Raw genomic sequence first — 144,179 nt, 5'->3', positions numbered from 1 at the left:
CGTAAAATTTTGTCAGTTATCTTCAAATATGCATATTTATTTGTCGTTGCCACAAGTTCATAAAATTATCCAACCCTCAGAAAGTCGGGCGTGTTATTTTTCAATTTTCTAAACATAGCCGCCTTGATGAACCTTTTTTTTCTCCCTCTATAGCTAGTTTATTTGTGATTTTTATTGACTGTATTACTAGTGGCTTATTTTTTAAAATAAACATGGTTTGGTATCTTAAAACTCAAATATTTAAAATAAATGAATAATGTATTATATATAGAAATTTCACCAGTTCTTTACTAATATAATAACTATAGACAAAGTTCGAAAAAAAATTTCAAAAATTTTGAGCAAAATTTTCTTGAACAGATTTTTTATTAAATGTTATCAAAAAATGCAAATTCTTATTTAAAAATTTTTTTATAAATAAATCTTTTGTAATTTTTATAAATAAAATAATGATGAAATTAAATTTTTTTAAATACAGTATGTTTGATTGATTCGAAAATGCCACAAGATAAAATATTTTAAATTTAAAAAAACGTTTATCAAGGGGTCTAATTTAACAATTGATTTTGATCAGTGCTGCAAAGGTTATTTTACATTGATTTTGAATACTGTAAACATTAATTTAAAAATGGTTATTTGATACTCTTATTTAGTCATAAAAAAATTATTAAATTTAAATATAACATACTATAAATTCAATTACATAAGATTTGGTATTAATTTAATAATCTTTATTTGGGATAAAATCTGAAAAAAGATTGCTGTAAATTTCAAAAATTAAATTACAAAAGGAAGGGTTTTGTTTAAAATGTTTGATCTCATATGAAATAATTTTGTATATTTTGTAATTTTTTTTTATAAATAATTGATATCGGATTAGTAGTTTTGTATGAATATCGATAAATATCAGATCAGTTAAAAAAATTGTAAGTCTGTGCATCTTTATTTAATATCAAGGTTGTTAATCGATCCTTTTAAAAGAATCGAATCACCATCTTTTCAAAAAATATGGATCGAAATTTTTTTTAAAAAGTATCGCGACCAGGTTTACGATCCTTTTATAGATAATTCAAATATTTTTTCTAGAATCTAAATTACTTATTTTATAAAATTGATAAAAAAAAATTATATATAGTGATAGTAAATGATATTTTATAATTAAATTTAATTATATAATAAAACTTAATAATTTAATAATTATATGACAACTGTACTGTGGTGTAGCCGAATTTATTCAAGGAGTGAATGGGAGGGGATATATAATGATTATTTGCGTATTTAATACATTTATGCTTTAACTCGTTTTATAGATAGTTCAAAGTAAAATGTATTATTGGCGCAATATAAAAAGTTGCCAAGATTGACATCATGCGAGAATAAGAATTATAGATTCTCTGAATATATGAGTGCGCTAATATAATTCATAATCATTTTGAATCTATCAACAGAAATCAGTTATAAATGAAATAAAAATAGTTGAAATAATATATATTTTTATCTAAATTACCCTTTAAAATAATAAAAAAAATTCTAAATTAATATTAATTTAAACACCTACGTTTTTCATTAGAAACGTGTTATGGTTTACTTAGTATAAAAAGTTTCAAGCTCATCCATGGTTATCATTGAAATTCGAGTCCAGATATTGTTGATCAATTGCTTTTCCAAATGAGCAATAAACTTATCCTTTAACAGCGTATTCTGTACCAGATAATCTTGGGTGGTGTTGCATTAATATTGAGGTCCTTGTTAAGTGGAGGAAATTCATGATGCGAATTTTTCTTCATCCGGTTGCTAATAAGGTAAAATACTTGTGAAGCTGAGGAAAAGATAAAGAATTTAATTTACATTATTATTCAACTGTAATTTCTTCTAGATCTGCATCTTCAACTTCATTAGTTATAGAGACATTGATTAACCTATAAATTGTTTATTTTATCATTCAATATTTTAAAAAACTTGTGAAATAACTTCTACTAAAAATAATGTTGTCTTTGATTAAATATTTCGTGAAAAGCAGCAAATTTATATACATTATAGTGGATGCGAAATTATGATGGAGATAGATTTTTTTATATTTTAAATAATATTTTAATATTATCTTAAAAATAAATTTTAAATAAATATTTTATGGGAAAAAATTTTTTTTTCAAAAGGATCGAGTAATTGTTTATTTACAAAATGATTTCTATCAAATTTTTTTTAACGAATATCATTCAGGAATCCAAACCGAAACAAATATCGGTTCAGGTTCGGATAAAAATAATGGTTCAGGTTCGGTTCGTAAAAAATAAATATATCGGTTCGGTTCGAACCTCTAAAAACCGGTTTGAACATTTTTGTATTATAATCTACATTCGAATTATGTATAGGGAGGTATATTTTTTTTATTTCATCATTAATATAAAAAACATACATAAAACCTTCATTTTAATTAATTGCAGATTATAAAATAATATTTAAATTATAAATCATACAAATAAATATCATTGATTAATTTTAATATGAACAATATTTACCTTTATTTACTTAAAATTTTTTATTGGGCCGCACAATTAATATATTTTCAAGATTCGTTTTCACCCATATTACATCTATAAAGAGATAGTATAAATTTAATTGTTGAAAAACATCTTTCCACACTAACTTGGGTAGCTGGCACTGCCAATATCAAACAATTTACATAATTCTGGGCATCGATTACTCTGATTTCTTTAATAGTTTAAATTATTCATAGCTTTATTTAACCTAGGTTCTTTAGAAAAATTACCTATAATATTTATTTCTTTGATTATATATTACCAAATACTTAAGGCTTATATTCTGTAACATTAGATTAAATATTTTGAGAATTAATTTTAATTTTACCCACGGCTTCTAATAAGGATCAAGAACTTTTTAAAACCTCTATCATCGATTAATTTGAATGGTCTGCCTTAAAAGTGATCAACTCAGTACAATCATCGATTATTATTTTTTATTTAGTATTGTTTGTTTTTAATTCTTCTTCTATCGTCTGTTGGCTTGATGACATCTTAAACTTTTATTTTATTAGGCTTTTGTTGTGATATTTTGTTAATTTTATCAAATTCTAGATGGTGTTTTGTGACGCTCAAGATTTATGATGGCCTCATATTTATTTAATAATCAGTGATATTACATTTTGATGTGTCATTTATAATACTATATATAAATAATTTATATTTCGGATTTAATTTTCTCTTAGGCATTATAATTTATAAGCTTAAAATATTTAAAAAATGCTGTAAAATGGCAATATACTAAAGTTTATAAAAATTATGACTGACAATTCATCGTGATTTATAATAATCTTTAAAACAATTCGAATATAATTAAATTTCTTACAATATACTAGTAATAATTTACACATTATTTTATAGGCATAAAATCATAAGGCTCGAACCGGTTCAGAGGCATTTTAACGGTTCGGTTCAGGTTCGGCTAGAAATTATTTAAGTGGTTTAGGTTCGATAAAAAATACAGGTTTTTAGCGGTTTAACGGTTCGGTTCGGTTTGGATCCCTGAAATCATCGATCCGAGAAATTTGCTAAAATAAGGATCGAATCCAAGATAGTCGATCTTTTAACAACTATGTTTAGGATACATGTTATTATTTGACCATTTATATGTTACATAATAATTAAATATAAGAAGTTAATAAAATTTCCATAGTTTAGTATAATGTAAATAAAGTTGTTATGTTTTTCTTCAAAAGGTATTCTCTCTTCCTCCTCCTGCGCTAGTCCTCTCCAATGTTGCCCAATTCTATCTGCCTTGTCCCAATGGCTTCTCCGACAAACTAAATTTCCTTGTATCTCTTTACGGCTCCCTGCCTATAGGACAATCCTTGGTATTTTGCGACACGCGAGTTCAGGCTTCACGTTTGGCCCATTTTTTAAACAAAGAAGCAGGTTCTTCCCATATTTATTTAAGCTTATTTATAATATAATACCTTTCTTCATTACAGTTTAATTTAAACTGCATTTTACTTTTTAAATTTATATAGTAAACAGTATAAAAAGTACCAATTTTATTTATGATATCCATTCCCACAATAAAGCCAACATTTTTATTGATGCTGAAGTTTTAATTACAAAAATCGGACAGGTTTTCCAGCTTCTCTTCTCAGTGCCGAATTGGACGTAGATCAAAGAGCGGCCGTTATCGAAGGGTTTAGGTCAGGGAGGGAAAGGCTTCTCGTAGCGACAAATGTTCTAGCCCGTGGTATAGATGTCAATCAAGTCAATCTGGTTCTCAATTTTGATATTCCGCGTCTGGGTGGAACTAAAGGTTATTCATTTTTTTCTAGTTTTATATATTCTTTATATTAGTAAATTCTTTTAGACTTCATATTAATCGATTGTTTTTTATATACCTGGTTTATCTAGTCTAATTCATATCTTCTATGATATACGTGAAGGTTAAGCAAATAATAGTAATATTACTTTGTACTACCCGAATATATTGGACATCTGCTATATTTATTTAAAAATTTAAATTGAAAAATTCACAGCCAGGTCTTCGTCTAGCTTTGAGCTCAAAGCCGATGTAGAAACTTACCTACATAGAATAGGCAGGTGTGGTAGGATGGGTAAAAAAGGCTTGGCTTTAAACTTGGTGGAACCAGATCAATTACCTTTGTTGAAACAGATAGAGAAACGACTCAACATAATTATACCAGAGCTGGACCCGGATAAACTATTAGGAGCCGAAGCTGATGAGTTCGAATCTATCTTGGAAACTTCGCATCAGAAGGATAAATAAATAAAATGGTGATTATTGACAGATTATTATATTATACTTATACACAATAAAAATTAGCATCATTATATCCTGTATTTACAAATGATATACGACGATGTGTATGGTGATATAATTATTTTTTTAAATAATGATATACTTAAAAGTGAGGACTCATAGAATATTCTTCTGCCCAATATCGCAATTTCTAATTTTTAATTTATATATTTTTTTAAACAAAATTCATCATTTGTTTTGTTTTATCACAAATACAATTTTTAAAAAATATTAAATTACATTATACTATTTTATAAAAGAATATTTTTTTTGAATTAAGTTTATTCAATCTATATATTTAATTAATTTTTTATTATAAAAATTTATATTTTTAATCATTGACACGTTTTATTTAGAATAAATTATTCTTTAATGAATTTTTATGGGTTTTGAGATACTTTTAAAATGCGATGCTTTATAATTTATTCCAATCATATTTATTTTCCAATTGATTATAAGCCCAGATTATATACGATATTACAATATTACAATGTATTTAATGTAATAAATACTTATACAATATATTATATTTTATATTATATCATAATAAATTTTGTATTTAAATTCTTTATAAATTATAATATCATTTTGATGATATTATACTTAAACTAGCTTGACAAGGAAGTTTTTTAAAATAATTTTAACATTTTAAGCTACGTCATAAATTTTATATAATACCCATAAATTTCTGTAACATGTGAAAGTGAAACCGTGAGATTCTATCATTTCAAATACATTTAAGGCCATTAAAATTTTCAAATAAAAATTTATTAAAAATTATTAGAACCTATATTTGAAAATATGATCATTTCGAACACAAATAATAAAATATTGGAAAAAACAAAATATTCAAGAGCGAATATAATACTGTTAAAAAATATTATAGTTCTATAAACTGATATGTAAATCGCAATAAAATATAAAATTAAATATTTTGTAATGTTTTAAAAAGTTAATTAAAATATCGTTCACAAAAGGAAATTTAATCTTCTTTGCGATTGCGTCAATGTTTTAATATTTTGTTCTGTATTAGAGATTAGATCTCGATCTATAATAAGTAAGGTTAGTCTATTCAGTCGATTTTAAGACATCGTATCTTTGAGATCAGGGATGCGAACTCGGCAAAATTTTAGCCCGCGTTCGGTTCAGGGAAATATTTATAAACTCGGGGTTGGTTCCGGGTTTAAGAATTTTTGAATTAATAAAAAAAATATATATTTAAATCATAATTAAAAAACTAGACATAAATTTGGAATAAAAAATAAATTTTTTATTTTATTTATAGGCAAAATAGTTTAAAAATACAAAGCAAGTCATGTATCAATTTCAAAAAAAATTTTTTATACGTATTTCTTTAAATTAACAATATTCAATATAATAATTTTTACTTTGACTTGTTCACTTTTTTTTTCTTCTAATTAATAATCTTTGAGAATTAGTTAAAATTTAAAATAAATGGCGTAAATGAATTTAATTGTTTTAAATTTATTAACACCTCAATAGGAATCTTTGAGAACAAATTTAAAAAAAATTTAAATGGCGTAAATGATTAAGTTGTTTAAAATTTATTAACACTTCACTTAATTAGAAAATATTATAAAATCTTAAAATTATTAATATTAGTATTTAAAATTATACAAATATCTTAATATAGGATTTTAAACAACACAGTGAACCCGATTCCCGGGTTCAAAAATTCCCGGGTTCGGTTCGAGGTTTTGAAATTTTTATAAACGGGGTTCAGGTTCTGTTCGGGTTAAAATTTTTTCTCAAAAACCCGTGTTTTCTACTCCCCGTTCGGTTCGAATCTCTGTTTGAGATAGGTTTATAGTCTAATTATTTGTGCTTGTGCTAATTGGTATCATTGCCAAAATATACAATAATTCTATTATATTTGCAAAAACTCATAAAATATATTTTAAAGTAAGTAAAGCTTTCACTGTGTTTCTTGGATTATCCACTAAAATTAATCTTTCATACCATTTAAATTCTGAAATTAAATGGCCTTCAGATACATTTATATTATATCTTCTGAATAAAATTTACCCAAATATTAATTTTTTCCATATCAAGATTTAATATTTCCTCAGAGATCAGAGGTAGTTATAAGATATAGTATTTGTAGGATAGAGCCATTTGATGAATCACAAATCATTCATTGATTTAAGTCAAAAAGTGGAATAAAAATGATTATTTTATAGTAATCCTCAATTGAATCCATGTTAATATTGGAACGTTTTGTTTGTCTGAAAGTCGAGGCTTGCGAATCTCAAAATCATATAATTTCGTTTTCAACTCAACAATCACATAAATCTCGAAAAATCTTTGGTGCATAGTATCTCTTAGTTTTTAAGTTGTAATATAATAATTTTCGCGATTTTCATAACTTTAGCCAAATCTATAACATTTTTTTTGAAAGATATTGCATAAAATTGTTGTGTAATAAATAGCTTAATTTATTCCAATGAAAAAATCTGCAGTCATATTAAATCTAATAATGTATCCGCTTCAAATGAAATATATGTTTTAGGCCATTTATACTATTTCTATAAGGGCATTCAAAATAATCTCTTCTAGCCAAAAAATGCTCTAACAATGATGTCGAAGGCTCCATCTTGTCGGGCATACTTTTTGCAGTCTCTTTCTTCTTCTAGCACAAGTTTCAGAAAGAATTACATTAGCAAATTCTATCTATTTGGATATCTCAACATTTCATACACTGAAGAAATTTATAATCATAGTTATTAGTACAGATAAATTACATCTAATTTTTTTTGGTTGATAAAATTTTCCTATATTCATGGTTATAAGGTTTAAAAATGTAGGAAAATAAACTTTAAATTTTCGTGAATTAAAATATTAATATACAAGGAATAAATATTTAAATTAATTTTAACTTTTTGCTAATAGTGGAATAGAATATGACCTATTTGAAATAGAATACCAGAGCTATTAAAGTACCTCGCTATAAGTTATGCGCTATCTTTTTTGGTAGCTATAGCTAATAAGGCGTTACATTTTTCCCAATTATTTATTTTTTTAGCGCGCTACTTTTTTGTAAAAATATAATGGATGTAAGTATAAACAAAATTTAAATGTAATATCATAATTATTTATAATTAATTATTTAATTTTGAAATTGAAATTTATATTTTCAATTTGTATTATAAACCTAAATCATCTGGTGAAATTATTTAAAATTTCATCGCAAATGGATATCCAAATCGATGTAAGTGAGTCAGACAATTACGATATTAATAAAATGGAAGGCACCTTAGAAGAAAATGTTCTTGATAACAATATGAAAAAAGCTATTCAAATTAATTATTTTTTAAAATATTTTATTATTATTCTATGTCTAAAAGAACTAAAAATATATCAGTATATATATATAAAAGTTAATTGAAAAATATTAAACAATCAACTTAAATAATATAAGATATTCAAATGATATAACGTTAATATATTTTAAAAAATAAATAATGTTCAAATAAGACTAATCAACATTCCCCCTCTTCTACAAAGAACAAAGCTTCTTCACAGCAGTCATGGAGAGCTTGTTGTCCTAGAAGTTTTTCCCGTTTCGATTGTACTCGGTTTCTTCTTGGTTAGCGCATAAGTCTCAAATGTTCTCGTAGGCTTGATTCTATCACGTAGGTTTGATAAAATCGTTTATTAGAGTTGCGTGAGTTTGTACTTTTTTTGTAGGCTTGAATCAATCGCGTAGGTCTGATAAAATCGTTGAACGTTATCGTTGGCTTGATATCCTTATCGTATGTTGTTCACATTTCTCAAAATTGTTATTATCATGTTTCATAATTAATCCAGTCGAATATTGGAATTTGGAATAAATCGGAATATGTAATTTGGAATAGTTGATCAAATATATGAATAATATGCACGAATAAAATTTTGAATTTCGGAACAATAAAATATGTAATAAGGAATGATAATTTATGGAATAAGAATAAAATTTTAATCCAGAATAAGGAATGATAAATCATAATGATTATTATATTATTTTTTAGGTGTTAAGTTAATCATAGCGTTTTATACTTTTAGCGTTTTATGCGTTTTATATTTTTAGCGTTTTATATTTTTTGCGTTTTACATTTTTTAGCGTTTCATATTTTATAAGCGTTTAATTTTTAAATTTTAAGCACGTAATCTTTTAAGTAATCAGGTTTATTTTTAATTCTTATCGATCTAGTAATTGGTATCTTAATCTCATTCTTCGTGTCCACACTTCCCCCTTAGAGAAATTCTTAGGGTCAATTTCATAATATTTTAAACTGTTAAAACATTCTCTTTTCCTTAACTGATCAAGATGCCTTCTTACTATCCCTTTATCAGCATAAACTTGGAACATGGTGTTACTCTCTTTAAGCTTGATGCTGCCTTTGCACCACGTATCATCACCCTGTTTCTTATACCAAACATAGTTTCCTCTATTAAAAGTTCGATTTCGTGGTAACGATATGTTGACTTCATCAACTTTATCCTCCAAAGGTTTTAATAAATCCCACTTTATTCTAATGTCGCGGTTAAACATTCTCTTGGACGGTGTAACTCCCGTAGTGTCATTCGGCGTGTTTCTATAGTTGAACAAAAATCCATCCAGCGCAGTTTCTAAGTCAATCTTTATGTTTCTTTTCATGTGAGCTTTAAATGTTCTCACCATACGTTCAGCTTGTCCATTAGATTGCTGATGGTAGGCCGACGTTAGTACATGTTTTATACCATAATTGCTGCAAAATTTTTCAAAATCTTTGCTCGTGAAATTGGTACCATTATCTGTAACAATGGTTTCAGGTATACCAAATAGTGAAATAGTTTTATAAATTTCCTTTAACGTGAATTCAGTCGTAATACTATTTACCGAAACTATAACCGGAAATTTACTGTAAGCATCAACGATTATCAACCAATTCTTTGTAAAAAATGGACCCGCATAATCTATGTGTATCCTTTCAAATGGTTTAGTTGCTGCTACCCATGGATTTTGTATTTTCTTTGGATTGTCATGATAAATATTACAATCATCGCAACTTTTTACTTCCAAATCAATGTCGTTGACCATACCAGACCACCACATACGATCTTTGGCTAAGGATTTAATTTTACCTGCTCCCAAATGACCTTCGTGTAACGCCTTCAGTATGTTCTTTCTCAGACTTGATGGAATTATAATTTTGTCGCTTTTGTACAGACAATCTTTAATGATACTTAGTTCGTATTCAATATTTTCATAAATTTTATTTTGGATAGGCACATTATTTCTTATGTCATTCATAACTTGAGATAGTTCAGAATCTTTAGAAGTTTGATCGCGTATTTGGTTAAAACTCAGAGGTATATCGCCAAAGTCATTTATAATCGCGATATCATCAATAACGTCATCATCAATTACTTGTGGTAGTCTTGAGAGGCAATCGGGAACAACATTGTATTTGCCTGATGTTAAAGTCGTAAGGCCCCAAAATTATACTCTACTTCTGTAACCTTAATGACATGGTGCTATTATCTTTGAGCCCTTTGGTGAAAATATGGATTAGCGGCTTGTGATCCGTTACAATAGTGAACTTAGTCCCTATCAAGTATTCTTGAAATCTCTTGATAGCAAACATAATGGCCAGAGCTTCACGCTCAATGTTGGTAATTTATCTCGGACTTTGCTAACGTTCTCGAGGCAAAAGCTATTGGCTTTTCTTTGCCATCTTTTTCGGTGTGAAATAAAACAGCTCCTAAACCTCTTTTAGATGCATCAGTCGCAATTCCGATGGGTAATTCAGGATTAAAGTACGTCAAAGCTGGAGGAAGACTAATCAATGTCTTTAGATCATTAAAACTTTTGGAGTGTTCTAAATTCCACTCCCATTTTTCTTTGTTAACAATCTTGTATAAAGAATCCGCTATTTCAGCGAAGTTGTTCAAAAATTTTCTGTAGTAACCGGCCATACCTAGAAACGTTGACAATTCCGCGGCTGATTTTGGTTGCGGCATTTTAACGATCGCCTCGATCTTGTCATGGTTGGCGTGGATCCCATTGGCGTCGATGTCGTGTCCTAAGAACCTTAGACTTTTTTTGAAAAATAAGCTTTTTGCAAAATTAGGCACTAAGCCATGAGATAGTATTCTTTCAAAAACCTTCTTTATGTTGTTGAAATAAACTTCGTCACTACTTCCCGTTATTAGTAGATCATCAATATAAAATACGACATCTTTCATGTCACCAAAAATATTATCCATATTGAAAAATCGCAGATGAAGTCTTTAACCCAAAAGGAAGTCTGGTAAACCGGTAGTACCCCCTGTGTGTAGATATAGTTAATATGTCTCTGCAGGTTTCGTCGATGGGAATTTGTAGGAACGCATCCTTAAAATCTATCTTGGTGAACTTTTTCCCTTCCTTGAGCTTAGCGATAATATCATTTATTCTTGGAAGTGGGTATCTGAAGTCCTCAAGGGCTGGGTTGACAGTGTCTTTGAAGTCGGCGCAAACCCTAACGCTCCCATTATTCTTGTAGACAGCGGTTATCGGACTTGCCCATCGGACATCTGTTACCGGCTCAATGACTCCATCTCCTATCCATCTCGTAAGTTCTCTAGTAACAGCATCTATCTAATAAGGTAACCGTCTAGGTGGTATAATTTTCGGTTTGGCGTCATTAGGTAGATATATCTTGACATTCCCTTTGTTGATCGGTTTTTTAGTCAGTTTAGATTCGCAATCTTTTATTAATTTCTTTATTTCATCTTCATAGTTGGTATCAATGTTTGCTATAAATTTGTTCAAAATATTACTAAAGGCATTAATCGAGATACGTCCCAATAACGCATTTTTATTAGATTTAACGACCACGGCTTGCAAGTGTTTGGTGATACCTTCGTAGGTTACTTTAACTTGAGTGACGCCAATAATTTTAATTAAGTTTCCATCATAAGCTGTGAGTTGTAGAGTGGACTTTTTAAGATCTTTAATACCTATTTGTTTAGCCATATCATGAGGTATAATTGTGAATTTAGATCCAGTATCGACTTGCATTGTAACGGTAACATCGTTTATTTTTAAGGAAGTCATAAATGCATTGTCATTGAGTTTATGCTCTGTTAAATTGTTGATATTAAAATCACTATCATTATTATTTTGTATAACATCATTTTTATTTTCCACAATCTCTTCAATATTCATATTGCAATTGTTGCTATTACTTTGGCTCTGATCATGATATTGTATTTGTTTTCTTAGATTATAGTTTTTCCATGTATTGTTTCCACCATCTCTATTATTGTTATGTCAGGCATTATTTCTATCATAATTGCTTGAATTGCTATTATCGTGCCACCTGAAGTTTCTTCCGTTATAGTTTGAATTGTTGTTGTTTTGCCAGGCATTGTTTCTATCATAATTGTTTGCATTATTGTTATTGTGTCACATGGAGTTTCTTCCGTAATAGTTTGAATTGTTGTTGTTTTGCCAAGTACCTCTACCATAATTGTTTGAATTGTTATTGTAATCTTGCCGAGTGTTATTCCTACCGAAATTGTTTGAATTATGGTTAAAATCTTGCCGAGCGTTGTTCCTACCATAATTGTTTGAATTATAGTTAAAATCTGGCCGAGCGTTGTTCCTACCAAAATTGTTTGAATTGTAGTTGTTTGAAGATTGATTATTACTAAAATTTCTAGAGTGACCCTCGTTATTTCGGAAATTACTGTTTTGGTAGTTTCTGCTATTTATATCACTTGGCCTAAAATTATTAAGATTCCCCTTACTATTAAAAGTTTTAGAATCATTTTTTATAAAATTTTCGTTTTTATCTATATAATTTGTATCGCTAATCTCCGGCTTAATATTGCTGCCATCTAACTCAACTCCTAATTTCATCATCTTATCTAAGCCTTCGTGCTTATGTTTATTTAACTTCCTTCTGATATTATCATTTAAAGAACAAGTTATTAATTTCTCAATCATTCTCGTATCATTATCAAAATCGCATTTTTTATGAAGTTTTGAAATCCTAAAATAAAAAGTATGGAAGGACTCATCGGCACCCTGTACCGCTAAGTTAAAGTTTTTTATATTAACATTCATGTCCTCACTTGGAATTATTAGTTTCAATTTACCAAAAACAATATTAAAGTCTTTTAACTGTGCTTTAGAACATATCGACGTAACTTGGTCTACAATCTCAATTGATAAGCCACATAGTAGTGTCCTAACTTTAGATGAGTCTGGCCCAATATGTCCTTCAAAATAAGTTTCAATTAAGTTAATGTAAGTTTCCGACAATTTCCCTTATAACACGGGAAATTTAGGAACATATTGAGTGTGTGTAAGAGTTAATTTTTCGTCCATGATAAAATTTTATTTAAATAAAGTAAACTTTCAATTTTTAAAATCGTAAAAGCAAAACATTGTAGTCCATTAAAATCAAATTTAAGTTGTCTAAAATTTATAATTTTAATCAAGAGAATGTGGTCCACTAAGTTTCAATAGTTTGTCTATAAAAATTTTAATTCAAATTCGTAAAGAGGTTTTAGTCCACTAAGTTTCAATATAATTTGTCTGTGAAAAATTTAATTCTAATTCTTTAAGTTATGAAGGAAAATTAAAAAATTTTTATTAATATTCTATAGACTGTCTGTTAAGCATCGCGTAAATTTTTATTTAATAACGTAATATAGGGAAAATTTTCTATACCCTTTTATAATTTTGTAAATTTGAATAAAATTGACTATCGAAAAGAAAAGTCAAAAAATTTTATTTGTCCTTTTATCATCTCCAATATCGAACGACGAATTTGATAAGTAATTCCTTTACTTTTATTTTTACAAAAGATCAAGGTAAGGATATATTTTAATTTTTTAAACTTTTATTATATACTTATTTTTTTTAAAAAAAGAAAAACAAAAAACGTACCACCGTAACCGCGGCACCATGAAAAAAGCTATTCAAATTAATTATTTTTTAAAATATTTTATTATTATTCTATGTCTAAAAGAACTAAAAATATATCAGTATATATATATAAAAGTTAATTGAAAAATATTAAACAATCAACTTAAATAATATAAGATATTCAAATGATATAACGTTAATATATTTTAAAAAATAAATAATATTCAAATAAGACTAATCAACACAATAATACCAATTTTCCAGTTCCAAAATTTGAAAATATTTCAAATTAATGTAAAAACAAAAAGTGGCTACAAATTTATTTGTTTAAACTGTAAAAATATATATCCACAAATATAATTTTAATATAGGGGAGGCTACATCCAAAAAGGCCAAATTAATTAATAATATTGCACATGCCAATATTTCTTTGAAACTGGCTGATAAAGTTATTTTCGATTTTATAATTGATACAGTTCAGCCAATGTTGGTTGATAATCCTCATCTACCATGTTGATTAAAACTCTATCTCTGGTACAATAATTCTTTGTCGTAGACACTAATGATTGAGATAGAAAACAAAGATGCCTTAGTTCAACCATAAAAACGACTTCCATTGATAATTTTTTTTGAAATAAAGAATACAAATTTTAGAAAAACCCCTGGACTCGTTTTTTAAATCTAAAAATACAAATGAGTATTTTTGATAATTTTTCTTATATTAAAAATATGTATATAAAATTAAATACTGCCTTGCGCTTAAGTGTTAGTGTTGAGAGGTTATTGAGATATTTATAAAATTCCTGGCATGACATATTATATATTTGCTCGCCCTCTAATGTTGTTAAAGCAATCCGATTTCTCTCTTTTTTCCAGGCAGTCCTCATCAGGCTTAAAATGCGCATCAGAATGAGGTAAGGAGAAGACATACTCGCATATTTTTTCCCAAGCATGGGGTTTATCGTTATTACGAAAAAATTCTACCCATTTCTCCTCTGCTTTTAGACTATCTAACTTTAAGTATTTTGGCGAATCATAAAAAATAGAATTACAATCTCCTCAAACAAGATATCAATTTCGGTATTTTTAATATATTTATTAAATTATAAAAACCATCAATTGATGGTTTCTGTTCCAAGGTCATTATATTTATACATATGTAAATAGAGTTATTAAAATCAAATTTTGATTGTAAATATTCTAAAATTGTCTTAATAAAAATATCTGCTTCATTTAAAAATGTATTAATTAGAGTATTATTTGAACATTTTAATATAATTTTAGCAATAGCGCCATAAAATTTATTATCAATTTTTAACTGTAGAGATGAACAGAGCTGTAGCATGATTTTGTGAATCTTTTTTAAAAAGAGTATTCTGATTGCAAAGGAATATTAATTGCAATAAGTAGATTTCCTACATGTGAAACGAATCCCAAATATGCTTCTGCCATTTCATACTCGAAAAAATTTTTCAAAATTTTAGGACAGCTTTAAAATCTCTATTTAAGAAGTATTTTTTTTAAGGTTTGTAAAATTTTAAAATTCTATCGATGGCAGGTATTAATGACAACCACCTGATAGGTATATATCGCAACAATTCACACCATTCCAAGTTTTTAATTCATTAACTCTTTTAGTTGATAAATTTAATTCGTTAAAACATTTCATCACAATTTTTCGTCATCCTCAGATAGTATATTCATTGCCTTCTTGCAAGAATTATGTAGTATATGGCATATACAGCCAATTGGTATTAATTCATTATTGTGCTGCCTCAATTCGGTAACTTTGGTTTTTGCCAAAATTTACAGAGCATTAAGCGCAGAAAGCTGATAATGCAAATCATTGGTAACCCTGAATCAGCTATATTTAATGTGGCTAGCTACATTGTTGGATTTTTTAATATCCAAGGAAAAAATTTTAACAGTTTTATTGAAATGTTCTTATTCTTGTTGAAACGACGAAGGATCGAGGGAAATGTTTTAATATTTCCCTTATTAATTGCATCTGTTAGAATTGCATATGGATGCCCGTCTTTCAAATCGTCTAGAATTGACCTCTAGGATTCAGGTACTAAAACACTTGTGATAGCCTTGCTCATTTTTGTTTTGCCATAAGTAAGGTTTGCACTTATATTGGAGTCGTTAAATATCATGAGAAATAGATTCGACCCACATTGTGATGATATAGCTCTATGAATGTTGAACTACATGATAGATGTATACGATTTCCGCAAATGTAGTTGCATCTGTATTATTTATTATTTTTGAGAATATTTTTGTATTGCAATCGATGTAGATATACCCCCATGTACTGTCTTATATGAATGCAAGATTTATTATTGGATAAAAATAAAACAGGATAGAAAGAAATTTACAAACTAGACATGTTTTTCGAATAAATATTTAAAATTTATTTTAAAAATATAAAAATAATCAATTAATGTCTCTAAAAATTATTATTTATATGTTAAAAACGTTAAAATACTAAAAAAAAATTGCGGGAGATTGCGGTAGTTTTGCGGGAGAGAGCTGTCTGCGTGTAAACTAAAAAATTTCGGGAGTCTCCCGCTGATAGGGGGAGACATGGCAACCCTGATCCCATGGGCTATGGGCAAAGGCTTTATTTGGGATTAATAATGTATCTTATCCTTCCCCACCAATATACAAAGTAAACTACTTACTCTAGCTGAGACTAAAAAAATAAACAATTACAAAGGCCTCAGCAATTTCATATTCTCGCTAATTGCAACTTCTACCAACTTATAGTTTGCTGCCATCATCTTTAAGTTTTTTAAAAATTTAGCTCCCAGAATTAAATTACAAACTCTTTGGAACCTATGGAATTCTTATTTAACTATCATTTCTTTTTAAACACTCAATTATGTTTTTCTTAAAATTATTTTGAGTCGAAATATTTTATTGTTATTAAATAGGAGAGTTTGCTTCAATTAGCTATAATTTCTAATTAGATTTTTAATAATTAATCCTTTTTTTTATTTGAAACCTCTCATATTGAGCATTTTTCTCGCTCGTTGCTCGATTTTTCTGACATACATATTCATCATTCCTTCGCTATTTTTGCACATCAATCAACAGACCTCTCACAGGTGCTTTTGCTTTATTATTGGCAGCATTTTTTTTATTTTTTATACCTATGGCCATTCCCCACGAAAGCAGAATCTGCCCATCCTGCATGAAACCAATACATTTAACAAATGATGGAGAATTTTTTGTTCATGGACCAATCTCTAACAGGTGTCCGCATTCAAAACACACGCCTCTTTCTCAGATCACTTACTCGCTTCCCCCCCTCTCATAGATTATCCCTTAAACCAAGTAATCGGTGCCTCATTCTCAGATATTTTTCTTAACTCCACAAAACCAAGTATCATAACGAGAATACCCAAAGGAGCGAGAATACAAGTAGCTAAATCTCTCAGCAACTGCATATCTTCTCTTTTGCAAAATTTTAACAAAGAAGAAGAATGGTTAAAATTTTTAAACTTTGGGTACAATACTTTCAAAATACCTGACATATCACTCCAAAAATCATTAACTCAACAAATAAAAGATGCCTGTTTAAACATCAACACTCATCTTTATGAGTCCCAAATCTTCAGACATCCCATAAACAAAAAAAAAATAACCCCACTTCAACAAAAAGCCTCATTGATTTCGAAGAAAATTGACAGTCTTAATATCAATGGGGCCCTCAAACTCATTTCAACCAATGACACTCTGGCGGAATCCAATTTAGAAAACTTAATTAAGCTTCGATCAAAGCATCCCACAACAACATTTATGCCAATATTGCCCCAACCCTTCTCCCATTGTGCAGCAGATTTCACACAGGAAGAAGTAAGGAAAGCAATCCTATCTTTTCATCGGGATTCGGCTCATGGTCTAGATGGGATTAGACCAATTTTTTTACAGGACATTACCTCTCCTGTGATCTGTACACAGGTTTCAATTCTCACTAAAATCACAAACTTAGTCAACAATATCCTAAATGGAGACGTACCCAGCTTTATTACCCCCTTACTATTCGGTGCCAGACTCATCGCACTCCAAAAACCAAACAAGGACATTCGGCCCATCGCCATTGGTTCAACTTACCGTAGATTGGTCGCTAAATTAATCGCATCTAGAATCAAACACGATGCCGCACACATTCTAAGCCCCTATCAACTTGGTGTAGGGATACCTGGTGGGTGTGAAGCTGCTGTGCACTTAACAAGAATTCACCTTGAAAATAACCCAAAAAACGAATCCCTAGTAAAAATTGACTTCTCTAACGCCTACAACACTCTTTCGCGCAACACGTTCCTACATTCAACTTGCTTCCATTTCCCCGCTTATACCAAATTTCTTTTCTCTTGCTACCAATCACCAACAATCTTACAATTCAACAAAGAAAAGATACTTTCTGTCGAGGGTATCCAACAAGGTGACCCTCTCGGATCCCTTCTCTTTAGTCTTGGAATCAATGACATGATAAAATCAATAAACTCTTCATGTACTCTATCGCTCCACGCTTGGTATATTGATAATGGAATCTTGAGTGGTCCCAGTAGTGAAATTGCCAAAGCAGTCACCATAATTAAAGAAATGGGCACAGCCATTGGACTTTCGCTTAACCAGAGCAAATCTGAATTCTCACTTTTAAATTCTAATGCTCCCAACACTCACGATTTCAAATTCACATCAAGCGTTGAATTAACACATCTAGGATCGCCTGTTGGAGGACACGAGGCAATAAGCACCTTTCTTCATTCCACACTTGACATACTCCTTAAACTGGAGGACATCTTTACACTTCTTCCATCACACAAGTCCTTTTTTTTGCTAAAAAATTTCTTTTTTATACCAAGGATTCTTTACGCACTTCGGTCAACACCAATTTTTAAATATCCCATTCCTCTCCAAACTTACGAAAAAGGAATAAAGGACTAACCGAAAAAATAGTAAATATCAGATTCAACGAAACCGCTTGGGCCCAAGCAACTCTTCCAACCAAATTTGGTGGTCTCGGCATCAGATCTCCACTTGACTTAGCAACAACTACTTTCATATCGAGTAGTCTCTTGACAAAGCCAATAACCACCGCCCATAATTCTAAAGAAGACCTTTCCTTAATTGTGGCTATGGATATTTGGAAAACAAGGATCAATGCTGATTCTCATCCCCCCACAACCCATAAACAGAAAGACTGGGATTCACCAGTGGTTGCTCGCTGCGTTGAAACTCTCTTATCTAGCATGCAATCTACCGACCGCACCCTATTCTCTTCCTTGCTCAATGGTACGGGACATGAGTTTCTTGAGGCCATCCCATCTACCAATCTTCAGCTTCAACTATCCAACAATGAATTTACCCATGCCATCGGCATTCGTCTAAATTGTTCCATCACTCACCCCCACATCTGCTCAGGGTGCAACTCGCCAGTTGACTCGAAGGGTAGACATAGTTTACATTGTCGCTCCTGCAATTGACGATTCATCAGACACAAGCAATGTAATACAATCATCCAACATGCTGAAATCCGCCCAAATTCCTTCCACGTTAAAACCACAGGGTCTATTTAGATCTGACGGTAAACGTCCTGATGGGATCTCTCAAATCCCATGGAGGAGAGGCCAACTTTTGGTATGGGACTATTCCTGTATTGACCCCTTGGCCCCATCCAACCACGCCATCAACATCCTTGACCAGAAGGAACAACTTAAAATTTCTAAATACACAGAAATAATAAACGATCATTGCTTCATCCCAATCATATCAACCACTCTTGGCACCTTCGGCAAACTCGCCTTAGCATTTTTCAAAAACTTAGGATCACAAATCAGCAAACTCTCAGAAGAACCACGAGAGGGTTTTTTTCTTCGTCAACGATTATCCATAGCGATTCACAAAGCTAATTATATCAGTTTCAATGGTAGCCTTCTAGCCAAAAAGCTATCATAGACAACGCTTACGTCCCTTTTTCATTTTTGTTTCCCTGCGTCACACCATCTCCGTTCTTTTTTTTAATAGTATTATTATATATTTTTCAAACATTTTTAAATATATTAAAATTTATTATAATGAAAATCTTATAATATATTATTTTTGTAAAATTTCATTTTTATTATCTATGGGGAAAAAAATAAAAAATAACGAGTAAAAAAAAATTAGAATTTAGTTAGCAGGGAATTTTTTTTACTTTCAAGCGCTAATTATACAATGCCTTTTAGGTTAAATTAAGAGGTAAGGAGAAAACACAGATTCCCAATAGGGTTAATTTACAAGAGGGCCAAAAAACGTCGAATTTTGAAATATATAACTCTAAACACACGTCACTCGTTTTTTTTATGAAACTTTATATTTATTTAATTTCCTCAGCATTTTTTTAAATTTAATCGAGTGATTTAAAAACAAATATATATAGATATAAAATGCTAAAATTTACAAAAAAATTATTATACCCTCTAATATTTTTTTCAAGCGAGCTAGATGGGCTCCCGATTATAGCCCAAGGGTCGCCTTTTTACCAAATTTTACCCTAATCATAAATTATTCTGCTAAAAACGCGCATATCTCGAGATCCATATTTAAACTCAATTATAGAATTATCATAATACATTAATATAATTAACGAAATATAATCCACTTTTATCTCGTCTTCCACTGATCGAACCTTATATTGATTTTTTAAAGGCCTCCATAAATTTTTCTTTAAAGTTTGCTTGAAACGAGCTAAATGATTGTGGCCTATTTTCATAAATCGGTATATTTCATTTTTAATTCACAATTAAAAAAATAAAATTTAAAGATGATTTTTAAAAAAAATTTATCAACTATTTTATTATTTTTCGAGGAAAGCAAAAAAAAATTATAACCACCTGACGAAAATAAGATTTTCCGGGTCCGGCATAAGAGAATCTTTGAACGATTATGTGAGAATCACTGGCATACAATACTCCCAGCATCCAGAGTGATTTAATTCATGATTTTTAAATTAATACAATTCAGATCGTAAATAAAACTCATAGATTAAGCGTTTATAAAAAATTATTATGGGATAATAAAATGGCGTTTCACCAGGTGATATGTGTTCAATGGCACATCAAAATTTATTTTATTGCATGAATTATCGGTCCATAAATGTTATAATAATCGAAATCAACTTATCAGGATAAAACTGGGTGGCTAAAAAAATAATTGTACATTGGCCCAAGTATTGTTTAGCTGTTTCATAATTTAGGTAAAGATTTATAACATTTAATAAAGGTCAGACTAGCATTAAAAAAGTAGACATATAGACTTATGGCGTCTTTAGAAAATTTGATATCAAAATAAGATGATTGGTTACTATTTACGCGAAAATGATTATAATCGCTGATTTTTTACACATGAGCACTAAGGTTAAACGATTGTTTAGTAAATTAATACAAGTACGCCTTTACATTTGAAAATAGAAAAGGTCAAATACCGATCCCATTAGAATCATAGCGTTTATGGGAAGCATCCCATTTTTTAATATAATTTATAACAAATTTTTTATGTGAAAATATGATTATAAAATGAAAAGTTTCCAAGTATTGTTTATCCGTATTTTTAGATTTTTTCACGCACTTTTTTGAAATAGAAGAAATTTCTGAGATTATTTTATAAAATTAAATGGGAGAGGGGGGGGGGTGTTATTAATTTTAAAGCTAATTTATTTAATATATATATGAATGTTTTGTGAAAACATACATTTTACCTTATGTTTTCATAGGAAAGGTGGGTTCAACCTTGAACACCCACTTGTCAATGCCTCTAAATATTTTTTTGATGGGGCCATGCGAGAGGTTTTAATTCTCCCCCCCCCCCATTGTCTACACCACTGACAAGATATTATATCGATTACTTGTACTCTTGTTTAAAACTGGTTGTGAGATCGTTTTGGCTTCTATAAATCATAAAAGAGGGTTCCTGGTTTTGGGATTTGTCCCAGTTTCGAGGGTTTCAGATTCTGCTTCCTCTGATAAAAAAAATCCCCCAGATTTTTTATATTAAGTTTATTTTACAAAAAAAATTATCATTTCTTAAATGGTCGAGGGTTAAAAATAGGTCTAATATGGGGAAATTGTTATACAATTATTTTTTCTTCAAGTTTTTGTTCAAGGTAATTATGTCAGAGAGATTTATGTTAGCGAAAACTTTTAAATCCCCTCCTCCATTACACCTATGATAAAGGGCTTAGTACTTAGAAACAAAAGTATTTGATGAATCAAATGGCCTATCTCCGAAGTTCCCTTTTCAGGGAATTTTATTGTATCAATAACAAGAGCTTTGTTATTGTATATTATTATTTTAAAAAAAATATATAATAGTTCTCTCCATTTCTTTTCACTTATAAAAAAATGAAAATATTAATATATTTAATAATAAATAATTTACAAAAAATAACTTAACACAATCATTATTATATTACACTGTTAAGTCATGATTGGAGATCATATATGATTGTTTTCTACCTAATTAAAAGGGTTGAGCTTTCATTTAATTATAATGTTAATTCTAAGGTATAATTATTAAATTAATAAATATTTTTATCTCTTCAAAAATATAACAAAACGATTAATAAATAAATAAAATTTGTTGGTATAAATTTAACCGAAAATATTCTTCATTTATAAATCTGACTAATATTTTAATTTAAAAGAATAAAGATAGTTAATTATTCTTGAGTTAAAGATTACATACATACTCCTAAAAAAGTGAAATATATATATATTTTTTACACAATACACTATAAATGAAATAATCAAAAACATATTATTTAGAATGAAATATAAAAAAATTAACACTGATAAATGTCTCAATATATAATTATAAGTTAATTATTACATTATTTAAAAATAGAGTTAATCTTAATGTCCTCTATGAATTCATCAATTTTAATTAAATTTTCCAGCCCGTCTGATAATATTTGAAATGTTAAAATTATTTAGGCTCTATTACCACAGGATAACCTGTAGATGATTATGATCTACATATGCACTATCATTAATAATTTTAATAACATATATATAATATTAAATAAATTTATTTTAATTATATAGATATTCATCGAAAATATGTTAGCTAAATTATTCCGCGTCTGTCTACCTGCTTTAGTTTGGATATATATTTGTAAATTTGTCATTATAAAAATAGTCTGTTTTGAAGAAAATAATTTTGAAAAATATGAATTGTCTAATTCTAACAAGAATTGCCAGATAATGGATGAAAAACGTCTACAATATATTTTTAATCACATTGATAATAATAAAGTAAATTATATTAAAGATTTATCAGAAGTTATAAGGTTTCATAGTATTTCTGCATTTCCCGAATATAAACCAGAACTTATACACGTAGTTAAATGGTCTCAATCATTTTTAAGGAGTATGGGCTTTAAATCTGATGTTAAATTTATAAATTACAATATCAAGGAGAACAATATAAGAAGGAATAACCCACACAAACATTTAACCAAATTGCGTTACAGACAAAATCAATCGTTTCAAACTTTCGGCCCTCCTTTCCTATTCAGCACCTTACCTAATTCGAAATCTTCACAACCTAATAACATAACTCTCCTCATATATGGCCACTTAGACACAGTACCCGCACGCAAATCCGATGGATGGAAATCGGATCCATTTATATTGACTAAAGTTAAACACGATTTTTATGGGCGCGGTGTAACCGATAACAAAGGTCCTATTTTGGCTTGGATGAATGCTATTAGAGCATTGATTGATCTCGACATTTGCATACCCGTGAAAATAAAGTTTTTTCTGGAATCAGCAGAGGAATCAGGATCATTTGGTATGGAAAGAATATTAAAGCAAGAATCAAGTTTTTTCAAAGAGATAGACTATGCTGTGATATCCGATAATTTTTGCCCTAACATAAAAAATCCATGTTTAACTTATGGACTCAGGGGCTTAATCTATTTTTACCTGCAAATTCAGAGCGCAGCAGAAGATCTACATTCCGGAGTATACGGGGGTTCCGTCCATGAATCGATGGCTGAGCTCGTAGACATTTTATCCAAGTTGAGTAATGCAACAACCGGCCGGATAACAATCCCAGGAATATATGATGATATTAAATCCTTAACCGCTGATGAAATAAAAGCTTACTCCAATTTTGATTTTAATTTGGAAGATTATAAAAATGCAGTAGGATCTTTAGGCCTATTACATTTCTCAAAAATAGAGGAACTGTCGTATAAATGGAGAGAGCCATCTTTAAGTATACACGGTATAGAAGGAGCTTTTTCTGGGCTTGGTGCCAAAACAGTTATACCTCACAAGGTTATAGGTAAATTTTCGATAAGGGTTGCTTCTCACCAAAACGTTCAAAAGATAAAGAATAATGTTATCAATTATATAACTAGATTACACGAGCAACGTAGCACTGGAAATTCTCTCAATGTAGTAATTGAGGATGAGGTTGACTCGTGGCTTACAAATTATAAGAATAATAATTTTAAATTGGCATCTGAAGCTATTAAAAGGGTATATGGAAGGTATCCGGATCTAACCCGAGATGGAGGTACAGTTCCAGCTGCGGTATACTTATCGAAATATCTAAAAGATCCAAATAATAGTTTAATACTAATACCCCTATCATATGCTGCAGATGGAGCCCATTCAGAAAACGAACACATCAATATTAATCGTTATATTATGAGTATAAAAAGTTTAGTTTCGTATATATATGAATTAGCCAAACATCATTCTTCTAGATCAATCTAATTAAAATTTTCTATTGTTTTATTAATGTATATTTTTACTCATTAGAATACAATATTTATTTTATATTTTTTGATTCGTAATATGAATAAAGCAAAAGGTCATATATTATTAGATTAGAGATTTAGTAAATTTTGTTAAATTTTTAGGAATTTATTTTATCAGATCGTTTTAATTTTTTCTATGGTAGATAAATTAGTATAATTAATTACTCTAAAATTAAATGTTAGCTTGGATAATTTTTTTTATATTTGGAGTACTGATATATAACGTCAATAGTTATTGATTTTTTAATATATTTTTAAAAATATATAAGATAACGTCGAAAATTATCCTTATTAACAAAAAAAATCGTTGTTTTCTAATGGTGTGTGCAGTTCAGTTGCTAGAGGAATTCAGGTGGGAACATGTTTTTTCTAAAGCTAATTTATAAGTAGATATAACAGTGCTGCCAAATATTTAACAAAGGACTCGCTAAAAAAATTATTTAAATTTTAATTCACTCTAAGGCTCAAATTTTTATTCTTAGATTTGCCCTTTAATTTATATCTCAATTTTTTTTTGTAAATTTCAATTAATTTTTATTTAATATTTACATTAAAAATTATATATTTAATCCAACAAATTCTAAAGATATGACTGATTATTATTTTCATATTTTATAGTTAACGCGTGTGTCTGTGGTGGCTTTATGATTATTTAGCCAAGATATTACCAAAGGTGGGGCATCCTAATCCAGTAAACGTTTACCTATTAAAAATATCGCCATTAAATCTGAGATATGTTTCAAAAGCGAATTTCTCTCTTTTTTTGCTATTTAATTCATCGAGTTAAAACCTAATTCAACTTCGACATTATATAAATTGTATTTACGATTTTTTTGTTTTCTCATTGATGTAGGAATGGTAGTGTCGCCAGATTATATATAATTATCAACAAAATCTCCATATTTAATTCGATCTATATTGGATTTTTAATATTTTGATAAAGATGGTAATTTTCTTCTCCATCATGATAATATATTATCGTTCTACTTATTTATTGGGTCTCCAACATTAAGGGGAACATCTCAGTAGCGAATTTAATGAAGTGATATATTACAAGAATTAGGCAATTTACAAAGTGGTGATGATCAAAATATTTCATGTGATATCATAAATTTCAGAAGTAAATGCGACATGTTTAATCGCAAATTATGTGGAGAGCAGTAACTTTCATAAGCAACAATCAGATTCCGGCCTCAAGTTAATGGAATGGACTTTGTCCACCATGTCCTTTAAGAGAAGTGACATTTTACTAACAATTCCTAGTTCTACTTCTTCTTCAGAAATAAATTATCGATTTGAGGTAATATTTTTATTAAGAAATTGATTAAAGATCTCAACAACAAAAAAATTTATTAAAATATATTAAAGAAAATGATAATATTGAATATGAATCATAACAAGACTCTGTCACGGAGAGTGAAACATTAGTTATTGAATGACAATGAATTTAAAAAATATATAAAATTAATATTATTGATTCATTTTACTAATATGCAAATTTAAGTTACATCTATTTGAATTTGACCGGTAAAATATCAGTCAATTAACCGAATTATAATTAACCGGTCAAATGAAAAACCCTGGTAATCATTATTCATCCGTTAATATACTTTATTAAAAATGGACCTTATCGCACTTTTAATAAAATTTTGGCGTTTAGAAAATTACAATAGTTGGCTGACGTCGTCTATTATTGCCCTGGTGTTTTGGAAATTAATTAGTTTTTGTGTAGATGCTCATAAATAGAGGAAATTGTCATAATTGTTAGTAAGAAAAGCCAAGGAATAAGGAAACAAAGGGCAAATGAGCCCAATCAAATTTAGTTTAGAAATTACTAAATCTAAGGTTTGAAATTTAATCCTTATAATAAAAAATTATGATATTCACCTCAAAAATTTTATTTTCCGTTAACTCACCAAAATCGCTTTTAAATTTTTTATCGCGAAAATTTTAAGAGTTTATGTTAACTTAATTTCATTAGGAATAAAACTAAAAGATTAAATATCATATATTAATATAATATATCAAAAAATAAACTCTCTTATATCACCCGTCGAAATTTTATGTCACAATATCATCTAGCTATTTATTTTTTATCAAGAATGAGGACTAGGGGCACGTCGGAGCGGGATTCGCAGGACTGTTTTTATCAATAAAATTTAAATAATATTTTATAACTGAAATTTTTTTTTTTGATATAATCATATTTGTGGTCATATGTAAACTTCTTTATCTGCCAGGATTTTTTCAATTGAAAAATAGAAATAATTTAATTTTCTAAAAAAAAATAATTACATTTTATATATGTTAAATAAATCATTTAATCATTACCGTTTGAGGTGGCTCGCAATATTTTTTATTTATTCCCAATATTAGAAGAGTTACTATGAATACGATCCGCTGTGTCCTGGTCTTTCATATAGCATTGACTAACAGTACTTTAAACAAAAAAATTAAATAAAAAACATGCAACAATCATAAAATTTATTTATTTAAATGCTAGTTAAAAAAAATTGATTTTCAAACAGCAAAGAAAGCGAATCAATTTATCTATCGATATTCAGAATCGTTTTAAAAATATCAAGATTTTGTGATGCTAGGTTTATGGATTCTGTTCACTCATATTGGTAATCAATGGAAAACTTAACTTTTCAGTTATTCGGGGGTCTACAACGGAAAGGTTTAATAAAAATAAACAGTGGGTGGGCAGGTTAGTTTATAATATTTTACGGGTGAGATACGCAGGGCGAACTTATATTTATTAAATACAAAAATTTGTATATTTTTATTTTATAAATTTATGTTAAAAATATATAAACCAAATAAAAAAGAACTAAACTAATCTATCAAATTATTTATAAACATCTGGTAGGTGGGTGCAACATTTCAATTTGATCTATAAACGGATGGACAATAATCTTCTTTCAGAACTATATGCTGGCGGTCTAATATTTTTCCCAAAACTATGGGCTAAAACCCACCCATTACAGCCCCTTAATGCTTAAGTAATTAAGACTTAGATTTATTGAAATTTGGTCTCAGGAAAATTTACAGGAAAAGGCAGAGTTGGGCAGTATGGCGAATATTTGTTTTTAAATGCTAATAAAAAGTGTTTGTAATTACGATTTCAAATAAATAGAAATACTAAAAACTTTTAATTGTATTTTATTATATTATAAATTGTATTATAAATGTATAATTATAAATTTATATTTTTAAGTGTTAATTTGTGATCCGAGGTAAGAAAAGAATCAAGATCATACCTGCGTAATCCCATTTTATTAAAATGAGCAACGTTCATGCTGAAAATGAAACTGAAGAAATAAATTTTTTTGATGAAGATAATATAGAACTAGAAGATATAGATTCTGGTTCCACAGAATTAAGATATTCTGATGTTTATATGATATTTTTAGCAGAATACAGTCAAAACTGTCTAATGTGGGCACTTGACAATTCGGGCAAAACCTTAATTTCACCAAAATTTTAAGTTCCAGTCAAATTCCTATTAACTACTATCATAAAATACCTTGATATATTAGGCAACTGCCTACTCTAAAAAGTGGGCAGTTTTAATTTTTTGCCCATTTATAAGACCTCTATAAAATGGACATTTGTTGCATTCATTCATTTATATTATAAGATTTAATCATCTTTTAAAAACTATTCATTTAAATAACAAAATTAATTTATAAAAAACAAAATAGAACGAGTTTTTGTTAATCAAAAAAATCTAGGTTATTAATTTTCTAAATCACTTAAAGAGAATATTCTAGAATTAATATTTCAAAAGAAACTGTTCACAATCATAAATCCAAAAAGACATTATCAAATGCCATGCAAATAAAACATATCATATACCTAATAAACAAAGACAACATTTTATTTCATAAATTAATTATTATTCTTTTTGTATGCAAAATATTGTTATATATATATATATCCAGAGACGTATTTATATTTTTTTAAATATAACCGGGTCGGGCCTGAAATTTTTTTTAAAAAAAAATATCCGGGCAGGGCCTTATATTTTAAAACTAAATATTTGAAATAGCCATTATTAGATAAAAAACCAAAAATAAATATATTATATTTTAAAAAAATCCGGGCCGGGTCTGAAATTTTTTTTAAAAAAAAGCCGGGCGGGACCTTAAAATATAAAACCCAGGCCTGGCCGGCCCGTAAAAAATGTTTGGAAAAATATCCAGGCCGGGCCGAAAATATTTTTTTAAAAAAACCATGCCTTGACGTGCAAATGGTACCTCTGCAGGTCTCTGATATATACAATGACATCACTAGTCTTTTACAATCTCAGGAGGACTCAAAAAAATTTTTAAATTACGACCTTTTAGATTTTTAAAATGACCTTTGTTTTAGATATAGAAAAAATTCTAAATTTTTAAAGGGGCTTCCCCACCTAGTGACGGTACTATATATCACCTAGTGACGGTACTATATATATAAATATAAACAGTATTATTTTGTTTAAGTTTATGTATACATTCATAATTTTATCCACGATTTTGATGAATAAAAAGCTTTTAGAAATGGTTTAATAAAATTTCCCTTTTTGCTCAACTTTATTAAAGATGGTAAAATAAAAAGGTAAAATGTCAGTAAATTGGGCAACTGTCTAAGTTGGGCATAAATCTTAAATAATATTTGTTCTAGTAAAATTGTTCATGAGCTTGCATCAATTGTCGATATACCAGCTAAATTTACTCTAGAACCTCAGATTCGTAAGCTAACTAAAAAACAAATGTTTGAATGTAAAAGTAAATCACTATTCCAAAATTTTTTTAAAGATTTTTGCGGTTATCACAACCCTTGGAAAAGAATGGCAATATAAAATCGATTAAAATTAGATAGTATGAATTAAAGCCTACCAAAAATATTTTTTACTGGGTTTATAAATTGGGGGCTGTTTTATTTTGGTAGGATTGGCTAATATATTTTATTTTATAAGATGCTCTAAAAAAATTATAATTTTAACCTTGACGATTCAAATATTTTCTTACCTGGTTTACTAATCTAGATCTAAAGAATTTGATTTTAAAAAAATCACAATTTACATAAAATTCAATTTTTTTTTCTTATTCTCAATAATATAAGGCAAACATATCTTTTTTAATATTGTGTATAAGCCTGAATAAAGTGGGTTTTAGTAGATTTTATTGGAATTATAATAAAAGCGGCGGAATTATTTTAAAAATATGATACATACAATATCTAAAACTCAAATTAAACTTCACATCGAATTTATATATATTTTTTTAAAGTAGCATGACTTGTCCCCATTTTAGAGAATTTCATTGTTACTAATAACAATGGTGTTGTTTATTTTATAATATATAATAATACGTAACACTCTCCTCCGCTTGATATCATAAATAACAAAAATTATAATACAAATAAAAATCACTGGAGGTCATAATATATTGATAGTTGGCACCTACATTTTTTTTTACTCATAATAAAAAAAAGGGCTGAAATTATGGAAGATGGGTATAATCATTTTTTTTTGACTTTCACCTAATTACAATATTTTAATTATTAAAATTTTTTTATATAAAAATAAAAAAAATATGGCATGTTACATTTTTAATGAAAATGTATTTTACTACAATATATGTTTTATCTCTTCAAAATATAGAAAATCAAAATCAATAAATCTGAAAATTTAGGGTAAACTTATCTTAAAAACAGTTTCTCTAATATTAATAATGTAAAAATTTGATATTATATAATTCACTACTTAAAATATATAACAGATGTCCAATAAATTAAAAATATTAAAAATAATTTAATTATTATTGATGATTTTGTTAAAAAAAAAATTTTTTTAAGGTAAAAGTTTTATTTAACCGGTTAATTTAAAAGGTAATATATACCTCCCTTCTTTCTGATTTTCAATGGAATGATGATTTATAATATCTAGAAATATTTTCTATAAAATTATCATTTTATTAGATGTGATTAAGTTTAATATTTTGACAAACGCTATATTTATATAAAAAAAACTAATCCAATTATTCTTAGGCAAAAAAGACTATATTCCTAAAAAAAGTAAAATTAATTCTTAATAATATTTTATTATAAGAACTAATATCATTACATATAAATTGATAGATCTAAGATCTGCAAGCCCCGAACCTGAGTAAAGTATTATATTTAAAAAATCCGGCCCGGGCTTAAAAATTAAAACAAACCCTGGCCGAGTCGATTTTCTATAAAATTAATTCAATTAATTAGAATATATTGCTCATATTTTCGATTGCCCTTTAAAAACAATTTAGAAAAATTTTTTAAAATGTGGTTAACGTTAGGCCAAAAATGAGAAATATAAAATCCAAGTCAAGTATTTAAAATAGAATTTTTTTATATATCCAGGCCAACTTTAAAAATTTGAGCTTTTGCTAATTGCAGGACTCTGGGATAAATATAGTATATTTATTTCAAATTAAAATATCTTAGGAAAAAAAATTAAATTATATTGTGGCAATCGCGCAAATAATTCTCTGAAAATGAAAAAAATTATGATAAAAAAAATCTCCCAAAATTTTTAGAATAATTTTTTAGATATAATTTTGCAACATTAAATAAAATGTAACTAAAGAATTTTTTTACAGTTTTTTTTGACTTTAATTTCAACGATTTTTAATCTGAAGGAAAAAAATTTGCCCCTTTATCATAGTCGGAGAATTTATGTCGGATAATTGTAAAAATTATGTGAATACCGGTTAAAAAAATGAGACAGGAAAAAAATATGAATATTAGATTAGCCCTATTTGACTATTTAAATCCTTTTTTTAAATTTTATTACAATAATATTTATAGGTATATTGAGGTTAAATTCAACATTAGTGGCATTAATAAATGAGCCAAATTCTTATATTCAGTAGAATCAATTCATTAGGGTTACTAAGAAATTTTATATTAATAATTAAGCAAAATATTCAGGTCTTATAACCCCAGGCTGGCCCAAATAAGATAATAATCTAAGTTGGCATAAAATTTTTTTATGTGATTTCATAAATTATTGTTGATTTAAATTCATTTTAATTATAGATATTCATTAAAAACATGTTAAATAAATCGTTCCTCACCCGTCTATATGCTCTAGTTTTCACATATTTATGTAAATATGTCATAATTGGAATAGATAGTTCTGGAGAAAATTCTAAAAAATACGAATATTCACACCTTAACGAAAATTGTCATATATTAGATGAAAAATTATTACAAAGCATCTTTGACCATATAGAAAGTAACGAAGCTCATTATATCAAAGAGTTATCAGAAGCTGTAAAATTTCCTAGTGTTTCTGCATTCCCCGAAGATTACCCAGAGCTCTTACATGTGGTTGAATGGTCTCAAAAAATGTTTAGAAACATGGGCTTCAGATCCGATATCAAATTTATAAATTATAAAATCAAACAGTATAAGAGAAGAAGGGAGAATCCTCACAAACATACAAACAAATATCGTCATAGACGAGACTTACTGATTGAAACTTTCGGACCTCCATTTCTATTCAACACTTTACCTCAATCGAAATCTTCTCCTTCCAATAACATATCTCTTCTTATATACGGCCATTTGGACGTAGTGCCGGCTCGTAGATCCGATGGCTGGAAATCTGATCCATTTGTATTGACCAGAGTAGGCGATAATCTTTACGGGAGAGGTTCAAGTGATAACAAAGGGCCAATCCTAGCTTGGATAAATGCTATTAGAGCTATGATTGATCTTAAAATTTGTATACCAATGAAAATAAAGTTCTTTCTGGAAACAGCCGAAGAATCTGGATCGTTCGGTTTAAGGAGAATATTTAAGCAAGAGAAACGTTTTTTCAAAAATATAGACTACGCCGTGATATCTGATAATTTTTGCCCTAACGTGAAAAATCCTTGTTTAACTTATGGACTTAGGGGCTTACTCTATTTTTACGTGCAAATTCAGAGCGCAAAAGAAGATTTACATTCAGGCGTATATGGAGGTTCCGTTCATGAATCAACAATTCAGCTAGTGGAAATTTTATCTAAATTGAGCAATGTAACAACCGGCCAAATAACAATTCCAGGAGTTTATGATGATATTGATCCTTTGACTGCCGATGAAATCAATGCATACTCAAATTTCGATTTCAATATGGAAGATTACAAAAAGAATGTAGGATCTTTAGGCTACCTATTGCATTCCTCTAAAATAGATGCGCTTTCACATAAATGGAGGGAGCCATCGTTGAGTATACACGGCATAGAAGGAGCTTTTTCTGGGCCTGGTGCCAAAACTGTTATACCCCACAAGGTTATAGGCAAGTTTTCAATAAGGCTTGTTCCTCATCAAGACCCTCAAAAGGTAAAGAATAATGTTATCGAGTATATAACTAAGTTACATAAACAACATAACACTGGAAATTCTCTTAATATTGTAATTGAAGAGGAGGTTGAATCATGGCTTACAAACTATAAGAATAATAATTTCCAATTGGCATCTGAAGCTATTAAAAGGGTATATGGAAGATATCCGGATTTAACAAGAGATGGCGGTACAGTTCCAGCTGCTGTGTACTTATCTAAATATCTAAAAGATCCAAATAATAGTTTAATACTAATGCCCCTATCATACGCAGCAGATGGAGCTCATTCCGAAAATGAACATATCAATATTAATCGTCATATTATGGGTATAAAAAGTTTAGTTTCCTATATATACGAACTAGCCAAACATCATTCTCTTCTCGATCAATCTAACTAAACGGTACTATTTATTAATCGATTTGTTTTACATAATTTGAATAATTCGGCATACGATATTTATTTATAATTATAATATTTTATGATAATACATATAAACAAAGACAGTATTATTACAAGGTTATAAAAAAATGCGTTATTATTTAAATCTAGATAGTATAACAAAGTTTAATAATAATAAAAAAAAATTTGGAGAAAAATAATACCAAATTGTTATTTCCCTTTACTATGTTTTTTTGAGATTTAAACTGCTGGTTTGCAGTATAAATCCATTTAGTTCCTATAACTATTTTTATCAATATGAAATTTTCTCAATATTGTGGCATGGCAAGAGAAGAGTTAAATGTTTACCCGTATCAATTAGAATTTCGTTAATAGCCATTTTTCCAATATATGAAAGTAAATTAAATGGACTTATTGTTTAATTGGTCTTAAAACTTGATTTGCATATTTTATTAAATTTTAAAAAATATTAGAACAATATTTGCACTTATATATTAGCTCTTCATAAATAATCTCAATCAAACTATCGATGATCCTAATTTTGTAAAATTGTCCGATTCGACCATCCGTTTTAGAAATGAGGATCATGATCAAAATCCTTGTATATACTAAGGATCATTCTACCCTTGAATTTTTCTCCCCCTACTTTTACATAAGGCCATTTCCAAAAGTTTTTTCATAACGGTTTTTGGGGCATGTTTCCAGTAATTTTTTTTATTTCCAAACTAAGGATAATAATTTGCAGAATTAATTTCTTTATATAATATGAAATTTTGTAAAAAACTTAATGAATCCATTATTTCAGACACAATTTAATTGTTAGTGATTACGATTTTTATCGGATCCATTTCGTTTTTTTAAAAATATTATATTACTAGATGATAACCCGTCAAGAATGACGGGAAATCAGAATTATCTTCTATGAATAATAAATTTTGCCTATATTGATGGATGAATCAAATAATTTTCTCTCTTATAATTATCCATAGTTAAGAATTTTTACACGGAAACAATGTTACTTAATAGCATCCCAAATATCAGCATTATCCACCAGAACTCCTGTTAATCAGCATTTCTGTTCACTCCCCACCGCATGAAGGTAGGAGATGGATTTTAGGGGAGCAAAGAAATGGAAAAAAGAATGAATAAAAGGAGGGAGAAATAGAAAAAAAAAGATAAAGATGTGAATTATAAGAAAATATAATAATTGCTTATACTTCAAGACTTGACGATTATCGGGTTCCAACACATATGCATTTGTCGCCATATAAAAAAATATAATATAATAAAATTTATAATATCTAAAATTTTACTTAAAAAGGAGATTTAAATTTTTCAAAATTGAGAGGGATGTAAGATTTTTAAGCATTAGTCGGGTATATCACCTTATATTGCCTTTTATTTGATAATTATTTTGCTTTGTTCGTAGCTTTCCGTAAATAACCTGAAATAAATCGTGTAAATATAAATTATAAAATAGAATCTATTGTTGTTGATGATGAAGATGCTGAATTACAAAAGTTGTTGATTTGATTGTGAATAACAACAATTGATGACTATTTTAAATTTCTTACAAATTATCAATTCAAGATTTCATTACATACGATATTTTGTATGAATGTTTTATCATTTTTTAAAATTTTTCCTTGTAATTCTGATGGCAAAATCATGATTTTCATATTATTTTGAGATTTACATCTAATAAGAGCTACATATAATTGCCCATGGGCAAAGACGGGCTCGGGGAGAAATAAGCCTACATGTTTAAAAGTTTGTCCTTGACTTTTATATGGGCAAAGACGGGCTTGGGGAGAAATATGCTTATATGTGCAAAAGTTGGTCCTTGACTTTTATTTATTGTAATCACAAAAGCGGCAATTATAGGAAACTGGCGTCTTTTAAAGTAAATGGCAACTGAGAGTCACTTGGAGTTAGATCTATCCGTGGGAGAAAAACTCGAGAACCTTTATTAGTGCCTGTCAATACCTCAGCATCGATAAAATTAATATGTAAATGTCGTATGATTAAGCTAGTACCATTACAAAGCCCTTTGTTTGGGCTCAAGTTGCGTAAAAGCATAAGTATTGCACCAACCTTAAGTGTTAGCTTGTGAGGTGGCATACCGGATGGAGTTTGTGAATGAAAAAATTCTATTGGAAAATTCATTAAACCATCCTTATTATCGCTTTCAATGGAATCAGCACTATAATAATGTTTGATAGGGCCTGAAATTATATTAATGATATCGTTGTTGAGGGTAAGTGCAATTTTATTTTTGCTGGTTAATATTATTTTAGTAGAAAGATTATCAATATTAGCAATTTTGATAGTATTACCATACACACATTTTATTAATGAATCATTTTCAAGCAAATAAAATGGGATTTCAACTCTATTTGTAGGAAGATTAGAATTACTGCTTGAAAGACCTTCTAGTAACCAAGCATTGTAATCAACTTGCTCTGATGGAATAAGCATATTATCATTAAAATGTATTATTTTAAAATAACTCCATAAATCTTAACTTTTTATACACGACTCTATAATATCGACTTTGGAGCCTGGCATTACTGGTAAAGCCTGTCTAAAATCACCACCTAATAAAATACCTTTTCCTCCAAATGGGTGGGAATTTTGCATTATGTCCTAAAGTAATTGGTCAATGCATCGCAAAGCGTGTTTAGTCATCATTGTGGCCTCATTAATAATGATCAATTTGCTATTTTTTAGATCTAGTGTTTGCAAACTATGTAAATTCATATGGGATGTAGAGGTTTCAAAGATAAGCACAGGTAATTTAAATCGGCTATGGATGGTTTTTCCCCCCTATAAAAGAATAGAGGGTATTCCGGTTGATGCAAAAGGCAATACAATTTGATTATTTGCTCTTATATAACACATTAAGGTATTGTAAAGATAGGTTTTTCCTGAACCCCCAGGGCCATCCACGAAGAAATATCTTTCTGAAATATTTTCTAATTTAATCGCTTGTATAATTAAGTCAAAAGCATATTTTTGTAATCGGTTTAATTTCGATATACGCTCGATTGAATCGGCAGCTTCAACATGGGCATCATGATGTTGTTTTGGGGGAATTTTTGTAGGCGAATGAAAAACTTTTACAACATAAACCACGATCAAGAAAAACGTTTTCAATGTCCATTAAAGCCATGTTTATTACAATTACTTCTGAATATTGACGCAAATAATCTTCAATCATCGTAAATCTGAATTTATTCTAAAGATAAGCAGGATTTTCAGGCTGAAAAAAAATGCAGATAAAGGCAAAAGTACTACGAAGTTGTGACGGCAGATATACTGATCCCGCTTCTAAGCATGATTCTCATTCTTTATCATCTGATAACAAATTTATTTTAATAGCTGCTTCTTTAAAGGTATACTCATTAAAATTTCATTAATAGTTTTTAAATTATCAAAACTCGTAGCCCCGCAAACATGAAGTAGTTATAATCGAAGGAAAAAGGATCAAGATTTGGACTTAATATATTTATATTTATGAGATCACTACCATCAAATCGAAACTTTGATATCCAGTTTAAATGGGGGTTCACCATCATCATTAGTAAAAATCATAGCAACTTCATCTTCACACAGATTAAAGTATATATGGAGCTAGGTAAGTTGTTGTTCATTAAAAATGATTGCATTTTTAAGGGAGAGCAGATTGTTATTCCCCAATCGCTAAGAAAAGATATTCTAAATGTTCTTCATGAGGGACATATAGGTTTGTCTAGGATGATTGATATTATGGAAAGATATTTTTGGTGGCCCGGGGTTAAAAGAGACATCAAGGAAATGGTTTTTAGGTGTAATATGTGTTTGGTAAATGCTCCAAAATTACCAAGGGTTAGAAATAATCATTGGGTAGATCCGAGCAAACCCTGGTATCGTATTTTTATTGATTTTTTTGGACCCATTAAGAATTATTATGGATTAGTAATAATTGATGGGTACTCTCGATGGCTTGAGATTATCAAGGTTAAAAATATTACTACTAATACCACGATTATGGTATTAAATAATATTTTTTCTAGATTTGGTTATCCCGTAGAGTTGGTTTCTGATAATGGACCAGCTTTTAGGTCGTATGATTTTAAAAATTTTCTATTAAAAAAGGGTATAACACATATATTTACTCCTGCATACCGTCCGTCTTCAAATGGTATGGCTGAAAGAGCGGTACGCTCAGCTAAGGATATGATTTATAAATTAGGTGGTTGGGATGATAGGTTATTGGAAGAGGTGTTATTGAATTATCGCAATACCACTCATTCGACAACCAAAACTTCACCTGCGTTTAGATTATTCGGCAGGGAACTAAGATGGAAATGGAGTTTTTTGAAGGACAGTGACTGTGATATGCGACCTAAAATTAAAAGAATAAAGTTCAGAGAATTAACATTTGGCAATTCTGTTTTTGTCAAGAATGGCGTGTGGGGATTGTCATTGGGAGAATTAGTAACGTCATTTGGGAAATTCTGATAGATGATAAGTTTCTCTTTGTTCATATTGATCACATTAGAAATTATTAATAGGAATATATTGCATTATATTTTTACTTTTATATTGTTGGTTACAAATATTAAAGCAACATACATATTCTATCTTTCCTAGTTGTGATAATTTTGATTAATAAGTTACATTGTTAATATTGAAAATAATTTCCCCTTCCCAATTGTAATTGTTTATTATATTCCAAAAAAAAGGAAATAATGACAATAATTTCCCCTTCCCAATCGTAATTGTTTATTATATTCCAAAAAAAAGGAAATAATGACAATAATTTCCCCTTCCCAATTGTAATTGTTTATTATATTTCAAAAAATAAAATAAAATACAATAATTCCCTATTCCCAATTGTAGTTCCTACTATCCCCATATATATATTATTTGTTATATAATTCCTTGTTAATCTTAATGTAAGTATTGGGTATTATTTTAATAATGATATCATTGTAACATTAAATTTTAACCTTATTACGCATTTAACAGTATAAAAATACCTCCCGCATGCCAAGCGAACGTTTATTCCCTATAAATTGTAGTTTCTTTCATTTTTTATTTCAATATAATTAAATAATTTTCTTCATTATATTAATTTTATTCCAAATATATTTATTGTTTATTGGCCACCTATAGTGTGAATTGTACCTATCGATAGTGTAGTAATCTATACCTTTTGTAAGGGTAATTACATAAAAAACTATCATGTCAACTATGGTGCCATTTCCCCTTTATACATATATATTTTTTTATTCTTAAAAAATAAATCTAAATTACCTCTCGCATGCCAAAAGAGTTCTTTCCTTCCTTTGTACCATTTCGTATTTTCAAGATTTAAAATTTTATATATATATATTTTTTTTTTGGAGGTGGTGCATGTTGCATGTGCGCTATTATATTATTAAATACTTAAATAATTTATATTTAAAGTTCAGTTAAACTATTATATATTTAAAACACTTAAATAATTTATATTTAAAAGTTCAGTTGTATATCTCAAGGCAACAAAATATATATATAAATTAATATATATTTTCATTTTACTATCACTTGTTTTTCTTTGATATAATAACTTGTTTTTTTGTTTTAAATATTTTTAAAATAAATTATAAAATTATATTGGAATTCCTCAATCACACACTTTATTCTATTCTATTCGTATTCGTATATTATCCATTATTTTTTATAATCTTACATTTCACACATGGAGTTTAGAAAAATGGCACTATAAATTTATTTATAAACATAAAAGTTTTGAACATTTTTTCAATATTAAAAACTATTAACTAAGATAAAAACAAAGTTTTATAAAATTTTCATAATTGTTTCCTCGTGGACTAAATTATAATAACAGTGATAATTTCTTACTAAACCCAAAAGTTTTAGAACATTTTTGGTATTAAAATTTTAACTAGGCTTAAGACAAAATTTTAAATTTTTTTTATAATTTTGTTCCTCGTGGTAAAATATTGTGGAAGTGCCAATTTATTACTATATTCAAAAGTTTTAGAACATCTCTCTAGTATAAATAAGTTTAAACTACGCTTAAAATAAATTTTTAAAAAATTTTAGCATTTATTTTTTCCTCGTGGAGTAAAATATAATTGTAGTGCCCATTCATTACTAGACCCAAAGGTTCTTGAATATCTTTCTAATACATAATATTTAAAGGTTTAAAACAACATCTTAAAAAAATGCATATTTTTTCCCTCGTAGTAAAATATAGTGGAAGTGCCAATTTATTACTAGACCCAAAAGTTTTAGAACATTTCTTTAGTATGAAAAACTTTAAACTACCCTTAAAATAAATTTTTAAAAAATTTTAACATATTTTTTCCTCTTGGAGTAAAATATAATGGCAGTGCCAATTTATTACTAGACTCAGAGGTATTAGAACATCTTTTTAGTATCTAAAACGCTTAACTTAACTTAAAACAACGTTTTAAAAAATTTCCCACTTTCCTCGAGGAACACAATAAAATGGCATCCCAATTTATTATTAGACTTGATATTTTAGAACACGTTTTTACCATAAATAAAAAACTTTTAACATGGCTTAAAACAATATTTTAAAAAAAATCATAAATCTTTTTCCTCGTGGAGTAAAAATAATGATAGTGCCAATTTATTACTAGACCTTATGGATATCTTTCCTATATCAAAAACTTTTAACGAAGCTTAAACAAAATTTAAAAAAATTTCATAATTATTTTTCCTCGTGGGGTAAAATATAATTATAGTGCCAATTTATTACTAACCCAAAAGTTTAATAACATCTTTTTAATATCAAAAACCATAAACTAGGCTTAAATTTTTTTTTTAATTTTCACATTTATTGTTTCCTCGTGGAGTATAATATAATGGCAGTGTCCATTTATTACTAGTCCCAAAGGTTTTAGAACATCATTCTAGTATCTAAAACTTTTAACTAGGCTTAAGATATGTTTTAAAAAAATTTTACAATTTATTTTTTCCTCGTGGAATAAGATATAATAACAGTGACAATTTATTACTAGAACCAAAGATTTTTGAACATCTTTCTAATATCAAAAACATTGAACCCGGATTAAAACAAACTGGTTTAATTTTCAATATATATTTTTTTGACCCAGTTAGCCAACCCAGCAGGCCAACCCAGTAGGCCGACCCAGCAAGCCGATCAGATGGGTCGGCTCATGAGACCTTATGGGTCGGGTCTGATCTATGGCTAAATCGGTTTGCTCGGGTTTAGGGTCGTTTTTTTCGGCTCAAACCTTGCTGGGTTTTCGGCCAAGCCGACCTGACCAGGCAATTTAACAATACTACCAGGCGCGTAACCAATCATCGCAAATTTGACTGTTTTCATAAATATCATTTTAAGCTAATAAAAATTTTACTCCCCCCTTCCACCCCCTCCCCCCCAAATCAAAATTTTACAAATATTTGAATATCGATTTTCCAACATAAAACTTTTTTTTTAAAATAAATTTTTTTTAAATTTCCTTTCCTTGTGAGTACATTAACATGATTCAAAAATATTAATAAAAAATGGAGAAATTTTTAGTCAAAGACAAAGATATTGAAATCAAACGGTATATAATTTATTATTAAATATGAAATTCAAAATTATTAGTTAGTGAGTTAGAATTTATTTTTAATAATATTTTAATTATTAATAAATAAATATCTAATTTTATATTTTTCATTTTTCTTTTGAACAGAAGATATACAAAATTTAAATATGTCTGAGCATGTTGGCTCAATTTCCCGATATTTTGAAGTTATTTTATATTCTTGCATGTTTGCCTATTACAACATGCACGAATGAAAGGACATTTTCAAACTTGAGAAGGCTGAAGATATTTTTACGAAGTACTACTTCAGAATCTTGGCTAAATGTATTAGCTATGTTAAATATTCATAGAGATTTAGTTCCAACGACTAACGAAATTCTATATGAATTGGCAACATCCTCACGAAAATTAAAAATTACATTATAGTTTTAGTGTTTAATAAAATTTTTGATAATATTGTATTTGATAGAAGTTATAAAAACTTGCTTTTTAAATTATTTTCTAGTCAATATTTTGTTCAGTGTGCACAATAAAAAAAAATTTTATTCTATTTATATTGTATGAGAATTTAAGCTGAGGCTAGTTTTTAAAGCAAATTTTAAAATAAAATAACATTAAACTTTATTTCAACTTTACATTTAAAAAACTTTTTTTAAATATAACATACCCAACTTAAAATAATAAAAAATAGGCTTGTAATATCGATATGCACAAATTAGTAAATAAAAGTTAAAAATTAATTTAATAGAAAAGCTAAAACATTAGACCCGGCCGAAGGCCGGGCAAAAGCTGGCCGAAGGCTCTCTTCCCCCCCCCCCCCATAAGAAAATCCTGGATACGCCATTGAGGCACAGCATTGCTGACTAATGGGAGCTCTGGTATATAATGTTATTATTAAATAAAGAATCAGAATTTTCTTATTTACTCAAAGAATGAATCAGAAATTTTCCTATCTTATGATTATACAATAATTAAGATTTTTTTACACGGAAACAATATTTCTTTGATGGATGAATAATATATTTTACCTTTATTAGATGATGGATGAATAAGAAATTTTCCTATCTTATTATCATCCAATAATTAAGATTTTTTAATGTTATACATATATTTGCAATTTGAAACCTAAAAGATTTATTCTTGCTAGATGAAGATTTTGGCTAACTTAAACCCGCCTATTCTGTGGATAGATTGAAAGATATAGTGTTGGTGAGTGGGTAGGTTAAAAAATATTTTTAAAACAATTGCCAGGTAAACATGAAATATATAAATGGATTTTTTTTAAATCTAATATATAGATAAGCTAAAGAAAATCCTTAAATTTGTTATTATATTCACAGAAAGATTTTATGTTTTTTAAAAATTTATATTTGAAATAAATAAATATAAAAAATTCTTTTTCATTGTTAATCTATTTTCATTTTATATTTGGATATAATATAGATCTAATCTTAAGCTTGATAAAAGAAATAAATATTATTATTTCTTAAACCTAGATTAAAGATGATGAGGATAATTATAATTTGTGCCAAAATTTTTTAAAAAAAGCTTACTTTTTTTAAATTTCAAATATAAAATTAAAAAATAACTTATCCATCATATAATCATGATAATTCATAATATGAAGGCATTTTTTGACTGATTGGGGTTTGTGAGATCCCACCAGATTTTTTTATATTTGACTGTATTAGTGTAATTTTTTTTTTTATATTGAAGAATAAAAAACTACTCAACCGAAATATATGAAATTTGGAATATAGATTCTAAGATATATTTGATGAAGCTACTGAAGAATCCAGATTATAATATTTAACCGTTTTTATGTAATATCATTTCTAGCATGCCTGGGGTTTCATTTACCCCACCAGAGTATTGATGGGTCAAAAATATATTTAAAAAAAAAACAAATAAGATTATATAGAAAAACTAAAAAATATTAAAAAAATATCACTCTAGAGAGGAGTGATTGCTTAAAGAATTGAACCGGCAGCTTTAGAGAGAAATCTACTGACAACGATAAAATCATTCTGTCCCTGTGATCTGTCTCATTTTTTTCTATGCTTGATAAAATTGAGGCCTCAGTTCTGAACATGCCTAAGATATTGGTAACGATTGATATGAACATGTTGGGGAGGCCAGCATATTTCTTTCTTTAAGAATCTCTGCCTTTTTGATAGAAAATAGAGGTTAGACTAATAAAAATATTATTTTAAATTTAAATAAAAATGTATATCAATCATAATTTTGTGTATAAACTATATAAATTCTATAAATTAATACTATATTTAAATTATTTATTTATTGATATTCATTTTGCATAATGTGTCGAGATGGATTGTATAATACACTAAATTTTTTTCAGGATTTTATCCAATAAGCTATCTAGATTATAGAAAAATATCTAATTAAAGAGGTATGTGTAGATAATCATTCTATGTCAAATCAACAGAAAGGGGACGTTTTTAGTCAATTTATCTCAATTTATATAATTATTGTGAATAATATATGAGTTGTAATTAGAACAAAAATGGAATTTGAGCCAATTTTATATAGCCCGAGAATAGATTAAAGGTTAAAAATCTAGTTTCACTTCTTTCAAATATCAAATAATAATGTCAAATTTGATACTCATACAGTCAATTAGAAATTAAAAAAAAAACAAAGACCTGCAATTTAAAAAAAAAGGTGTATAATATTTATTAACTGATTACTAAATATATCATTCAATAATTTACGTTGAAAACGAAATACAAAAATTAGAGTAAACAATATATCTATAAATATATAGATGGCACTAAATATTAATGTTTCATACAATAAGGGGCTTTTTTAAATATTGTAAGGCTATATAATCAATTTATGTTTAATTAATATCTTGAGCATTAATCTATATTTTAATTTTTTTATGTGGTGAGCTAGAGTTAGAATAAATTTATTGGGGGGGGGGGAGTTATCTATTAAATTTTTATATTAATTGGGTAAAATATATTTCTATAAAAAAATTATTTAATACTTTTATAGACCTATTTATAATACAATGATATTGCTAAACATCGGTCAAATTTATTGCATATGATATGATCATAATATTATTTTTCAAATAAAACAGATAATTTTTCTTTAAATGTAATTGGAAAGGCTAAACATTCTCTGCAAACTCATATTCATGCCAAACAATATACTATAATAATGCATTCCTTGTAAATGAGGGGGCTGACCCTTTTAAATTACATTTAAAAGAGCAGAAAATTATACAGAAATTAGCTTTATTTGAAAATAATACTATGGTCATATGCATTATATAAATTTGGTCAATGTTTAGAAATATTATTGTATTTGAATAGGTCTATAATAAAAGTATTAAATTATTTTTAGCAGCAATATATTCTGCTCCAATTCATCTAAAATTTAATAAATAACCCAACCCCCACCCCCTCCTCCAAAAAATTTATCCTATCTCTAACTTGCCCTTTTAAATGCCTACCCTTCCCCATAAAAATTAGAAAGCACACTACACCCCTTCCTTTCTATCGGCCCCTACAATGGGGGAGGAGGGGGTCCGTATCACTGCTTCTATTTTAAATTTAATTCTTTTATCGTTTTAGTACACCCATCCATAAACAAGTGATTTCTGGTTTATGATATCTGACTCGACCTCGTAATTCCGTTAATACACATAAAATTAAATAATAAGTGGGGGGTCTTATTATTAAATTTTAATATATTTTGGTCGATGTTTAGCAAGTTAGGTTGTTATCCGAAATTTTTTGTCATAAAATTATTTTTCTAATTTCAAAATATGTCCATAAGTATTTTTTAAAAAAAATACAAATGCTTAATTAATAATTGCACATGGCATAATATTAAGAGATCATAAATGGTCAGACCACATTAGAAAAGACTGGTGGGCTTAATTTAACATATAAAGAAAAGCTTTGAAATAGTAGCTTTTAAGAATATTCTCAAAATTGGACGAATAGCAAAGTAATTTTTTTATTAATTATTTAATTGTTTATACTTATCTTATAAAAACCTTTTTTAACTTCTTCTTCTTCTGATGATGATAATTCCAAGACTTATAATTCAGACTGGAGAAACTATTCGTTTATTTTACCTTACGTCTACTTTAAAATTTTTCTCCTTTCTCTTAACAATTTTATGTAAATATTTATTAACCATTACTGCCGAAAGGGTCAAGAGTAAAATTAAAATAATTAAAACAAGACTTCGGAGTACCATGAAAGATCTATTTCTTAATAGTTTCATCATTTGATCAATGGAAAAAATTTATTTAAACAATTAATTGATGAAATTATAAATTCTTTAGCCTTCTCTTTCCCTAATTTGTCTAAATTATTAATTTAAAAATAATATTTTTAAAGTATATATTTTTTTACATCTTATTTATATTATATATTAAAGATTAAAGATTGAAGCAATAAAAATTATTTTTGAAATTTATGGGTGTCAAAAAATAATTAACTATTTTTTCGAGGAGGGGGGTGGTACCTTTTTTGGAGGAATAGGGGGGGGGGGTTCTGCTTCCATCGCTCAAAAAGTGTAGGGCCGCCCCTCTTCCCTGTAGATGTTGTATTCATTTTAAATGTATTTGTTTATCATTATGGAAACTAAAAAATATGTAATTAACAAATTGGATGACAAAATAATTGTTGTAGTGTTGCAATGCAACAGTAAATACTTTATTTTAAATGATCGAGTGCAAATTGGTTTTTTTTATAGCAAGCGTTAAAATTAATTTATAAAACGCAAACTGGTTTGCTTTTTCCTGTCAAAATTTTAAAATGGATACCCAATTGTAAATATAATTTATTTCATATATTAACTGATTATGGGATGACAAAATCATATTAAAATTGCACGCTTCAATTTAACCAAGGGATGTGTTATGGTTATTTTTTATTAAAACGTATTGCAAATGCTTCATTTGTTTGAACTATTAAGCGTTAAAAGTAATTTTAATTATGAATCTGACTATAGAATGTGGAGCGCTTGCAGTGCAGGAAAATGTTAGGATAAAAGGAATTTATATAAAATTATAAACCCAATTTATTACAGGAATTAGAAATGGTACTTGATTTAAGGTTGTGGGATAAATAGAGGGTTCAAAGGCCAAGGGACTGAGTTGAGCAAAACTGTTTAGTTAAGTATTAACTGTTGGAGCTAAACTATCGCATCTATATGGAAAAGGCGATGTAATTTGATATTGATTCAAAAGATCTTTAATTCTGAATATCTCAGGTGTAGGGATTAGCTGTAGAACAAGAATATTTGGTATTGATTTTATTTTATGGTAGTAGTAAGAATATAATGATGTTGCTAATTTAATTTAATAATGATAAACTTCCAATTTTAAAGTAAAATAAAATTTCTTAAAAATATACAAGTCAAAATCTAATTTATCAATATTATTGATCTTTATATAAGTAATTTTGTATTTCTTCTTAATATGAAAGTAAATTATATGTTTTTTATATATAACAAAATATCGCCTCATAAATAAATAAAAAGACTTAAAATTTAAAAAGAAAAAATTTATAGTTTTTATTATTTGTTAATAGTCAGATCTCTTTTAATTTATTCGTCAGAATAAAATCAACGATAAACATCATAATCGTATCAATTATTGGATTCAAAAAGAATATAATTCAAGTGATAAACTACCCCTCAAAAATAAATACATACCCCCCCCCCCCCACACACAAATAATATACCCCCCCCCCCCAAAAAAAAAAAATTAATACCTACCCCCAAAATGCCAATATATTTTGGAGACATTTGTCTCCTACCCACCCCGGCCATGTAGACACTGCATGTTCTTAATAAAAACTCTTTTACATTCATTTTTCTTATATTTGGCAATTGAGTATTGATTATTTTATAATATATGAAGGGATTACCATTTGATAAAAAAACGTGTAATTCCTAATGTGAATACAACGCCGCATAATGCGGCCATTTATTTAGAGGGAAAGTTGTAGATTTTTGAGGGGGTTTTGCTTCCAGTGAATACCGTGCCATGCAGACGCTGCCTAGAAGGATCGATTAACAAACCTAAATATTTTACAAAAGAATGATTTTGTCATTTTAATCGTTTAATTTCCTAAAAAATAAACAAATGGCGTTATTATTATCGACTTCCTTCTAACATAATATAAATCAAGCTTGAGTGTTGAATTTAGTATCAGTACATGTTTTAAATTCAGTGGGTTTGCATTTTAATGTTTAGAATCCAATGAAGAAAAACGAAATCAATATTCACTCATGTAAGATTAAAATATGGGAGAAGCATTGCGCTATTATGTATTCATCTCAGTATATTAATGTAAATTTTAAATATAAATTATTACATCAAAGTATAAATAACTTATGGTTAAAAAATAAATAGGATCATAGGCGTAGCCGGGGGGTGGGCAAGGGGAAATCCCCCCTTCAGAAATTTATCACTTTTTGTGAATATCATTTTAAGCTAATAAAAAATATCCCCCTTAGTCTTTCTCCCACTCCCTGACCCTCAAAAATGTATACATATATCTTAAACAATAATTTGAAAGAAAGAATGTAAAAGTTGACATTTTTTTATAAAATTATACATCATAATTTATACAATTTTGGGAAAAAGCATTTCTATATATATAAAGTAGTGCTGTAAACATTTCTAGAAAAATCGAACGCGTTCGCGTTCAACGTTCATTGACAAAAATCGAACGCGTTCACGTTCAAGTTCATGTTCAAAAAAAGGAACACGTTCACGAACGCGTTCACGTTCATAAAACCGTTCAAAATTTTATGATAAATTTTTTTAATGCTCATCGATGAATTACAAAGTTTATAATTATTTTTATTCTAAAGTTTCTAGTATATTTATTTATAAAAATTTTTTTTTATTAAATTTTAATAACAATGGTTTTCAAAATATTTATCTGATAGACAAGAACACTTGGCAGTTAATACTGCATTAGTTATACTAAAAACGCGCTCTACAGGGGCAGATGAGAGGATTGTGGTATTATACTTAATAAACAGCTCTTTTAACGTGGATAAATAATTAAAAACATAGTTTTGTTATTTGCAAAAAATTGAGATAAGTTATCCTCCTCCAATTCATTCTCTACTCTCGACAAAAAAAAGGATATCTCGAAATTAACAGTTCTCTAGGGTTTTCATGGCATTTTTTTCAATGACGCTATAAGTTTATTTTTAATAGGTTCGTTCTGTGGAAGTTTTATCCATGGCCATTGAAGTTTGAATGCTGGATGTATAATTGCAGAAAGAACATATTGATCCTTATATATATGTTCAAATCTTTAAAAAATAAATATGTAATTAATTGAGAGTAATAGGTTTAATACCTTTTATTAATCCCATTTAATACGGCGTCCATCAATGGTTGACCATATTTGAGGCCACTAATATTTTTAATTTTAAAATAACTATCGTTATTGTTGGGGTCAAGTATCCCAAATACATTATTTCTTCAAATTTAATGATTTAATTTAGATATATCATATCATATAAAATCAAATAATTAATATTAAAATCAAATGTCGTTTAAATTGGAACCTGAAGATTTTGACAATATAATACTTTTTGGCCACATTTTACATTTGGCAAGCATTGGATTAGTTCCTTCAATATAAGATGTTAATGTAAAACATTTATCATATTTGGCCATGGTAATGATAATTCATCTGATTTTGGATTTTCAGAATTAGATGATGAGGATTAAATAATAATATCCATGCTTATGCTATTAAAAAAAATTGAAATGTGAAAAGGAAATACACAACCGATTAAAAAAATATAAATAATACTTTTTTCAAAAAAATTCAAAAATATTAAATTTTTCAAATAAATAAAAATAAAAATATTTTTAAAATTGAATAAACGATAAATTCAAACGCACTCGTCATAAAAAAGGAACGCGTTCACGTTCAAAGTTCGTCAAAAATAAAAGGAACGCCATTCGTCATTTTTTCAAAAAAACGAACTTCGTTCACGAATGTGTTCATTAACGCGTTCGTTTACAACACTAATATAAAGTGAACCAAAAATGTTTTTTAATAAATGGAATGTAAGCCAAAGATAAGTCTTAAGACAAAAGTGTAATGTATTTTAATTATTAATAATAGATCCATAAAATTACTAAATAACATAGTTTATCAATAATTTTTTATAAAGTGAGTAATTTTAATTTATTTATCTTAATAAAAGTAAAATATAATTATAAAACTATTGATAAAATTAAATCATATAAACAAAAAAATTAAAGCACAATACAAACAGTGGAATATTATATGTCGTAGATTTACAGTATAAATAATTTTATCAATTATCATATGACAATCAAGTAATTTTTACCAATATAGCGAATTATATATTTTACAGAAAACTATAAAATATTGATAAGGACATCAAAAAATATCTTTTAAAGACATTGTGGGATTAATAATATAAGATTAATTTTTAATTTGAAATAAATAGATGGCGTTAAATAATTAAATGCTAATAGTTGTTATATTTATTATCAAGAGCATTGATTAGTAAAATTTGTTAAAATATTAGCTGTAATATATTTTCTAACTGTCAAATATGCCTGTAAGAGTGGAATTTTACCTAGTATTTTGTAATCAATTCTATATAATAGAGGAATATCAACTATATGTCTACTTACTTTTTATAAATGAATTTCTTATATTTATTTGGAATAAATTATTACCATGCATATTAATATATATACAAGTAATTTTTTATATTTTATATAAACTAATAAAACTATATTTGATATTTGTTCTAGGCTTATTTTTTTTATTAAAATTCCTCCTATCTTGTAAAAATATTTTATAACTATATGTAGACTAAGATAACCCGGCCGAAGGCCCGGCAAAAGCGGGCCGAAAGCTCGCCAAAAGGGAGTCTGGGGGCAAAGTCCCTAGTAATTTGTTAATCCCCCCCCCCCCCCGAAAATCATGGCTACGCCTATGGGATGATAGAAAATATTTAATGTATTATCTATATTAAATATTTTGTATTTTAATTAGTGTAATAAATATTTTTAAAATTGAAATTAAAAACATATTCTCTTTCTAAGTTAAACAGAAGTTAATAAATTTTATTTGGGCCTGCTATATAATTAACAAGTAGGTCTTTATAAACCATAACAAGCAAAAGCTTTATAAAAATATTTTTTAATTTAATTTTGGAAACAAGAGATTCCAGGTTCTATTTTACCTTTTTGATCTCATTTAGAAAACTGTTAATTAAAATTAATATTATATTTAGAAAAAAAAATAGTTTCTAAATTAGCTTGTCAATTTAGATGAAAAATAAAAAAATAATAATTTAACACAAAATAAAGCAGTTTAAATAAATATAAGGAAAGTATATTTAGCTCATTAAAAAAAATTAATATTTTTATGTTATTTTTTATTTAAATTATAGGTAAAATAAATAGTGATAAATTACTATTTATTCTGTTATTTTTTTATAATTAGTGTTTAAATTAAACTTTAGTTTGATATTGATAATATTCAATTTTCGACTCGTATTATTAAATTAATATAGCAGCTTAATTTTAAAAATAATTCCCCCCCCCCCCTTAAAAAATCCTGGCTACGCCTATGGTCCATATTATATAAATAGGTTAAAAGAAGATATAATTGTCAATATTATTTATAAAAAATTATTAGACAGAGAAATATCTTGTGGTAATATTAAACAGGTTCTGCGGAGGAACATGAACTAGCCATATGAATCTATATAATTATTACCGACATCTAATTCTGGATTATGAACCGACTTAATTATCATTGGCATATTTATATCCAACTTTTCACAAATCATTAACCATATGACGGTCAATAATAATGGTAGATCTCGTTTCATCTTTTTTATAGGAATTTGATAATTCTTTAAAAAATATTAAAAACATATGAGCAGTCAAATTCAAATTTACGAATATATAAATAAATGTATTTATGATATAGGCAATAGTATTAATGAAGATACGAATATATATTTTTCAAGTTGTAAAGCCCCAGTTAACATAGCATTGATAAAATATTGGGGGAAAATAGATGAAAATTTAAATTTTCCTATAAATGATTCCTTGAGTATTACCTTAGATTTAAATGATCTATATACTCAAACATCTATTGCAATGAGCAAAATGTTTATAGAAGATAGATTATGGATTAATGATAATGAAATTGATTTAAAAAATTGTAAAGATGGTAAGGTGTATAGAGTTAATAGAATTTTATACATTTTTAGATCATCTATTGATTGGGAAAAATTATGTATCATCAAAAAAGATTGGAAGATTAGGATATGCTCCAAAAATAACTTTCCAACGTCTGCTGGATTGGCTTCTTCTGCTTCTGGATTTTCTGCCATGGTTACATGTTTAGCAAGATTATTCTTTGAATCTGATAAATATAGTGACAATGATTCTAATGTGGATTCTAAATATTCAAATGGACTAGATAATTTTTTTACTCAGCATAAAATTAAAGAATTTTCAGCTATATCACGATTAGGATCAGGTAGTTCATGCAGAAGTTTATTTGGGGGATTTGTTAAATGGGTAAATTATAATTATAATAACAATTTTGTTAGTCAAGCAGAGCCAGTTGATACTACTAAGGAAAATTTTCTAATTCACAATATGAAGGTTCTGATTTTAGTAACTAATGCATCCCAAAAACATATAGATAGTACAAAAGGTATGAAATTAAGTGTCAAGACCAGTCAACTTCTTAATTATAGATCTCAATATATAGTACCAGATAGAATGAAAGATGTTGAAAAATTGGTTTTGGCTCATGATGAATACAAAAATTGTGAGCATAGTTTTTCTAAATTATGTGAAGTGATAATGAAGGAGAGTAATCAGTTACAAGCAGTATGTAGAGATACATATCCACCCATTATTTATTCAAATGAAGTATCAGATTTAATTATTAATTTTGTTATTGCTTATAATAAAGCATTCACTAATTTCTTTCAGGAGGAAAATGCTGGTCATAATAAAATAAAAGTAAATGTTAACTTATATAATTCTTTTAAGTGATTAAAATATGGTTGATATTTGAACCTATAATTATTAATTATTGTGTATAAAACTTATATTATTCTTATTCAAACTGGAAAAAATGTTGATCATCATAAGATAATTGGCTAGCATTTATTTATCCATATTTTATTCAAAAAATATTAATTTTATTCAAAATATTAATTTTAATTTTTTTATAGTAAAATAGCTTTTACAATTTGAATGTTTCTATTAAGTTTTTTAGTTCAAATTATATATTTGAAATGGTATTGTTAATTGGCATTTAAAAAAATATCAATTAAATTTAAACAATAAGGCTTTTTTTATAAAACAATTCTAAACATTTCTACTCAATTTGTAAATACTATAATAATGTAATGTCACTATATTATTATAAATTTAAACAGAACATTCTGCACCTAAGGTTCTGTAAAGTGCCTTCATTGAAGTGTGCACAGCATGCCATTATTTTTTTCTCTTGTGTTCTTTTTCTGCTCTCAAGTTATAAAGCTATATTTATATTTCCTATTTGATTTGTCACCATATTTATTCAATTTCAATTATTTCAATCATAAATTATGTCCCCTCCACCATAAAAAATTAAAGGCATGATTTAGGTACACCTATATACAATGTAAAAGAGTCTAACAATTGCAATTTTTCAGTATAAAATTTTTAGTAAATTTTTTTATAGCATTTAAATAGATTTGCTAGTAAATATATTTTTCAGTGAACATAAATTTTTTTCTTTATTCTTTTGCTTATATTCCATTAAGAGTACAATATTTAAATTAATTGACCAGTATAATAAACTCCTTATAATTAATTATATCTAATTATGATTTGATATAAAAATATAAATTATAATTTTTCTAAAATGGCTAGTTTTACAAAATTAAAATATAAATATTACCTTTCCTAATATCTAGTGTTACGTAATCGGCTAAAGATCTCGCTAAGCCTAATTAAGCTTATACTAAAAATCGGCCAAACCTAATTATACTTATCCAAAAAATAGGCGAAAATTTCAAGGAGTTCAGCTAATATTCTGTCAGCCTTATGCCTTAATTATAACTTATATTTTCATATAATTATTTTATCTATATTTATTACATAATGCTGACTGGCGATTAACCAAGCTCTTTAGCAGATTCCTAATTTTTGAATAATTCGTTTTAACCGTTTTTAGGTTTAAGATTTTTAGATTCAGCCTAATTAGGTTTAACCGAGTTTTTCACTTAAATATTTTGCTAAGCCTGTTTGGAGTCGGCTAAAATTAGCCGATTACGCAACATTTAATTTCTATCAATATTTTCTTCGAGATTTTCGAGAATACATAAGAAATATGCCCAGTTTTTTGTCTTTTTGAATTTTGCGTGTTAAATCTTAAAACTTAAAAATAAACTAAAATAATTTTAAAATATGCAGTTTATCTAAGCATTTACTGTTTAGTCAAACCACATATAACCCTACCCGTTTACCTTACTTACCCCCACCTCGCCCATGAGATTGATTTCAAAATGATTATTTTACCCTATGATGGGGACAGATCTTGATCGTCTGAACATCAGTCGGTATGAGAAATTTGTAAAATGACACTTTTCTTAGGTTAAGATACTAATATCGCTAGTCAATTTTATTATTAATTATAAAAAAATGTTTTTTTTTTACTAAGCAAGTTTTATTATACTGGTTAAATATTCATTTTAGGTAAAAAAAAAAATTAAAAAATACAGTGAATTTTATACAAATACTGAATGTTTTAATTATTCGTCCAAGTTAATAAAATAAATATTTTTATTATTTCTATTATAACTCTTTTATACAAATTAAAAGTTTTATTCTTTTGTTTTATGCCCTTATTTGAAATCTTAACTTTACAAACTTTGTTATAATTCCTGGTGCTAAATTTGATAACTTTTTATTCGATGTGATTCATTTTGGACTCATTTTTGAAGTTCTCATAAGTTTTTCTATTGTGGAATCATCTATTAAAAAATAAAATATATATTAAATAAGACTTCTATAAAATATTTTATTGTTTTATTACAGGTTGCCTACTCCTTTGATGCCGGCTCTAACGCGTTTATATTTATCGACGAATCTCACCTACAGACATTTTGCATTCTTTTAGAAAAACATTTTATGTTATCTCAATCCGCCTCTGAAACTCTTACATATTTATCTCGCTCATTTGATTTAATGGGTTACAATAATTTATCAAAGAAGGAATGGAATAATTATCTCGAAGTCAATTTTTCATTTCTATTTAACCATGAAAAATTGGCTATTCCAATACAATCCATCATTCTTACGAAGCCCGGTTCTGGCCCAATTTATATTAATGATCCCGAAGAATGTTTATTAGATTCTCAAGGATTTCCCAAATAAAGGATTTTTTTGATATTTTGCTCAATTTGTTATAATAATTTATGGTTGATAAAAATTTGATACAATAATTGTGATTTTAATTGTTATGAATGAATAATAAAAATCCATAGTTATTAATAGGGCCTGCTGAATGGGGAGGGGGGGGGCAAAGTGGAAGATTTCCCATGCCGGTATGATTTTGATTTTTTGAGAGCGGCGATTTGAAAATTAAAAATTAATTTTTTTAAAATTTAATGATTCATCTTTGATTTGTTTAGCATGTTTATATTATTAATGCAACAATGGGCAACAGTTGATATTATCATCGTAGTTTTTTTTTATTTATTTATTCCAACTCATTCAAAAACTAAAAAAAAATCCCTATTTTAAATAGTTTTAAAAACAGGGGTTCCAATAGAAATAGGAAAGGGGTTTTATTTTTATTAAAGATAAAAGAGTTCAATTGAGTTTTTTAAATACTCTTTATATTACTCTTAACCAATAGGTCATCCAGCGTAGGAATAACGTGATGATCATATAATAGACGGGGATTTAAACTCACCTTGAAATCTGCGCAAATACGAATCTCGCCATTGTTTTTCCTGACATTTACTGTTGGGGTTGCCCATGGCACCCTAGTTATAGAGGAATCGATGGGCTCCAAGCAGCCACAAAACGATCCAGTTCTAGTTCAACCGCTCTGCGTAATGGAAATGGCACTCGACGAGCTGGAAACGATTTTGGAACAGCCGTATCTTTTAATTGGAGTCGCACCGCGAAATTACTTATCAACCCCGGTTTGCCGTCAAAAACAGCTTTAAACTGTTTAACAATGCCCCATTGAGTCTTCCGTTAGTGACATCCTCGATCCGTGTGAGCATCGATTGTATTCGAACGGCCCATCGGGGCTTCGGCCCGCGGGGGCACCGATTGTATTCGAGCGCCCCATCGGGGCATCGTTGGTTTGGTGGCAACTTGATATTATGTTTTTCTATTCGTTTTGAGAACCTGTTGTATGCTTACCTGTCTCGGTAACTCAAACCCAAATGCTAAAATCCATGTCAACCCAAACAGAGGTAGGTCATTTGACTTTATTATAATAACTGATAAATTGTGAATTACTTTCCCCACTTGCACACGAACCATGGCTTCACCCATAAGATCCAATGGCTTATCTCCATAGGCTGCTAGTGGATTTGTGGAAGATGTTAGTGGTTTGCCAATTTTCTCCCAAATATTCAATCCTATAATAGAGGCGTGTGCTCCTGTTTCATAATCAAAAGTGACACTAAGCCCATTTATTTTGGCTGTGATCTTTGCCATTTTATTTAATCCCCTTGTCCAGAGATTAGTAATTGAATCACTTGGTGAAAATGTGGTTTCACTGAGTTTAAATTGCGATATACAGGCTTACTAAGGCAACATGCTGCGAAATGTCCGGTTCTTTGGCACTTAAAACATGTTTTGTCTTTAGCTGGGCATAAATATCTTTCATGCCAGCCGGCACAATTCTTACATTTATTATCGTAAAACTTGTTATTAGGCTTCCTATAATTATTGTCTCTCTTAAAACACTCTTGTGAATAGGCATTTTATGTTTGTAATCTTGCGGTCTGACATTATTTACCAAGTCTTTCTTGATAGTTATTTCGTTTTAAGCATTTTCTGTTGCCGTGGCTATATCTAGCACGAACTGGAACGTCAGGGTTTTTTTGTTCACATCCAATGCTAAAGGATATTTAGTCCTAAGTTCAACTTCGAGACCTGGTAGATCTATACCCGTAACTAATTGATCTCTTAACCGGCCGTCAAATTCTGACGTCGTAAAACAACACGCTTTTGCAGTTATTTTGATTCTATTAGCGAACTCTCCAATTGCTTCATTCTCATTCAGCGTCTACATGACAGGATTTTCACTGAATGCAAACCCCCTTCAAAAACCTTTGCCCACCCCCCTAAAAAATTCCCGCCGCCTATCATTATTTTCACCTATTTATTTATTGATACTCTTTTCAAAGAATTTATAAAGGATAACTTAGACTAATCTATTTCTACTACCAACTATCAATATTTTATGAATATAAAGAATTTATTTTTTAGATAATAAATTCAATTAAAACCTCCATTATTTACAATGAATTTATTATTATGGCGTTATGAGCTTGCTGAAATATCTAAACCATTTAAAAGGATGGAGAACAATGTGTATGATTGTTTGCAATATATAGATTTGGTCAATGAATTGTATTATAATAATACTATAATAAAAGTATTAATTTTTACAGCAATAAATTTTGTCCTATTTCATCTCCTAATTTAATAGATAACCCCCCAAAAAATTTAACCTACCCCATTAAAGTAGCTTACCCCATACCCCCTCAAAAAATTAGGATGCAAACTGTTCCTACCCCTCCCACTCATGTAGACGCTCATTCCTAATTAACCGTATGAAGTCTAATCTACAGAGTTGTTAAACGCTATTTTTAAAAGTAGGGCGCTACCGCTATAGCTATTTGTCAAAAAAAGTAGCGCGCTATTAGCTACTTTTTTCCAAAAGTAGCTTTAGCTACTTTTAAGCCACTTTTTATAAAAAATATTTTAGAAACAAATGAAATAAATTTTTTTTATTTTTTTTTTTGCTTATAATGTAAATGTATAATAAATATATAAAAATCAACATTTATAAATATAAAAATAAGGTTAGTTTAGATTATAAAAATATAAGCAATATAAATAAATATTTATTTTAATTTGTTGCATTTTAATAATAATATCATTTCAATATTATCATCCCCAAGTCTAGAGCGACGATCAAAAAGTATAAGCTTTGCTTTACAAATAATCTCTCGACACTATCACTTGAGGGCAAGGAAGCTTTAAAAATATTTAATCAGATCAATTTATAAATATAAATAAGTTTTTACCTTCTGTTATGTGTCCAACAATCTGCCGGTGTACATACATAAGATATATTGATAACTACTATTAGAGCATCTTTCATCACTTTGAAGTTGTCGGGTATTTTATTCATAAGTGTCTGGCGACATAAAACTGTTGTGCCAGGGGATAAAGTTTTAATCATATAGTAAATGATGGATTATCAACCAAGGACAATGGCTGAACTGTGTCAATAATAAAATCAACAATTACATCAGCCAATTTTTGTGAAATATTGGCATGTTTATTATCAGTTAATTTGGTTTGGATAGTATTTGTCTTTTTGAATGAAGATTCTCTTATACCAAATTTTTTTATATGTTTCTCTATTTCCTTATAGCAATTGGCGTGAACAGTCTAATAAAATAAATAATATTATAATGTAAAAATAACAATTTACCTTTAGGTGTTTCTTCAGGTTATAGCTACTCGATTGATTTGATGATATATTTTTTTTACATTTTAAGCACAGGAATTTGGATCCAGATTTTGTTTTAATATTTATTTTAAAAAATTTTTCAAATCTAGGGAATGGGAAATCGTTATTAGAGCTATTAAGTACATTTTCTTCCATTGAATCTTCCATGTCTGAATCACTTTTAAGGATTTGGATATCCATGTGCGATGCCATTTTAGATTATTAACATAGATTGAAAATATAAATTAAAAATTGAAAATATATTTAAATTTCAAAATTAAATTATAAAAATTATAATTAATTATGATATTATATTTAAATTTTCATGTTTATACTTACATTCATTATATTTTTTAAAAGTAGCGAAGTAGCGCGCTACTTAGCTACTTTTTAAAAAAAGTAGCGCGCTAAAAAATTAAATAATTAAAAAAAAAGTAGAGGCTATTAGCTATAGCTACCAAAAAAGATATCGCGCTACTTTAACAACTCTGCTAATCTACTACCGAAAATGGTTTTACTCTTCTCAAAAATATGTAGCTAGACACTCCTTATCTTATCAAATTTAGTCGTTAGAATGGTTTCAAGAAATAAATATTGTTCGAGAATGTCAATGCAATGCCCTCAGCGCCAAAACTCATCATTAACAGGTCCTTATTTTCTTGATCGGTCGGTGTCCAGTTCTTTAGTCTTAACGTTGCGTCCCAAAATTGGAACCAACGTTGTATAGACCCATTAATTTGATATTTTTCTAACTTATCAATTATACTAGTATTTTTGGAATGCATAATTTATAAAATTAATAACTATTTTCTTACTTGTTTTAATTAGAATATTAGAATCCTCTTCGTCGCCACTTTAGCGAAGGTAGAACCTTTATTTCCATTTATTTATTTCTATAATTCATTCACAATAAGTATCAGTTTTCATTGACATTTTATTCAGTATAATTTAACCATAAGGTGCAACTTAATTACAAATGGCGATATATAATTACACGTTAATGGATGGGTCGTTACATAATACATTAGGAAGTTAAACAACACCTATTGTATTAATCGTAAATATATATATATAATCATATCTAACTGGCAAATATAATATATAATAAGATAAAATATTACAATAGATTACTTCTTTACTACTTATATATATTTTATAATTAATATAATATTATGTGAAGTCAACCTAACACACATAGCATCAATTATAAGTATTATTTCCGTGATTGATTATATATGATTAATTTCGTGAATGTTTATATTAAAGACTGAATTAATCTATGCATATATAGTTTAAGTTTATTATAAGCGGATAAATTTATGTACCGAGAAAGGATATAAGTTTGGTTATTGATAAAAATATTACAAATGGGTAAATGAGGATGTGAATAGTAACGCCTGAGTTATTATGGAGATGGAGAACAAAGAATTTTCCTGTTGTAAATATTTAATGATTTTTGAATTAATTTTTTGTATATTTTCATAGTTCTTAATTAAATATATGATATACATGCATATAAAAATTGATAAATATTTATTTTTGACAAATAAAGCACTTTTCAGTTTATTACCTAATCGGACTTAAAATATTTTGCAGTTTTACTACAATTATCAACAATACATTATCAACAAACTTCAAGTTATTGATTAATAACAAGCTTTTCAATATGTGCTCCCTAACGCCCTGACCCAATGGTATTTTTTTTATAATTATAGCTTAGTAATAATTATTAGTATGTTGCTTTTTATTTTTACGAAACGTTATTTTTTTGAGTTCGGTTGAGCATGAATTCAGTTTTAGCGAAGTAAATATATATTTTTGTTTAAAGTTATAAGAAGTAAATCAATATAGCTCCAAGAATAAAATAAACTTACAAATTATTTTTCGTTATTTATGTGAATGTAACGGATCTGCTGGGGAAAACGATAAGCATAATATCCACAAGATAAAAGATACTTTAAAATCTATGAAAGTTATACCACCTCTCTCAAATATTAGTTTGACAAAACCAATGCCAGCTAATAAAAGAATTAAACAGTAAATTTTTAACTAATGTATTATGTAAAATTATAATGTAGAAATGAAGAATATTTGATAAGTTCTGAATCTCTAAATGCAACCACTGATATATTGAAATTAATAAAAAATCCTCAAGTTCAACATCAAATCAAGAGCGAAATTTTACAAAAACTAAATGATGACTTAAAAAAAACTGAAATCAGAAAAAATGGGCAGCAATTAACGTATGCTTAACTTTTTATTATTTCAACACATATTTGACAATTGTTATTTTTTAAAATAATATTATGTTAAATATTTGTAATAAAATCTAGACTTTATTTTAAGCACCTATAGAGATTAATAATTAACAGGGATGTATTAATCACTCTATTTGCTTATACCAAAAAATTTTATTTTATTTATCATTTATATCAGTGGTCTGTGGTATCTGGACTAGCCCTGAGCTGGGAAAATAGTAGAGATACTTGGCCAAGATACAGTTCCAAGAATCAAAATTATTCTAGTGCAAATCAAAATTATTATTCTAACACCTAATTTTCTTAAAATAATATTTTTCATTAGCTTATAATTTTAATGACGATTACAAATTATAATTAGGTTTTTAAATTTAATCTTAAAATAAGGTCAAATCATTGTTGACAAAAATAGACATATTTTGTAATGTATTAGACTTATATTGATAAATTCTGATATTTGATAGAAGTGATAATCCTTAGAGCATATTGTTTTTAACTTGACTACTCCTAATATTATAAATAGTTGTTTATTTTGGTGTTCATCTACAATTATATTTAAAAATCAATTACAAATATTTCAGGTGGCCAAAAAACAATCGATTTTTACTTACTTTAAGGTGAAGGAGGGATCGATTTTAACACAAATACTATGTTGCATGAGTAAATATTGTTTGATAAGAATACTGACATTTTCATTTGAGGCAGGATTTCTTACTCTAGTTCAGTCAAATGAATTGTTTCATATTCATGTTTAAGTCCAAAATGTCCTTCATCACTCGATATAACCAGAGCATTTTGTATCTGCTCTACGTCTTCCCACACCATGTCAGCACATCATTTTGAATTTCTAATTATGTGAGAAAGAAATTTAATTCTTTTCTATTTGAAGGTGACACATACCTGGATATGTCTGGATACCTTCCAGAGTTTGTCATTAGATATAACTCTTGGGTAAAAAACTCTATCTATGTTTCTTAGGCAAAAAAGGTTTGCAACGGCATATTCACGGTGTTATTGATCTCCCATGTTTCTCCCTGTTATAATAGAATGGGGATAACTGTAGAATTAAAAATCCTTAGCCATGAAAACAGATATCTCTCGTTTTCCAATAATTAAATTATTTATAAAAGGCTGTCCTAGCATTATGTATTCCAATGTTCAGCTCTTCTTTATACGATCTTTATTATCAAGTGTGACACTCAGGTATTTGATTTTAGACACCACCTTTATGCTCTCCGAATCAACCTTGAAATCCTCTACCATCCTGTGTAGATTGTAAGGTCATCATCATTTTGTCAAAATTAATAACCAATTTTATATTAAGGCTGCACACCTTGAGGGCATAGATCAGGTTGTGAGTATTCCTAGTAATAATAACAATATCATCTGCATACGATATCATTTTGTTTTCTAGTGATGGTTGTTGTTGGAACCCAATTCCATAAGATTCGCCACAGTTAGAGTATCTTTTATAACCTTGTTTATATTGAAAAGGATAGGGGGGGAGAACACAACCCTGTCTGACCCCTTTTTTTATTCTAAAATATGGTGACATTTTGCTATTACTAGATTACTACAGTGATTTTTAGAATATGGGCCATTCCATGTCAAATCGATCAAAAAAGGCACTTTTTCTGCCGACCCCTTTTAAAATTGTTAAAATTTTCTGGAATTATTTAGATAGGTAAAAGAATAAGAAAGACATTTATTTTAGCTCGCTAGAAAACCTGGTTCTCGAGATATAGGGACTCAAAGGTACAAAAAAGAGCCACTTTGGAATCTGTAAAATTTTTAAAATGCTTATATCTCAAAAACTATTTGTAATAAAAAAAATTATAATATATCATTTTGTAGGTAAAGAAATTCTCTAATGGGCTAACAAAGAATAATAAATATTGGCGCCATTATAGGATTTTAACATCCGGTTTACCTAAATTGCTTTACCTGTATTTTTAAGCAAAATATTGAGTTTGTTTTTTAATTTTTTTTTGCTTTTTATTTAGACACCTTTTATAAATATATATACGATGTATGTCAAAACCAAATATACATTTTTACCAAAAATTGAAGAAAAAAGTAGATAACGCTAATGGTTGAAAAATATTATTCTTAAGGAAAATAAAAATATTGAAACGTTTATAAGAATTGTGATAAAATTTTCCAGTTCTGCCACCCCCCCCCCCTCACTATCCTTAAAATGTTTAACATTTTTTAGATCTCTACTTTCTACTATAACGAGCGAATGACTTATTAGCTCGATAATATATAACAGCTGCAGTAAAAATGAATATTTTATTAGGCATATATTCTATTATATTTTACAAAATAAATTGTTTAAAACGATCTCTCTTTCTGCGAAATAATTTTAACCTGTCCGTTCAGATTAATTTTATCGTCTGTCTACCAATAACAATCTGGTTTTGGGGAGTGCAAAAACATGTATTCTAGGTGTAGATCAATTAAAATTTTATTCTATATCATAGATGGACGTATCAAATATTAAAATGTTTCAACCCATTTAATCTACAAAGCTTATTATCGCGAGAATATAAGAAAGATTCTACCCTGGATGACCCAAAAAAAATTTACCATTCAATTTAGATATGTTAATATGCTTTTCATGGCGACAAAAATTAGCAAACATTCTTTATATTTCAAATGACAATGTAGATATTGATTCTCCCCTTCATATAATTAATCAAAAGGCTAATCACTACAATCAAATGGGGAATCTCTCATTAAAAGAAAACGCTTATGTGAAAAGAAATATTCGAAGAAAAAAATATCTAGAGTAAAAATAAGTTTAAACGACTAAAATTATACCATTATCTTCATCAAATGATGAAAAATTCGATGAAATTGTAGATACCTTAAAAATTAAAAAAATTATATGAAAGATATTTATTATTGGAAATTTGTTACATTATTAAGTGTCTAATGGGCATATGCCCACTCTGCTCCTCAGTTAATTAGTATATTTAATAGAAAATCAAAATTTTTTAGTATAAAAAGTGAAAATATCTGGTTATTGATAAGTTAGCAGCAAAATTTTAACCATAATCCGTAATTTCATAAAGCGTTATCTATTTTTTTTATCAATTTTTGGAGTCGACAGCATCGCCAAGGTTTTGATATTGTATATATATTTAGCAAAAGTGTCTAAATAAAAAGCAATAAAAAAAATCGAAAACAAACTCACTATTTTGCTTATAAATACAGGTAAAGCAATTTAGGTAAACCGGATGTTAAAAGCCTATAATGGCGCCAATATTTATTATTCTTTGTTAGCCCATTAGAGAATTGATTTATCTACAAAATGAGATATTATGATTTTTTTTATTTTATAGTTTTTGAGATATAAGCATTTTAAAAATTTTACAGATTACAAAGCTCTTTTTTGAACCTTTGAGCCCCTATATCTCGAGAACCAGGTGTGCTAGCGAGCTAAAATAAACGGCTTTCTCACTCTTTTACCTATTTAAATAATTCCAGAAATTTTTAACAATTTTAAAAGGGGTCGGCCGAATCGTGATCGATTTGACATGGAATGGCCCATATGCAATATATTATTCATAACCCAACTCCACTTGAATGCCCCATAAAACGTCATGATTTATATTGTCAAATGCTCTCCTGAGATCAATGAAAGCGGTCCCTTCAACTGTACCCTCCTTCCAGTTAATTATTTTCAACAAAATTTGGAACACAGGCAAAACGCCAGTGGACTGGAACACATCTCTCCTATATAACTTCCCGAAAATGAAGAACCCATATTAATTTAACGACTATAGAGTTATTGCTCTCACATCCGTTACTTCGAAGATTTTTTGATTTTATAAAAACCCGCATCATCCTTTCCTCACAAAATCGCTTTTCCAAATAAATATATCTGCATATCGCCCCAGAAAAAACTTGAAGCCAATCTTGGCTCTCAAAATAATAATGCAAAAATGTGACAAATACAGTTTGCCTTATTTTTTTCACCTTCATTGATTTCAGGAGAACATTAGACAGCATAAATCATAATGCTGGGGTGGGTATTTATAGTGTGTATTTTAAATAATCACTAATATCCTCGTTCAAGCTAAGTAAAAAAAATGTCACCATATTTTTGAATAAAAAGGAGGTCAAATGGGGTTGTGTTTTCTCCCCTATCCTTTTCAATATAGCATAAACAAGGTAATGAAATACTCTAGCTGCTGCGAATCTTATGGAATTGAGTTCCAAACAACCATCACCTATAAAAAAAATGTTATCGTATGCAGATGACATTTTTATTATTACCAGAAATCTGGAGGAAACGCACAATCTTCTATGCCTTCAAGATGTGCAGCCGTAAGATAGGACTGGTTATTAATTTTGACAACGATGGTCTAACCATCTAGCCACGCGATGATAACTTGGGATTTCATGATCGATTTGGAGAGAATAAAGGTAGTGTTTAAAATCTAATAACTAGGTGTCACAATCGATAGTAAAGGTCGTTGTAAAGAAGAGCTATACATCACGTTAGGAGAGCCTTTTATAAATACATTGAATTGTGGAAAACGAGAGAGGTATTTGTTTTCAAATGAGGAATTTTAATTCTACTGTTATCCCCATTCTACTATACCATGGAGAAACATGGGAGATCAATAAACCGGGAACAGGCAGTTGTAAACCTTCATTGATAAATGCTTAAGAATCATAAATTAAGGGTCTTTTACCCAAGATCAAATAACTGGAAGATATCCAGACATACCCAGCTAACTCTCAAGTAGAGACCATTCAATTTCTCTCACATATTTAGAAATTCAAATACGAATCTTGCACACGACGTGCTGACATGGCTTTACTAGTTCAGTAGGAAAACGTACTGCAGATACAAAACACTGTGGTTCTATCAAGCGATGATGGACATTTCGGACTTAAACATGAATATGAAATAGTTAATTTGACTGTACAAAAGTAAGAAATCAATAAAGAAGCTGCTCGATAAAGCTCACTGCCTCAAATTAAACATGTCAGTCTTATCCAATAATATTTACTCATGCAACATAGTAATTGTGTTTTAAAATTAAAATCGGCCCCTCTTTCGCCTTAAAGTAATTAAAATTTTCATGCAATTGTTGGGTCTGGGATGTGTTGTTTTGCCCATCCCCTTTTGTAATCAGTTCACAGAGGTTTAAGTAAGTCTTAGGACTATTGTGCGTACAAATATGTGTGGCTGTTCATACAAGTATGTGTGACTTGCCCACAAACGTGAAAGGCTCATTTTTCTTTCCCTTAAATTAAATTTCGAGTTTGATGGATTATGAGGAAAACCTAACGTAACTCAGCAGCTTGTTAACTCTAGAGGGCTTAGCGCTGAAATCACATCAAATATGGCGGGACAACTTAAGTGAAAAATTAAAACTGGTCTTGGCATAAACTAAATTCCCGGCCTGGTCTCAGAATTTTACTATTAGCATACCACTGATTTATAAAAAAAATTAAAAGCACCTTTTTTATTACTTTCTTGTCAATTTAGAAATTAGTAGATAAAATGTTGTAAAAATTTATAGCTTAAAAAGGGTTTATATTTTTTATTATCTTCTGGTATTAGCTAAAATTGAAAATATTAGTTATATCGATACTGTGAGGATGTTATCAGTGTATTTCCCATAATTACTATTAGACTTAGGATAATTTTAATATTTTTACATGATAGGACTTTGTTTACTGGGATGAAGATTGATGATACTAAGAGCAAAAAATTAAAAACTCAACCTATAGAATCTGAATCTATATCTAAATCAGGCATTAAAAATACCTTGACTCATAGTAATCATTCACAATATATTGTTAACAAGATGTTTGGTTCATTGAATGCAGGATTATCGGAAGAACCCTTAATGCAATATAAAAATATTGGGTGCAATACTTATAAAATTATGTAATCTTACTTATCTAAATTAGAGAACTCCGTCATAAAGTTGATTTATTTGGATCAACACCATTAGGCATATTTAAAAATCTTGATAATGCTGGTAAAATACTAATATTTAACATATACATTTATTGTTTATAATAGAGAATCCTAATCAAGATAAATATGGTATGCAAATTTGGGACAAGTTGGAACTGAGGGAATTAAACAATTATGTCAAGCAACCTCCCATTAATTCCTTTGAAGATTTAATTGAAAAAACTGAAAAGGGAATTATATGGCCTTTTCCAATTAATAATGAATTAGGTTTGCAATTACTTACATTAAAACTATTATTATGCATTAACCAGATATCTTACAATATATTCAACTAAGTATTTTTATATTTTATTGTTATAAAAAATTATTAAGGTATGGAAGAGGAAAGCAATATTCCCTTTTATGAACACATATTTGTTTATGATTATTTCTTGAATAAAACTCAGAATTTACCTGATTCAAACATTTTAAAACTATCCGTAATAAAACGTTTCATCGAATTAGTGTGTGTTGGATTAAGTAAAAACCCTAACTACACAGTTAAAGAAAAACGTGAGACTATTGATTGGTACTTGGATTATTTCACAGAAAAGGAGAACATAATCCGTACATCATACGAAGATGCACCTAAAGAAAAAATATTAATCTCATCATGATTACATTTTTTTTCTCCTTGATCAATAGATTCCAATTTATTTTAGTTTTATTTTAAATAAGAATAAAGTATTGAGTAAATTAACTACAAGTTTATCTAAGTTGGATGACCCACCTACCAATATCGTTAATTATATCTTATCGATTATAATTGTAAATAATCATTCTTATTTTATATATTTAAATTTTCAATACTTTGGATTGCTCTTTGGACACATTATACTAGCTATAAAAAGTAATATTTGAGTAATTTAAATTTGTTGATTATAGTTTATGTATAAAAAAATATATTTTTATTTAGTCATAAAATGGTATTAGTAATTGTCGTGATATCATGTTAGTGTTTCAATTATTTCAAAAAATTTGGGTTGTTCCTCTGAGGAATAAGCCACAAAATTCGATCATTTATATTTATTTATTCTATTAATTAAAACAATCAATAATTTTATTTGCAAATAAATTAAAATATATGGAAATGTTTTCATTTGGCCTATTTTCAACGAATATGTATGTAATTTTTTTATCTTGCTTGAATGATATTTAAGTAACTTATTATAGCTTGGCTCTAAAAAAGTATTTAGAGAAAACGTATTTTTATACCTTTGAAAAATGGACATGTAACTAAAAAAAATTAATTATCAATATATAAAATTAAATGTTCCATATTTAAATTGTATTTAAAGATTAAATGGATTTGGAACATTTTTATTATTTAAAATTAAGAAATTAAAGCAATTTTTTGAAATAGCAACATTTTAAAAATCACATGACTAGATATATGTAGTTTTAAAGATATGGAATACTATGATATTATATTGTTATGCAATTTATAACGATATAATGTAAATAAAATAATTATAATTTTCTTTAGAGATTTGGTGAGGCTTGGATCATTGGCAAATAATAACAGTTAATACTGTTTAGCGGTTTGGAACTTGTCAATTTTTTTAAAATTCTAAATTAAACTCATTTTTAGAGTTAAATATAATGACAAATTGCTTCTAAACTTTATTTTATTTTTTAAATTTCTAAGCCTGAGCTGGTGTAGTATCGTAAAATAAATTTAAAATCAATACTTGGGCTATAGGATAGGTATTTACTAATGCTGTACGCGTTAATTTAAAAAAGAAACTCGTTACGTCCAAAAAAGGAACGCACGTTGCTGGCTATTAAGAAAGTAATGCATTACTCCTTATTTGATAAATTAAATATATATATTATTTTTCAATCTATAATATAGAGTAGAGACCTGCAAGCCCGGGTTGGGCACTATTTTATTTTTTTTAATATACACAAGCCAAACCAATTTTTTTTTAAAAAAAATACATATATTTTAAAAAAATCAGGGCCTGGTCATACACATGGCATCTCTGATAAAATACATATATTTTTAAACAGAACATCAATGAAAGACTTGTCATTATCTAAAAATGTTTGTAATTTGAATTTATCTTCATCAAATTGGACATTCTCTTTAATAAGACTATTAATTTCATGGGATTATAAAAAGAGTTCCATCTTCTTCTTATTTTTCCTTAAAAATGGCTGAACAATTTCGAGACTGCCCATGTTAATTCCACAATTAAACAAATATTTTAGTTGGGGTACAATTTTACAAAGTGTAGACTTTGTACCCTTAATTTTCTTTATCGGTGTAAAAAATGTTTAATATTCGGACTGGAGCAGGTTAAATCATTTTCATCTGAAAAAATATGTACGATATAATTCTCTTTAAAATATAATGTTAGCGAATACGATTATAAATTAACATATCTTGATTGATATATTAATTATATTACAATATTGACTGAAAATTTAAAATAAAAACAAAAGAATTTGGTGGATCTGGCTTAAATAATTTAAAATACTTTTATAACAATAAATGATGTTTTTTCTATACTTTTTTAAGACAAAAATTTAATTAACGTTTTGCATTACCGTTACTCAAAAAAAAAGAAACGCGTTACTCATCACCTCTAGGAAAAGATAATGAATGGCTTTACATTTCTTCAAAAAAAGGTCGATACTTTACAATTCTAGTATTTACGAATTTTAAAAGCATGACTTAAATGACACTAACAAAAATCATTATCTAGTTCAAAGTTTTATAATTCCTTTTTTGGAATTTCTAGCCAATATCAGTTTCAGTATTCAAGCATTTAAAATTTATATAATTTTTATGAAGAACCAATAATTGCAATCATTCAAATCTTTGGCCGCAATGTAATTTAGAAAAACAAAATGATTTAAGAATCATTAAACCTACCTGAAACTGTTTAAACAATTTTAAATATTAAAATCCCCAGATTAAACAATCGTAATTTTTTCAAATTTGATTTACTCCCTAAATTCAATCAACAATATTGAATTTTAGGTTATCGAAAAGATGAAAGAGGTCAATTAATGTGTGGGAAAATTTCCCAAGTTTTAAAAGGGCTTTTTAATGTAGAACACAATATCCTCAGCAGCACCAGTAGAAAAGCCATTAAACTTTGCAACATTACTATAGCTCTAATGAAGACGTTTAACTAATGACCTGTTTGAAATATTGATACCTTTTAATTCAATATCGTTGATTAGGGTTAGAATAATTGTGGCATTACTAAATAAGTCTAATAGGCTAGCTAAAGACCTGTTGGAAAGTTAAAGATAAATTCAAATCATTTATTAATTTAAGGGTAAAGAAACAGCTTCAAATCTTAGTGTATACAATCCTTATTTAAAGATTATGAATGATATTCCATTTTGCAACAGAATTTTAATTACAATTTGTTGATTCATTGATTTTTTTATTTAACTTAAATTGTTATTATAGCCTTAAAATATATATTTCGTTTAAATTGTTTTTTTTTATAATACATATATACCTTATTTTATATTTATTTTTAGTATCATTTTTTAGTTTTAAAATAAAACAACTATAACTTAAAACCGTTTTTCTTACCATCGTTATTGTTATATAACATGGTGCCCCGGAATGATAACTCACAATGATATATAAAAAAATCTCATATATATTGTGCATATCCCGATAAATATAAAAAAATAAAAAAATTTTTTTGAAATTATGTAATAAATTATAAAAATTATTCGACATAAAGGACATACAAGATAAAAAAAAATTTCTTTATGCTAATGTAAATAAAGTTTGAAAATAAAAATTTGGGAAAAAAAAATTGAATACATAATAGTGACAATATGTATCTTTGCTAATTTAAATAAGTTTTTAAAATAAAAATCTGCATTATGGATGATAAAATTAGCATATCCTCCAACAGGGAAGTTAAGTTCCCAAAGTTGGAGGGATGCTTGACGGACATATATTTGGAGAGACTTGACGATTATTTCTCTCAAACAATTTTATCCGACTCAGTAAAAATTGAAACATTGATGAGCAATTTATTTGATGATTTATACGATAAAATTTAGTCATTATGTACTAAGGAAGATATCAAAGATTATAAAATTATTATTAAAAATTAAAATTTTTATTACCCAGTCAAGATATTTGGATATTGACTGGGAAGTTTAACCTGCTTCACAAGGTATTAATGAATCATTTTTGGATTGGTTTTTTATTTTATTAATAATGATGATCGCATAAAAGAAAAATTGAAAACATCTAGTGTAAATGACAATATAAAAAATAAATTAAATAAAAATATTAACTACACATTAGATGAAATGATTGAAATAGGAAGAAAATAAGATAGTATTAACATTAAATCAGAAAGTGACAATGTTAATTATGTTTTTAGTAGGGATAAAAATTTTAATAAAAATAATGACAATAATAGAAATAATGATAAGAATTTAGATACCCAAAGTATTTCTAATAGGAATGAGATATTAATAGTAACTATAATAGACTTAATTATTATTCGAGTCAAAATTTTGATAGTAGGAATAGAAATCATGGTGATAACAATTTTAGTAATGTTAACGACAACAGGAATAGGAATTTTAGTAAAGCTAGAAACAATAACAATTATAATAATAACAACTATAGAAATGATCAGTATAATAATAGTAACTATCAAAATTACAATTATCGGTATAACAACAGCAACCGAAACTTTCATAATAATAATCATCAATCTTATAACAACAACTATGGTAGGAACAACGCCTGGTTTAATTATAATCAGAGGAGGCAGATTCAATGTGACGATCAAAATCATAATAATTACCGATCTTATAACAATTCAAATAATTATGAAGGAAACAACAGGTGGCATAATAAGGATAACCAAAGAAGACAAATAGAATATGAAGATCGTTATCAGTGGAAGGATTTTAATCAAAGAAAACAAATCCAGTATGATAATCAAAACTTCTACGATAGCAATAATTGTAATGAATATTGAAAAATTTGGGAAAATAAAGTTGACACTGCCAAAGATAATAATGAGAATGATTTCAATGGCAACAACTTGGCTGAAAATAGAGACAAAGGTCATGATAGTGCTTTTATGACTACTTTGAAATTAAATAATATTACTACTACAGGACACTGGATCAAAATATACCATCGTACCTCATAATATGGCTAAAAATATTGGTATAAGAGAAATGAAGAAATCCAGTTTGCGACTTACAGCCTACGACGGAAACTTGATTAAAATCATCGGGACAACTCAGGTTAAAGTAAGTTATGAAGGAATCACTAAATATTTACTAGCAGTAGTTGTAGAGTCGAGATAAAAAGAATCTGGATCAATGCCTTTAAAAATATTTTAAATAAATTCATAGGAAATGTCGATACCAATTATGAAGACGAAATCAATAAACTTATTAAAGATTGTGAATCCAAATTGACTAGCGAACCAATTAACAAAGCAAATGTCAAATTATATTTAAGATGTGACGCACAACCTAAAATAATACCACCAAGACGTATACCGTATTCAAAGATTGATCTTGTGGGCGAAGAACTGAAAAGATGGATACACGAAAAAATTATTGAGCCTGTAAATGATGTGCGAGTCCTATAACCGCCGTATACAAAAATGATGGGAGCATCAGGCTTTGCGCAGATTTTAAAGACACTATAAACCCAGCTCTCGAAGACTTGAGATACCCACTTCCACGTATAAATGATCTTATAGCTAAACTTTCAGAAGGACAAAAATCTACCAAAATCGATTTTAAAAAAGCTTTTCTACAAGTTCCGAGCGATAAAAATAGCAGAAAATTTTTGACTATATCCACACATAAGGGATACTACCAATTTACCAGACTTCCTTTTGGGTTGAAAACTTCATCTGCCATATTCCAACAAATCATGGATCAGATTTTCGGTGATATGAAAGATGTTATATTTTATATTGATGACTTATTAATAACTGGAAATAACGATGAAGCATATTTAAACAACATCAAAAGGTCTTTGAGAGAATATTATCGTGCGGGTTAGTACCTAACTTCGCCAAAAGTTTATTTTTTAAAAATAAAGTTATTCTGGGTCACGATATAGATGACAAGGGGATTCATGCTAACCATGATTAAATTGAAGCAATAATTAAAATGCCAGAACCAAAATCAGCTGCTGAATTGTCAACATTTTTTGGAATGGCTGGTTATTATAAAAAATTTTTGACGCTGATATTGCTGATCTGTTGTTCAAAATGGTCAACAAAGAAAGATGGAACTTAGAACATTTCAGAAGTTTTAATGATTTAAAGAAGCTGATTAGTCTCCCGCCAGCACTGACGTATTTTAATCTGGAATTACCTATTGGGATTGCGACTGATGCATCCAAATCTGGATTAAAGGCTGTACTATTTCACACAGAGAAAGATGGCAAAGAAAAACCCATTGCTTTTGCGTCTAGAACCTTGGCAAAATCCGAAATAAATTACACCAATATTGAGCGTGAGGCTCTTGCTTTAATGTTCGCAATTAAAAGATTTCATGAATTTTTAATTGTGAATAAATTTACTATCATCACGGACTATAAACCACTAGTCCACATTTTTACCAAGGGACTCAAGAACAATAGTACCATGTCAGTAAGGTTGCAAAGGTGGAATATCACTTTAGGCGGTTACGACTTCAACATAAAGTATAAAGCAGGTAAATTCAATGTTGTTCCTGACTGCCTCTCGAGATTGCCACAAGAATGTAATGACGAAGTTGTTGAAAACATCACTATAATAAATGTCTATGGGGATTTACATATCAATTTCAATCCAACAAGTCATAAATGATATTAAGAACAACAGGCCTATAAAAAACGAAATCTATAAAAACATTGAATTGGAATTAAGTATAATTAAGGATTGTCAAAAGCAAAAAATCATAATTCCGTCTTCTATGAGAAAAAATGTACTATAATCATCACATGATGGTCACTTAGGAGCAGGAAGAATCAAATCCTTAGCCAAAGATCACATGTAGTGGTCTGATATAAATAATGATATAGATATGGAAGTGAAAAGTTGCGACGATTGTAACATATATCACGATAATCCTAAAAAAATACAAAAATCTTGGGTTTCGGCAACCAAACCATTTGATAATATACACATAGTTTATGTGGGTCCGTTCTTCACAAGAAATTGGTTGACAATAGTCGATGCTTACAGTAAGTTTAATCATTGTTCCGTTAAAAATATTACGACCGATATTACTTTAAAAGAAATTTTTAAAACTATTTCGTTATATGGAATATCCAAACTATAGTTACCGATAACGGCACTAACTTCACAAGTATTGATTTTGAAAAATTTTGCAGTGATTATGGTATCAAACATGTGCTCACATCTGCTTATCATTAGCATGGTAAAAACGTTCAAAACACATATGAAAAGGAATATCAAAATTGACTTAGACATTGCACTTAGACAAATTTTTATCTAATTACAGAAATATGCGTAATGACACTACAGGAGTTACACCGTCTAAGAGGATGTTCAACCATGATATTAGAGTGAAATGGGACTTATTGAGACCGTTGGAGGAGGAGAATAAAATAAGCATTACTTTACCACGAAATAGAACCTTCAATACAGGAAATTTTGTTTGGTATAAAGTGCAAGGGAATGACACGTGGGACAATTAATTTGAAGGAAAGCGACACTATGTTCCAAGTCTATACAGAAAAAGGTATTACAAGGAAACACCTGGACCGATTAAGAAAGAGAATGCTATAACACATTTGCATACCATGACTCTACTAAGGACGGAAGTGAGGACAAAAATATTAAAACTAATGATAAAAATATTGTAATACCGCCTCCTAGACCGATACGAAGTAGCCAAAAACCTGTTTATCTAAAAGATTATATAACTTAGTGTATTAAAACATGTAAAAATAAATACTAAAACATGTAAAAATAAATTAGACTAAAACGCAAAATAAAAATATCATATAAAAAATAAAAACGCTAAAAATGATATCTAACAATCTTGTCGAGTTATCATCCTTTTATAATTCTAACATCCAAATTTGATCAATTCTCTAATTATTCATATATTCTGAAATCCTATTTAATAATGATAATTTTACAATTGGTGATAACAATTTTATAAAATTGACAATGATAACGACGGAGCTTGACGATGAGCCAGCGTACTCAAAACGATATTAACAAACCAACGTGATAGAATCAAGCCAACGACTACAATGACTTATGAACGACTTGAACAATCAAAATGAACAACCATTTGAACGACATATTTTCTATGATAGCTCAGATGGATTATGGGAAGGCTTTTCAGAAGGGGAATGTTGATTGATTGATTTTTTTTATTTAACTTAAATTGTTATTATAGCCTTAAAATATATATTTCGTTTAAATTGTTTTTTTTAAATACATATATATATGTTGTATTCCATATCAAATCAACTGAAGATTCAACCCGACCCTCTTCGATTTTTTTTAAAATTTGCATGATGGTAGTATATACACTAACTAGCAATAATATAAAATTTTAATTCTCAACTCAGCTTACTTCATGAGATATGGCCATCTTTAGAAACGCGAAAAGTTCAAAATACAAATTTTAAATATCTCAAAAAGTAATTAAGCTAAAGGTATAATTTAAACTTTATTAAATAACTCTAGAATAGCCCTTTAATATGATATAAAATTTATTATATTGAAAATAATTTTATTACCAAAAACCGGAAATGGTTATAAAATAAAAATTGCCCTTTTTTTTCTTTCAAAATTTTTTAACAAATAGACATTATATATCTTAATATTTGTACAAAATCCTAGATTGGGACCATTACTGGGCTAATAGTTATTACGCTTTAAATATAATATTATACGAAATGAGTAATTATTTTTTTAACAAAAGTGATAATATTTGTGAATAATAGTATTAAAACTGAAATCTGAACCCCATCTTAAGATTAATATTCGCCCCCCCCCCCCCCCCCAAAAAAAATTTATCTTCTTAAATTCGAGATTTTTGACCTGGCAATTCTATGAGTGAATTATGTAGATTATTTTCTTTGCCAAATAAAAAATTATCTTTGTGATCGTCAGAAATATATTTTCATAAAGATTATTTTCTACTTATAATTAATTATCAAATAAAATAATTATCATAAAAATCAAATTCAATTCCAACAGCAACAGCCGTCATTTATATTAATATTTTATAAAGCCATTTTTCTAAGAAAATTAAATTATCGGTATTCATATCCAATTTATTTTTAATTTAAAATAATTATATAAAATTAATAGCTATCTTTTATTCCTTACCAAAAAAATTTAAATGTCTAGAAAAGATATTTATATTCCAGTAAAGTGCTGTAATCCCTTTAGAATAAAATCTTATTCAGTACGTTACGATCTTAGAAATGTTTTACAATGGATGATAGAAGTGAATTCTAGCTTATCAATTAATCAAAAAATTTGTAGCTCTTGCCGGAAAAAATTAAAAAAATATTCAACAAATCTGATCTCACCTTTTACTTCTACGATCCCGATCACATTACCTTCTATTTCTAACTTACCTTCTACCTCAACTATTAATGAAACATTTAGCGATTCTGAACCTGATCAACCATGCAATAATCCCGACTCTTATACAGATTTTAATACTTCAATTTCAACTTTAAATGAAACTTTGCCATTTTTAGGGGAGACACCTATTAAAAAGAAAAGGTTAAATGAAAAAAAATATCCTGTAAATAAATTTTTGAAAATTTAGGGAAAAATTAAAAAAGTTTTTAAAATAAATCTAGAGGATCAAGCAAAAAAATATGAAGCCGAAATCATAAATCAACTGAAAGAAAAATTTTCTACAAGTTCTCGCAATGAAAAAATACAAATTTCAACAGTTTTACCAAAATCTTGGACTCTTGATAAAATTGAAAAGGAATTTTCAACCACAAATTTTATGGCCCGGACAGCTAAACAATTAGTTGAAGAAAAGGGTGTTTTGTCAAACCCAAATATCATAAAGCCAAGTAGAATAATTCCGGATGACATTGCAAATAAAGTAATAGAATTTTATAATTCTGACGAAAACAGCAGACTTATGCCAGGTATGAATAATTTTATATCAATGAAAGTTAATGGAAAAAATGAAAGTCAAACGTTATTCTAATTCATTAGATAATTTAATGTATGATATTATTTAATTTAATAATTTTCCATTTTATATTCATGTAATATAAATAATTAGCTAAATAAAGTTATAAATATTTTTACAATTATTTTCTCTCTAAAATAAAATCGCTAAACTTATATGTTAAATATAACATAATGTCTACTAGTGGGCTCACAGCCCGAAACATTTATAAAAAAATATAATCTGCCCGATCATAAAGGAATTTTCTTTTTATTTGTTTCGTAAATTACTATATATTTGGTATAATTTAGGATTTAAGCCATACTATTTATATTTAAAGCGTAATAACTATTGGCCCATTAATGGTCCCAATCTAAAATTTTGTACAAATATTAAGAAGTATAATGTCTATTTGTAAAAAAATTTGAAAGAAAAAAAAAGAGCAATTTTTATTTTATAGCTATTTCCGGTTTTTGGTAATAGACTTTTTATTAATAAAATAATTTTTATATCATATTAAAGGGCTATTTTAGAGCTATTTAATAAAATTTAAATCATGCCTTCAGCTTAATTACTTTTTGAGATATTTAAAATTAAATATACTGTATTTTGGAATTTTCGCGTTTCTAAAGATGGCCATATCTCATGAAGTAAGCCGATTTGAAAAGTAAAATTTTACATTTTTATTAGTTAGTGTATATACTACCAACATACAAATTTTTAAAAAAATCGAAGGGGGTCGGGTTGAGAATCGACTTTTTTTTGGTTGATTTAATATGGAATACAACATATATATATTTATATACACATTATTTTATATTTATTTTTTAGTTTTAGAATAAAATAACTATAACTTAAACCCGTTTTTCTTACCACCGTTATTGATATATAACACAATTATTATCATATCATTCATATTCATTCATCGAATAATGGTCATTTCATTATTCGTAAGTATTATGTTTATCATGCTCCTGCAAAACTTTTCATTTTTATAACTTTATTTCCATAATGACTTTTCTGAAATTTAATAATCCATTTTTGAAAACATTTTTAAGAATTTAAATTCCAAATCAAATAATGTTTTTATTATTTGTGCAAAGATGAATAAGGAATTAAAGTATACTAATAATCCAAATATCCAATTGGTATTTTTGCTAATTGGAATTTAGTTTTGTCTGGCCCGTTTCCAATTTTTAATTAAGATTCCAGCCTGAGAAGGGGTTTTCAAATACAAGGCCTAACTCGAGATTATTTAGTTAAACACGAAAATAAACATATATTTATAATATTGGGAATTGATTAAATTAAAAACATTACACTTTATATTTTAAAAATTTAAATTCTATAATAATCCAGCCCAATAATTTACTTGGCCCGGTCCAAATAAATTTTTTCAGAAGTTACCAAACCGGGTACCGGGCATTGCAAACCTCTAATCACGATTACATGTAGTAATTAATTGCCGTTTTTAGAAAAGGATTTAGTAATTATAATAATTATATTTTTTCAAGTAATTATGACCATCCATCATTTTCATAGCTTAAAAACGTTTCATAACCAAAATTTATTATGTCATTTATTCAAAATTCTTAAAAAGGAAGACTATAAAGTAAACAATAAATATGTAATCATAAATATATATTTGTAAAGGCATTGATATAATTTTACAGTAGTATACAGAGAATTATATATATTATCAGCACAACTAATTTTTAATTGAGGAAATATAATTTACATGCTTACAAATTTGAGGCAAATATTTTGACATTGATATTTATTTATATAAGCTAAAAAATTACAGTCATATATTATAGCTTATTAAACTTCATTTAAAATAGGTTTTCCGTTTTCTTCCTTTTACTAATAGTAATACTATTTTTATAAAATAATTATTAAATATTTTGTATAAATGTACTTCTGATTCACTGGCAAAGGTCTTTTGATGTTAGATGGAGAAAAATTAACAGATGTAGATTCTGTGTTGATTAAAATTGAATATATAATTATCTATGTTTTTATCTTTCAGATTATCAAAATTTCCCTAATATTAAATTGCAATGTGGACAAAGACCTTTAGTTCTCGCCCATTTAATAATTTTTAAAATAACTATATATTAAATTTTTTTAGAAAAAACCAAAAATATTGGGCCTGCAATATGAACTTAAAGGCCTCCAATAAAATGAGAAAACAACTAATGTAATAGTGGTTCCCGTCTTCTTAATCCTGGCTACATACAAACTAGCCCATAAAATGGGATAATTTTAAATTCAGGCTAAACATTTGAATTTTATTAAATAAGACCAGGGCCGAGTTTTCAATTTCTTTAAAAACTATATCAATTAGCCAGTTATCATATAATGGATTAATAACATTCCTTTGTGTCTTATACAATTTACAAAATACAGAAAAATCATAAAATAATTTCAAATCTAGGCCTAGTTAGTCTAAAAATTTGACTTCCCTCTGCATATTTCAGATTTAAATTATTGTAGCAGAATAATTTTAAAATTGAATAGTGATAATTGTTAATTTTATTTTTAACATTTCAACAAAATTTTATTCAATATATTAAAAATAGCAAAATAAAACTCATATGAAGTAATAAAAGCGTAATTACAAACCTTGAAGCCATCTAACCTGTGTGGCTGGACCATAACCCTTATCATTACGAGCAGCTATCCTAAAAATTATAGCTGGCTTATTAGAAGAAGCAGAACAGTCTATCTGAGCATTGGCCAGGACTGTATTATGAACAAGGCAAGAGGGAAAAGCGCCAGAATAAACTCTCACAAAAGCTAATTGTTGCTGCAGATTATTTGCATTATTGGCTTGATTAATAGTGGGAATCGCGTTATTATTAGAATTGCGAATGGCGAGGTATACGGAATATTCGGTAATTTTTCCGGCAGAGTTTTGAGGCGGGTCCCAGGCTAAATGAGCTCCTTCCGACGACTTAATGAGAAAAATTGAGAGTAGTGTAATATAGTACATAGGAATCGAATAAATGCACTACATATAATACACTATAAAAGTCTGTTAAAATTTAATGATTGAGTGCTATGAAAGCAAAAATGGTATTTTTTTCAAACATACCTATCATGCAAAAAATTTTAATTCTCAAAAATAATGTTTGTTATAATGTGATTTGCGCTAATGAAACATTTATATTATGATTTAAATTATATTATGTACTTTGAGGTGTGGATATGAACTTCATGGAAAAATATATTTCTCTAACTTGGTTGAAGTAATAGCCAATACAATGAAAAACATAAAATGATAGCAACACTAATCTGATATGGTTCATATAGCTACCCCTTACAGCCAAGTTGTAAAAAATGATAAAAAATATAGATATTTCAATATTTTAAATTTCAGACATCGAATGGAACTTGATAAACTCAAAGTGAACAGTGATTGAGTCATGAACGTTCCATAATTAATTATAATAGATCATTATAATATTTATAATGGCTCCAGTTTGCTTCACTTTACAATACTATTACCAAACTCCTATTATGTGTGATTAGGAGTATATTAACATTATAGTTTATCAAATTTCAGGATAATTTGTTAAGTTAGCAATGAAAAGTGTTTTGGTACTCAAGTTTATATTATCACTACTATACATATATAGATGATAATATTATAGAGAATATATTAATGCTTAGATATAATAATTGATTTACATAATAAACTTAGTTCAAGATCCTTCCCTAGTTATGATTATGATAAAAAAAACCTTCGTGATCTTAATGGAAGAAGGAGCCCCTGGAAACCCAGGGACGCAAGTCTTGAAGGCTGCTACCTCCGAAAAAGGACCACGTCCACAAGAATTGATAGCAGCAACCCTAAATTTATAAGCCGTAGCTGGTTGAAGAGTCTGAAAAGTGGGATTAGCAATATCTCCACCATCTTTGATTGAAGATGTTATGCTAGAGTTTTGAATTTTGGAAGGGTCATTGCTGTTTGATGAGGTTCTCTGTATTATGTTATCGTATATATTATTATAAGTTTAGGAACTTTTTTCAAAATTTATGAATGATATAAAAAATCTAGTTTTGAAAGGTAAGCCAAAATATAAAACATAATAGCATTCTCAATATTTTTCAATTAATGTACTTATTATTATTTTTACAACTTTAATGTAAATAACATTATGAATAGAATAATTCAAAATTGTTGGTAATGCTTAAGATGGATGTTCCCATAAGAACAATCTTATTCATATATTTTATTGACTAAGAGGTATATAAAAACTACAAAACTAAGTATTTTACATATATATGATTAGGAATTTTGTAATTAGTCACCACACAATTATTTGTACCGACAATACACACTTCAAACCATTTTCTATTATTGTTGTCCTCTGCTGTTGTTTCAGCGTAATGGGATAAGGTTTGATTTTTCATGAATTGTTGCATTTGGGAAATATTTGATGAGGATATAGATGTAGTATTATTGATAGTAGGAGATTGAAATTTTAAATTCTGTCATGGGAAAATATTATAAAAATTGCTGGGTATAATTTAAAAAACAAAGGATATTTTAAAATTTCATATGAATAGTTAACAACTGTAATAAATATAAAATAAATTATTTTTATAAAATTTAGTTACAAGTGAAGTGGACAATTTCATAGATCCACCGATTGAAGAAGAGGAAAGGTTGGCAAGATTAAAAATATCATCGGTATGTTCAGCTTTTTAAAAAAATAAACATAGATTCGGATGACTTATATAATATTAAAATATATTTAGGATTTTGGTTTAAATTTCTTTGGATTATAATCAAAATTTAAAATTTTTATATTTATTTTATACCCAAAAATGCAATGTTTGAAACTGAATTTAACTGATAATTAATTATATTTTATAATATTTGTGATAAAAATTAATAAAACTTTTTATATTTCATCTTCCATTATAAATTAAGTATAACATGGTTTTAATGTAAACTGAGCATTAATTAGGAAAGCATAGACATATCTAAATGTGTTTATCATTTAGATTATTAATATTTTAAAATATATCTAAATACCTTTAATTAAAGCAGAAGTCATATTAGTTTGAGAGAGAAGTTGATCAATGTCCAATCCATTTAAACCAGAATTTTGGTTACAATTATGAATTTGATGATTAATTGGCATGATAGATGGCATAATATCATCTAGGAGGGAATGGTCGGTAGAAGGACTTCCAAGAAGATCCTCAAAAGGAAGGCACCCTTGGCCATTAACGTTAAATGATTTGCTATCTATATATAGATATTTAAAAATGGTTAATGATTTTTTAATGAGTTTAAATTAATAAATAAGATATCTTCTTAAAAAATTACAGATTTGTTAAAAGACCGTGATTAAATTATCGACAATCCTGAATCCGATCGTTATTTTAGAAAATTTCCTGGATCGATAATTTTGGTTTAAAACCAAGATCGTGATCGAAATCATTTTGATAATGAACGATCCTTTGATTTTAAATTTATTTTTTACTTTATATATTATAAAAATAAGAGACCTGCTCGCCCGGCCAGATTACACAAATTTTTTTAAGAAAAATCCGGGGGAAAATATGAAACCCAAAATTTAAAAAAACGAGTTGTGCTGTGCAAATGTTACCCTTAGGTTTTTGATCAAAATAAAAAATAGTATTAATCTTAATAATTTCTTATGATAGATATACTATTCCCCTAAGGTCATTCCATATCAAATCAATCACTTTACAACCCGACCTCAGATTTTGCTAAAATTTGGTATATAAAATAATGAAGTGAATCCCAATTAGCCCTTAACTCTGCTTGGTCATTTTTCGAAAAAAATAATTTTTTAAAATTGGGATAACTTTAATATTAGATGCACTATATATATCTATCATGGCTCATTTTATAGTTCTAAGCAAACTCTTCCACGTATTTTAAGTAAAATTAATTTTTAATTTATAAAAATTTTTATCCAAATTTCAGATATTTTGTAAAGATTACCAAGAACTGTTTATATAAAAAATTTCAGAGTGGTAAAAAAAAAGTTAAGTAGGAAAAATGCTTAAATAAAAATGCTGCTACATGGCGTTAATAATTTCAATAGCTTAATAACTTAATTTTTGAAAATATATGTCAATCTACCTTTTTTATATTCCATAATATAATATTTGTTTAATAAAATAGCATTTTGTCACAAAAATAAAATTTCCGCTAGATAGCGCAAGTAATTTAAAATAGATAAAAACCTCATTTTTGTAAAATTACTAATAGTATAGATGCTTAGTTATATTGATTTCCTTAAATTTAATTTGTATATGGCTATTTGAGATTCTTCGCGAGTTAAATTACAAGTTCTTCTGGTAGTGGTCAAAAGGTTAATGACAGTTAGAATATCATTTTTCGGATGGCTAAGATCAGGTAGGAAAATAAAAAAAATTAGAAGGTCCATTAGGGTGTAAAAATATTACCTTTACGTCATCAGCACTAATAACAAAATATTCAAAATCGAATAGGCGAGATATCAACCTATGATATAAAATGGGATGTAACATGCTATTTTGATAATGACTGATGGGTGGCCTATATTGTAGCGAATAGTAGTGCTGATGAGGTAAAGGTAATATTTTTACACTCTAATGGACCTTCTAATTCCTTTTATTATCCGTTAATACCTGATATTCTTATTCTTCCGAAAAATGGTATTCTAACTGTCGTCAACATTTTGACCACTATAGGAAGAACATAATTATCGAATAAATAAAAATATCAACTGACATATTTTACAAAAATGAGGCTTTTAGCTATTTTAAATTACTTGCGTTATCTAGCGGAAATTCTATTTTTGTGCCAAAATGCAATTTTTTTCAACAAATATTATATTATGTAATAAAAAAAAGGTAGATTAACTTATATTTAAATTAAATTTTATGCAATTTAAAATAATTAACGCCATCTAGCGATATTTTTATTTTAAGTATTTTTCATACATTCTTACAACTCTGAAAGTTTTTACATGAAGAGTTCTTGGTACTCTTTACAAAATATCTGAAATTTGGAAAAGAAATTTATGCAAACATTTAAAAAAATAAATTAAAAATTTTTGAACACAATTTTAAAAAAATTTATAAATTAAATAATTAAAATACGTGGAAAAGTTTACTTAGGGCTATAGCCATGATATATATATATATATATAGTTATAATATTAAAGTTATCCCAATTTAAAAAAATCATTTTCTTTCGAAAAATGACCAAGCAGAGCTATATCCACTTCTAGTAGAGTTAAAAGGCGAATATTTTGGATTCGTCAGTTAAAACACTTCATTAACTTATATAGTAAATTTTAGCAAAATCTGAGATGATCGGGTTGTGAAGTTATTGATTTTATATGGAATGACTCCCTAGCAGATCTTAATAAATAAAGTTCGATTATATTATTCCCCTTGGTTCTGAACCTTTATAAAATATTCTATATCTAATTTAATCTTACGTATTACTCAAATCACACAAAACAATGCTAACTCCGACATATTGCTACATTTCAAAAATATCCATGAATTAATTTTTTGTGAAAACATTATATTAGTTAAATCAGTCAGCAAAATATCTCACCAACGTAAAGCTCAAGCTGACTCAAATCTTAGTGACACAATGACCCATCTCAAAATAATTCAAACTACATTTATCCTTAATTTTCTCTTATCGTCCATTTGTTAGAATAAATAATAATGATCATTTTCATGGTTTTTAAATTTTTTTTCGCTTTTTATGTTACTCTACAAACTACATCCTTAATTGCTAGTCTAAAGATGTTAAAATTCCGTACCTTAGAAAATCCTTAAATGAATTTTAATCGATTGTCAGTATGTTATTTTTCTCCATTCTACAATATGGAGAATATAGCCTTAAAAATGAAATACAGGAAACAATCAATAACCAATTATACATATTAATTCATAAATATCTATATATTTTTTAGCTTATAAATACAAATTTCTTTGTTTTAACGTTTTCTGCATATTATGAAGCCGAGGTAGCTCTTAGGCTAACAGATCTTTCTTATCACCAGGTTAAGACTTAAAAAAATCCCTTATCTAGATCTAATGACAGTCAAGACTAAATTTATATAAAATTGCATCATTTATAATTTTTCAGTAAAGCAAATATTGCCTAATCCATTTAAACTTCAACTCCATATAACTGGATTATGGTTATTATTTAAAAGCTTTATCTTGATTTCTAAAAACCATATTTTTATGGGAATTTCAATTAAAAAAACTTAATATTAGTTAAAATGAATAACCCAATAAAAACTCATGATTGACTCTATTTCTCACCCGAACCCAGCCTGATAATTTTTAAGCACAATACCTGCCTACTATTTATTATTAAGGCAGAGCCTGATAGCATAAATAAAATGATTAATTGCTTTGTCTTATAATCCTATAAAAATATTAATTCTCATTTCATTTTAATAAAGCAGTGAAAACATTATTTTTTAGTTTTTTCCCCGAGCCCAGTGCAATTTTCTTAGATCCAAGAAATGCAGGGCCCTCTGTTAAATAAGATGTTAATATTTTCTTAACTATTAACATGGATGAAAAGTATCCAAGGTCATGAGAGTTTATGGATGAAACATATTCAAGGTAATGATAGTTTGAACAATCTTGCTTTGGAAGTTGTTTTAAGTTGAAATGAAGGTTCTTTTATGGATTTGGTGATAATATCTTTCTCATTTTTTTATTGCCATAAGATCATTCTCATTAATTTCATTTTCCATTTAAAAAGATCTCAAAGGAAAGGACAAAAATATATTAAATAAATAAATAAAACCAACCAATCATATAATTTCTAAAAATGGATGGGTGGGATAATTTTTAATGAAACGACACATGAGAAGGTTGGGCGAATGGGCTAAATGGAACGTTATTTAAATCATTGCGCTAAATTTAATTTAGTTTTTAAGGTAAAATTTAATAAAAATATATATAATTTAATATATTAATTCATATAAATAAATAATACCTATAGGAGAAAAAAGACTATCTGGTAATAACATATCTGTATTAGAGCCTGGTGAAATTAAGTTATAGCTAGACATCGAATCAAAATTGAGTGGCGAAGATATGGAAGGTTGTTCAAAATTTTCGGATTGTTCCACTTTTATCCTGACTTCAACGTCTTTAAGTTTTTTGAAAAATAAAAGATAATGAACAGAAATTCAATTTAACATACACATAAAATAAATAAAGAGCATAAAATAAATAAAGAGTTATATAAATGTTTCCAATACTTTAATATATTCAAAATAGTAAAAGGTGATTAGATATCATCAAACACATAAAGTTTTATACATAAAAAAACTACCAGCTGAGTTGTCAGGCGTGGCTGCATTATCGTTAGCTGATAAGGAATTTGATGTTGATATTGTGGCAACTGGCTTGGTATCAGAATCTGGAGGTGTGGGACAATTATGACCATCTGCACAAATATATTTTAGGGATTCCTTATTATCTTTAAATTCGCTCTATAGGGGTTAATTTTTTATTAATATGCATTGGAAAAATATAATATCAATCGTAGAAAAGGATGTTGTAAAATGGAAATTTAACTTATATTAATATTAATCATTATTAACTGACTGAAGATTATTTTAATCAGCATATAACCAAATTTTTATCTTATACTTTTATATCTTCAATCGATGATGTGAAAGGTTGGATGGTTGTACTTGCAAATGCTAAAATATAATAAATTTTATCTAGTTATATTTTAAAAAAGAGTGAGGTCGTATGGTTCGTCTTATTTCTAAATAGTCGACTATTTGGCTGCCTATATAGCTTCCTTTAAACACCATAAAAAGAAAGGGGTTATCTAGATTTAAGTACTTTTAGCATTGTTAAATCGGCCAAGTTTTAAAATTCTGAACTATAGTCGGAGTATAAATATTGCCTCAGACTGGATTCGTAAAATGTGACTCAGGCTCAAACCGATGAGTAGGCTCGAGTCTAATTTTGAGCCAAATTTATTTATTTAAATATTATAAGAATATACTAATATAGAATTAGTGTGCTTGCCATATTTTGAGTGGAAAAATGGATTCAAAATTAAGCTAGCTCCATGAGTCGCTATCTAAGTCGACTCAGAACTCTAGGTCACTCATGTTCTTATTTTTAACTATATATTAAAAAACTCTACCCCCCTGAGTGATATTGTTATACAAACATTATTAAAAATAACATAAATGTAAATAAATTTTATGTAAGGGCTTACTTAGGTTGGGTTGAAGAGGTATTTTTCCATTATAATAAAATTATACAAGAATTATATTATTATAAGTGTAAATTTGTGATATTTTATTATATTTAAATAGAAAAGATTTAACATTTTATAATAAACCATATTAAATTACCAAATAATTTACACTCATAATAATATAATTTCTTGTATAATTTTATTAAATTTTTATATCTTTGGAAAAAATAAAAATATTCAAAAAAATACACCTTAAACTCAATAAGAGTCCTTATATAAAATTTATTTTATTATTAATAATATTTAATAACAATAACAACTGAGATTGGTAGTTTTTTTAAACATATTTACTTGTAATTAAGATAAGCATGTGAGCAACCTAAGAATTCTAAGCCGCTTCAGATAGCAACTCATGTAGATCATCGAGCTAGCTTGATTATCGGTCCATTTTTCCACTCAAAATTTGGCAATGGCACATTTCTATATTATTATATTCCTAAAATATTTGAATAACAAATAAATAAAGTTCGGGTCAAAGTTAAACTAGAGCCAGCCAACTCATTCGACTCATTGAGCCACCTAAGTCAGTCGATTTTTAGTCTCAAAATTAGGTAGTTTAGACGTTTAACAACACGATGTATTAGTTATAGTTGTACCGACAAAACATATAAATAAAAAATAATATTTATTTAATGTACTCGTTATTTTTCCTTTCAAATAGGGTGTGGATGTCCTAATTCAAAATATGCTTGGCCATATCAAAAATAGGACGAACCAGAACACGCCTGAGATATTAAATATTTAAATTTATTCTCGTTATTATTTTTAAAACTATTTAGATGATACTATATAAAAGTATACTGCTCAACGTTATAATAGTTCGCAAAATATTTTGCAAGACAATATTTTAAATGAAAAATAAATGAGTTATAAGGATTTATTTTATAAAATGTAAGGATTATATTATATATAGGGGTGTACCGATACCACTTTTTGGAGGCCGATCCGATCCGATATTTCAGATATTAAATTGATATCGGCCGATAACCGATCCGATATCATATCTAATTTTGTATTCTGCAAAGATACCGGTTTTAATTTTTAATATACTTTTTATTAGTACAACATCTATAATTTTACTATACCATAACATATGTCATTTAAATATATTATAATGGTCAGTTATAGTTTATATTCAATTCAATTGCTATTATTTATATAATAAGTAATAACATTAATCTATTTACATAATTAGTAATAAAAAAATATATTATGAAATTTGAAATTAATATTTAAAATTAATATATCGAAGATTTCTTTTTATATCAGAGATATGTCGGCGGTGATGGGGACTGTTAATATCACAAGCATCACTAAAAACAGAAACTGAAGAGATGAACACTTTTTTAAACAGAATGTGAAAAAAAATAACTATATTGCAGAATGTTTATTAACTAATTATTTCTATTAAAAAAATTAAACATAAAAATGTATTTCGATTTTATTTATAAAAATAAATGGTTTTTTAGATATAACTTTTTTTAAATTTTGTTAAAAGCGCCATTTTATATCGGATCGGAAAATTTTATAATATTTGCCGATAACCGATATTTTAAAATGAGCGAAATATCGGCCCGATCCGATATAAAATATCGGTACATCCCTAATTATATATATGTAAATTTTATTAATTTTGAATAATAATATTATGAAATAGAAGCAATTAATCATTTACAATTAAAGTTCAAACTAAATTTTGCAATTCAAACCTTTCAGAAAAATGTAGGTTTAAAATGGTTTTTTAAGTGTTTACTTATCTGATAATAAGTATTAAATATTCATCTGTTATATTTATTATTATATTTTTTAAAAAGTATTTTGATTAGATAATGTGATGACCTACTCCTATAAATAAAAAAATCTAATCTGAAAACCCTAAAAAAGTAATTCCCCATTGAAGAAATTTCTGTTTAAAATAAAAGATCCACGGCATTATATTCTTGCTTTGTGGATGAATAAAGATGTTCAAGCCTTAATGATAAAAAATCTAAGTGGAATATAAGTAAAGACAAAAATGGCATAATCATTATATCAAATGTTTTTATCCTAAAGCAAAACAAAGCCTCCAACATTAAGGTTCCAAACAAATAGGACTAATATGAGCAAAAAAATAAATCTGGAATGTATTAAAATAGTCCAAAGTTTTTCAGAGAAGAAAAGGTATTTTTTAGAATATTTAAAAGTAAAATCTTTGGCTATATGAAAGGGAAAAGTCTTAAAATTGAATAGTGCTAAAAGGTAAGTCAAATTCTCAGAAAGTGTCAGTGATGCTAATAGGAAAATGTTTAGAAATTATGGGCACTCAATAAAATTATAAATTGGTTAGAATATCAGCAGATTTTATCATCAAATCATGCATCAAGATCAACTAAAAAATTCATAATATATTGTCGGTCTAGAATTAGAGTGTTCCACTCGATAATTTCAAAATTTTTGAGTTAGAGGTGGATAATAACTTATTTATTCCCAATATATAAAAATAAAAACTAGATTAAAAAATATTAATTTTTTCCAAGGTTATAGCTCGGCCAATTTTGCGCTAGTTGCATATAACGATGTAATTTTTGCTTCATATGAATGGCCTATCCTACTATCTTATTTAATCAAGTGTTGTATTTCCCTTCTTTTTTTAATTTTTGCTTTCCTTATTGAATCGTAAAATATTTTCATTCCATATCTATTCCCAAATTATATTAAAGGTAAGGTAAATCTTTTATTATTTTATAGTATTCTTAATATAGTTTTCATTATATAAAAATATCATAAATTGGATTTGAGCAAATTATAATCGAAATCTAATAAATTATGTGTAATCTTTAAATAAAGGTATAAAAATTGAATTTAAAATTAAATTATATGTAAAATTTATCACAACTTTTCAATAATCAACTTGCTCATAATTTAAATAAATTATTAAGTACTAGCTCATTAAATATAGATATAAAAATTGAATTAAGGAATCTTATTATTTTTACTCTCCTAGCCCTTCAACTTCTAGAAGCAAAGCAAATGAAAGAAAGAGACTAAGGAAAATTGGTGAGACCTATATCAATATTAAAGGTGATTTGAAAAGAACAAGGATGGTTCAGAATGATCATTCTAATATAAATGTATATTTCAAAGACAATTTTATTTACAAACATTTGATATAAGTAATAAACGAATTAGTTATTTCTTTAAAGTTTTATACTAAAATACTGGAACTTATTTTGCTCCTAGAAAAGGTAAAAATAATATTAGAACAATGTTAGAGTGTATGCCTAGGAACTGATAGAGAATATATGGAAAAAGTATTATTTAAATAGTAAAATTAGAAGAAAAAAAAGATTTTGATGATTTTGAGTTTTTTGAATTTATTTATTAAATTCGAATAAAAAAATGTAAATGGAGCAGTTTGAACTTAAAAAGTTTTATGTTTGCTTCATTTGTATTTGTATTTTGATTTTATCAAATAAATTTTATATTTAAACTTTTTTTAGACTATAATTATTTAATAATATGATAAATTAATTGAAAATTTTTTAATTAAAATGATTGATAAGTTTTTCCTATATTTGATTTCAAACTTTAATGTTGATTTTTTCATTTTAAACATTGGCGCAAGTGGTCTAGACCGACGATATATTAATATTATAGTAATGGAATGATCTGTATGTATTCCGAAATAAAATGCAATCAAAAATATTAAGGGAATCACAAAAAATGATTTGAGGAAAGTCGTCTTACGAGCAAAGAGATAATGATATAATAAAAATAGAAGAGGGATAAATTTTCCAATAGAAAGATGCCAAACCTTGATTAAATATATAACAATCATTATCCATAAAGTTAATTACACTGTGTGACAAGAAAAATGGGAGAAGAAAATAAAAACAAGTTTTGGTGCAGAATTTAACGCTGAGTTCGAATCCGTTTTCCAAATTTTCCCTACACGGCAAGTTTTAAAAATATTACCGTATAAAGACAACTTTTTGAAATCTCAAAAATGGTAAAATTTAGGTCTTTATACGGATATATTTTAAAAAGTATCGAATAAAAATCCCTGAAAATTGGTGATAGTGTTAAACTTATATTTTTTTATAAATTTACTAATTTTTATAATTTTTTATCGATTGGTTTTAGAGAAAAATGGTAAAGAATTTCGTTTTAGGGGTCTTAAGTTTTCAATTTAAATTACTATCAAAATTATTAACTTTAGAAGATAAATTTTATATAATTTTGCTTCAAATATGTTCAAGATTATATATTAATTCTAATTATGTTTCAAAAGTACTCTATGCCATCAAAATTCAACCAAAATCTATAAATTAAAAAAGTCGGTACAGATATTTTCAAACTTTTTAATTTGTACATCTGCATAAAGCATTTTTAAAGCAAAATTAAGGTAATATTTATCTTTTTTAGTTGTATTTAGTAATATTTTATGCATTTATAATCAATTTATACCAAAATCAGATATCTGTACCCACTTTTTTAATTTGTACTCTTTTTGAATTGAGCATTTTTGAAACAAAATTCATTTAAAACGCAATAATTGGTAATTTTTTCATATTTTTTCATATTTTTTATAAATATTTATCTTTTTTAGATGTATATAAGAATATTTGTTTTTTTATTTAATTTATATCAAAATATATGATTTTCCAATGGAGTACCTTGAACCCGTAATATGGGAAATAAATAATAATGCCAAATAACGAGTAGGAAGAAAGGAGAAGAATCATTTTTTGCGCTTAATTTTTCATAAACTTTTAATTTCTTTCATTAATTTTTTTTTAAATTGGATTTTAAATATTATTCAAATTCCCTCCTTATATAATATTCTACAAAAAATTAGTGCCGAGGTCCCCTTGTTTAAAATGTATCTCTAAATTTTGTTACATCTGTGCGGGTTATATATTGCCCGCACAAAAATGTCCAATTTCTCCAATCATTCAAAGGATTTATTAAATTTATTACAATATTCCACTCTGCGATTTGGATAAACCATTTGCCCCTAATTACATATGTAAAACATGTTATAATTCTTTTAATTCATGGGTAAATGGAAAACGGTCATATTTGCCTTATTCGAAACCTGCATTTTGGCACGTAGCAAGAAATCATTCGTGGGATTGTTATTTTTGCTCGATTAGTACATTTGGGTTTAACAAAAAAAATAAGAAGGAAATTCGTTATCCTGAAATTTTCGGTCGTTTATCCGATAAAATATAATATGCATACAACAGTTACTTTTTTTAATAGTTGGCAGCTGGAAAAATTACGTTGACAGTACAATGACAATATTGATCTTGAGTATCATCCCGAAGAGGATTCGCCATTTATGTCACAAGAGCAACTAAATGACATAACCAGAAATTTACAACTTTCAAAAAGAAAGTCCAAATTTTTAGCCTCAAGGCTTAATGATTTTAAAATTTAAAAAAATGGAGTTCGAACTTCATACCGATTCCGTGGAGCATCGTTTAAAAATTTATTCTCTTGAAAATTTTTTATACTATTCCAACAATCTAGGTCAACTTTTTTTACAACTTAATATTGAATTGGTGCCCGATGAATGGCGCTTGTTCATCGATTCAAGTAAAAACAGCTTGAAAGCAGTTTTGCTTCATAACGGAAATTCTAAGCCATCAATTCCCATCGCCTATTCCAACCAGTTAAATGAATCATATGAAAATATGGAATATTTATTGTCAAAAATAAATTATTACGAATTTAAGATATGCTGCGATCTCAAAATGATCGCAATCCTGACGGGCCTTCAGTTAGGCTACACCAAGCATTCGTGTTTTCTTTGTCTCTGGAATTCCAGAGAAACTCTAAAACATTATACAGTATCTGAATGGGAGGATCGTCCCAACGTTCTTGAAAAAAATCGCGTAAATATCCCGCTTGTTTCTAAAAATAAGATTTTGTTGCCTCCGTTGCACATAAAATTAGGACTAATCAAAAATTTTATCAAAAAATTGTCCGAGGGCCCCACGATATACCTTAGAAATTTTTTCTCCAAGCTTTCCCAAGCAAAAATAAAAGAGGGGATTTTAGTGGGCCCCCAAATAAGAAAACTCATGAAGGACAGTTTTTTTGAAGATGAATTGTTACTCATTGAATTAAAAGCATGAGAATCTTTTAAATGGATATGCAGATCGTTCCTTGGGAATCATAAATCAGCCGACTATCGTGAGAAAATTGATGACCTATTAACAAATTATAAGGAAATGGAATGCCGAATGTCCCTCAAAATCCATTTTCTTCATTCCCATAAAGATTTTTTTCCTGAAAACTTAGGTACTGTGTCAGAAGAAATGGGGGAGTGGTTCCATCAACAGATAGAAAATCTCGAAAAGTTTTATCACGGCAAGAATCGTATAAATATGTTGGCGGACTACTGCTGGAGTATTTTTTTGAAGATAAATCATCAACTTCATATTCGCGGAAATATATTTAGATTTACCATTATATGTTTTTAAATTCGATAAATTTTATGTTATTGTTTAATTTGTTTTAAATTAAATAAATTTATTGTATATTACAAGTTAAATCCTATATAATAATGAAGGAGGGGGTGGGACAACGGACCGATAAAAGGTTTATTAAAAGTAAAATATGAGATAGGTTAGCTTAGCATATATTTATTTAAATATGAGAAATATAACTATTTCATTTAAAATAAATTGTTTGTGAATCGTACCGTGTGCAGTGTAGCGAAGAGAACGAAAACAATAAACAAATATATTAAATGTAAGCTATATTAAAAAAGATTTTATAAATAAAGGTAAATTTAAAAAATATAGGTTGTTTAAAAATTGAGTAAGGATTTTATAAAAAAAAATGATAATAATAATAAGGAAGGTTTGCTGCAAAAATTAAGATATTTTTTTAGTTGTAGGGATCATTAGAACCGAAGTTATAAACCTTCAAAAAGTGCTAAAAATGACCTTTTTGGCCACTTTAACCTAAAATAAATAAAAAACCTGACGTGCTAGAAAAAACTGACAGCGGATTTAGAATATGCATAAAAAACTTTCTTAAAACATGTTTATTTTATTTTCTCCCAAAAAATCAAGTCGAAATTTGTCACACAGTATTATTTATGTGAAAAATGATGTTATTCGATTTAAAATTTAAAAAAAATACAATTCACATAAGGTGAAAAAGAAATAATGTAAGGTTGTAATTATTTGATCTGAATAATGTCTTTGTAAGCGAGCCATAGTAATTAACGTTTTTACTGTGCCCCTTATGCCATTGTGGCACTTTTACCATATTACGTGGAAAAAATATCAAAATCAATTTCATGGTAACAAACATTGATGAAGTTTTTCCTATTTTTGTATTGTTCTGCTGATCTATCAGAAAAATTATGAATTTTTTCTGGTGGATTATAGAATTTATATTTAAAAAAATCAATCAAATGCGATTGGAATAAATGGATTAAAAAAGTAATATTAATTATATTTGTAAATAAAAATTAGATCCCATCAGATTTATATATCATTTCGCAATATTAAACTGGAAAAAAATCTTAATCTTTATATTTAAAAATGGCAAAAAAAAATTTTAAAAATAATAATTTTAACAAAAATGCGTTATTTTATTTTATATTGGAGCACCATCTATTTTCGAAAATTTTATTTTTAAAATTGCGATAATTAAAAAATGCATAGCAGTATAAGTTTAAATTTTTTTATAAATAGATATAATATAAGTAATTAATAAAATATTCAATTTAGGTTCAAAATTTATAAAGTAAATAAAAACTGCAACATTATGTCTTTAATATAGTTATAAAAATGGTACCTAATTTATATTTTTAGCAATTTTTTTAAACTTATCGCCATTTTAAAAAATCTTTTTTTATTTGAAAAAGGTCATTTTTCACTTTGACCATTTAATATCTCATGAACTAAAGAGGCTAAAATTTTGAATTCAATGCTTTCCAATGATGTTCTCTAAGTATTCAAAATTTAATAAAAATAAAAATTATCGATTTAATTATATCTTTCTCAAAATAGATAAATTTCCATATCCATGTTATTAATTAATTAACTATTCAACATAAATGCAACTTCTCAATGACCGAAACCCCCTAATTGAATATCCTATGCATAGGATAGACTTAGACTATTTTTCTCCCAATTATAACGTTGACACTAAAAGGGAACTTGGATCTCAATCAATAAAAGACAGCAAAAATTAATGACTTTATATAATTGTGATTTATTAATATTATTTTTTTTTCCCAATAATTGTAAAATTTATTTTGTAAATTTATAATCATTTTTGTTTATACTAAGCTTTTTTATTAATTGTAGATTAATTATATCTAGGTATGATTTAATTCTTCTAAGAATGTTATTTATATTTTTTAATTTTAAAGTAATTTGCCATTCTTGAGTTAATTTTTTAATATAATTTGTTAAATAATTATAATATAAAATCTCAAGATTTTGGTGTTATACATATGTGGGATGGAATTATCAAGCACACCAATAGCTGATAAATATTTTCTGGGTTATAAATTATTCACGCTAAGTATTTCCATTTAGGGATCATCATATTTGTTTTTTACTATTTTCAATGCTAACCTAAGATTTAACATATTTAATAAAGAATTCATTTTTAGATACATTTATTTAAAATAATCTAAGCTTATTAGTAGACTGCTTTATTATATAAACTCTTGAATTTGATATGGTGTAAGATATCTCATTCCAATAACATGGTGGAAAGGGTCTGTACAACCCAATCATTATCTACAAATGCTTTAAGAATTTCATCAATACCTCCTACTAGTGCTTCATCAGAACGTATATGGCCATTTTTGGGAAACACACTAAACCCAGAAATAAAAAGGGAAAAATGTTGGTATCAACTTGGCATAACTTATACTTAATAAACCAGCAATTGAAATACTATCCAGAAACAATCAATTTTTGGAAGAAAATAGTTTATCAGAAATTAAAATATTGGATTCAGATGATAATGGTGTTGAAAGGGTTGATGATAGTGCGAGTGAAATCAAGTTTGATAATGTATTCAAATATTTAATGCCTATTTTTATTATATGTTGTTACTTGAATATAATAAAGTATAGTATTGAAATTGTTGGTTACAATTCATGCAATATCAATGATTCCCTTAAATTTCAAGTTATTCATAAAATTCCCATGGGAAGCCACTGTGAAAATTACCAGAAATTTTAAATCCAAATTCATAACATATTATATTAATCATAGACCTGTAAAGGTACCATCTGTGTGGCCCAACCCAAGCCGGATGTTTTTTCAAAATTTTTTAGGCTTTGGCCCAGATTTTACTAGCTTTTTTTAAAAAATATATTACATTTATTTCTAATTTTTATAGCTAATAATCAATTAAAAATATTTAGTTTAAAAATATACAGCTTGACCCAGGTATTTTTTAAAAAAATATATAATCTTTCTAATATATTTATTTTTGTATAAAAATCTTTGACTAAAAAAAATAATATTTTTGACTATATGAAACTAGGTTGTATATATATTAATTTTTTATATAAAACTATTTTGAGTGTCCGTGAATTCTGTTTTCATACCAATTGTACTTTCAGATGACACATTGATCCCGATGAAATTTTGAGATTGCACTAAGGAATGAGTAGGATTATTAGCAAAACTAGAGAAAAGGGACGAATTCTAAAAGAATTTTGATTTATGTAATTAATTATTTAATTAATATATTAAAATATTTCAAATCAGGTTAAATATTTTGAATTTTTTTTAATTAAAAGTTATAAATGGTCTTTTAATTCTTACCTCACTTTCGGTCTAAATATTTGTCAAAATAGTTTAATCTTATGGACACAACAACTTTAAATTTTATTTAAAAAACCAGGCAAGGCATTGCGATCTCCTAAAATGTTAAAATATATATTCTTTTAATACCAAATCCTGTGATTTTATTTGTGGTAATAAAAGTGTAGGTATTTTAACATCGGAACATGAGACTTGAGTTTTAATACTATTGATAATGTTAAAATTGTTTGCGGAATAATTCATTAGATTGTTAGTTTGATTTAGGGCACTCGTATTAACTAATTTTAATAAGGTAGCTCCTTGAGGTAATGTTACAAGTCCTTTACCCTGTTGAAATGCAGAATTTCAAAATTAAAATCCAATATGAGTTAATGTAACAAATGTTAATAGATCAAAAGTCGTGGAGGTAATCTAACCATTTAAATATTAGTAATTACTCTCAGAGTTGGACAAGTCCTCCGGAAAAAGAATCTAGATACAGATTCTTTATGGATAGATAAATGGATCTTAGATACAGATACTAGTATCGATTCAAAATGTCAAAAAGATACTTACTTTTATAAAATTATTATTACCATTTAAATTGGAATAGACTGAATATGAGTTGTAAAAATTTTGCAGCTAATTTTTAATGTCAATATATTTAAAATATGGTGGATAAAAATAAGTAAATTAATACAAGATTCCAAGAAAAAATAAGGTTATATTCTGTTATTGTAATTTTTTTAAAATGAATGTTAAAAAGAATCTATCTTTTGTCAAGAAAAGAAAAAGTAACATAATTCTTTTGAGAATAAAGGATCTTAGCTAATGATACTAGTATCTTATTAAAAATGTCAAAAAGACACAGAGTACAAGATACAGAAGGATCTTGTATATTAGATACAAGTATTTGCAGTACTGCTCAACTCTGATTACTCCCCACTTTCAAGAAACTTATTAATTTTTATTAAATATTTAAAATAAAAATATGATCCTAACAGGTTTACCGCGATGTTAATGTGTTGAATCTTGTTGGTTTGATTCTGACTTACATTGCTTTGGTGGATATTGATATTATTGGCGTTTGTAATGACGTTAGATTGTGATAAAGGAGCCCAATTAGATTTTCCCAATATTTTCGGTAACTAGTGATAAAAAGTATTAAAATGTTTTTACTTAGTTAGGTTTTTGTCTTTGTAGGAAATTTTTAAAAACGCGAATACGCGATTTTTATTCGTGCTATTTATTTTAGCGCGAAATGGTGTCTACTCTATTTTTCTTTTTAACTTTGGGTCAAGATATAATATAATTGTTACCTCTCATGCCTTAGATGTTATAACAGTAATTTACCCATCATATATTTTTTTCAAAATTACGAATTCGTAAAAATGCAATATATGATATGTGGCGAAAAAAAGCTTTCAATGCGCGTAAAAAATGCATTAATATTTGCTTAGTCACTCACGTCTGTTTATTTTGTTTTCAAATTTTGCGAAAGTAATGCGCGAATATGCAAATTTTTAATAGCCTGCGAAGACATAGCCTTATATTAATAGCATTTTTTCTTATTTGCTACTTTTTGCTTTCTTACAAATAATTTAAACAAAATAGTCATTAAAAACCATTAGCTTTTTTTGTCTTTTTTATGCGACATAAATTTTAAAAAAAAATAAACGACGTTTTGATTTTGTTTGTGATAAATACATTTTCGTTTTGTTAGCATCCTTGACATCATTATATTTTTATGCAATTACATAGTAGGATAATAAAAAATTTCCGATTTATATATATTATCACAAAAACAAACCATTCGAAAGAGATTGTCTTTATTGACGTTTTTCTTGTCTTGATTTTGATAAATAGAAGGAAAAAAGTGAAATAGGAATCATTAAATATATTTCCCTGTTCTTTTTTTAATTTTTAATCATGGAAATTAACAAATTATTTGAAATTGTAGTTTTTAATTCACGTGACAAATTAGTAGAGTTGTCAAAAGATACTTTTAAAATAGATCGATATAAAGATACAGATACATTGGCTAAAAGGGTATCTAGATACAGATACATAGCCTAAAAAATTATCTTGATATAGATACATTTTTAAAAACTGTATTAGATATAGATACATTTTGATTATACTCTTATATAAGCCTTGCATAATCGTAAATAGATTCTATTGTGAAAATGCATGAAATGAGCTAAAAAATTTATTGACTCGATATTGCATTTATCAAAATAATATAATTAAAATAATGATTTTTAGATTTTAATATAATCATATAATATATGAATAATGATTAAATGATTATAACTAATTTTTAAATTTCAGTAATAAAATATTTTCAAAATTTTTGTCATTAAGGCATCTTCGTTTATCTGTAAAGACAATTTTAGCTACCTAAGTCTTTCTACCAAGGCGCTTGAAGGGATTGTGGTGTATATTTTATGAATAAATATTTATATCAGGATATTTAAAAATACTAAAATCTCGATATTAATTTTTAAAAAAATTATTTAAAATTTGTAGAGTATCAAAATTTAAATCATTATTAATAATCATATCCTACTGCTGTGGGGTGCTGAAAAAAATCGGATATTGAATTTGTTTTTTTTTCACGGGTTATTTGTTTGCAATCAGTTAAAGACCTTGATAATTCATCAACTAATCTTTGTATTAATTGTTTTTTTTATTAACAGTGTTTGATTTCTTTTTCTTAAAATTTAAAATTGTAAACATTTATTTAGTATCTATACCCTTAAATATTTTACAATGTTGCAAGTTGAGGTAATGCTAACTGAAATTTTCGTATTTTTTGGTAGATATGGCAAACATATTACTATCAGAGATTTGTTTTCTTTATTTTGAGATATCTTTTTAAAATATGCTCTATAAATTGGCCATAGAAAAACAATGTCTGAAACTTCTTACTCTTCATCACTATTAATATTAATCTAAAATATATTTTTAAAATTAGTATAATAAAATTAAATTAACCAATTCCATTGAAAATAAAAATGGCAGATTAAGTTGCATTGTAATATCAAAATTTGTCTAGGTTATTGATAAATTCGGACATAATATTTTTTTTATATAAGTCTTAATATTTTATATATATATAATTTTTTATTATAGTAGTCTTAATATTTTTTAATATATATATTTAAAATATATTTTCATATGAAACAAAATAAATTTTGCATTCAAATATTTTTATTTATAATATAAAAAGCATTTAATAAAAATTTAAAATGTATCTTAAAAGTATATAAAAACAGATACAGATACCTCTAAAATAAAATCTAGATACAGAGACGACATTTTTATATCTAGATACTTTAATAACTCTGCAAATTCGTTTATTTTAACTCGTAGAAATTTTACATCTTTCCCATAATAAATAGTTCTGTGTTATCTTTAAATTCTAGATTTTTAACTTATAACTAAGACTAGCCTTAAAATGGGCCCCTTATCCCAGGCTCTAAAATACCCGCAACATCGATAGTGGTTTATTCCTCTCCCTTCCAACAGTTCGTGGTGCACGTTTTGGCCCGAAAATATCAATATATAGTAAAGCAGTTAATACTAAAGTGACGTGTAGATTCAGAAAACTATTTTTAAAAAATTACCACTCATAATTATTTAGATTTGTGATCGACATATATTTATCATTTTATTAAAAAATCTAGTAGCCATTTTTCAGAAGTTAATATTAGAGGTCTGCATTGGGCGGGTATTTGAACCACAAGCCAGTTCACCCAATGTATAAAAAAAATTTACCCTGGCCGCCAATAATTTTTAAAAAAATATACCGCCCCCCACCCATTAGTCTAAAATTTTTTATCCGCCCACCAATTATTAATAAAAAAATTTTAACCCAAGCCCGCTATTATAAAATATGGCCATTCTTTCAATTTTTAGAGCATTTAATAAAAAATATTTCAGCATTACATCTCTAAGTTTTATAATTTAGGAAATTACTATATTAAGCATAAAAAAATATTCAATTTAAATTATGGATAATTTATTTGATCAAATAAAATATTTATGAACAAAAATATAAATATAAAATTGATATTATATGTAATTAAAATGCAAAAATAATAATTAATCGACATTTCCTGGATTCAAACACGTTCTTCTTTGTTAAAAACCTTCTAGCAATGCTAATCATCGTTCAAAAGAAGCACTAGTTGCAGGACAATATTTTTCTTGCTATCTTTCTTGTAGTGCCCACCAAAGTATTTTTAAATGTACAAAAAAGTTTATTTATTTTAAGAAAAAAGTTTTTATGATACCAAAAAAGGACATTTTAATTTTTAATATCCAAAAAATTCATAAAGAAATTTTTTTATTAACATTTACTTAAATGTTAATAATTTTTTTCAGAGTTGTTAAACGCTACTTTTAAAAGTAGCGCGCTACCGTTATCGCTATTTGTCAAAAAAGTAGCTCGCTATTAGCTACTTTTTATAAAAAAAAATTATAAACAAATTTTTTATTTTTTTGCTTATAATGTTGTTGTATAGTAAATATATAAAAATCAACATTTATAAATATTAAAATATAGTTAGTTTAGATTATAAAAAAATTTATGTAATATAAATAAATATTTATGGTAATTTGCATTTTGATAATAAAATCATTTCAATATTATCATCCCCAAGTCTAGAGCGATGATCAGAAAGTATAAGTTTTGCCTTACTAAATAATCTCTCGGCACTAGCTCTTGAGGGTAAGAGCGTATTTAATCTTATATACATATTTTTAATATAAGATAGATTATCAATAATTTTGTTTGCAAGTACATCGTATGTCTGGCATCCTATTATCATTTTGAGGGCTAATGCCACAGATCTTTTTTTTTAAATCCTAGGGTCTAGCCAATGGCCTATGATTCCCAAATAAGCTCAAAAATATTTAATCAGATCAATATGTAAATATAAATAAGTTTTTACCTTCTGTTATTTGTCCAACTATCTCCCGTGGTACATATATATGATGAGCATCTTTCATCATTTTAAAGTTATGTGCTCATTAGTGTCTGGCGGCATAAAATTGTACCAGGGGATAGTTTTAATCATATGGTAAATGATTGATTATCAACTAAGGACATTGGCTCAACTGTATAAATTATAAAATCAACAATAACTTTATCAGCCAATTTCTGAGAAATATTGTCATTTCCTTTATTGATTTGAATAATTTGATTTGAATCGAATTAGTCTTTTTGGATGTAGAGTCGCCAATACCAAAATTATTTAGATGTTTCTCCATTTCTTAAAACTCATGAACAGTCTTATAAAATAAATATTATTAGAATGTAAAAATGACAATTTACCTTTAGGTGTTTCTTGAGGTTATAGCTACTGGATTGATTTGAGGAAATATTTTTTTTTACATTTTAAACAAATAAATTTGAAACCAGTTTTGGTTATATATATTTAAAAAAATTTTCAAATCTTGGGAAATTTGTATTATAGCTATTAAGAACATTTTCTTCCCTGGTATCTTCCATTTCATTAATATCATTGTTTGAATCACTTTCAACGATTTGGATATCCATAGGCGATGACATTTTAAATTATTAACATGTGATTTAGATTTATATTACAAATGAAAATATAAATTACAAATTGAAATTATATTTCAATTTCAAAATTAAATAATAAATCATAAAAATTATAATTAATTATGATATTATATTTAAATTTTCATGTTTATCTTACCTTCATTATATTTTTTAAAAGTAGCGAAGTAGCGGCTAGTTAGCTACTTTCAAAAAAAGTAGCGCGCTAAAAAATTAAATAATTACAAAAAAAGTAGCCGCTATTAGCTATAGCTACCAAAAAAGTTAGATTTTTTTAACCCGCCAACCCATATTTAAATTTCTTAACCCGCCCATAGTTTAAAAATTTTTCCGCCATACCGTTCTTAAAAAAATTTTAATGGGCGGGTGTTAGTGGGCGTATCGAAACCCCGCCCAATGCAGACCTCTAATTTATAATCGATTTTTCGAACCTAAAGGCAACTAACTACTAGTTACATATTTATGGGATATAAATTAGTGGTCTGCTACAGGCCTGTATTTAGCCAACCCTCGGGTAATTTTATTTATTAATAAGTAGGTAAATTGAAAATATTTTTAAAACAACGGGTAGTTTTAAAACAACAGGCGAAATAAACAAAACGATTATATTTATATTCATTAAAAATTATATTTTTATTAAAATTTTTAATCATAAATTATAAACTTAGATTAAGAATGTAAAAGTATTTATGATAGAATTCTTTTTAGTCAATTCAATCTAATTTAAAAATGGTTTATTCATAAAATCCACAGAAACCTTATATTTAATGTAATAAAATGAATGAATGTTCGTTTAATAACTATTTCTAAGGGTTTATTTTCCTTCAAGGTATATATTTTTAAAAATAATTTTTATTTTATTATAAGATTTGACTTAATAAATAAATGGTAATTTAATATTAATTTATATAAAAATATGTGTGCTTGAGCAGATAAATTTTATTTAAAAAAATACAGAGCGGATGGGTTTATAAAAAACTAAGAGCGGGCGCGCGCCAATTGCAGACATCTAACACAAATTATATATTGCGATAAAAAAAACATTAAAATCAAAGTTTGGAACCAAAATGGGGCAAGTGACTAGATTCAGAAGTGGTTTTAATATACTACAATGTTTTGTGATTAATTTTAGTGGATTTATTCAGCGTGTACATGAGCGGGGGTGGGAAGTAGGAACAGGTCGTATCCAATTTTCCTTGAGGGGAGTAGGCGCTAGGCGCCTTTAAGGGTAGGATAAATTTATTGAAGGGGGGGGGGAGTTAGCTATTAAATTTTTGGATGAAATAAGACAAAATATTTCTGCAAAAATTAATATTTTTATTATAAACCTATTATAATACAATGATACTGCTGATCATCGATCAAATCTATATATTGCAAACAATCATAAACATTACAATTTAAAAGGGTTAGACATTCTCAGCAAACTCATATTCGTGCCAAACAATATGATATAATAATGCATTCATTGTAAATGAGGAGGTTTTATATTGAATTCATTATATAAAAAATATATTCACATTATTTTGATAGTTGGTAGTAGAGCTAAAATAATTTAAGTTATTCTTTTTAAAATTTTTGAAAGGAGAACTTAACCATTATAATTAAAAGTAGGGCTGTGCCGATCCACATATTTTTCACCGATCCGAACCAATATTTTCCGATATTGCTTCAAACCCAATCCGATATTTATACTGATTTTTAATCACCCCCGTTTGAACCAAATGTAATTAACAAATCAATATTTTTTATGCAAAAAATCGAATTATGAATTTAATTTAATTTTTTTATTTCTACAATTAAGACTATAATAAAAAAATATATATTTAATAATATATCCATTTTATGTTGGTATGAATTATAAAATTGTAATATTTAATATATAAAATTATAATATATTAGATTTTTTTAATAAATATGAAAGCCTCCAGATTTTCAGGGAATAAAATTCTACGATATGGACTATTTATATCTCCTGCCGTACTGAAGGCAGACTCAGATGATTCCGCAGATAACGCATTTTGCAAAATTATCATTTCCATAATTCAGATACCATATTTAAAAAAATCTTTTATTTAAAGTATAAATAAAAAAATTGGCGTTATTTAAAAAGATTTAAAATAAATAAAACTCTGGGTGTTTCTTTCTATTTTTTTATCACAAAAACTTTTAAAATACTATAAATCTATTTTAAAAAAGAAATAAAATTTAAAAAAATTATTTAGAAAATATTATAATAATGTAAAATAGATACACATAACATAAAATAAAATAACAAAAAAAAGTAAAAAGATTGGATCGGTTTTATAGGTATCGGCCCGATCCGATATTTTCCGAAAACGCTAAATATCGGTACCGATATTTAATATCGGCACAGCCCAAATTAAAAGGGTAATTAATAATGTGAAAACATCCCAGTCCAAGATGGCGAAAAATTTTTAGGGGGATGGGCATAGATAGGGTGGTTTGCATCCAGTGAAAATCTAGTCATGTAGATGCTGGGTTTATTTAATGCTTAAATTTCGGCATATATTAACAGTTTGTAAAGAGTCCAGTCAAATAAAGGAAGCACGACCATAACCCTCTTTTGAAAAAAAATTCATATAACCCTCTTTAATCAGGGTTCCAAATTCTGATTAAAATAAAGTGTGATAAAATTCGTTATAAAACCTAAATTTTAACAATTTAACATTTATGAAAATATAACATGTACATAATCGGGTAGATTATGATCGGTTATAACTATTTAAATTTCTGATCTCTTAAGAAATGTTAGTGTATGTATGTATCAAAAACCCTAAACTCCTGTTTTTTTAAAAAAATAAGATATCAATGTACATCTTAAGCTTAAAATTACAAGATAAAGATAAAAAATGCTACATTAGATGTAGTATACCTGGGCAAATTGAACCCCTTGTGGCGTTTTGATGAGGGTTATTATTTGTGGGTTTTGCGGATTTGTTGAGCTTAGGTTTAAATTAGTAGCCGAAGATAAATTGTGCTGCAATAAGCCTTTAGGCAAAGTCAGTATTTGTGGCTGGGATTGGTTGTGAGATTTCATTAGTTGAGAACTTGGGATATTTAATAGTGGCAAATTTTTAAGCTGTATATTGCTGGTGTTTGCTAATGTGTTACCATAATTTATAAATAAATATACATTTTAGTAAAATTAGAATAATTTTTGAGTTTCATATTTTTATTGATTAGAGTATGAGTATAAACTAAACAAAAACAAAATTACTTTTAAAAAAAAAAAAAATTTGATAAAATATTGATATTTTAAGTCTATAAATAAAATCATTAATATGGTTTAAATTTAATTGGATTTAAATTACTAACATAACTGAGGAAAAGATGCGATATTAATATTGTTGGCAGAACTTCCAGTATTGTTTTGTTGCATAATAATCTTTTGAGTTTGCATAGCAGCAGTGGCTAAAGCATCTATACCTGCTAAGGTGGTGATGGTATTGCATGTACTTGAATAGATGACGGACTATACATTGAAATATATTGCATAACATTAATAGATTATTGTAAAAAATTATAGACTGCATGCATATATTCTCAAATTTGTGTTCTGAATTAGTGCCTTGTAAATCTAATTAATTTTCAGCTCAAATTTGGCCCGGTTTTTAAAATATTTTTCGGTCAGAGCCCTATCAATTTTTGTTAAAAATAATGTATACAACAATAAATACATATGGATACAACACTCCATTATTTTTCGGGGAATGATCCCATTACATAATATATGTATTTAATTTTTCAAATATTTTTATATCTAGCTGATATACTGTTATTGTTCTATAATATGTCTATGATTACTAATAACATGAATAATTCAAATTACAAATTAATTATTACTAATAGCATGAATAATTTAAATACATATTGAAAAATAGTTAATTCTGGCTCCGTTATCAACATATCTGTATATTCATCTTGCACCTTCTGTGTTTCTCATCGCTTTGTTTAATAAAGGTCTTGAAACTGCTCGTACCTTAGGCATGTCAACTCGTTGTCCATTCATTGTAACTCTTTTTATGTACATCGGTTTAACTAGTATGGGTTGAAGAGTTGACTGCCAGACTAAATTTCCCGTTCAACTTCCCATGCAGACCTAATGGTCTAGAATGAATACAACCCCGATTACATGTTATTCCTGAGGCGGAAATGGACATAAAGCGATCTGTTGTCGAAGAAACCAATGGATTTGGGAATCCTTCGAAATGGATAGGTCGCATAGGATGTCATAAAGACCAATATATGAACCGATAGTCATGCAGCGAACCTTCAATCCATACTGGAGAAACCGATGTCTGTAAAAATAGCTATAATGAATGGACCACGTATAAATGCTTATTCTATAAACATAGAAAGTTAATAGTCAATAAAAAGATGGAATCAGCCAACACAGAAGAAGTACAAGATGAATTCGCGGAGATGCTGATAAAGGAACCAGAACAGCTTAATTAAATATTTTTCAGTATGGTTTAAAATTATTAATGTTATTAGTAGCAAGTAATTTGAATTTCATGTTTTTAGTAGTAATAAATCATAGACATACATTATGGAACAATATTAATATATTGGCTAGATGTAAATAAAATTGAAAAAATAAATAAATATATTATGTAAGAACATTCTCTGAAAAATAATGGAGGTGTTGTATTTATATGTATTATTTGTTAAAAAAAATTTCTTTTAATTGTTAAGATAAGACATTAAACATATCTTATACTAAAAATTTTATGTCTATATAAAAGAAATCAATATAAATTTTTCCCTTTATTTTCATATTAAACTCATACTTTTTACAAATTCGATTTCATATAAAAAAATTATTAATTTAAAATTATTTTACAAACAACGTTATTTCATGAAAATAATAATTTACATACAATAAATACTACTGATACAATCATGTCATTACTAACGGCGTTACCCCATTCATTACACGTTTCAAAAGGTAACGAGTAACACGTTTATTTTTTTGTGAGTAACAGTAAAGCAAAATGTTACTTTAGTTACTTTAAATTTTGCCTTAATTTTTTTTATAAATTTTATAAATAATGCTGACCGAGTTTTAATTCAGACCAACCACTTAGGTTCTTCATTTTATTTTATTTATTATTTGTTGTTGAATTTTGTATAGAGAAAATTGTTGATCTAATAAATATTAAATCAATCAGGATATGCTAATTTATAATACTTATAATTTATTTTATAAAGAATATGTGAATAATATATATTTCTTCAGATGAAGATGATTTACCTATGTCCTGACCCCAGCATGAAATATTATAAAGAAAATTAAGAGCAATAAGTCTACACTTTGCCTGTGTAGATTGTGCTCTAATTCAAATATTTCAACCTCGATCTCCAGCAGCTCAAATCTAAAAAAACAAATGAATTCGATTAAATTCTGATAAAAAAAATTGATGACTTGAATGTTCTTGTGAGATAGATTTTTTGAAAATAAAGAACAATCATTAAATATCCCCCAATTAAAATTTTTATCTATTAAATAATAACAACCCTCCCATGCTTTGCGCCAGTTGAACGTGTTAAGATAAACACTAAGTGCTCTTGAATATCCGATCAAAATTTTGAAAATCAATGGTTAAAAATAAATAAAAAATTATTACAAAAAGATAATATATTATTTTTGTTTTTTATTATCTATGTGGGGAAAAAATAAATAAAAAGAAAATTTATATATAATATTTAGTATTAAGTAATGAGTTATTTTTTTGAATAGCGAGTGCGCTCCTTTTATCGCAAGGTAACGAATAACGGTATCGCGTTCCTTTTTCAAAAGTACGAGTTTAAGTAACGTTTACAGTTCCCATAAAGCTGATAAGAGTCATTTCATATCAAATATTCAAGAAAAATGAGATTTTCGGTCTTCTTTTAATTTCGATAAAAATTTGTAAATACGTTGTTCCAATTATACTTCTTGAGATAATAGTGATTAAAAATATATAAAAATCGGCCTTTTAACTCTTTTCCGATGTTAAATATTTAATTCTAAATATAAAAAAAAATTAATTAGAATGTTAAATCCAATATTAATAACTCATTTAATAAATGATGATTATGAGAAAAAAATCAAAATTAATTTTTTTGAATATAAGTCGAAATGAGCAAGAGCTCAAATTTTTCAATTATCTTTCTCTATCATTCGTTTACCATATTCTTAAAAAATTAACGCGGCTGGGTAATTATTTTAAAAAATATCGCGAATAATGTATAAAAAAAGTATAGATGATGTTGTATATAACTTTTCAACTCAAAATAGCTTCTGTATCTTAAAAATCACTGTAAGGTATTATAATTGATTTAAGTGATATTATGCATATTGAAAATAATATTTTGTTATAAAATTTATTTTTACCCATATTTTAAGTATAAATAATTTTTCTTAAATAAACGTATTATTTTAAATCAATTATATTGCCTTAAACAGTTTTAAATATTAAAAAAATATATATTGCATAGAATACATTATTCGTGTTATTTTTTGATAATTATTAAAAAACAGTAAACGAATAATAGAAAAATAATTTGAAAAATTGATTCTCTTTCTCTTTTCGAAATAATGTTTATTTTTCTATTGGCAATTATATAAGATGATCCATATTTTTTTAAAAAAATAAATTTTGATGTTTTTCTCATTGTCTCAGTTATTTTAATTCAATATTCGATCTAATTTAGTTTTTAATTAAAAATTAATATCGGAAAAGGGCAAAAATTGTCGACTTTTGCATCTTTAATCATCAATATACTTCAGGTAATATAATTGTTAATGCTATAATTTCCATTTTATAATTAAAACTAGGGATGTACCGATATTTTTTATCGGATCGTATCTGGCAGATATTTCATCTATTTCAAAATATCGGTTATCGGCCAATATTATAAAATTTGCCGATCTGATATAAAATGGCGTCTTTAACGAAAATAAAATGTTATAAATTTTTTAAAAAAGGTTATATCGGAAATCGGTTAGGGTACCTTTTAAGGGGCAATTATTTTTGTTATTTTTTTATGCGATTTTTTGTTATTTTTTTATGCGATTTTTTGTTATTTTTTTATGCGATCTTTTTTTATGTAATTTTTTTATGAAAGCTATTGTTTTTATGTTATTTTTTTATGATTGGTTCATTTTCTTATTGGTTAATTTTTTATTTAAGATATTTTTAAATTAATATATCTTTTTTTATTTAAGATATTTTAAAATAATTTTTTCTAAAATTTAAAATTCGTACAATTATTTAAAGGAAGTGATGGGGGCAAATAAGGGGGAAGGCTAGGGGTAAGATTTTTGGTAGACGAAACTTTCCATTTTTAATTTTTTTTTTGGTATAAATCTTTTTTTGGTTCCCTTTTTTTAGTTCCAATATATATTATATAATTCCTTCCATTTTTTTTAAAATGAATATTTTTGAAGTTGTTGTTTATACTCAAAATGATGAGAAAGCTTATGATTTTTGTCTAAATAATCAATTTATACCCCCTGGAATACAACATACCTGTTGCAATTCCGTAATGCGGGTTGAAAAAAACAATAAGAGTTTACGATATCGATGCAGTAGGTGTCGTAGATCGTATTCAATATGGAAAGGTAATATTAATATATATATATATATATCATAAATGACGAATTTTTAGATTCCATTTTTGAAGGAATTCATGATGTTGGGAGATTTTTAAGACTAGTGTACTTGTACAAAAGTACCAATTCTTTAAAAAATATTAAACAAAATTATTTTTAGGCCGTTATAAAATTTTAACTGCTTCGAAAGAGTTAGATTATGATAAGAAGGCAATTTCAAGATGGTAATCTAAAGTATAATATGGTTTTTTACTTCACTTATATAGGATTAAAAAATTTCGAAAGGTATGTGGATTCCATATAGCCTCGAATCATTCAAAGATCGGGGGGCCTGGCCACGTTATTGAAATTGATGAAACTCATGTATGGAAGCGTAAATATAACCGTGGTCGGCATTTGACTTCCGAGGCTATATGGATTATTGGTGGTATATGTCGGGAAACAAATGAGATATTTTTAAGTGCCACCACAACAAGAGATCAAGATACCACCTATCGTGTGGTTAAAGATAATGTTATGCAAGATTCCACGATAATGACTGACTCGTGGTTAGGGTATGTGAATTTATTTTTTCAAAAAATCAAAAGTGGTGATAAATGTAAATATATTTATCTTAGATATAATCGGCTAGAAATTTCAAACTATTTCCACTATCGGATCAACCATTAGCAAAATTTTGTTGATCCAAATGACAGATCGATCCACACTCAAAAAGTCGAGAGGCTGTGGCGGGATCTAAAGGCAAATTATAAAAGACATGGGGATCGGGATAATATTCATGAATATCTTCTTGAATATAGATATTTTCGAAAATATAGATTATTAAATCGTTTTGATGTTTTTATTCATTTTATTAATGATTGTATATTTCGATTGTTATGCTTAAATTTTATTTATTTTTGGAATCTTCCTTTAATTATAGTGTTATCACTAAAAAAAATTAAATTCTTTATACAAATTTTAGAAAAAATTATTCATATTAAGTTTGTATAGAAGGAATCATATTAAGTTTGTATAGAAGGAATCATATTATATATAGAAGGAATCATATTAAGTTTGTATAGAAGTAATCATATTAAGTTTGTATAGAGGGAATCATATTAAGTTTGTATAGAAGGAATCGTATTAAGTTTGTTTAGAAGAAATCATATTAAGTTTGTATAGAAAGAATCAACCAAATAAATTTTAAATAGCGAAGTTTCATCTATCAAAAATTTAACCCCAAACCTACCCGCATTGTACATAATCTAATAATTTTACCCCTTACCCCTAGCCTTCCCCCTTATTTGCCCCCATCACTTCCTTTAAATAATTGTACGAATTTTAAATTTTAGAAAAAATTATTTTAAAATATCTTAAATAAAAAAAGATATATTAATTTAAAAATATCTTAAATAAAAAATTAACAAATAAGAAAATGAACCAATCATAAAAAAATAACATAAAAACAATAGTTTTCATAAAAAAATTACATAAAAAAAATCGCATAAAAAAATAACAAAAAATCGCATAAAAAAATAACAAAAAATCGCATAAAAAAATAACAAAAAAAAACATTACAAAATAACAAAAATAATTGCCCCTGAATAGGTACCCTAACCCGAAAATCATTTATTATAATATAGGGTAAATTATTTTAAAAAAAACAAACAATTAAAATAAAATAACAATATGTTTTTTTATTTTTGCACAACCCTCAAAAAATAAATGACAATCAAATATATAATATATAACAAAACAGATTTAAAAAATACATTAAAAATTGGATATTTTAATTTTCGTTTTTTCTTTATATATATATTCTCCTTTTTCTAAATTCCTTTAAAATATATTTCAATATAAATTATATTTTTATAAATTTACCTTAATTCATTGGTTGTCCTCGATAACCAATCTCCAAAAATTGATGCATTTTTTTATAATAATTTGAAAAATCAAAAGGAATAGTAAATTCATTAAGAATTGATGTTACATTATTAATTATTTCGTTTCGAGTATTTGGTCGGGGATTGATCGACCTATATTTGTTTTTTAACACTCCAAAAAAATTTTCTATCGGGTTTAGTTGCGGCGAATAGGGTGGCAAATATTCTATTCGCGCTCTAAAACAATCAATGAGGTGGCTTTTATGGATGGATGCATTGTCCATAACAATAACTGCATCACTCGGTAGAATATTAATTAGTGCATTCATATAATCTCTAAATAAAAGGCTATTATAAGGTCATTCAATGATGCGATAAAGTATCACACCATCGATTCCCATAGTGCATAATATACTTATATTCTTACCCTTAGATGGCGGGACTTTAACACTTGGCGTAACATTATATGGGGCCCAGGCATAAACAGGTACAACGTGCAAATTTATGCCTGTCTCGTCTAAGAAGAATAATTTTTCTTTGGCTATATTTAGTACTTTTATACAATAAATTTGGCGTATATTGATTGTGCCGAATGTGTTTCTCCTATCTGGCTCTTTTCCTGCACGTTTTTTTGACCATCCTATTTTTTTAATATATTTCCGTATAGTTCCTTCGTTTTTTGGAAATCCCGGAGGTAAATTTTCTATTATATCTTTAATAGTGAATGTATTGTTCGCCATTAAAAGATCGATTATTTTTCTTTCTACATCGAAGGTGTCTTTATTTTTTCTGCCTCTCTTTCCAATTACATATTCTTTCAAAGGATCTCCGATGATTTCGGGAAACGTTTCTCGCCTTAATTTATTAACAGACGATAACGACATATCTATATATTTAGCGATATCTGTCATTTTCATTCGCTCTCTCTCGGGTACCGATAATAATTTTTTTACTATATCAATTTTTTCCTTATTCCAGTTAGTATATTTTCTTCTTGGAATAGCCGATATTGGATCAGTAATAGAATCACGACTTACAGAGGAAGAATTGATCATATGGAAATTATTTGTAATATTAGGTATTGAATTTGAATTAGATAAAACAGGATCAGGATTTAATGTAAATGAATTTGTATTACTAGATAAAATTTGTCGTATATTAAACATTTGAAAAAAATATTAAACATATTTTATAAAAAAAATTAAGTTATATAAAAATTGTAAATGGAAAAAAATTACCGTATGTATTTTATAAAAAAATTAAATTATATAAAAATTGTAAATGCAAAAAAATTACCGTATGTATTTTTTAAATCTGTTTTGTTATATATTATATATTTGATTGTCATTTATTTTTTGAGGGTTGTGCAAAAATAAAAAAACATATTGTTATTTTATTTTAATTGTTTGTTTTTTTTAAAATAATTTACCCTATAATGTAACATCAATTCTTAATGAATTTACTATTCCTTTTGATTTTTCAAATTATTATAATAAAATGCATCAATTTTTGGAGATTGGTTATCGAGGACAACCAATGAATTAAGGTAAATTTATAAAAATATAATTTATATTGAAATATATTTTAAAGGAATTTAGAAAAAGGAGAATATATATATAAAGAAAAAACGAAAATTAAAATATCCAATTTTTAATGTATTTTTTAAATCTGTTTTGTTATATATTATATATTTGATTGTCATTTATTTTTTGAGGGTTGTGCAAAAATAAAAAAAAACATATTGTTATTTTATTTTAATTGTTTGTATTTTTAAAAATAATTTACCCTATAAATAAAATCGAAATCCATATTTTTTTAATAATTAATTGATAAACATTCTGTTTAGTGTTGCGTAATCGGCTAAAAACTACGCCTAAGCCTAATAAGGCTAAGCCTAAAAATCGGCTAAGCCTATTAGGCTAAGCCTAATAATCGGCTAAGCCTAATTAAGTAAGCCTAAAAATCGGCTAAAACTAAAAATCGGCTAAGCCTAATTAGGTTAAGCCTAAAAATTGGCTAAGCCTATATATATCTGCTAAAATTAAATTAGTCAAAATTCTGCATCGATGCTTAGTATTAATTATTATTTATTTATTTTAGTAAAATAATTTATTTTATTTATATTTAATGTAAATATTTTATTATTATCAACAAATAAACATGATATGATTTAATAATTTTTATTTATATTATTATATTTTGAAATGAAAATAAATTTATTTATTTGATGTTATTTTAATAAAAAAAATAATATGCTGCTATATTGTAAAATTGTAATATTCTTTTTAATATAATTTATTAGTGATTTTTACAATCTTCTTTATAAATACATCTTTTATTGAGGAATTATATTGTAAATTTTATTAGATAAATAAACAATCTTTTAGGTGAAATCTTTTATAATTTTTTTATCATTTAAAATTATCTATTTTTTATTAAATGAGGTGGATTTTATGAAACTTTTTTGATGATTTTATATGATCTTTTTAAGGATAATATTTTAATGTGACAATTGTCATAATCGTTATTTTATAAGTTTTTTGAATTTTTTTGAAGAAAATAGGTTAAAAAAAGTATTAATAACATGTGTAAATATAAATTTAGTGAAGATGTACCAAAGAAAAGTGACAATTGTCATAATCGCTATTTTTAAAGTTTTTTGATTTTTTTTGACGACAATATGTTAAAATAAGTATTAATAACATGTTTAAATAAAAATTTAGTGAAGATGTACCATAGAAAATTGACAATTGTCATAATAGTTATTTTTAAAGTTTTTTGAATTTTTTTGAAGAAAATATGTTAAAATAAGTATTAAAAACATGTTTAAATAAAAATTTAGTGAAGATGTACCATAGAAAAGTGACAATTGTCATAATCGTTATTTTATACGTTTTTTGAATTTTTTTGAAGAAAATATGTTAAAATAAGTATTAAAAACATGTTTAAATAAAAATTTAGTGAAGATGTACCATAGAAAAGTGACAATTGTCATAATCGTTATTTTATACGTTTTTTGAATTTTTTTGAAGAAAATAGGTTAAAATAAGTAGTAAAAACATGTTTAAATAAAAATTTAGTGAAGATGTACCATAGAAAAGTGACAATTATCATAATCGTTATTTTATAAGATTTTGGAATTTTTTTGAAGAAAATTTGTTAAAATAAGTATTAATAACATGTGTAAATATAAATTTAGTGAAGATACCATAGAAAAGTGACAATTGTCATAATCGTTATTTTATATGTTTTTTGAATTTTTTTGAAGAAAATATGTTAAAATAAGTATTAAAAACATGTTTAAATAAAAATTTAGTGAAGATGTACCATAGAAAATTGACATTGTCATAATGGTTATTTTTAAAGTTTTTTGAAGAAAATAGGTTAAAATAAGTAGTAAAAACATGTTTAAATAAAAATTTAGTGAAGATGTACCATAGAAAAGTGACAATTATCATAATCGTTATTTTATAAGATTTTGGAATTTTTTTGAAGAAAATTTGTTAAAATAAGTATTAATAACATGTGTAAATATAAATTTAGTGAAGATGTACCATAGAAAAGTGACAATTGTCATAATCGTTATTTTATATGTTTTTTGAATTTTTTTGAAGAAAATATGTTAAAATAAGTATTAAAAACATGTTTAAATAAAAATTTAGTGAAGATGTACCATAGAAAAGTGACAATTGTCATAATCGTTATTTTATACGTTTTTTGAATTTTTTTGAAGAAAATAGGTTAAAATAAGTAGTAAAAACATGTTTAAATAAAAATTTAGTGAAGATGTACCATAGAAAAGTGACAATTATCATAATCGTTATTTTAAAAGTTTTTGGAATTTTTTTGAAGAAAATTTGTTAAAAAAAGTATTAATAACATGTGTAAATATAAATTTAGTGAAGATGTACCAAAGAAAAGTGACAATTGTCATAATCGCTATTTTTAAAGTTTTTTGATTTTTTTTGACGAAAATATGTTAAAATAAGTATTAATAACATGTTTAAATAAAAATTTAGTGAAGATGTACCATAGAAAATTGACAATTGTCATAATAGTTATTTTTAAAGTTTTTTGAAGAAAATATGTTAAAATAAGTATTAAAAACATGTTTAAATAAAATTTAGTGAAGATGTACCATAGAAAAGTGACAATTGTCATAATCGTTATTTTATACGTTTTTTGAATTTTTTTGAAGAAAATATGTTAAAATAAGTATTAAAAACATGTTTAAATAAAAATTTAGTGAAGATGTACCATAGAAAAGTGACAATTGTCATAATCGTTATTTTATACGTTTTTTGAATTTTTTTAAAGAAAATAGGTTAAAATAAGTAGTAAAAACATGTTTAAATAAAAATTTAGTGAAGATGTACCATAGAAAAGTGACAATTATCATAATCGTTATTTTATAAGTTTTTGGAATTTTTTTGAAGAAAATTTGTTAAAATAAGTATTAATAACATGTGTAAATATAAATTTAGTGAAGATGTACCATAGAAAAGTGACAATTGTCATAATCGTTATTTTATAAGTTTTTTGAATTTTTTTGAAGAAAATATGTTAAAATAAGTATTGATAACATGTTTAAATAAAATTTAGTGAAGATGTACCATAGAAAATTGACATTGTCATAATGGTTATTTTTAAAGTTTTTTGACGAAAATATGTTAAAATAAGTATTAATAACATGTGTAAATATAAATTTAGTGAAGACAATGAAAAGTGACAATTGTCATAATCGTTATTTTTAAAGTTTTTTGAATTTTTTTGACGAAAATATGTTAAAATAAGTATTAAATTAATAACATGTGTAAATATAAATTTAGTGAAGATGTACTCTAGATAAGCGACAATTTTCATAATCATTATTTTTTAAATTTTTTGATTTTTGTTGACGAAATAATAACATGTGTAAATAAAAATTTAGTGAAGATGTACTATAGAAAAGTGACAATTGTCATAATCGTTATTTTTAAAATTTCTTTGATGTAAATGGGTAAAAATATAGATTGTAAAATTAAAATTGCCTGAGTATATGCGATAGAAACACATATGGTAATAATAGATTCTTCCCCAAAAACAGGAGCAAATTGGCATTTTATTACATTTGTTCATCGGGTCAGAAATTAATATGCAAAATTTATATCATAATATCTAATCCTAATTTAGAAATTATTATTTTTTTTACCAATTTTCATCAGACAATCTTGTTTAAAATTTGGGTAAACTTTTTTTTCTATTTTAAAATCAATATCGATGCAAGTTAACTATTTTCGTCAAAAAAAATCAAAAAACTTTAAAAATAACAATTATGACAATTGTCGCTTATCTAGAGTACATCTTCACTAAATTTTTATTTAAACATGTTATCAATACTTATTTTAAAATATCTTTGTCAATAAAATTCAAAAAACTTTAAAAATAACAATTATGACAAATGTCACTTTTCATTGGTACATTTTCACTAAATTTATATTATCACATGTTATTAATACTTATTTTAACATATTTTCGTCAAAAAAATTCAAAAAACTTTAAAGATAACGATTATGACAATTGTCACTTTTCTATAGTACATCTTCACTAAATTTATGTTTACACATGTTATTAATTCTTATTTTAACATATTTTCGTCAAAAAAATTCGAAAAACTTTAAAAATAACGATTATGACAATTGTCACTTTTCTATGGTACATCTTCACTAAATTTATATTTACACATGTTATTAATACTTATTTTAACAAATTTTCGTCAAAAAAATTCAAAAAACTTTAAAATTAACCATTATGACAATTGTCACTTTTCATTGGTACATCTTCACTAAATTTATATTTACACATGTTATTAATTCTTATTTTAACATATTTTCGTCAAAAAAATTCGAAAAACTTTAAAAATAACGATTATGACAATTGTCACTTTTCTATGGTACATCTTCACTAAATTTATATTTACACATGTTATTAATACTTATTTTAACAAATTTTCGTCAAAAAAATTCAAAAAACTTTAAAATTAACCATTATGACAATTGTCACTTTTCATTGGTACATCTTCACTAAATTTATATTTACACATGTTATTAATTCTTATTTTAACATATTTTCGTCAAAAAAATTCGAAAAACTTTAAAAATAACGATTATGACAATTGTCACTTTTCTATGGTACATCTTCACTAAATTTATATTTACACATGTTATTAATACTTATTTTAACAAATTTTCGTCAAAAAAATTCAAAAAACTTTAAAATTAACTATTATGACAATTGTCACTTTTCATTGGTACATCTTCACTAAATTTATATTTACACATGTTATTAATTCTTGTTTTAACATATTTTCGTCAAAAAAATTCGAAAAACTTTAAAAATAACGATTATGACAATTGTCACTTTTCTATGGTACATCTTCACTAAATTTATATTTACACATGTTATTAATAATTATTTTAACAAATTTTCGTCAAAAAAATTCAAAAAACTTTAAAATTAACCATTATGACAATTGTCACTTTTCATTGGTACATCTTCACTAAATTTGTATTTACACATGTTATTAATACTTATTTTAACATACTTTCTTCAAAAAAATTCAAAAAACTTATAAAAGAACGATTATGACAATTGTCACATTAAAATATTATCCTTAAAAAGATCATATAAAATAACATCAAAAAAGTTTCATAAAATCCACCTCATTTAATAATAAATAGATAATTTTAAAAAAATGATAAATTTCACCTAAAAGATTGTGTATTTATCTAATAAAATTTACAATATAATTCCTCAATAAAAGATGTATTTACAAAGAAGATTGTGAAAATCACTAATAAATTATATTTAAAGAATATTACATTTTTACAATATAGCAGCATATTATTTTTTTTTATTAAAAAAACATCAAATAAATAAATTTATTTTCATTTCAAAATATAATAATATAAATAAAAAATATTAAATCCTATCATGTTTATTTGTGATAATAATAAAATATTTACATTAAATATAAATAAAATAAATTATTTTACTAAAATAAATAAATAATAATTAATGCTAAGCATCGATGCAGAATTTTGAATAATTTATTTTAGCCAATTTTTAGGCTTAGCCCATTTTTAGGCTTAGCCAATTTTTAGGCTTAGCCGATTTTTAGGCTTAGCCAATTTTTAGGCTTAGCCGATTTTTAGGCTTAGCCTAATTAGGTTTAGCCGATTTTTAGGCTTAGCCTAATTAGGTTTAGCCGATTTTTAGGCTTAGCCTAATTAGGTTTAGCCGATTTTTAGGCTTAGCCTAATTAGGCTTAGCCGATTTTTAGGCTATACCTAATTAGGCTTAGCCGATTTTTCCACCTAAAATCTCGGCTAAGCCGTTTTTAGTCGGCTAAAATTAGCCGATTACGCAACACTAATTCTGTTATATTGTTATTTTTTTGCACATTCTGTTTTGTGCGATAATCTCTTCAGAATCTGTTTTTAGTGAAGCTGGTGATATTGATATCGCCGCAGACTGATTTCTGATAAATTGGAAATTTCGGTATTTCTAAAAGGAAATCTTCGATATATTAATGTTAAATATTATTTTAAATATTTATTCAAATTTCATAATATATTTGTTTATTACTTATTATGTATATAGATGTTGTTAGTGTTACTTATTATATAAAAGTGATTTAACAATAAAATTTTTTATATATTTTCAGAATTGCAATATAATTGAATATAAACTATAACTGATCATTATAATATATTAAAATGACATAAGTTATGGTATAATTAAATTATAGATGTTATACTAATAAAAAGTATATTACAAATTAAAAACATTGGTATCTTTACAGAATACAAAATTAGATATAATATCGGATCGGTAATCGGCCGATATCAATTTAATATCGGATTGGCCTCCAAAAAGTGATATCGGTACATATGAGGTGCCTAAAAATTTTTATCAAAATTGAAAGAAGTGAGCATATGAGGTGTTTGATTTGACATGGAATGACCCTAAAACCAAAAAAGTTGAATAGGTCTTTAAAAAATCGAAATATACAATATGAGTGCAATTGGAGAGATTAATGAATTAATCAACAGAAATACTATACATATATATATCTTGATTGTTTCAAAGAGTTGAATGATATTAAATTCCATGGTTACTTCCTCCCCAGAGAAACAATATAAAATTTTATTATCTAAAACACTATTCACGACTATAAGAAAATATTCGTACGATATCTATTATATTAATACTAGCTAATAACCCGTCAAGAATGACGGGGTTGAAGGGTAATTAGTTAGTTTGTGTATATGGTACTAAATATGCTTTATATTAAAATTTAGGAGAAAAAGAGATAAAATTGTTGCAATGTAACCTGTAAGCATTAAGGGTATTAGAAATATCAAAATTTAAATCTGTGATAGAAATCATATTGGTTAAAATTAAAAATAGAGATGCTTCAAAATTTTTGAATTTTAAATATGGGCTAGACATTGGTCTCAAAATTTTGTTTTGCAGACACAGATAGGCCTGATCAAAAAACCACGTCCCATGCAACTTTGCCAAAATTTTGCCATTTATTTCTATTGCAATTTAATAATAATGTCTTAAATTTAATTTTATATTTAGAATAAAATTTAAATTTGTGATAGAAATCATATTGAATAAAATTTAAAATAGAGATGCTTGGAAATTTTTTAATTTTAAATATGTGGTAGACATTGGCCTGAAATTTTTTTTTGCAGACATAGCCAGGCCTAATCAAAAAATCAAGTCCCATGAAACTTGCATAAAATTTTGACATTCATTTCTATTATAATCTAATAACAATGTCTTAAATTTAATTTAATATTCCATTTATTTCTATTGTAATTTAATAATAATGTCCTAAATTTAATTTTATATTTAGAATAAAATTTAAATTTGTGATAGAAATCATATTGAATATTAGCCTGAAATTTTTTTTCTCAAACCTGGCCACCCCATAATAATTTTGTAATTTTTTCCCAAGCCTGGAGATAGGTAAATATCTGAAAACAATATTGTTGGGAAAATTTTCTCAAGCCCGCCAAAGACCATAATTGTTAGTTGAGAACTGAAATAAAATATTTAAAAGTCATAATTCATTTAAATAAAATCAGAATATGAAAGTTGTATGGGCTTGATTTTTTAATCAGGCCTGGCGATTTCTGCAAAAAAAAACTTTCAGACCAATGTCTAGCCCATATTTAAAATAAAAAAGTTTTCAAGCATTTCTATTTTATATTTTACCCAATATGATTTCTATCACAAATCTAAATTTTATTCTAAATATAAAATTAAATTTAAGACATTTTTTTAAATTATAAAAATAAATGGCAAAATTTTATAAAAGTTGCATGGGACTTGGTTTTTTGATCAGGCCTGACTATGTATGCAAAAAAAAAATTTTCAGGCCAATGTATAACCTATATTTAAAATTCAAAAATCTTAAAGCTTCTCTATTTTAAATTTTATCCAATATGATTTCCATCACAAATTTAAATTTTGATATTTCTAATAAATGCTCACGGTATACATTGCAACAATTTTACCTCTTTTTCTCCTAAATTTTAATATTTATATAAAATTTATTAATAAAATATATTTAGTACCATACAAACTAAATAATTACCCCAAAATTTTAAAAATATCAGCTAATAATTAATATATATATAATTAATATTTTAAATTTAATTATATTCAAGTTGGTGCATGCTTAAAACATACGCCTTTGAAACGGGACGTTTGTGGTTCGACTCTCGTAGAGAACAAAAAAATAACATTACACTATATAGTCTCCTTAAATTTTAAATATATTAGGAATATATGAAAACGATCATGTTTTGATTATGGAGATTATATATATTAGATGTTCAAAAACCAAAAGTGAAGCATCATGGTCACTAGCTATCGCTATAAAATGTATCGCATAATGTAACTCTGGGCAATTTATGGATATAATAAATATAAAATATTTTCTAAACAAATACAATCAACAAATTGGAATTATCCAAACATTACTATTTTTATAATAAATATAATGACTCACATGATCCAAAATGTTGGACAGTGAAATATTATTTCATCCTATAAAATAATTCGAGTTCAATACTAATAGTATTAGTGATTGCAAGTAGGTGCTACAGCTTATGACATTGACTCTAGCTGACTTTAATGTTGTAATATGTACTTTTTAATGAATAAAAACTAAATAAAAATTAAAGTTATTGATCAAAATATCGATCCAAATAACTATTTTTATAAATAATGCGAATGTGGAAATGATACATTCATGTATTCAATATGAAAATAGCGAGACATAAAACATTTTAAATTTATTTTTAGGGCTGTGCCGATCCATAAATTTTTCATCGATTCTTTCCGATATTACTGTAAAACCGATATGATAATAGATAAGATATTTATTATTATTTATCATCTATCTTTAAACCGTTATTAAAAATTAATATTTTCCAATAAAAAAGGCCTAAGTAATTTTCACGAAAGATTAAGTGTTTTGATTTTCAAAAAGTAAATCATCTCATTTAAAATTTGGCAATTAGCTAAATATATCGTTGCCAAACAGCATGATTTAGCCGATTTTTTAGAAGGGCTAAATTAGAAGCCAAAATAATATTATCTAAGCCCTGAATTTCGCCAAGAAATACTCAAACCTTTCTGTCATCCTATGAGAAAAATCTTCAAACTTGAGTAATTTTATATTTGCTACTTGAGTTAGCCGTTTTCAAAAATCGCGAAATCAACCCGTATAACAACATTAACCGAATGTGACTCGTTAGATATGTTTAAACTCTTTACTTGTTGCAGATATTATTACAAAAAATAATACCAAGTTTTTAGTTATACTACCTTTTAAAAGAATTCAATTTATTTTTAAAAAAATTACAAATAAATTGCATTTTGGTTCTTTTTATCCATATATTACTATGAAATTTTGTATAAAATAAAAAAAATTATATAATTATATATACAATCATAAAATAAGCAAAAATAATTAAATTTTGGCCCGGATCTGATATTTAATATTGGCACAGTCCTAATTATTTTAAATTATTCACACTGCTATCTAAAGTTAAATATAAGCTTTTTCCTAATCTTATAGAATTTCTAATTATCAATTTATTTAATAAAGATGAGAATATTAATTTTATTTTTATTTCCTATGCCCAAGTTATATTTAATTTTCTAGGCCCATTTTTAAGGTCCAAACCCACTTCGGGCAGGCTCGTATGATCCTATACCAGATTCCACAAGAACGGGATTTACAAATTTGAGCATTTTGTTAAAAAGTTCCTATCATTTATTACCTATTATGCTGTTTAAATAGAACAAATTTTTTAAAAAAGATATTTTTGCAAAGGGTAACATGACAAATCGACCAAAATAAGGTGATTTTCGGACGAACATTTTTAAATGAATGAAGCTTGGCATGAAGGCTAAATAGATTGTATATTTTATACAACTCAAAATTTTAATGTCCTAGCTCAAATGTATCCCGAGTGTGGGTCTTTAAAGTACGATGAGTGCCTTTTCCTCTTTTAACGAATCTTACAGGGTAAATTAATATAATAAAAGCAAAAAATTAAAAAGATTTAACCATATGTTTTTTTATTTTTATATAATACTCAAAAAATAAATGACGATCAAATATATAATGTATGACAAAACAGATTTAAAAAATGCATTAAAATATAAAAAATTGGATATTTTAATTTTCGTTTTTTCTTTATGTATTCCGATTTTCTATATTCCTTTAAAATATATTTAAATATAAATTATATTTTTATAAATTTACCTTAATTCAATGGTTGTCCTCGATAACCATTCTCCAAATATTGATGCATTTTATTATAATAACTTGAAAAGTAATAAGGAATAGTAAATTCATTAAGAATTGATGTTACATTATGAACGATTTCGTTTCTTGTATTTGGTTGGGGATTCATTGACCTATATTTGTTTTATAATACGCCAAAGAAAATCTCTATTGGATTAAGTTGAGGCGAATAGGGGAGCAAAATTCTACTCGCACTTTAAAACTATCAATGAGGTGACTTTTATGGATGGATGCATTGTCTATAACAATAACTGCATCCCTTGGTATGATATTAATTAGTTCTATCATATATTTTCGAAATAGTAGACTATTATAAGCTCCCTCGATGATGCGATAAAGTATAACACCTTCGATTCCCATAGTACATAATATACTTAAATTTTTACCATTAGATGGTGGGACTTTAACAGTTGGTATAACATTGTATGGTGCCCGAGAGTAAACAGGTACAACATGTAAATTTATGCCTGTCTCGTCTAAGAAAAATATTTTTTCTCTGGCTATATTCAATATTTTTATACAATAAGGGAGAATTGAATATGTATCAGATATATTAGGTATTGAATTAGAATAAATAGGATCAGGATTTGATGTAAATGAATTTGTATTATTCGTGTTAGTATATAAAATTTGTCGTATATTAAACATTTATGAATTAGAATAAACAGGATCAGGATTTGATGTAAATGAATTTGTATTACTATATAAAATTTGTCATATATTAAACATTTGATAAAAATATTAAACTGTATTTTATATAAAAAAATTTAAGTAATATAAAAATTGTAAATGCAAAAAAATTACATTAAAATTTTACCATATGTATTTTTGTAGTGTTTGTTTTGTTATATATTAATGAATCGTCATTTATTTTTTAAGTATTATGTAAAAATAAAGACACATACTGTTTCATTCTTTTAACTTTTTGTTTTTATTATAATATCTTACCCTGTAAAATACTCTAAATATTTTTTGTCTAAAGTAAAAATTTTATATCATTTTGTAGCCCTTAAAATTCTCCTTTAGAAAATGCAAAAATTATTTTAAAAATATCTTCAGTGTCGTTGAATTTTCGGCAAAACAAAAAAATATTATTTTGAAAAGTGCTCCATTTAAAATGATAACACTTATGAAATGTATTTATTACCAATATCTTTATATATTTAAGTAAAAATATGATTGGACAAAACAAGAATTAAAATTTTATTTAGTTTTTATAGTTTTAGGTATAGAAAAGTCAATTATAAAGAGCGTTTGACACGATGAAACTCATCAAATAGGTTTACTACCAAAATATTTCAAATTTATGTAAAAAATATAAATGGATAAAATAAGAATTTAAATTTAGTTTTTATAATTTTAGGAATAAATAAATCAAATAATATAAAAGGCGATATTTTTAAAGTAAATTATAACATATTTTATAAATAAGAACCATTAATATTTATAAAATTATTAAATGCACTAGAAATATTATAAAAATACATATTTTTTTATAGATAGCGCCTTATATTTTTTATTTAAATATATATATATACATTAGTAATAAACATATTTGATGAGTTTCATCGTTTCAAACGCCCTTTATAATTAATCTATTCCTAAAATTATAAACTAAAAAAAACCTAAATTCTTATTTTCTCCATTAATATTTTTACTTAAATATATAAATATATTGGTAATAAACACATTTCATGATGGAACACTATTCAAAATAATTTTTTAGTTTTACCTGATATATAACGACACTAAAGATATTTTTTAAATAATTTTTGCATATTCTTAGAGAATTTTAAGGGCTACAAATGATATAAAATTTGTTACTTTATACCAAAAAATATTTTGAGTATTTTAAGATCTGTTAAGAGGAAAAGACTCTCATCGAAATTTGAAGGCCCATAACTCTGGATATATTTGAGCTAGGGCAAAATTTGAATTCGTGTAAAGTATACAATCTATTTAACTTTTATGCCAAGTTTCATTCATTTTAAAAAGGTCATCCAAATCTCTGGTCGATTTGTCATGGAATTAACCAAGATGCCGTTATTTTTAACCTTGTTATTGGTCCCGAAATTAACAATACCAGTGGTAGAGGCGGCACTTCCTATGCCTATGCTGTGTGGTAACTTAGGAAGGGCATTGGACAAGGAAAGTTTCACATGCTTTTGGGGCATTTGAATTTTATTCACAGCAGTGCTAACAAAACTATTCAGAGAGTTATTATTAAGAATTATATTATTAGAATTGGAGTAAAGCATCATTCCTTTGCTACCACCCCCGGTTAGTATTGAAGGAAGAGAGGTTTGAAGTGGCAAAGAGGACCGATATAACATGGAGTTGCTATTGAGTGATTGTGGCAGAAGATTAGTGATGTTTTGGTTTGAGGTATTGATTATGCCTGAATAATTTTCAACCGTTAAATTATAATATAATTTAAATTAGAAAGAAAAGAAAGATAGCATTAAGCCCAGTAATAAATAAAATACTCCGTATCAAAAAAAATAACAAGTATAAATGATGTATGAAACCTTGAAAATTCGTAAAATTTATGATGGAAGAGCTAATGTTGTTTCCCATATTTGTGGCAAGGTTAGAAAAAGAGGTAGGTACCATTAATCCAAGCCTACCACCTTTCTTGTTAATAGATTGCGCGTTTTCAAGAGATGTGGGAAGGATTTGAGGTTCGTATTTTTGAATTTGTATAACATAATATTCCGCTAGATATTTTGTTTATAGATATTAAATTTTAAATTTTTTTGTAAAGTCTAAACTATAACAAGTTAATATATTAATACACCTTTATTTAAAAAACCATTAAATACAAATTAAAACTGGTAAAAACTTAACATAATTATTATAAACTGATAAATTTGGGTTCTTCCATAATTCAGATAACAATTAAAAAAGAGGTCAGCAATGCCTAAAGCCTGTGGAAATTTTCCATTGGGGTTTTTTAGTCTAGTATGTAATTATTTTTACCTGGCCCATAAAATATATTATGTACAAAATGCCCAGCCTATATATATTTTTTTTATGAAGGAAAACTACTTAAATTTGCCTAATTATTAACTTTACAAACATTTTTAAAACTTTGGCACAGCCCAGTTCATAAAAGTTCCATAATTTATATTGTTTGGCCCAAAAATCTTTTGTCAGCCTTTAATAAGAATTATATAGCCTTACTAACCTGTTGGTACAGGGGTCCAACTAATTTCCAAGCTTGTATTATTTGCCTTCACCAATTGAATTTTTGATGGAGCCATTGGTTTCTCACTTTCCAAAAACCACAAATCTTTGCAGCATACCTTTTTTTAAAGCATAATCTTCATGAATAAATAAGTTCAAAATCTTAATTAATTTATTTTGTATTTTAATCTCAAATTTTCTAAATAAACTTCATATCTTAAAAGTAGAATAAGTTGTTTTGAATTTAACTGGACCTAATTTTAAACTGAGGACTTAATATATAACTATATTTATATTAATACTGGTTAATTTGTAAAAAGCAAGCTTTGGTTTAGATAAGGCTAAGTCAAATAAAAATTGTGGCTTAAGATTAATACCTCAAAAAATTTCCTAAAAATGATTCAAATTGTTTTGAAATAACAGGATATAAATTAATATGAGTGTGATAGCCTGATTAAAGATATAGAAAAACTGATTGATATTTTTGTTTTAAATAGAAAAATCAATCATTTCATTTCTAAATTTATAAAAAATCTGATTTTTAACTTGATTATTCCAAGCCTTTCTATAACCATCCCTTCCACTCCATATATAAAGTCTTTTATTAATTGTAACAGCACTATGCCCAGCTCTAGGTCTTGGTAAATTATCTTCATACAAATCCAATGTTAATGGTTCCCATGTTAATGTCTCTTAATTTCGGTAGAAATTTAAATCATTAACTAATTATATAAAATAATAATATATTATAGAACATAATTATCAGAGGCCTGTGGGGGTATCAATGCAAAGCATGGCTTGGGTTTGTAACCCAACCTAAGTTTTACATTTCCAGGCCTTGCTGCTATAATTTCTTTTAAATATTTGTACATTCAGCCCTATTGTTTAAAATTTTTTTTACTGCCTAGGTTTTACAAAAAAAATTCATAGTTGGACTTAAGAAAGAAAGATATCAATTTGGAATTTAATTGTTAATTTTTCAGCTAATTCAATATAAAATAACTTTAAAATTATTTTTAATCTTGAAGATTATTATTTAATTAATACCATGGAAAAAGAGAACTTACTATTTATTTTTGACTAAATGCATTTTATTTTGCAATGCTGTATATCATTGAATAAAAATTACAATAATTTGTCTCTTAAATTAATAACTATTTTATTTATCTGGTATAGTAGAATGGATAATGACAAATTAAAATTGTGTCATTTAACAAAAAATTTAAAAAAATAGATACAATAGTAAGCTTTCCGTAGGGAGAAAGTTCGAATGCTATCAATGTGAAAAGTATGGCGGAGGTAGGAGCGAAAGGAGAAATGGATATTGAATGTAAAACCGTGTCAAGTGCCGAAATGAAGGGCATTGGGCAAGGGATGATATGGAATGACTATATGGTTGTGAGAAAGAGAGAATTCAGGTCAGGGCTGAGAACGGACTGGGGAAAAAGGGTAAATGTCACAGTTAGTGAGGATTCGAGTTTTAAATGTAATCAGGATCAGTCATGATTTATATTTTTCTAATTAAATATATGTATTCGATTTTTGTTCATCCTGTATTTTATTTTTAAGCTATTTTTAATTTATATAGGTTTATTTTTAGTTTTAGAATGATTTTTTATAATAATGTTATCTTAAGCTATTTTTTATATTATTTTTTTACAGGAGCTCCCATATAAAAAGGGATCAAATTGTAATGATAATTCATTTTTTTAGTTTAAATCCTTGTAAATTTAAAATTATTTTTTTGGACTCATATTGAAATAAAGTATTGGAATTAATTTTGGGCTGAAATTTGATTGGTATTCATCCTAGATAATTTTTGTCTTCAAATAAGTGTTCACAACCAAAACTATTTAACTTTTTTAAATTAAATAATTAAGTATTTTCTAAGGAAATATAAATGGCTTTGAAAAGGAAATATGAGATGTAAATAGCAGAGTTGTTAATATAAATATGTAGTATCTGTATCTAGATATATTTTTTAGAAAGATATCTGTATCTATATATTTTTTTAGAGGTATCTGTATCTGTTTTAGATACTTTTTAAGATACATTTTATATACCCCTTTTTTTTATTATAAATAAAAATATTTGACTGTAAAATTTATTTTATTTCATATGAGCTTATGAAATAAATAAATATATATATATATTAATATTTATTAATACTATAATAAAGAATTATATATACATAAAATATTAAAACTTATATATAAAAAATATATATAAATATTCATTAATTTAAATATTATGTCCGAGTTTATCAATAAACCATATAAATTTTAATATTACAATATGGAAATGGTAAATTTTATTTTATAACTAAATTTTTAAGTTTATATATTTATTTAGATCTATATCGATGAAGAAGAGGAAGCAACAACAAGTTCTATTGCTTTACCATGACCTTTTCACAATATAATATTAATTTAGGTTTATGCAAACCTATAAGAGCATAATAAAAAATGTATCTGTATATAGATACATTTAAAAATTGTATCTGTATCTAGATAACTTTTGAGACTATGTATCTGTATCTAGATCCATTTAAAAAGTATCTTTTAACAACTCTGGTAAATAGTAAAAGTCTATGGCCCAGTCCTATCGGTCTTAGACGAGGACCATACTAATATTTTTTTGAGGTACACAGTCTGGATTGTCCAGACTGGTCGTAATTTTGTTTTATTATTTAATTAATCTTATTTTTTTAACTAATTTTTTTTGTGTATTTTATTTTATGTTTTTTTCTAGAATATTTATTTTATTTTTTAATTAACTCATTTTCATTTTGCAATATGAAAAAAACCATAAGTCTATCAGAGAAGCATTTTACTTAGTCCCAATAAGCAAGAATTAAAAGAGGTAAAAACAAAAATATTTAAAAAAAAAAAATTTTAAAAACCAGTCCAGGACCCATTTCTTTAATTAGGACCACTAACTGGATTGATTTTTTTAGACCATGATCTGGTCAAAGAACATTGATCTGGTTCAGACCAAAGATCAGACCTTGCACTAGATGAAATGATACAATGAAACATTTTATATAATAGTTGTTCAAAATATTCAGCCCTGACAAGGTTTATAGAAGCAAAAAAATAATCTGTCTGACCTAGGTTTATTTTCAAAAAAATTTATACTGCCCTTGTATACCTAGGCCAAGCTTTGGGGTGAGGTTGCTGGATTTATTTAAGATATCATGATGATTTAGATAAAGAGCTCTCTATAGATTAAAATAGTTATTAAAATAATTATCATAAAAAAAATTAATATATATATACAATATAAATAAAAAAACCTAAGTTTAACACTGCTAACGAATTAGTACATTTCCATTCTTTTTCATGTGAAATTGAATCTGCATCTTCTTGCAATAAAGGCACCCATCCTCCAAATATAAACATTCTATATATATATAATAATCATAAATTAAAGCTTATAACATAATTAAAACTTGTTGCCTATTAAATTTGCAGAATGTAAGCTTCTAGGCAAAGGTGGAATGCCATTTAATTGTGGTTTAATCCACTGCATAGAATCTAGACATCATATTTTGATCATTACAAATTCAATATAAAATGTACTTATATCAAAAATCCATAGATCACCTAGTCTATTACCATTCATACCTCCATAAAAAATTATCTGGGGTGATTTTCCATCCTTTCCCATGTGGGCCACTGCACTATGGCTTTCTCTGGGAGAAGGAGGAGTTCCATGAGTGGTAGGAATATCCCAATTCAATGAAATACAGCTGGGATTTAAGTCTAGCATATATAAGTCATTCAAATATCTAATTTAAACTAGGTTATGATTCAAAAATTACAAAAAACCTTGGAATATTAATCTTGGGATCATCACTGTCATTAGCTAAACCACCAAATAAATAAACTTTGCCTAAAATAAGTGTAAAACTATGTCCTAATCTAGCACAGGGGATTGGACCATGTTTAGGTGGTTTAGGTTTTAATCTTTTCCATTCCCATCTACTTGCCTAAAATAAAAATAGATTTTTTTAAAATAATAATTATTACTTGTAATTCATATAATTCATTTGAATATTGTCCATATTCTATCATGCCCCCAAAAATCAATAATCTAGTACCATCACATACAAATCCATAAGCTGCACATCCAGGTGGAATATCACCTTTAACAGATGGTGTAAACCATTGATTTGTGGCTAAAAAAATTTTTTAAATATTTATAAATAATAATAAACCTGTGTTAAAAACATGCAATTCATCAACAATTCCTTCATTGCCACCTCCAAACACTACCATTAACTCTTTTATCGCGACAGCCCTGTGTCCATGTCTAGGTCTTAGGGCTGGCCCTTGAAAATTAGTCACTTTTCTCCAATTTAGTATGGTGGCTGCCATTTTAATTTTAGTTCGTAGAAGAAATGATGAATAAATTGCAATTTTATAATTTATAAATTATCGTGATTATTTATAATTGTAACAAAGTAGGGTTTTGACAATATATATAAATACTATTAATAATAATTATAATTTATCATAGTTTCGGGTGAAAGAAAAAATTTGGACCTGAAATAAAAAAAAATTTCTCTTTCTTATATGATAATAGATTAGATTGTTTTGTTCAATAGTTATTATTCGTATTTGATATAATATTCCAGAATATTATTCAAATAATAATATTTTTAAATGCAAATATTTTTGTATAAAAATTTATGATATGGATGTACATAGCCGTAGCCAGGAATTTTCAGCTAGGGGGGCTAGCTGCTTACTTGAGGGGTCACTATATTTTTTAAATAAAACAAATAAATAAGTATTCATAGAAATTTTTTGCTATTTTTATTAAAAATTTATTAATGTAATATGAATACAAAATAATACTATACAAAATAATACTATAATATAATACGACGATTTTTATATTTAAAATATAAATAAATTAAAGGATAAATGTTGTGTTATTCTTTTTTCATAAGCCATCAATATTAAATTTTGCTTACATTGATTCATTGATTTTCTAGTGCTCTAGAACTCTCTTTATTGTAGAGAAAGAGGCCACACAAGAAGCCGTTGGTATCCTAATGATGATGGCTGCTGAGTAGAAATTATACAGTTCTTTAAATGCATGATGATATTATTTTTATGCATAATATTTAGGATATTTACAAACTTATGTGTTTCTTTAACTTCTGCAGCTAATAATTCTTTAACTATTTTCATTTCATGATGTAACGTTTACATATTTAAGTTTAATAATTATTTTAATCGGGAAATTTTATCCGATATATAATAATCAGGGGCAAAGGGGGACAATGCATTAAAACATTATAGTATAGTCATCTTGTGTAAATCTATCTAAAAAACGATCAACACAATGTAATCAATAATTTCATAATAATTTCTTTTTAAAGAACTCCAATTGGAGTCTTTTACACAATCAAATCGTAATATGGTCTCGACTAAAAAATCTTGAAAAATTATAGGCGTCTTACGTACCCTTGATGATATCTGGGGAGTGAAATTAAATTTTGCTAAAAGTTTTTCAGGCTTCTAATCAAATCAAAAGAATTATCGCTTCTTTTATTTTTTGATATATTGATAGTAGAATCAATACAATTTTTAGCATCCACTAGATTAGTACCTTCTGACGGTAGATACTTATTTAGTGGATCTATTGTTATTATATCTCATAAATTATAATGGCTAATATAACGTAATTTATATTAACGCATTGAGATACAAGACCAGAGTTTTAGATTAAATCATGAGAGGAAACCTCTGAATTAAGAGTTCTATTAGAAAAGTAAAATAATACTTCACTAATAGCCTCAAAATTCTCATAGATGCGAAATGCTTTTAAATGACCACTTCACCTCTGGTCTAAAAGTCTCTTAAGAGTATGGCCTGCTACAGGATATGTTAAAGCGCCTAAAGATTTATACAACGTATTGTATAAATAAAAATAAATAGAAATTAACAATATTATTATACCAATTTTGAACCACAAGATGCAACATGTGGTTGTAACAATGTATTAAAGTAACATTTTATTAATTTTTTTTTGAAGTAGGGTTTGCACTCTTTCATTTTGGCCAGACACAACGTTTACCCCATTATATGCCTGACTTATTATATTCGCTGAAATTTAACTCATTAATTTGCTTTAAAATGCAATTAGTAATGATTTCCAGCAGAAAGACATTCTAAATTAATAATTCATATTAAATTTCTTAGACTTCTCCAGAAAAAATATAACGTAATTATGTTCAGATTTTCACAATCTTGTGCATCATTTGTCTCATCAGCCTTAAGATTAATAAAAGGTATCTCTTGTTATATTTATCTGAAATATATTCAAGCACCATATCTGCCATAATAGATATTACTTCGATTTTAATCTGGGGTGATGTAAATTGGGCATTTTTGGGTATAAATTTTATAATTTTATTTAATTCAGGATCTTTTTGAAGGGTGCATGAAAACATTACTATCAATAGTCTAGAAGAATAATTATGTTTTCATCAGTTGTAGAATCCGTAATTTTTTTTAAACCAATCCCACGAAAAGGTAGCTTCTGTATGCTAAGAAATAGCATAAAATAAATATTGATTTAAGATAGTAAAGATTAGGTTTATTTGTTAATCAAAATTGTTGTTTTCTCACTATTTTTTTTTCATAATTCTAAAATATTCACCACTGTTTTAAATAACTGGTTATATTATAATTATAATAATGTGATTGAATCATAATAAATAAAATAATTATTATTGAAATATGTACAATTTAAACGTGATTAAGCGCCTATATAATGTCATACACAAACACACATGGAAATGATAAAATATGAATGAATGATGATTTATTATTGGACAAAAATAAATTAGTATAGTAAGAAATTTACAAACTAGACATGTTTTTTGAATAATATAATATTACACAAATTTTTTTAAATTTGGGGGGCCGGAAAAATTTATGGGGCCAAAGATTTTTCCTGGAAGCTAGGATTGGGGGGCAGGGTTGCCAGGTCAAAATTTTTAAATTGCGGGAAAATTTTGGTATTATGCGGGAGAAATATAAAAATTGGAGTAGAAATATAAAAATTGCTAAAAAAATTTTTTGGGCGGCCTTCGGCCGGGATTTTGAATTGACTTAATTATCCGCCTATTATTTTTTATAATTAGTATATATACAGTGTTGTGATGATTTAAAGAAACATATTGACGATTAAATTTAAACACATTCATATAAAATGATAATATTTGCAATAATAATTAAAATATAGACAAAGTATTATTGAAATTTCTTTTATTATTTCTTTTATTGTACATTTGTAAAGATTATAATTATATATGCATGTGTTTGAATTAAATCGTCAATATGTTTTATTAAATCATCACAACACTGTAAATAAAAAGTCGGTAACTATTTTTCATAATAAAATAACATCTTGATTTATTAAAATATATTAATTTATAAAAAAAAACCAACGATCATTTTTAAATATAAAAGAATGTAAACAAGATAAAATTAAAAAACGATTTTAATTTTATAATTAAAAATATATTTTATGCGAATGTTCCGCAAAACGACCGCAATTGGAAATCTACCGTGTGTATGCATAACATTTTAGGGATACCGCTTAATTATCACGTATCACGTTTAAATACATAATAAGGTACTCCAAAAATAAGAAATAATACAGATGCAACTATAGTTGCGGCAATTGTATTCACTTATCTTATAGTACAACATTCACAGAGATACTTATCATCACAATGTTGGTAGAATCTTTTTCTCATAATATTTAACGACTCTAATATAAATGAAAACTATACTGTAGAACAAAAATGAGCAAGGCTATCATCAATGTTTTAGGACCTAAATCCAGTAAGTCAATTCTTGACGATTTGAAAGATGGACATATATATATATATGCAACAGATGCATCTAATCAACAAAATTAAGGTCGTTTCAATAATATTAAATTTTTTCCCCTCAAATAGTTAAAAATCCAAAGACATAGCTTATAATGATAAATATATCAGATTCGAGATTATCAATAAATTACATGTCAGCTTTCTGATCTGATAATGCCTCAGTGAATTTGGTAAAAACAGAGTATATTTACAGAATTGAGTCAGCACAATGTTGGTTGCGATCTGTTCCTAATACCCGCCATCGATGGAATTTTAAAATTTTATAAACCTTTAAAATATTTCTTAAATAAAGATTATAAAAGCTGTCCTAACATTTTGAAAATTTTTTTCAATAATGAATGCCAGAGGTATATTTATGAATGATTTCACATGTAGGAAATCTACTACTGACTGTTAATGTGTAGTTACAATCAGAAGAATCTTAACAAAGATTCACAAAAATATGCTGCAGATGTGTTCATCTTTACAGTTAAAAATTGAAAATAAATTTTATGCAACCATTGTTAAAACTTAATTATATTTTATTTGAGATTTAAATAATAGAACTAAATATTTACCGTCTTTATTGAGATATTTATAAATTTCCTGGCATGATATATTATATATTTGTTAACCATTAGCTCGGCCTCTAATGTTGTTAGAGCAATCAGATTTCTCTCCTTTTTCCAGGCAGTTCTCATTAGGCTAAAAATACGCTCGGATGAGGCAGTAGAATGAGGTAGGAGAAGACATACTGGCATATTTTTTCCAAGCATGGGGATTTATCGTTATTACGAAAAAATTCTACCCATTTCTCCTCTGCTTTTAGACCGTCTAACTTTAAGTATATTGGCGAATCATAAAAAATAAAGAGAATCAAAATCTCCTCAAACAAGACATCAATGTCTTTCGGTATTTTTAATATATTTATTAAATTATATAAACCATCAATTGATGGTTTCTGTTCCAAGGTCATATATTTATACATTTGTAAATAGAGTTATTAAAATCAAATTTTGATTGTAAATATTCTAAAATTGTCTTAATAAAAATATCTGCTTCATTTAAAAATGTATTAATTAGAGTATTATTTGAACATTTTAATATAATATTTATAGCAATAGCGCCATAAAATTTATTATCAATTTTTAACTGTAGAGATGAACAGAGCTGTAGCCTGATTTTGTGAATCTTTATTAATAAAGAATATTCTGATTGCAACTGAATATTAACTGCATGAAATAGATTTCCTACATGTAAACTAATCCCAAATATGCTTCTGCCATTTCATACTCGAAAAAATATTTCAAAATTTTTGGACAGCTTTCAAAATCTTTATTAAAGAAGTATTTTTTTCAGGGTTTATAAAATTTTAAAATTCTATCGATGGCAGGTATTAACGACAACCACCTGATAGGTATATATCGTAACAACTCACACCATTCCAAGTCAGACTACTTCACCAACTCTTTTAATTCATTAACTCTTTTAGTTGATGAATTTGTTAAAACATTTCATCACAATTATTTCGACATCCGCAGATAGCACATTAATTGCCTTCTTGCAAGAATTATGTAGCATATGGAATACAACCAATTGGTATTAATTCATTATTGTGCTACCTCAATTCGGTAAATTTGGGTTTTGCCAAAATTTACAGAGGCATTATATCATTATGTGGCTAGCTACATTGTTATATTTTTCACTATCCGAGGAAAGAATTTTAACAGTTTTAATGAAATGTTCTTATACTTGTTGAAATAGCTAAGGATCGAGGGAAATGTTTTAATATTACCCTTTGCATCTTTTAGAATTGCATATGGATGCACATCTTTCAAATAGTCTAGAATTGACCTCTAGGATTCAGGTACTAAAACACTTGTGATAGCCTTGATGATTTTTGTTGTGCCACTAGTAAGGTTTGCACTTATATTGGAGTCGTTAAATATCATGAGAAAAAGATTCGACCCACTTTGTGATGATATAGCTCTGTGAATGTTGAACTACATTATAGATGTATACGATTTCAGCAAATGTAGTTGCGTCTGTATTATCTATTATTTTCGAGAATATTTTTGTATTGCAATCGATGTTGATATACTCCCCTGTACTGACTTATATGAATGAAATGATGTTGATTTATTATTGGATAAAAATAAAACAGGATAAAAAGAAATTTACAAACTAGACATGTTTTTCGAATAAATATTTAAAATATATTTTAAAAATATAAAAATAATCAATTAATGTCTCTCAAAATTATTATTTTTATATAAAAACGTTAAAATACTTTTAAAAAATTTGCGGGAGAAATTAAAAAGTTGCGGTAGATTTTTGCGGGAAATTTTCAATTGCGGTAGTTTTGCGGGAAAGAGATGTCTGCGTGTAAACTAAAAAATTGCGGGAGTCTCCCGCTGATGGGGGGAGACATGACAACTCTGATTGGGGGCCAAAAAAATTTAGGGGGCCTGCTCTCCCTTCTTTTTCGTAGCTACGGCCCTGTGGATGTTTTGAAGGCTAAAGCTACTCTTTGGAGATTAAGGATTAGCACCCAATTTTTTAAAATTAGCACACAATTTTAATATTTAATTAATTATAAATTTTAAAAAATACATTAAATATTTCATTTAAATAGCTTTAGTAAGAAGTTTGTGGAATTAAATTATTTATTATAATTTATTTCCTCTCACCAAGCAAAAACATTAAAGTATTATATATGAGAAAATAATGTTAGCTGTTTTTTTTAAAGCTAATAAGTTTTAATATCAATGTCTCCTACTGACTCTTCTAACCCACCATCTTATCATCATTCACTACAATATCATCACCAACGACCTTCTACCTCTAATTTTTGGCCTCAAAAACCAGCACTCCTAACCTCTAATTTTTGGCCTCCAAAACCAGCACTCCCAAAACCTCTACGATTTTCTGCCTCATATTCTCGATCTCCAAAATCAGCATTTCCACTTAGTATTGGGACCCCACCCACATCATTTAACCAGGCTTTTTCATACCAAAGTTCTTATACCTTTAACTACTGGATCCCTCAATCTCCTTCCTATCAACGTCCTTCTTCCTCAAACTTCGGGCCCCTAACACACCCATATAGTACCGATCCCATCCACACAATCTCTACCAACTACTCAAACAGTAAATACAGATAACCCCCCCCCCCTATCAAGAGTGAAATAATAACTATAATAAAAAAACAAAAAAAACATAAGGCTTGCGGGCTAGATAATATACATAGTGAGTTTTTGAAAACTGACCCAATTTTATGCGCGGAGATCCTCCTTCCAATTATTACCAGTCTGGAGTGAGGGATCTTGCCTAAGTGATTGGCTAACAGGCATCCTTATCAATTTTCCAAAAACAAAGAGTCCTAAATGTCTCGGGAGAATTTCACATTCGGTAATCAATAAGATATTTATCAACATATCCTTAATAGACTCAGACCATTAGTGGAATATGATTACCTAGACTAAATAGTATCATTCAGAGGGGCATAATACACATGAAGCCATTCTTGTGTTAAAAATTTAAATCGAAAAATCTATTATATGCAAAAGACAATTGATTATCATCGCTCTTGATTTCAGAAAAGCATTTGATTAAATTATTCATGCTAGTTTGTGGAAGGCCTTGGAAGAGGTAGGCACACTAATACATCTGATAAAAATTATTTATAAAAACTGGTTCACCTAATTCATGGAGGGAAGAAATCCCCGAAAGTTCCTATAAAAATTGTATTGAAACAGGAATATGTCTTGTCTCCCATTCTGTTTTACTTTATTACTAATTATATCATAAAGAAAGCCAAAACATCTTGTGCTGTTCAGATGTCCATCGGGAACTTTAATATTCTGGCATTTGCAGATGAGTCTGGTGGGAGAATTATCATTACACCTTCAATTATTAGTTGATAACATTGATGAAGCTAGATTCTTTGAATTAGAAATAAACATTAATAAAACTAAGATGATGACTTCATCAGTCGCCCCTTCGCATATGAATATAACGATTCAAGGGAAGTTGGTGGCAGAAGTTTAACATTTAAAATATTTAGGAGTAATATTAAACAAGAAAGGAAATACTAAACAGGATATAATAGACCATAGGCATAGCCAGGATTTTCCTAAGGGGGGGGGGAAGGGTTATTAATCCTATATATATATTTAAAAATTTTTTTTAACAAATAATAAGTCCGGAAGAAATATGATATATATTTTTATTAGTTTATTGTTAATATAGATAGATCACACAAAAATGTGGTATTAATTTATGTTATGTGTAATATTAGATAGATCATACAAAAACGTGGTAATAATTTATAATGTTATATCTAATTTTCTTTTAGAATTTGATAATTTATTAATTATTTTAGTATTATCTGGTGTTAATTCCCGATGAATATTTAATAGCGCTAAACCATTTATTCTATTTTGCGAGGTAGTATATCGTAAGTATGTTTTTAGTCTTCTTAAATTAGAGAAAGTTCTTTCATTTGTACATGTCGTAATTGGGAGACATGCTAAAATTTGAAATAATTTTGTTATGTTCGGAAATTCAATTTGTTTACAAATATTCAGTGCATTTAATGCATTATCAGGCTTTATATCCATTCTTTTTAAATTGGCAAACCAATATTTAAATTCACTTATTACTTATAATTCGGTCCCTACCATATCTTGCAAATAAAAATTATATAAATACTGAATTTTATTTCTAATGTCATCCGAAATGTTCACAGATGGATTAGAGGATAACAAAATTTGAAAGTTACTTAGCAAAAGTTTATGGTTTAATAAACGTTCTTTAATCTGAGTTAAAAAAGTGTCCATAAGTGGTATAAAAATAATAATTTTGTAATACTCCTCAACTGATTGTAAGGAAATATTATTCCTATGTACTTGTCTTGATACTATTCTTGGCATGCTTATTATCATATTATAAGATTGCACTTTTTTTTTAACTTTGTTAAAAATCGTTCTAAATTCACAATCAGCATTTTTTCTTATCTGTAAAATAGCATTATATGCATCTTCAGTTAAGATCAATGCCTGAACCATATCTTGGTTCACTCTTTGCAAGGCTCTGCATAATAATATTGTGTGGCAGAAGAGAGTGTTAATACAATTAATGGCCAATAAAAACTCAGGACCTTGAATCGATTTCAAGATTTCATTGGCTTCTGCCACCACTGATGTATCTGTCCATCCCCATATTTCATTCAAGGCAACAATTATCGGGTCAAATAATTTAAGAAAAACTGCATCCGATTCATGTGGTAGGATCCATCTCAGAATATTTTCGAGGACATTAGATCTTTTTGGATACTTGAACATATCATATACCTTGGCTATTGTGCCTTTTTAAATATATGATTATAATTTAAATAAAAGTTTAATAAACCCATGGTACTACGAATAACGGGAATTGAGCAACAATCAGAAATGGCTAGATTTAGGGAATGCGATGCACAATGTACATAAATTATAGTAGGATATTTTTTTATTAAATGATTGAATATCATTTAAATGTCCACTCATAGCAGGGGCACCATCATATCCTTGTCCCTGCATAAAATTAACATTAATTTTAAATTTTTTAAGATGAACATCAATTGTGTTAGCAAGACATTCACCTCTCATATCTTGAATCGGAATAAATTGCAAAAAGTCTTCTTTTATTTGAACTTCATCTATATAAATGATAATAATTTATATAAAATAAATATAAATTTTACCATTTTCAGAATATAAATATCAAGCACACAAGGACATTTGCTCTATGCCAGATATATCAGTTGATTCATCTGCCAAGACTGAAAAGAATGAAGACTTGTTAATGTTGGCAACTACCTTTCTTAATATTAAATTATAACACACATCAATGATTTCGTTTTGAATGGTGGGGCTTAAATACGTAGCATTTTTCGGTGCATTTAACAAGTTAATCCTGAGCTCATCATCTCCAGTTTCTAGAATAGCTCTAAAGTTCTCATCATTTTCATTTGTATCATCCTTAAATATACAACCTGAATCTCGATGACCTCTTAATGCCATACATTGATTTCCACATGTAATTATTGCATCTATTATAGGAGATAATTTTCGTCTATTTTCATTTGCTATTTTCTTTTACCTTGATTTTTATAAAAAATAAATAATTATAAGGCCATAAAATATGAAACCCAAAAGGTTGGCCATTTAAACTGGTACCTTTGTGGGTCTCTTATAATAATTTTTAATGGTTTACCTATTATATGAATGATAGAATCTCTATCATTAGCATTAATTGCTCTAAGAGATGATATAATATTTTGTGTATTTTTAAGGTATAAATTGTTTTGATGATTTTCAAAATTCTCTCCTGCATCTTTCCAACGTCTATATGGGCAATTCACAAGTCGCTTTAATTATTGTTCACCTTTACCAGCATATTTTGGTCCAAATAGAACACAATATTTACAATAAGCCCCATTTTGTGAAGGTGAATAAGCCAACCAAGGCCAAGTAAACCAATTAAATTAAATTTTTAATTTCCTTCTAGAAAGATCTCTTGGAAATTTATAATTATTGGGTGGCCTATATATACTCTCTAGTATATTAAAGTCTTTGGGGGCTACATCCAATTGAACATAATTGCTTATGTCAAATGGTAAAGTACCTAAATAAACTATTTACATATTTTTAAAATAGAAATTTTACTATCCATATTTTGAACTCTTGACTGTATAAGATTTACTGCAGATCTTTCATCAACAATATTAACTTAAAAAAATGCAAATTACATAATGATATTAAAATAAAATATATTGGGACTACCTGGATGATAGGATTACTTTTCTCATTCTCTAGCACAATCTCTAATATTTGATCATCTTTTTGAGAATCAATAACAACTAATAATAATAATTATGTTAATATTCAAATAGTTCTTACTTGAATCAAGGTCTCTTATATTTAGAGAATTATTATCTCCCAGCAACATCACTAAAAAAAGATATATAAATTCATTATAAATATAAAATATTCGTTCATCAATCCTTGTTAAATTTATTATAATTTCCTGCTTTTTTGATATATTTTCATGATTGTTACATAATATTTCTGATACCCTATTTTCACTTGAAATTGAATCAATTTTCTTGCGATGATGATCTTGGTAGGAAATTAATGTTTATTATAATAAATATAGAATTACCTTTTTCATTTACATTCTTTAAAATATATTTTCTGATGTCCATATCAATCTTAAAACAAATATAATGCTTGTTGCTCGGTCAAAAAATTGCAAAATATATTTTAAAAATAAATTGGAAGGAAATTTAAAAAAAATGGGAATATGGTTATGTTAATTTTTTATTTAATTTATAAATTAATTATATTAATAATTTTGTAATTAAATTTTACTTTTAAGAAAAATAAATTAAAATAATTCACTATATAAAATTATAAAAAATCATATTTATATATTATTTTACTTAATATTTTTATAGATCTATTAATAGTAATTATATAAAATTAACTTTTGTCTTATTATATGGCTTATATTTCATTTTTTAAAATACATTTTTGGTATCACTTTTTTAATATATATTTATATATAAATCTTTTTAAAAAAATATAAATTATAGTCAATAGTTTAAATTTAAAAAATTATTAACTCTCATTATTTCTTTCATTATTGTTTAAGAAGATATATGCATACATTTTTGAGAGACAGGGAGTGGGGAGGGGACAAAGGAACGTATTTTTTATTAGTTTAAAATGATATTTAAGAAAAAAGTGATATATTTCTGAAGGGGGGGGATTTCCCTTTGTACCCCTCCCCCCCTGGCTACGCCTATGTAATCAAATTAAATAATGCTAGATTAAAAAGGCCTTTAATGAAAATATGATTATCATATCAAATATCAATATCATTGAAAATCGGTCTATTCAAAGTTCTAATACTTACTTCCTTGTATTATATTATAGAAACTTGGAGTGGCACTAAACATGATAAAAATAAGATGCAAACCTTTGTTTATAAATGCCTTAGATATTTGATCAAAACCTTCTTCCCACATAATACAACTAACTATATTCTTTGGTCCAGATGTGACACACTCCCAATTTATAGAATGGTAGAATACAGAAAAATAGAACTAGTAGGCCATATCATGAGACCCGCCCCTAAAAATTTAATATATGAAACACTCTTTATAATATCCCCTGAGGAATCCACTCTCAAACCCTTCCTAACCTATAAAAACAGTTATTTCGGCAAGATAACTAGATCATTAGCGGAGATAGGTATTTATTGGGAATTCATTAAGCGAGCTTCTGCTGATAGGAAAACTTATAAAAAATTTCTGACATCTACGAACACCTGACGAATGACTGTTAAGACAAACTTAAATAATAATAAAAAAAATTGTTAAAGAAATAGCCTATATCCAATATTATCCTTATAGATTTAAGTAGGTCCTCCAATACTCTTTAACTGTTAGCACTTAATAAATAAAATAATACTCAATTTATATATAACTAGTCAATATTTAATATAATATTTTAAGTTAAGAAAGCTCTTCAATATTATTCAAGTCCTAGTATTTAAAAAAGTGTTATTCAGCTTCTATATAATTAATGTCTGTTGAAGGAACTTATTATAAGAAATGATATTACATTTATTTAAATGAGAACTGATTGTGAGAAAATAAATTTTTTTAAGTAAAGATATTAAAATACTTCATGGATATTATGGTTCCAATTTTAGTCAGTTATAAAGTAATAAGGTATATTAAGGTTATTTAAATATTAATTTTAAATAATTTTAACTTAAATAAAATTTAACTAGATATTTCTCATAATAGGAAAATTACTAAATAATTTAAAATACTAGTAGTTTTTTAAAAAAAATATTGCAATAGCTAAACAGAAACCCTAAATAATTAAATAATAACTATTTTGTATTTGGAAGAAATAGCCTTCTTTTCTTCTCTCTTATTACTCATAACTAAATAATACTTTAATCGGATAGGGTGTAGTTCCACTCTTTTAAGATAAAACTACTGAGTTACAAGGTTTGGTAGTGTTAAATATGGATTATTATTATTATAATGGTTATTATTTAACGAAAATTTTGATATCTTACATTCATTTAATTAACACCATTTTTTCATTTAATTGTTTAATAGATTTTATATATATATAAAGGATAAATTTATATATAGATTTTTAGTTAAAAATATAGTTAAATTGTAGTTTAATATTTTTTAAATACATTATATAATAAAACATTTTTGTTTATTGCCTTGATCCCTGCTAACCTTTTCATGGTGGCAGCGGTGGGATATACGATTTTAAATTAAATTAATTTATTTTCAAAAAAAAATAAAATATAAATTAGATCAAATGGATCAATCAACTATGAGGAGAATTGTTAAGCTAGACATCAAACTACGGAGCTATCATGTATAATGGAAATGATTACTAAAATTGGGATATAATGACTTACAAATTATTCTAAATCCACAGACACGATTGATTTTAGCTACTAGAATGTAGACAACTAGATATAAAATATTTCTGGAATGTAATATTTATATTATTCTAAAAACACGTAAGATATGATTAATTTTAAAAAAAAGTGAAGAATAATTAAAAAAAAAAAATTTTTTTTCACTAAATCATGAATAGACCAATTTGGGATACTAATAATAAAACAAAGTCCATTGACAAGTTAGATGATTATTTAAAATTTCATGATAGTGAGAATACTCTAAGCTTAATAGGTAATTTACCGGATGAATTATATTTAGTCATGAAAGCAGTGTTTCCAAGAGAGTTAAATTCTAGTTATGATAAAACATTATATTCATTCAAGTGTTTATGTAATTATAAATCGGCTACAGAAATAAAAGATAATTGTTCTAATAAAAATTTTAGTAAATCTAATAATGAGAATTGTTATAAAAATAGAAAATTGGATAAAGAAACACATTATTAT

General features: G+C 26.8%; 8 protein-coding genes across 11 annotated transcripts in view; 5 read left to right on the top strand and 3 right to left on the bottom strand.

The window, feature by feature from the left end:
* LOC135923615 (ATP-dependent RNA helicase DDX25-like) overlaps positions 1-5,274 on the top strand; it is an 8,374-nt gene extending 3,100 nt beyond the window's left edge. The window contains exons 3-5 of one of the 2 annotated variants that reach the window (XM_065458460.1): positions 3,737-3,932; positions 4,129-4,311; positions 4,535-5,274. In XM_065458460.1, coding sequence (XP_065314532.1) covers positions 3,737-3,932; positions 4,129-4,311; positions 4,535-4,785 — 630 coding nt within the window. In that variant the 3' untranslated portion in view covers positions 4,786-5,274. The remainder of the gene's footprint in view (positions 1-3,736; positions 3,933-4,128; positions 4,312-4,534) is intronic. The other variant, XM_065458459.1, reaches the window with a different exon arrangement.
* A 17,697-nt stretch (positions 5,275-22,971) lies between these two features.
* Positions 22,972-24,498, top strand: LOC135924350 (cytosolic non-specific dipeptidase-like). Its single transcript, XM_065459408.1, has one exon. The coding sequence runs from the start codon at positions 22,972-22,974 to the stop codon at positions 24,496-24,498; it is 1,527 nt and encodes a 508-aa protein (XP_065315480.1).
* Positions 24,499-31,625: 7,127 nt separating this feature from the next.
* LOC135924349 (cytosolic non-specific dipeptidase-like) lies at positions 31,626-33,302 on the top strand. Its single transcript, XM_065459407.1, has one exon. It carries the CDS (start codon positions 31,626-31,628, stop codon positions 33,300-33,302), a length of 1,677 nt encoding a protein of 558 aa, XP_065315479.1.
* A 1,880-nt stretch (positions 33,303-35,182) lies between these two features.
* LOC135924348 (uncharacterized) lies at positions 35,183-35,782 on the bottom strand. The gene has a single exon (XM_065459406.1). The coding sequence runs from the start codon at positions 35,780-35,782 to the stop codon at positions 35,183-35,185; it is 600 nt and encodes a 199-aa protein (XP_065315478.1).
* Positions 35,783-50,794: 15,012 nt separating this feature from the next.
* Positions 50,795-54,396, top strand: LOC135923983 (uncharacterized). Its single transcript, XM_065459022.1, has 2 exons — positions 50,795-51,937; positions 54,005-54,396. The coding sequence occupies exons 1-2, from the start codon at positions 50,831-50,833 to the stop codon at positions 54,341-54,343; spliced, it is 1,446 nt and encodes a 481-aa protein (XP_065315094.1). The 5' UTR covers positions 50,795-50,830; the 3' UTR covers positions 54,344-54,396.
* A 5,023-nt stretch (positions 54,397-59,419) lies between these two features.
* Positions 59,420-66,997, top strand: LOC135924708 (small ribosomal subunit protein mS31-like). The gene is made up of 7 exons (XM_065459809.1): positions 59,420-59,481; positions 59,529-59,714; positions 59,756-59,920; positions 65,625-65,828; positions 65,873-65,943; positions 65,988-66,149; positions 66,255-66,997. Exons 1-7 carry the CDS (start codon positions 59,462-59,464, stop codon positions 66,536-66,538), a joined length of 1,092 nt encoding a protein of 363 aa, XP_065315881.1. The 5' UTR covers positions 59,420-59,461; the 3' UTR covers positions 66,539-66,997.
* A 10,739-nt stretch (positions 66,998-77,736) lies between these two features.
* Positions 77,737-130,745, bottom strand: LOC135923383 (host cell factor 2-like). 3 transcript variants are annotated; one of them, XM_065458088.1, is made up of 25 exons: positions 130,506-130,745; positions 130,318-130,466; positions 130,117-130,277; positions 129,868-130,076; positions 129,738-129,822; positions 129,582-129,688; positions 126,833-126,978; positions 126,288-126,405; positions 125,629-125,817; positions 125,155-125,498; positions 105,076-105,232; positions 104,633-104,859; positions 97,157-97,294; positions 96,297-96,494; positions 95,915-96,047; positions 85,743-85,795; positions 85,423-85,582; positions 85,081-85,236; positions 81,115-81,330; positions 80,694-80,776; positions 80,352-80,564; positions 79,814-80,053; positions 78,693-79,023; positions 77,986-78,046; positions 77,737-77,942 (listed from the first exon to the last, which is right to left on the bottom strand). In XM_065458088.1, exons 1-25 carry the CDS (start codon positions 130,663-130,665, stop codon positions 77,900-77,902), a joined length of 4,077 nt encoding a protein of 1,358 aa, XP_065314160.1. In that variant the 5' UTR covers positions 130,666-130,745; the 3' UTR covers positions 77,737-77,899. The 3 variants fall into 3 exon arrangements, with proteins under 3 accessions (XP_065314160.1, XP_065314162.1, XP_065314161.1); XM_065458089.1 differs by having other exon boundaries at positions 77,741-77,942; positions 78,709-79,023; XM_065458090.1 differs by lacking the exon at positions 96,297-96,494 and having other exon boundaries at positions 130,506-130,744.
* Positions 130,746-138,511: 7,766 nt separating this feature from the next.
* Positions 138,512-140,248, bottom strand: LOC135924347 (uncharacterized). Its single transcript, XM_065459405.1, has 5 exons — positions 139,957-140,248; positions 139,828-139,884; positions 139,157-139,551; positions 138,897-139,003; positions 138,512-138,806 (listed from the first exon to the last, which is right to left on the bottom strand). The coding sequence occupies exons 1-5, from the start codon at positions 140,246-140,248 to the stop codon at positions 138,512-138,514; spliced, it is 1,146 nt and encodes a 381-aa protein (XP_065315477.1).
* Between the last annotated feature and the right edge of the window lie 3,931 nt (positions 140,249-144,179).

The sequence above is a fragment of the Gordionus sp. m RMFG-2023 genome, chromosome 2 (assembly GCF_954871325.1).
Source record: "Gordionus sp. m RMFG-2023 chromosome 2, tfGorSpeb1-WG-v2, whole genome shotgun sequence".
NCBI classification, from domain to species: Eukaryota; Metazoa; Nematomorpha; class Gordioida; order Chordodea; family Parachordodidae; genus Gordionus; species Gordionus sp. m RMFG-2023.
The sequence above is the reverse complement of the archived record's forward strand: the minus strand, read 5'-3'. Positions and strand labels throughout refer to the sequence as shown.

What these genes read in the sequence shown, in the direction of transcription:
- LOC135924350 (XM_065459408.1), top strand. Translation starts at nt 22,972, where the DNA reads ATGGATGAAAAACGTCTACAATATATTTTTAATCACATTGATAATAAT.
- LOC135924349 (XM_065459407.1), top strand. Translation starts at nt 31,626, where the DNA reads ATGTTAAATAAATCGTTCCTCACCCGTCTATATGCTCTAGTTTTCACA.
- LOC135924348 (XM_065459406.1), bottom strand. Translation starts at nt 35,782, where the DNA reads ATGCTTATTCCATCAGAGCAAGTTGATTACAATGCTTGGTTACTAGAA.
- LOC135923983 (XM_065459022.1), top strand. Translation starts at nt 50,831, where the DNA reads ATGAGCAGTCAAATTCAAATTTACGAATATATAAATAAATGTATTTAT. An exon ending in CTGGTCATAATAAAATAAAA is followed by an intron (nt 51,938 to 54,004) that starts GTAAATGTTAAC and finishes GTTTTATTACAG; the next exon opens with GTTGCCTACTCCTTTGATGC.
- LOC135924708 (XM_065459809.1), top strand. Translation starts at nt 59,462, where the DNA reads ATGAATTCAGTTTTAGCGAA. An exon ending in ATGAATTCAGTTTTAGCGAA is followed by an intron (nt 59,482 to 59,528) that starts GTAAATATATAT and finishes AAATCAATATAG; the next exon opens with CTCCAAGAATAAAATAAACT. An exon ending in ATGCAATATAAAAATATTGG is followed by an intron (nt 65,829 to 65,872) that starts GTGCAATACTTA and finishes TATCTAAATTAG; the next exon opens with AGAACTCCGTCATAAAGTTG.
- LOC135923383 (XM_065458088.1), bottom strand. Translation starts at nt 130,665, where the DNA reads ATGGCAGCCACCATACTAAATTGGAGAAAAGTGACTAATTTTCAAGGG. An exon ending in AAATAAAATCACAGGATTTG is followed by an intron (nt 96,048 to 96,296) that starts GTATTAAAAGAA and finishes AAATTCTTTTAG; the next exon opens with AATTCGTCCCTTTTCTCTAG. An exon ending in CATCGATTGAAGATATAAAA is followed by an intron (nt 85,583 to 85,742) that starts GTATAAGATAAA and finishes TAACCCCTATAG; the next exon opens with AGCGAATTTAAAGATAATAA.
- LOC135924347 (XM_065459405.1), bottom strand. Translation starts at nt 140,248, where the DNA reads ATGGCATTAAGAGGTCATCGAGATTCAGGTTGTATATTTAAGGATGAT. An exon ending in CATAGAGCAAATGTCCTTGT is followed by an intron (nt 139,885 to 139,956) that starts GTGCTTGATATT and finishes TCATTTATATAG; the next exon opens with ATGAAGTTCAAATAAAAGAA. An exon ending in TTAGAACGATTTTTAACAAA is followed by an intron (nt 139,004 to 139,156) that starts GTTAAAAAAAAA and finishes TTTTTAACTCAG; the next exon opens with ATTAAAGAACGTTTATTAAA.